General features: G+C 33.5%; 1 protein-coding gene across 3 annotated transcripts; it reads left to right on the top strand.

Moving 5' to 3' along the window:
• The first annotated feature begins 4,605 nt into the window (after positions 1 to 4,605).
• Positions 4,606 to 96,027, top strand: LOC128997896 (uncharacterized). 3 transcript variants are annotated; one of them, XM_054423685.1, is made up of 13 exons: positions 4,606 to 4,848; positions 36,381 to 36,442; positions 66,477 to 66,641; positions 70,499 to 70,725; positions 72,613 to 72,674; positions 74,232 to 74,297; positions 78,200 to 78,333; positions 79,032 to 79,263; positions 82,315 to 82,589; positions 87,557 to 87,812; positions 89,401 to 89,637; positions 91,592 to 91,813; positions 92,528 to 96,027. In XM_054423685.1, exons 2-13 carry the CDS (start codon positions 36,396 to 36,398, stop codon positions 92,558 to 92,560), a joined length of 1,956 nt encoding a protein of 651 aa, XP_054279660.1. In that variant the 5' UTR covers positions 4,606 to 4,848; positions 36,381 to 36,395; the 3' UTR covers positions 92,561 to 96,027. The 3 variants fall into 3 exon arrangements, with proteins under 3 accessions (XP_054279660.1, XP_054279662.1, XP_054279661.1); XM_054423687.1 differs by lacking the exon at positions 36,381 to 36,442; XM_054423686.1 differs by lacking the exons at positions 4,606 to 4,848; positions 36,381 to 36,442 and adding an exon at positions 41,446 to 41,567.
• The last annotated feature ends 29,204 nt before the right edge of the window (positions 96,028 to 125,231 follow it).

Raw genomic sequence — 125,231 nt, 5'->3', positions numbered from 1 at the left:
TATTTTTCTCACTACGTCCTCTCTGAGACTACTTCTATGCGCCCGCATCATAATATCACCATGACAGTAATCCATGATCGCAGCCCTATCAAGACCATCTCCCGCTAACGTGGCGAAGTTTTTGTTTTGACCATCTCCCGCGATCGTGGCGAAATTGAGACCATACTCCCATTAGTAACTGGTTTACCCACTAACCCACTCACAATCAATACTCAGGCTGGCAGTTTTAGCTACTGTACCACTTTAAACACTTAGAAACATCGGTCCACCCAATAAGCAAAATAATAACCCATGACCACGAATACATCATCAAGGACTCGTGGCCTCCCGTGATCGCGAAAAAATTATTCACCCGCAGTCACAAAGACATCATTATTGCCTCCCGTTATTGCCGTGTTATCTTTTGACAGTTACCCATCTTGACAATTCCATACGGTCACGAAGACATTTATAATTGTAACCCGCGATTGCGGTGAAATTAAGAGCAGCATCTCTCGTGATTGCGAAGAACTCGTAGTTCTTCATAATCATATTCATTTGAGGTGGGGGCGCCACCTATGAGCGATTTTAACCCAAATATGAGTGAAGGGTGAGTGTATTTTATAGAATGGAGTGTGATGCCTAGTGTAGCTTTGTTACTGAGTTAAGACCAGCTAATTGACAGGACCATTTATTGAAAGCCTACTTTAGGATGAAGGACCGCTGGGTCAAGTTTCGAACCATCAAAAAGCTTCACACTTTTCTCAGGATCGAACCGGCAACCTTTTGAGGCAAGAACTATTACCAAACCACTGAGCTATCCAGCTACATATACTTTTGAGATGTTGAGACGAACAAATGTCAGTCATGAATAGCTCCGTTGAATGTGTCTTCACGCGGATCAAGTTAAGAAATTGTACATTGATCCTCTGTGCTGTCTATCTTCCACCCATAACAAGCCTCAAGACAAGTATATCGAATTTAGCTCTCTTTGTAAAGAAATTATATTTTCCCTCAACTCACCTGGACCAGTTTTTATAGTTGGGGATTTTAATCTGCCAAATAGAGATTGGTCATGCTTCACCGAAACGTCACACGATTCATCTTCTCGTTCTGTTTTGAATCTTGTAAATCTCTTCCAGTTGCAACAGTGTAAGACGATTTTGAACGAGCGAAGTGTTTTGCTTGACCTGGTGTTTTCCTCTCTCAACGAGGTGTCTGTCGATTTGGTCCTAGACCCATTGGTACCATCCGAATCTCATCACCCTGTATTGGACATCGAAGTAACATGCTCTGGTCTTTGCAAAGTAAATAGTGAAGTTTACAAATATGGCTTCATCAATAGTAATAAAGAAGCAATTTTTGATGACTTACAGTCCTGGCCGTATCCCTCCCTATGTAGTCCTGATAATATAGAATCGTCTTTCTCGGACATTTGTACCAATTTTAGTACCCTAATCAAGTATCATACACCAATTAAATGCATTAGAAGATCTTCCTTCCCATGTTGGTTCACTTATGATCTAAAGAAGCTGGTTATATTGAAGAAGAAGCTCCATCGTCAGTATAAGGCTAATTCAAACCTACGTTATTACCATGATTTTTGTCGTGTGAGGGCACAGTGCAAGGAACTCACCTCACGTCGTTACCAACAGTACATTAGCAAGGTTGAAGACTCCATGCAGTATGTTAAAGCTTTCTGGGCTCATATCAATAACACGAAGAACTCTGCCAAAACCAATAATACGACGAGCCTTGATGAAACAACTGCAACTATCCCACAAGACATCTGTGAGCTCTTTGCTGAGCACTTTTCTTCAGTTTTCAAACCATCTGAAAGAGATCCTTTCTTCGAAGAACAGTTGTCTTCTGGTTCCTTCACTGAATTTTCTGTTTCTTGCAATGAAGTCGAAAAGGTTCTTTCCACCTTAGATGGTAGTAAGGGAGCTGGTCCTGACGATATTCCACCATTAATATTAAAGTACTGTAGCTGGATTTCTTGCCGCTCACTTGACAGTATACATCAACTGGTTTTTGCACTTGGGTATCTTTCCCCACTGCCTGAAGACAAGTTTTGTTACCCCTATCTTCAAGAATGGTAATTCTTCAGACATAAAAAAACTACAGACCAATCTCCATACAATCATCGCTCGCCAAAGTTTTTGAATCCCTGGTCCTCATTAGATTACATTTTTTTATTAAGATCCACTTATCAACAGCCCAGCATGGTTTCTATAGCGGTAGATCAGCTGCATCCAACCTTGTTATCTATCAAGATGATATAATATCAGCCTTCAACAGAAGTCATCAAGTAGACAGCATTTACCTGGACATGTCGAAGGCTTTTGATAGATTGAGTCATGAACATCATCTACTGGCTAAGCTCAGCGTTTTGGGTGTTACTGGTGCCATGCTAAGTTGGTTCAGAAGCTATGTCAGTAGTCGTCACCAGGTTGTCAGATACAATGGATGTACATCCACCGTGTTTCCTGTTCTTTCTGGAGTCCCCCAGGGCTCGTTATGACCTAAATGACCTGGTATCAGTAGTCACAAATTGTAAAATATTACTCTTCGCAGATGACGCTAAAATATACAACGAAATTTCGTCGGAGTATGATTGTGATATGCTTCAAGCCGACCTTGACCAAGTATTATTGTGGTGCCTCAAGAATGAAATGGAGCTTAACATCTCCAAATGCACAGTGCTCTCCTTCTCACGACGGGCAATTACCATGATGCATGGTTATACTCTTGGAGGAAAATCCCTTTCCAGATCATCTGTTGTTAAAGACCTTGGTGTGACTTTAACATCGTCACTAAGTCCCGATGCTCACCTTGATGCCATTAGTAGAAGAGCAAACTCTGTTCTTGGTTTTATTATTAGAGTGTCTAAGGACGGTTTTCGCCAGAAGCACTATGGACTCTTTACGTTCAACTTATCCGCCCTATCCTTGAGTACTGTTCTCCAGTGTGGTCACCGTATCAGCTGGGCCACATAGAACGTCTTGAGGGAGTTCAAAGACGATTCATTCGAATTGTTGGACTGCAGCTGGGCTTTCGTTATGAAGATGTACCCTTGGACGAGCTAAGCCACCTCCTTCGTCTTCAACCCTTGTCAGTCAGGCGTAAAGTCTCCGATCTAATGTTTCTGAAGAAGATAATCTCAGCTTCAGTGGACTCACCTGAATTGTTGGGAAGAATCGACCTTCGAGCTTTGAAATCGACAAGATCTAAACAACTGTTTGAGAGGAGATATTGCTCTACACAATATGCGTACCGTACCACAGCACTATGCCACGTCTCCATCGCCTTGGAAACTGTCTTCCAGACTACCTGGACTTCTTATCCATGTCCGATGAAGTCTTTAGAAATGGGCTGAAGAAATTCTACGCTTAGCTGCTGTTTGAGATCATTATACTGTTTACTTGCTTTTTTTGTTTCTTTATCAATGTAGTTGTTGTTTAAGTGATTTATTTACTGTTACTTGATTTTTTATTCTTTATCTTTGTTAGCTAATTACCAAATTTGTTGTTCCCCATGTTGATTGTTAATTATTGTTGTTATTTATTGTTATATATTGATATATTTTTGATACATTCTTATTTATTAGGGTTTTTAGTCAGGTCATCTTCATGTTATGTAAGTCTGAATGTAACGTCTTGCCATCATTGAATGTATATGAAAATGGAGTTTTCCGTCTGTAAATAAATAAATAAATAAATAGCCTACATTGAGTGACAAGTGGTGGTAGGGATTCCAAATTTAACAAAAAATAATTTAGGGCCACTTAAACAATTTTATAAAATAATAATGGCAATAGGTATACGTAAAATACGTAAAATATAGAATCCTCCTCCAAAAATCCCAGTGACGCAAATGTTCTGCTATACCCCCCTCTGCACACTGCACACCCCTGGTCCGATATACTGAGTGTGTCTTGTTTTGGCATACTGATTTATTTATTTCATACGGAAACACCATTATTACAATAATATACATTGGCAGATTGCACTGTTTTGCATGACAATATAATAACAATAACAAAATGATTGGGAAAAATAGCATTATACAAGATAGCAATAACAAACATAACGAGAATCAACAAGAACAAAGAGGTGAAAGTTTAACTACTAGGTCCTTACTTATGCAAATGCAAGAATTGATTTTGGCAACAGATTAATTTAACATGGTAATATGCAATAATGGAGTGGCAAAATAGAGTGGCATACTGTTTCTGGTTAGGCAAACACTATTATTTTAATAAAAATTATATTCTATTTATTCTCGCTTGTCTTCTAGCATTTTCATTTTATTTCATAAAGTGCTTATGATAGCCAAAGTTTGAAATTCACTCTCAACATAATACATAGTAACAATAATACTGAACTATTTAATCCGCGACTTGCAGGATATTTAGCCCACGACAAAACACGCTTAAGTTTTACAATCTACTCGAAGCTTACTAAATAATAAAGTCATTGATTTTATAAAATTAATTTATTATACACAAAAACCACACTGATTCTCTTTGTAATGAAGTAGTTCTTTTAGAAGTATGGATTCCTTTTTCCTCTATGTTTAGATGGCAATAGAAGAACAGAATGGAGAGAAGCAGAAGACATCAAGAAGATCTGTCTGTCTGCTTAAAGAAGACGTCAGTCGTTTACATCTTTCTTGGGTTGATTAGGAATATTGTTAATATGAGTAATATATTGTGCGTTTTTTCGAACATTTGTTATCCATCGCAGTGTACACTTCGTTGAGTGGTATTTGTTTCCTAAATCCATTACAATTTGGATTGTTTTACACATTTGAAGTGCACGACTACTCGACGCAGACTCGTATTTCCGTCATTTTCACGTTTCTGTTGTAAGTAGACAAGTTTTATTATTCTGTTACCCTAATTTCAAACTCATCTGGTTTGTATGTTTTACTTTCGACAACTGAATAACTCCATTTATTTATTTTGGACGGTTTGCACAATAGGCTAATATGCTCTATTTTCCTTGTACGATAAAACACTAACGAGAATAATCAACAAGTGCGGAACTAAAACCAATCCAGACTAACTTGTCTAAGGTTAGACCTAGGACAACACACTTTATTGGGACTCACAATTTATTGAATTTTATATTATTCTTGCCAATTAAGTGAACTATGAAGTTTTTCTAGTAATAATAACATTAGGGTACTTTCTTTTGGAATGGTTATAGCCTATGGGAGTGCAATCTGCAATCTTAACTGAGCTACCCTAATATAACTCAACTTACGGTACATAAAAAATATTGATTATTAAATCTTCATTCAAGATTTCTTCATAATTCTTACGGAATAGGCCTAGGCCTACGGGATAATCCCAATTTATGGATATCTAGAATACTAACCTAAACTTTTGTTGTTTCACTGCTGTGCGCTTAATTTGTTGAAGCGTTACTATTTGTTTCTGGTAATGGCTGCTGATGTGGAACAGAGACAGGAAGACAAAGAATAGCCTAATACACATACCACTCTAACAGGGTTGTTGATTAATGTTGCATCCGAACTGACCTTATTTGCGTAGGCCTACCTATGTGTGGAAGGGAAGTCAGGGTTGTGCGGATTCATGTTTTGAAGTTAGGGCCTAGGTTAGATTTAGTTAAGTTTAGGTTATTGTTAACCGGGTTGTTTATTTATGGTAGATAGCCACATGCATATTGTTTTATCACCAACAGAGGTTAAATGTTGTTTGTCGATTTGAATTCGTGTATTCAAACATTTCCTGAGATGAATCTAAAAACAAAACATTCCAAATCCAGAGTAGTCTTATTTTGTTTACGGCAACAGGGAGCAAATATTCAGCCTGTGGTTATGGCGGATGATGTATGTTAGTGGTTGCAAATTCCATTAAATTTTTGAAAGTGCCTAACCTGGGGAGATCAAGTTTATCACATTTGTGCCAAGGTTACATCTGGAATTTTTGTTTTACGTAACCATGCAAAATTCTGCACAAATGAAGTGCTCTTAATGGCATATTTTGGTCTCATCTACCCTCACATTTCTTATGGAATAAGACTGCGGGGAAGCTGTGCTATCTTCAGCATCAAACGAGTTTTCAAACTGCAGAAGAAGGCAGTGAGGATAATCTTCAAATTGTTGAGGAGAGACTCATGTAAAAATGCTTTCAGGGTGTTGGGATTGCTCACTGTACCCTGTCTCTACATCTTGGATGTGGCCATGTACTGTAAGTATAAATGGCCACTAGTGCAGGGCCGAGACGTCCATGATTATGAGACTAGGGGCAGGGATGATTACCGGACTCTGCAGCATAGAAGTGTGGTGTTTGAGTCTTTGCCATCGCAGATTGGTATCACAATCCTCAACAAACTTCCTGCCAGCATCAAACATGCCGAAATAAAATAAAAAAACAATTCAAAACTCGGCTAAAACGACTTTTGGTGTCCAATGTGCTGTACTCTGTTGAAGATTTCATGAACACTGAGATATCTAAATTGTAGGAAATACCGCGGAATAAAGGTACTGGTGTAAAAAAAACCTGACAAAATGTAAATAATAACTTGTATTGTTTTTTTTCACAAATATTATGCTATCTGATGTTTGTAATACAATGTACTGTATTTTGTCGCCTACGATAAACAAATTATTATTATTATTACCATTGGAACATTGGGTTAAAGAACGAGGTTACGATGTAAAAAATGATGCATTTTTGAAACTATCTTATTTTAACTTACTTAGGCTAATCCAACCTACCATCAAAGAACTTATACAGTCACAAATCTGCATAAGGCCCGACCTCCCTTCACCTAATGCTTTTTCCATTATAAAACCGATTGTAAATATATTTGCCTACAGAAAGATTCGTTTGCTTAGAACAGTTTAAATTTAATTACAATTTGTGAACTATTACAACAAGTTTGGTTAATTTAGAACACTTTTAACTTATAATAAGTCTTTATATGATTATGAAAAATTGAATGAAGGTTTGATAATTGAAATATCAATTGTTAATCAATATTTTAAATCGATATTAGGGTAGCCCAGTTAAGAAACTGCACCCGTAGTGTGTTTTCCAAACCAGAAATATTTCCTTCGTAACTTATTGTTGTCTCTGCATAGGCTACATTTTACTAGAAAGTCCCTAGTATCTACCTATTCCTTATTCCCTTACTCAGGAGTTAAAAAATCAACATTGTTTCTCCTCATAAAAATACTGTAAGACAAGGGTCTAAATGAATTTAGCTTTGGGCCTAACATTGTTGATTTTTCACTACAGGTAATTTTTGCTTTTTAGGTAGGCCTATAATAAAAAGGCCGAGCTTTATCACTAGGGTGCGTAGATCTACTAGTTTAAATATAAATTTTAGGCTACTCTTTTGTCTGGTAACTTAATTTCCTTCTTTTATTGTATATAAGTAAATACTAATTATTTTATTTTACCATCAGAAGACCTCCTACATTTTCCAGGCTATAATGTTCCTTGTCTTGTTTTATATTTATAGCTAAAGTATTGTGCCGGGCATGATATTGCTGCTCATTTTGTTGATGCTGACCTTGTTTTTTCCACGTATTCTTTGCAAAATCCAGAACTCTGTAGCAAAATCAATTATCAAATAGATAGTAGGCTTATCCAAGAGCAAACAATAAACATGATGGTTAATTACAGCTGTAAGAACTGTAGTAATTCTTTTAAAGAAAAACTGGGTGAATAGTAGGAAATGTTGAAGCAATCGAGTAATAGTAGCGAATGACAGAATAGTCAAAACTTAAAACGATTGCTTTTTGGAATTATATGATGACCATAGAAATTAAATGTGTAACTTAGGCCAGGCGCACACAGGCGATTTTGAGTCGCGCAACAGTTGCCCGACTAAAATGTTCAACATTGTTTTAAATTGGAGTGCGCACACCAAGGAAACAGTCTAGGGACAGTCGCGCAACTGTTGCAACCGATGTTCCCAGACCCAATTTGCCAGCGACTGCTCTGAGACTCAATTGTTGCGGGACTGTCGCTCCAGGTTTGGTATCCATTGAACCAAGTGTAGATGCGCACACATGCAACAAATTGTCGCTGTGTCGCTTAGTCTCACCCGAGGAATTCAACTACTCGTGGCCAGATCTGTCACTAGTGTTTGCTTTCTTTTTGTTGTGTGAAGTTTTTATAAAATTACTTAAATACGAGTTCCCTGATGAGGATGTCAAACAATTAATTGATTAAGTTGACAAGAGGCCGCCTTTATATTTAAAGTCATTGAAAGACTGTTTGGATATTAATTTGAAGAAGTAGTTGTGGGATGAAGTGTCCTTGGCAGTTACTAAAGATTAGAACAACCTAACACAAGAGGATAAAATCAAAAATCACAACTTCAACAACAAAGCACATACTACGGCTGTATCATTGAAATCCATTCGGTACTGTTAACGCTGTTAACGAATGTAATGTCTAACTTGCGTCTTAAAGATTTTAGATTCACGACTAAAAAGTTGCCTGTGTGCGCACTCCAGCTCAACTGTTGCTAGACTTCAGAGTCTCCGAGTGGGTTGCGCAACAGTCCCCCGATTAGTCGGGCAACTGTTGCGTGACTCAAAATCGCCTGTGTGCGCCTGGCCTTAGGCTACAATTATTTAAAAATTACCTCAGTTTTGGTTTTGGTTACCATGTAGGTTTAAATTTTCACATTGTCGCAGTTTAAAAAACACTGTGACATGCTTTTTTTAGCCTATTCATAAAGTCGTTAAACTATTTACAATAATCAGCTCTATGTTTGGTTTTAGCGAATTTCCCATAGGCTACTAGGTATTAAACGGTACTAACGTATTAAACATATTTATCCAAAAGCAGTTGAGGGTAAAAGAGTTTTATGATTGTGATCACTTCACCACTTCCATACCGTACACATAATTATAAATCGGGAGTCTTTTTAGCAAATTTCCAATATGAGAAAGTAAGAAGGTAAGACCTGGACCCGATTTCCTTTTTTGTTTTGAGGTCTCCAGAGGCCAAAAACACCCTCTGTTCAAATTCATATATAGGTACATGTTTATTAAAAATTATCCGATTTTGATGAAATTTAGTAGAATTGTTAAACCTACGTTTATTGAACGATTTCGAAAAACCAGCATGATCACACTATGGGAACGGGGTTTCATGGGTAAAAATTGGTTTTTCCCATTTTTAACACTAAAAACATAAAATATTGCAATTTCTTTCCAAACCGTTTTGTAGAGCTTAAAAAAAGAATAATTTAGTATATTGAAGCTCTGTTGTATGCCTAAAGGTTACAGAGAAATTAAAAAAATTTAGTTTAAAATTTCCATATTATTCTTATGGACAAAATTAAAACTGTTGTAGTTTACTTGTTTTGGATATATGTTGGTAAAATTAATATAATTTATTTATTTCATACTATGCTATTAAAGTTTGGTCCAAAACACTTTTTACCCCCCCTATAGCAGCAAACCTAAGCACTTGTTAAATCTAATGTCATTTAAATTGGGAATAAAAATCTATCTTATTTATGGAAATATTTTAATAAAAATGTAATCAGACAAGTTGAAATTTGCTTAGTCTGCAGGTTTGCTGCGGCAGGGGTATTTATTTTAAGTATTCCCTTGTATTACATAGCGTTAAATATATTTGATCTAAAATAAAAATGTGTAATCATCGTGGGAGTATTTCCATGGTTTAAATAGGTATCAGATATGACTTCTCATGTGGAGAGAGTCGACTGATCTTTTCCCATTTTGCACATGCAGTGGGAGTGGACGCTGCTCATTCACTTCTGTACTAAGATTGGTTGACATAATTATTTGAGTTTTAACTGTGGAACGACAGACAATCATGTAGCTAGGGTGTGGAGTTTCTGATTATGAATCATATTTTAGATTAAACCCTTTCTGTTGGATTTTTCCCAGTGTTTACGTTAACATGAACTAAGCTGGGCTTCAATGCCTTGCCTTGAATTTAGCCCAGGAAAGAGGTCTTAATTTTTTATTATCATAGACTTTATTAAGACAGATCAACGCAAGTAAATTCTGAAGATTTTTGCAACTTTACTTATCTTTAGTGGCTGGCTGAAGGATCCACAAGTCCTGTCAAACAAAATTCAAGTTAACACCCAAGATCTCCCAACCAAAGTTTTTTGTTATTTAATATTGAATGTTCTTGCCTACTTAGGTAAAAGAAGTTTTTTTCAAGCTTACATAAAATAATTTCCACTTTGTAGTTAAACTTTCCTCAGTGATAAAAATATATCCCTATATTTTGCTGCCAACTTTGCTTGACTAGCTTCGCTAAATAACTTCTTGTTCAGCATCGTACTTGTTATTTAATTACCTAAAAGTAGGCCTACAAATATATGTAAAATAACACTTGTAATACAGTTATACTGTTTACTCACAAGATTGAAAATACATATAGAGGACGATAGTGGTGATCGATTTTGATTGGACACTCCAATCATCATCAGACCCAATAGTCAAATGTTTTGGCCATTTGCTCATTGGGTCTAATCGAAATCGATCACCACTACTATCTTTTACATTGTATTTACGGTCTTGTGAGTAAACAGTGTAAATATATTATTACAAGTGTTATTTGACATATTTATAATTGCGAAGGAATAGCTGGTGCAAAGATTAACTTGTCACATCTCAATAAACAATAACTACACTTCATTATCTGAAAATGATTCAAAGAGTAAAGCACAGTTGTGTTATCAGTAAAAATGACATTTTATCTGTCCACTTTAGTTGGCTTAGTGAAGAACTCTTCTTAGAAGCAACCCGGAAATTTCACACTATAAATATAGGCCTAGGCCTATATGAGTGTATATGATTGATTGCATAAAGAGTTTAAACTGTTCTTCCTGTTTTAAACTCTTAGAACTTGCCAAGAATTTAAGGAGCAAAATTTTTCTTATTCCTAATATCAGCTTAATTTCCAGTTATAAACAAGACCTAAGTTAACTTTGTTTTTACCTTACCTGCAGCTTGAATTTTAAATTAATAAATTATAAGGTAGGTAATTAAATTTCAAACTAAACAAAAGTGCTGGAACATGATTGCATATTATTCAAAAGTATTTATGTTTCTTTTCATTTGATAAGTGATTTTCTAAATGTAGCATACAACAAAGTCGAATACTCACTGTGGTTAACAAATTATATATAAGTTGTGAACAACATTATGAAAAATCACTTCTGTCTGTACCTTAAAGAACAAAATAAATTTATACTGATAAACAGGACAAAACCCTAGAGTTTTCATATGTTAGTTGTTTTGGACGAATCAATATGTTTAGTGCTCTTAAAAATGATAAATTAAGATGAAAAACATTGGTCTTAAAGACTATTTTCCCCCAATTCAAAGAAAGTTCTCAATGTCTAATAAGGGATCTGTGCTTTTTCGATTTTTTGATACTGGACCTATAGCTAAGATAAGATCACATAACTAACTCAAAGGCCTTGATAAGACTACACATCTCAAAATGATTACCTAGCTCTCAAGACCATCGTTGGTTGAAGGGATTTGAACATTGTATCCAATAAGTCCTTCTCTTTCACTAGACCAACCATACACAAACATAACTCCAATATTAATTTGTCGATATTTTGGGTTTAATGGAGATACAGTTGAACCTCTATAAGACAAATTTCAAGGGGTACGGGAAAAATTCGTACTATAGAGGTATTCTTAATAAAGAGGGTCGTTTTATCAAGGTTTAATGCTGCTGTTATTCTTCTTATAGAGGTTTCTCCTCGCTCCAAGGTTTCTCCAAACAATGACTGAGGAAGGAGGGATGGGTGGGGGTTTTATGTTGAGACAAGCTTCTGTTTGTTTTGAAAACTACGTACTAAGGAGGTTAAGATTATGATAAATTTGTCTTATAGAGGTCGCGTTCGTCTTGTAGAGGTTTTGCGTTAAGAATATTCGTTGTATAGAGGTAAATCAGTCCTAGCCCATGTCGCAAACAAATTCGTCTTATGGAGGTTTTTAACTTAATTACTACGTTGTATAGAGGTGTTTTTAGCATTGACCTATATGAAAGTGTCAAGGGCATTAAAAAAAATTCGTCTTATCGAGGAATTCATTTTATTGAGGTTCGTACAAATGAGGTTCAACTGTACAAGTAAATAAACTTTAAAACTGGTAATTTTTATTTTACCAAAATCATGTAAAAATCTAGTAAATTCAATTAACAGCAAGGTTTTATTATTTACTAAAATCTATTTTCATCGCTTTACCTAATGTTCATAAAATATTGGCTTAAGATTATTTCAGTTCAGCTCTTCTACATTAATAAGCTAGGCTACCTTTAATGTTCCCTTTAAACATTGATGTAGAGGGTTGAAATATGTTGATTAGTTTTTACACCCACACTTTGTAAACTGTCAATTGTAATGTAGACTAAAATTGTGTAGCATCTATAGTAAAATATTGGGTTTTTAAATAAAATAAACATATTTTTAGGCAAGTACAGAAGGTGTAGGCATTTTAAATATATATTCATGTCTCACAAGGGTTATTGTATTTTAAATTAAATTTTAAGTGAAAAGGCACTAGTGATTTGCACTAAAAAATGTTTATTTCCTCCAAAAATATATAATTTTGTAGAAACAGTGGAATGTTTTGGAAACCAAAAAACTGGTATCGTCTTTTTACATTCTAAGGTTAGCTGACATCGTAAAATATACGTAGAAAGATTACAAATTACATCATAATAGATAGCCTACCTTAGCTTTTTAAATAAATGAATACTATGGCTTCAATTTGAAAAGGCTGTAGGTAGGTGTTTTCTTTCAGGAAACAGTAAAAAAAGGAAAAGGAAAAGGAAAGGAAAAGGAGTAATTCTTTTTCTTTAAATATTAAAAAAATAACTTTCTCAACAAAGTTTTACTAATTTCGGCCGTAATTCTTTTTAAGCTTTGAATGAAATGAAAATATGGGATTTCTTTTTCAATTTCCATGTTGAAACCATGTAGGCCTAAGGGTATATTTTTGTACCTGCAAAAATGATAGTTTTATTAAACCTCTGAAAAAAATATGTTTAACTTGCCTAGCTACCATGTCAAGTCAATTTTAAAAATTCAACCTATCAAGTTATGCTTGTTATATAGAAAATGGTTGTAAAATTTTGATTTTCGATTTGTAAAATTTTTTTAAAGTCTAATCAGCAGTTTCGAGACTAACAAGCAAGACGTTAGACATTTCAGTGCAATACTAATTCTAAACACCCTATTGGAGCTGTTCACTTTGTAATTGCCTATTTATTAATCCATATTTAATATGGTTCCGTGGCTAGTACCTTTAGTACCATAGACAAAAATAATTAAATACAGACTGTCAGCCGTGCTGCGATTACCATGGTTACCATAGGTTCTGGCGCACACAGCTGGGAGCGTCGTGTAGTTTACGTAGCGCGTACGCCGTAAGTACATGGCGCTCCTAGCCGTGTACGCCAGAACCTATGGTAACCGCACCACAACTGACGGTCTATATTTAATTCTTTTTGTCTATGCTAGTACAATCAATTTATAAGTTACAATTTTATGTACCGTTTATACAAACTAAAACAATTAGAAAATAAAATCAACACTTCTGGTAAGGTGTTAGCATTCTTTGCGAATTCCTCGCCGGTATTGTTTACTGTAACTCCAAACAAAGTTTATTTCTGGCGAGTTTTCTATCGCAGACCTCTTGGCCATTAACGTGTTGTTTAACATTGTGATAGGTCTCCATGTGTTTCCTTGTGGATCAGCTGATGACGTCAGCTGCAGGGCTACTGGTCAGTGGTCAGGTGACGTCAATGTATCACCACCGCGCTTTCTCTACAATCATACGTCGTATGTCTGTGCGTCGAGTATCGTTTTAGATCAAATATAGTGATTGCAGAGTCGTATGATTTGAGTAGAGGACGTATTTTGATGGTAAAGTTAAGGTCTGCGTAGATTCTAATTGCAGCTGTTGCTACTAAATCGGCCTAATTAGTCTGTTTCCCATTACAGAAGAATTCCTAATTGCCTACTATGTGTATAAACATTGTGCTTATCGCAAACAGCGTATTTTAAGTATTTACCTAATAGTAGTAGTTTAGTAGGCGTTTTTTGCAGCTAAATCAGTTTTTGGCTCGATTGGGACTAGTGTTAATTCGACCACTGCCAAACAATTGCTATGCATTTCAACCAAAAGAATGTCGGGAGTCATCAACCCCAACCAATAACAGCCTACATTAAAACATATTGAGTTTGATATTGCATGAACGGTTGTAAACACACGTCTAATGTGTAGAATTGCGTGTGAGTACAAATGTTTTGTAAAGTTCTTTTAGAAATGTTGTTCGATCTTATTTCAGCGACTTGGATAAAACATCCTCCCTTATGTAGATTTCCCATCCTTATGGAACAGCTGAAGCCAATTTTACTGTTATTTCTGTCCGGTGTACTGGAGAGTCGTGTTTTGTTTACAATTAATTTTTTGCTACAGTATTTAAGTTATTTACAACCTCGTTTAACCAAATAAAACTATCTAATCATAAACAATAGCTTGTCCACGTTTTCCACTAGCTATATAACCAAACAGTGAGGCACAAATCATGAGAAACTAACCCTAAAATGATAGAAATAAATTGTAAACAAAACACGAGATCTACAGTACACCGGATGGAACTAACAATAAATTTGGCTTCAGCTGTTCCATTAGGATGGGAAATCTACTGGAGTATGTTTTATCTATGCTTTTAATAAGAAAGTATTTGGAAACAGTATAATTTATTTGAAATTTTCGGAATGTTTACATTTACAATTACTATCATTTGAAATGCAAATAATTATTTATGGAATATAAATGATCATTTCTGAAATAAAAGTGTTGTTTTCTGGAATTAAAATGACTTTGTCTGAAATACATTTGACTATTTCTGAAATACATTTGAATAATTCTGAAGTATTACTGGCAATTTCGGAAATGTATGACTATTTCAAAAATTAAATTTCTTCTTCTGAAATATAACTGCTGTTTTCTGAAATAAAAGTTTCTAGTCTGGTATGCAAATGATACTTTATGAAATAAAAATGATAATTCTGAAATACAATTGACGCTTTCTGAAATGAGTTTGACTTTTTCTCAAATAAAATTATAAATGTGTAGTTCTGAAAATCATTCATCAGATCATCAATCAAATAACGTTCTGGAAACAGCTTTCAGAATCCTAATAGGATGACAATGTATTTTTGGTGTATAGAAAACAGCTGATCGCAACCTCAAGACGTGAAATATTTTTATATCTGTTTAGTTCATGATTAAAGTTGCTCAACATTTTATCAACGATACGTAAGTTATTTTAACATAAGGTAAATCAATTAAAGGAAATACCGCCGCAATACGCATCTTACAACATCTTTGACAGTTACTTTACTCCAAGATAATAAACCGTTGATGGGTCATAATAGTTGCTATAACTCACAATAAGTCATTACATTAGTTTGAATTGTTAAAAAATATTGTGTATTCGTCAGAAATCAGTAATTTAGATCAGCACAATCTGTCGGTGGCTCACATCAACTACGATGATTTTGGTTTCATAAACTGGCTACAGATTTAAATGGGGATGGAATGTCAGTAGTTAAAAGTTAAAACTTAACTTAAAGATTTGAACAATTTTGATTTTTCCCAAAGCTTAATATATTTTTCGTAAGTGAGTATACCTGACCTAGTAAGTCTAAAAGGTTCTCCGTAATCATAAAAGATGTAATTTAATGCTACGTTTCAGTACACAGTGAGTATATTTAATGTTGATATTTGATATTCATATTTTTTTATTGCTATTTTGTTACATATTTAATTTTAGCGAATTTACCGTAGGTGCCATGGTAAGACCTAGGCCCGGGACCGATTTACTTTTTCATTTTGATGTCCCCAGAGGCCAAAAACACCATTCGTTCAAAATTTTATAAATGTATTTATGTATATGTATACGTCTGTGAACGCGATAACTAGTAATTTTTTCCGATTTTGATGAAATTTGGTTTAAAGGTGTAAGGCGGGATAAACTTGAATGAGTTTGCGAACCAGCATGATCGGACCATGGGAACGGGTTTTTACGGGACCTTTTATGGGGTAAAAATGGGTTTTCTCATTTTTGACCCTCAAAACACAAAATTTCCCAATTTCACTTTAGACCTTTTTAATGAGCTTAAAAAATAAATAATTTAGTATATCAAAGTGTTTTTGTACGGTTATTGTTACGGAGAAAATTCAAAAAATTCAAAAAAAATTTAAATTTAAAATTCCCATGTTATTCTTACGGAGAATATTGTAAAATGTTGTAGTTTGCTTGTTTATGGATATATTTTGATCAAATTTGGAAAATTTATTTATTTTATACTAAGCTATTAATATTTTACTAAAAAATGCACTTTATTAGTTTTATTGTAGCAGCAAACCTAGGTACTCATTAAACTTAATGTTAAATACATTTAATTGAAAATCAATTCAGACAAATGGAAATTCGCTTAGTCGGCAGGTTTGCTGCGGCGGGGGTATTTATTATCTACGTTAGCACTAGAATAATAATTATTGTTATATCCACGTTTCCACTTTTAACGATCGTGGATATATTTTGATCAAATTTGGAAAATTTATTTATTTTATACTAAGCTATTAATATTTTACTAAAAAATGCACTTTATTAGTTTTATTGTAGCAGCAAACCTAGGTACTCATTAAACTTAATGTTAAATACATTTAATTGAAAATCAATTCAGACAAATGGAAATTCGCTTAGTCGGCAGGTTTGCTGCGGCGGGGGTATTTATTATCTACGTTAGCACTAGAATAATAATTATTGTTATATCCACGTTTCCACTTTTAACGATCGTGGATATATTTTGATCAAATTTGGAAAATTTATTTATTTTATACAAAGCTATTAATATTTTACTAAAAAATGCACTTTATTAGTTTTATTGTAGCAGCAAACCTAGGTACTCATTAAACTTAATGTTAAATACATTTAATTGAAAATCAATTCAGACAAATGGAAATTCGCTTAGTCGGCAGGTTTGCTGCGGCGGGGGTATTTATTATCTACGTTAGCACTAGAATAATAATTATTGTTATATCCACGTTTCCACTTTTAACGATCGTTGTTAATATTGTATCAATGTTGTTGTTTACTAATGAAATCTGATGTTGAAATTGGCTTTTGCCGTTGATATGAAATAAATAAATAAGCAAAGCATCCTATGAATATTAATTTTAGTGTGGTTTGTTAAACAATATTTAATTAATTTGCATTTCCTACTGATCTTTAGTGACGAATATTTAATTACTAAGGACTAGACACAAAACCTTTTGACAATGAATTTATGATTCCATTGTTACTTAATGGGCAAACATTGATATTTATTTGGAGGAAGTAAAGTTATCGAAAGTTACAATTGACTCATAAATGTAAATTTCCTTCCGATAGTGGCGAATATTTAATTACAATGGACTTTACACTAAACCTTTTGACAATGTATTTATGACTCACCAAGCTCATTGTTTACTGTAAACAAGGATATTGATTTAGAGGAAGTTACGTTATCAACAGTTACATAAGGGAAAAGTCAGTTATCGGGGTTTCTGGATTGGTAGTAATTTTAGAGATTGATGGATAAAAATCTGATAAAAGGTTAAGGTTAAGTTGCATTGGATGAAGCTGCTCTCTAGCATGTGGGAATTCCCTGAGTTTTGAACAATCATTGCATATGTGCCTTGGTGCTTCAGAGCGTGAGGCAATTGGAATAACCAAAGGCCCTCAATGCAATAATTACTATTATTATTTAGTTTGTATTGTTAAAGTTTGCATTTAAACTGTTTTTAGAGAATTTACCATAAAGGGAATAAGCTATTACCGTAGGTCTCATGGTATGAACTGAACTAGACCTAGGACTGACTTACTTTTTCGTTACCTTCCCTATAGCAGCAAAGCTAAGTACTCATTAAAATTAATGTTATTTAAATAGGAAATAAATCTGACAATTTATAGGGAATATTTGAGTAGTAATCCAGCCCAGTACATGGAAATTCGCTTAGTCTGCAGGTTTGCTGCGGTGGGGGTATTATTATCTCATTGCCGGTGATACATTCCGTGGATAATTAAGCGGAAGGAAATGCCTAATTTAATGCTTTTGTTCCAAATTTGTGACCATGAATTACTTTTAGTTTGTAAATTTTTACTTAGATCTTAAGTATTTTGTTTGGTATTATAATGTTTTGTATTTGTTTTTTGCTGTTTCTATTAGATGTTTTTTTGATCAAAAATAAATATTTAACAAAACCTTAAATCATAAGCAGGACATCGTAAATGATATGCCATTCGGAATTTGACCATTTGAAAATATTTTAATTATGCGAAACAATAAGGACAATTTATTTCAACACGATTTTTTTAAACAAGATTCGTTTTTTTGAAGTTAAATAATAATTCTACAAACCATGTTTAGCAATTAGGTAACATGTTTGAAAATATTCACCTTTTAATTTGATTTAAATTATTTCAAATTTAATTTAATTATGCAATTGTATTTAATTTGCTAATAATTTAAGAAACAAGTAGTGTCCAGGATTATGATTATATACTTATCCAGCTGAGTTATCTCAATTAATTATTTTTCTAGGTAACGTTCAATAAAAGGTTAAATTACCTGTGTCCGCCAGTCGATCCTTATGTGCTGTGCCCTATTACAGGAGATGCATTTCGGCAGAATAAATTGCCATCATCAGTCCTAATATAAGATCTTGATCTTCCCCATTGGGTGCGTCTTGAAGTTTTGAAACACGTACACGAACTTTACACTTATATACATCACGAATAAAACAAAAAAATACACGGCAGGCCTACTTTTATTTTAGTTAATACGGACATGTAGACGTGCGTCGTTCGTGTGTCGAGTCTCGTTAAGATTTATAAAAAAAGCTTATAAAATGGTGTGGTTTTAGCATATTCCGACACTTTCTTGTATACAGGGTGTGAAAAATGCAATAGACCATTGTTTTTTTTTTTTAATTTTTATCAAACATCTTAACTTTTATCTTTGAATCTATTTACAATGGAGTTTTTACAACTGATCCTCCGTCATTTTCTATTATACTTGTTAAAAATCTAATGTAGAACACGAAAATGACATTATCTACTCAAATCCATATACAGGTAATTGAGAAATCGCTGTGTATTAAATTTAAAAGCATGGTTATTTTTGAAAAAAAAAACAAAAACAATAATTTTTTGGGAACCTAATTTTTAGACTTATAACATTTGATATGCATCATCACACTTCATTTAATTTGCACTTACACCAAAAAAATTTTGTCACACTGAGTACCAATCACCCTGTATAAATGATTATCATATTGAAACTTTAGTTCTCTATGTAAACACTGGTGTAATAGTCCGTCGCATGAAATGGATTTACAAAATTTCCCCTTAAAATCTTAATGCAGCAGGTTTATTTAAATATAGTGATGAAATTTTCATATGTAGCAGGAACTTGCGGGTTTAAATTCAGATTTATATTTGATAGCTAATGATTACACAGTTTCCAGTAATTAGTTTTCTGGGAATATCGGCAAACGTTTTAAAACAATATACGCTTATTTAGTGTAAAATATTCTTCTCATAAGAATAATAATATTTGTCATATTTGATTCTTACCAAGTCTTTCCTTAAACATGTAAAGTATATTCCTTATTTAAATAACAAAAGGTTTAACGGTGTTGTGATATACCTAATAGGTTATTAGTTTAAAACTCCAATATCTATTTTAATATTTTTTCTGAGAGACTGGGTCTTGTTTACTTCTGAAAGACTGTTTTTAGTACACTCATTTAAATTTACAGTTTAGTTTGTTTTTTTATTTGTCAAACACTCAAGGTAATTTATTTCTGCTGAAATAAATCCTAGATTTTGCCATTGACTGGATTTCAGACATCGTCCAAGATATTACAATTGTCAGTGAATCGCGCACAGTGACGACGACAAGTACCCAGGTTTGCTGCTACAGGGAAGGAGAAAATGTTTTTTTTTTGTTAAACGTTGATAGTATAGTATGAAATAAATAAATTTGTCGAATTTTATCACACTGTATCCATAAAATGCAAACTACAACAGTTTACTTAATCTCCATAAGAATAACATGGTAATTTTAAATGTACAGCTTTTTGTTTAATATGTAGTCCTAACATTCGAACAACTTCGCCTCAGTATATAATATATGTTGTTTTTTTAGCACTACACGATAGCTGTGATCACAATTGGATATTTAAATGTATTATGAGTAAGAACAAAACACAATTTTTGAAAAAAAAAATCAAAGCCCCTAACACTCAGTTCCTATCACTTGATCTTGCTGGTTCCTGGACGCTGGTTCCTATATCATAAATAAAAATTTTAACGAATGGCGATTTTGGCCTCTGGGGACATTAATCAAAACGTAAAAAGTAAATCGGTCCCGGGTCTAGGTCCCACCAACCATTAATGAATATCACCCATGGCTATATATTATTACCTATTTAGGAAATTCGCTTAAAAGCTATATAACTCTTACAATGTTTTTGTTCATTCCTAGCCACTAGCATTGTTGGCATTTGGGTAAGTGTGGATGAAAATTCCTCAACTTTACCAAATTTCCAACTCCCAAGTTAACATTGATATTTAGCGCAGAAAAAAATGCCTAGGTAAAACCTAATGCACAGTAATTAAGCATAAGGCGAGTTTTTTTAAACTGTTTGCCTACATACATTTTATGTTTTACTTTTATGTTAATTTTTTATTTTACGCACTATACACTGGAAAATTTGCTGGTGAGGACTTATTTTTAGGACGTTGCTTTACTGTGCTTATTAATTCCATTAATACTAATATTACTACTAATAAATAACGTTTCGTTTTAATATTATGATTACATACATATTTCAAATTACATTTAAAGGTCAACAAAGCCGAAGTTGTTGCAACTCTCAACCATTGAAGCAGGTAGTTAGACTAAATACACATGGATGATATCAACAGGCTCATAATATTGCCAGTACGTCATAGTTGCTGCGGAGACGGAATCAAGTTAAAGAGTGTCCTCTGGCCCTTAAAATGAGATATGTTCGAATATCTTTAATGCGATTTACAAAAATAGATAGAAAGCTCCTTGATAAAATGAAAGAAGATTAAGTGTACATTTTAAATGACGTATGCGTAATAGCTTCCACACTACGGTGCAAATAACAACAATTACCAATTTAAACAAGTGTTTGACTTTTTTTGTAATTCGTAGTTTGAAAAATTGACTGGGGTAATATACTACTCAATTCCGAGAAACCTACCAGTTTGGTATTGTAACTTTTAATAATATGCAATTACCCTGCTTCACGAGGAGGTAATATAAATGTAATAATTGGTATTAATATGCTCAAATCAAAATACAATTTATTTTAGCAGAAACATTTATGTCGTAGATAATTGAAACTCTGATCAAACATAATATGTACAATATTATTTGGTTCTGTAAATAATAGAACAATATTCTGTAAACAGCTTTTTAAATTTAACTATGCGAAATTATCTTCTGCAAAGGAAAATTTACTCATGTGATTAGTAGAAAATCATTATTTTTTGAAGATTTTTTGAAATTTAGAAATAAAAAAATCGTGAAAATCCGTTCTGCCCGCAATTCCATTTTTTTCAATAACACTTCTATAAATTATTGAAACCTTTTTGTATGCAATAAATAATGAAAAAATTTTAAAGGTTTTTTAACCTAACCTAACCTAATTGCTACCTAACCTAATCCCATTCTGAAAAGACTCTCACTGGTGGGCATTAATTGCGCCTGAGTCAGGTAGTCGGATAGTTGGTCGGGTATTCCTGAATCGCGCCAACTACTCCAGGGAGCCACCCGATACGTTCATTAACTGCACCAAGTGACGGTCGTCTTTGCCTCTATAATTGAGTAGGTTAGGTCAGATTATGTTGGGTTAGGTTCGGTCTGGTTAAGTTAGGTTAGGATGTCACGTAAACAAGGACATTCCTTCTGCCGGCAACTAACTTCTACCCGGCTTGGACTTGGCACAACTAAGGGATATTTTTTGGGACCCTCTGAGGGCTTGGCAATTAAGGAACTCTTTGGCGCAATTAATGCTCGACCGTCGATCACACAACCACTACGACGGGACAGGAGTAACATAACTGAAATTAATTGTCATCTCATTGTTGCGACAGGCCAGTCGCTGGCGGCCTCTACTGGCAGCCTGCAGCGAACCGTTATCTGTATGGGAAAGATATGATAAGGTAGACAACAATATCAAACGCCACACCTTTAAGATTTTATATTTAAACATTATAATATCACTAAAAAATACGGTTTCGTACAGTAAGTCAATAGTAAAAAATGTAGGAGACAGATTGGCGGCTGACAATACATTAGTTAACTACCGTACTGGAAAAACGGAAGGCCTCTTTTCCCACCCTCCACCCCTTAAAGACGGGTTATTAATGAGAAAGGCTATTAATTAATTTTATTATTCTTTTTATTATTATTTAGAAATTCAGTTTATCAACATATGAGTTTGATAATATTTCACTTTCACAGTATTTAACTGTTTTCTCGTATAAGTTCAATTTTTCGTGGAAGTAAAGATGTTTTAATCTCTCTTTGACTGGTGATATCAATATATTTTCAGAATGACTTACAGCTACAAAGATTTGTTATTAAAAACTTTAACGGTCACAGATAAAAAATATTCACGTTTGACGCGTCTTATTTGAAATACATATCTCCCTGTATCTGTATACTATTACTATAATGAATTTCACTGATCTGTAATTAAACTTGAAACACCTACTTAGACTGGCATACTGTACTTGGTAATATTTTTGGTAACAGTCTGGGCGATCAGTCTAAGCTGCAATTAGTGGACATTGTGTTGCTTTGCTAAGCCATTTTGTGCAATGGCGTATACCATGGTCAAGCTGTGCAGTCACGTGTGATTTTCAAGGTTATCGGGAACTGGGTAGGTCACGTGATATGATACCAGCCAATGTCACGCTCACACACGCACACGTGCGCATATACTCACTGACACTGACGCCACGACGCTGCGGCGATACGCACTAGACAGTATTTCAATTTTACAAGACATCCTACTTGTTATTAACCATGATGTCCTATCCTTCAACTGTTGTGAAACATCATGTTCTATCCCTCTACTTGTTGTGAACCATTATGTTCTATCCCTCTACTTGTTGTGAACCATCATGTTCTATCCCTCTACTTGTTCTTAAATGTAATGTTCTATCCCTCGACTTGTTGTGAACCATCATGTTCAATCCCTCTACTTGTTGTTAAATGTCATGTTCTATCCCCCTACTTGTTGTGAACCATCGTTCTGTCCCTCTAATTGTTGTGAACCATCATGTTATATCCCTCTACTTGTTGTTAAATGTCATGTTTTATCCTCCTACTTGTTGTGAACCATCGTTCTATCCCTCTACTTGTTGATAAATATCATGTTCTATCCCTCTACTTGTTGTGAACCATCGTTCTATCCCTCTACTTGTTGATAAATATCATGTTCTATTCATCGACTTGTTGTGAACCACCATGTTCTATCCCTCTACTTGTTGTTAAATGTCATGTTCTTTCCCTCTACTTGTTGTGAATCATCATGTTCTATCCCCCTACTTGTTGTGAACCATCGTTCTATCCCTATACTTGTTGTGTATCATCATGTTATATCCCTCTACTTGTGTAATTAATATCATGTTCCATCGCTTAACTTGCATTAGAATATCACAATCCCTCCCTTCACTCGATACGGGATGTCATGTCCTATTCCTTCGCAAGGAACATCTTTTTCTAACACTTACAAGCTCTAAAAATGTAGGTTGGATGTCGTATTCCCCCACTTACGACTTGTTGTGGTTACTTGATGTGTAATATATTACTACTTTATTTCTCAGTTTATAATTGAATTATTATTATAATTTCACTTGTTCACAACATTGTCCTATTAAAAGGCGCTCTACCTATTTTGGCGACAAGGGCAATTCTAAATTAAGGAATTTTACAATCATCTGTTAGGTCTTCTTTGTTGAGCAAGATTAGATTAGGTTGGATTCTTTAGATTAATAAATAGTGAATTATAACATGTATTGAAGCTCGTCTACAAAGGACACTTATAAACCCTTTACCAAGAAAGTCGTATGGAACGAGATTGACTTTATTTGCGAGTTGCGCAGGTTGAAAGGGGTAAAAGGCTTTTTGGTACAAAAATAGCTCTTTTATTTCTTTGAATCATCGAGAGGTTAATTTAACGTTTTTTGATTGTTGATGAGACTTATTGAGTCGTTTTGGAACTTTATACATAACTAATAACAAAACAGGGCCAGAATGATTTTCAATTTTTGGTTTATATATAAAAAAACATCGCGTTTACATAAAAGGCATCGCGCTACAATGCTTACTAAGAGATCTGTGGTTCAGAATGTACATTATTAAAAACATTGCAAACCAGGCAAATTTTCATTGGCATTATTGCCATTTAATTAAAATATACAATTACAGAAAAGAAATTTATAATTCCATTTTTTCTCTAGAAATAATAATCCGCTGATGGAATATCCTTGACGTTATGCAACAAGGTAAGCCAATAGCTTAATGTTAATTTAGTGAGACGTCAATATAGCTTATTTAAAATTAAAGTAATCCATAACATTTTAAATTAAATGTAAATAGTTAAAATGATTCTTAACGTTGTGAGTTCATAAACACAATAATTAATTATATCGGGTAGTTTTTCACTATTTAAATTGTAACCAAATTATACATGTACCTAACAAGACTTTTAGAAGCGTCTTTAAAAGAAAGTAAAACTCATGTTTTAACAAATATTTGTACAAGTTGTGGATCCTACTCCAAGGAGAACTTAAAGTTGTAGTAGAAAAGTGTATGCGCTGTATATAAACAAAACAAAAAAGTTGTATAGGCCCTACTGTGTCCTTAATGGAACTATTTGATACACAAGTGTATCAAAGTTACAAGTGTATCAAATAGTTCCATTAAGTTTTCAGTATTTTTACAATTTTGGACCCCCTTCTCGATTAGTGGATTAACTATTTTGAAGTTGTAGATTTTTATGGAGGTTGAAATTATGTTGTAACATTCTTATTTTAGTGTTTTATATGGCAAACAGAGTATTGACGCATTTATAAGAATTACTTTTTCCTACAGTCACCTGACTAAGTGGGCTTCCTTGCACTGATTATAGTACAGAAAGTTGCTAATTGCTGCATTTACTTACTTTTTCCGCACACATTTCGTTAAATGCTTGGACTTAACCTAACTTAAAAACACGTTGTACAGTGTTTGAAAGACTATTATTTATATGGAAAGTAACTGTAGAAAAGATATAATGTGTAACGCGAGTGCAAACTGCCACTTCGCCCACTAGTTACACAAATAACCATTCTTGCACTACACTATGTTAAAACATATAACGTATTGCTTAAGTTATATTTTATTGTTTATAAGTGCTCGAAAAAACCCAGACTCGTCAATGTAACAAATATTTTATTGGGAGCGAGCTGGTCTAGTGGTTAGAGCGCGGGACTTTGGTCCCTGGGGCCCCGGGTTGAAATCCGGCCAAATTACTAGTGGATTTTATCTAAGTGATAATGCCGCAATTCCTAGGTCTAGCCGGAATTAATGTTAGAAACAACCAAAGGCACGTGTCTAGCGTCCTAGGACAAAAAATGTACTACTACTTTGGGTCTAAAATAACAAACCCCCTATATCTTCTTATAGCGTGGTGCCGATGTGTTTACTGTACCTTCGTGTGAACTTGTCACCTCTTTCCTACGCTAGAGATAACTATTGTTGGTATTTTTGGGTATGCTTAAATTCCTGCGATTTATCATACAAGTCGCTTAGCCTTTGCTTTGCTAAATAAAGGACATACGTAAGCAAAATTATGTTAGGTCACCGATTTACCTGGTAAGGAAGAAGGCAAAGTATCTCGGAACTATTATTGCACATTATTGCAACATTTGCGCTGAATTAATCCATTGTGAGGTGGATCTACTTTATTGAGACGAACTAGTAGGTCGTGTTTATTGAGGATAAGAAGCAACATTGTAAATTGCAGTGACTAAGGCATGAATAGTTTCCAAGAAAATTTGATTTGAATTGATCATTGATTCCATTCGGGGTTCGATAATAGGCCTACATAATGTATTGATAGACAGAGGTTGTATGAATGTTAGACTTTTGGGTGGTGAACTAAAATAATAAATAAATACATTGAAAAGTGTTGCGTTTCTTAAGACGACTTAATAAAAAATAAAGGAAAACACGAAAGACAGCCGGAAATTATCATTAAAATTAAAAATAAAAACTAAAATTTAAAATATTAATAAAAAATAAAAATTAGAAAATAATTACAAATAAAAAAAAATTACAAATAAAAATAATAAACAAATAAATTACAAAAAAATATGATTACAAATAAAAATAAAAAAATTAAAATAAAAAATAAAAAAAAATTAAAAATAAATTTAAATAAAAAAAATAATTTTTTAAATTGGTAATTAGTAAATTTTAAATTTAAATAAGTTAAGTCTTATTATTAACTAACTTCGCCTGTTATTTCCTAAAGCTAACAACAGAAATACAATATAACACAAGGCTGGTCCGAAATAGGGCAAACTTCTATCCAAAAGACTCGAGATCGGGTGTGAGACCTCATCACGGTCCCGCAGCCTCTTACTCAGTTACTGATCTCCTTGAGTCTGAGGATTTTGCGAGTCAAGCAGATGTTTATCACTCTGTAGAGATCTCGTATGCTGAGTATGTCAATAGCATCACGAGTTGGCGATTCCTTGTTACGATTAACAAAACACGTACCTCAAAGTTATCAGGCTGTATAAAATTTTACTATTTTCTGTTTATTTTTTCTAAAATTTAGGGTAGTTTTATAGCCCAAAGTTGAAGAAACTGTTTGCCTTAATGAAGTAGGGTGGTCATGATCATTCCCAATTTCCCTCTGATGGTAAAAATTGTGGTCGTAATGTTAATAGTTCCTTTACAATTTTCATACCAAAGTCGTAGGTTGTTTCTAAAACTATCTTTGGTGATCGTATACTAGAAATTTAGCTTATTTTGCCGGATTTTCTACCAGTCATATCGCTGAACAGTTATACACAGTGTATGAAACTTGGAAATTTGGATCCGTGAATTCAACATGATATTCTCATTAACATCATAGTGGTCAGTGAAGTATACGGTCTGTCATTTAGGGATTGCCGTAATCTTCCCTTTCATTGCTATGCGACGATACATCGTTGTGCGACTTTTTCCCCGAAAAGTGCTATATGTCGTTGTTCGCGTTTCATCCGAATAGCGCTAATCGACGATATATCGTGCCGGCGCCAATTACGTCTGTGTGAGTTTAAATGGACATATCGGTTGACTCAATTGTTTGTTCGAAAAAGCTATGGTTTCTGTTGATTCCTCATACCATCGAGGCCCGATATATCGTTCCTTAGCACTTTTGAGATGAACAATTTTATCTTTACAGATTTTTTTTACCCCCGTGGCAAGCCTATCATTTTTTGGACGAAATAAATAAATAACTCTAGCATTTTCGGAAAATTATAAAAAAAATCTAGCATCGAAATGGTTAAGTCTGGGTTCTCAGCGTTTTCGTTGTATGGTCCTCAGAAACTTCTTTTTCACTTGTAGTTTATGGCTATACCTTGCGTACAGTTACCGCGTTAAATATTGGTAACTGTATAAATGTGATTTCACTCAAATATGGCTGGAGTAGTTGGGCTGGAAAGGCGGCCAAAGCGGCTAGTTAGTGGTTGGTCAGGTCTGGTGGGTGTTAGTCCTACTAGACCGGTTGGCCCACTTTTTCTTATCCGTATTTTGATTAAACCGTAGACATTTACGAGTAGATACCTAAAATTTAAGAAATCACACGACTTGGTGACTTTTCTTACACGTTGATTTAGTGATTACAAATTTAATGAGCTTTTGAGCTGCTTACATTTCGATGAAATGAAATACAAACCAACTACTTCGCAGATGTTAAGAACTGTTAAGTAAAAAATAATAAATACCACCGCTGCAGCTAACCTGTAGATTAAGCGAATTTATATCTGCCCGATAGGCATAGGATCCGTAGGATCTTTGCTAAACTATTTGATTAAACATGTTATATTTATTCCCTGTAAAAAAAAACAACTTTAGATTTAAGAGTACTTAGGTTTGGTCCTACAATAAAGGTAATAAATAAGTATCTTAGTAAAATGTTAATAGCTTAATCAATAATTTTTCCGAATTGATCAAAACATACCCATAAACAAGCAAACTAAAACAGTTGACTTATTCCTCATAAGAATCGCCTGGAAATGTTAAATGCACATTTTTTAATTTTCTCCGTAACCATTGATTGTTCAACAACGCTTCAGTACTCTAAATAATTTTGTTTAGTCTCTAAAAAAAGTTGAGGAAGATGATGTAAAATTGTATGGTTTGATGGAAAAAAATGTCCCATAAGAACCCGTCCCAAATGTCCGATCGTGCTGGTTTGCGAACTCGTCGAATAAACGTAGTATTACATATTTGTACTAAATTTATTCCAAATTGAATGTAACATGTTCGCACCTTTAAAAAAAAACTGGTGCACTCGTAAAAAAAAATACTGTAAAAGCAATCCGATCAATTTAGTCCAACAATGCCAACATATCTATCACGTGTTACCAGTGTGAATGTATTGCAAATGTCTTAAAATTTTTATCCTGTTTGCTAGTTTATCTGTAAATTGTAAATTTCGTCAAAACAGTATTTTTTACAAGTAAAACTGCTGACTTTGTACTATGTACTGTATATGTATTCTTTTTCATATACAAACATATAGTGAAACTTTATTTTCTGTTAAGTCCAAATTCAATTAATATTTGGTCGAAAGGTACTGTACATGTACATTACCTAATTATAAAATAGCTGTTTATCAAAATATACGTACAAATAAATTACAAAGCATCCGTTTTATGTTTTTCATGCAACGCACAAGAATCGGTTAGTTGAGTAAAATTCAAATGAAGTCATCAATGTACAGTATTATAGATTTAACACTTTTGACGTATACAAACATTAGGATAGCGATATTGTTATTCCTTTGCGATAGTTCAGTTATCATTAAGGTGTGATAACTTTTGAACCCCAATGCTTTACTGATATGCGGGTGGTGTCATCGTGTTTGTGCCATAAAGTATAAAAGAACAACACAAAAACAATTGTTTACCAAAATCATTAAAGCCGCTTTAGAAAGGTCAATGATTACCTTGTTTTAAGGGTCGACCAACACTAAAATAGGGTTTCTTCTGTAAATATGTTGTTTTAGTAGTTTTCAGAGTTTAAAATCGTACTAACGACGTTGCCTATAGGCCTCATTTTATCGACACCAATACATAAACACCCGTCGCAGAAAACCAACAAACGTTAAGCTATTGTTTATAAGACTTTTTCAACCGGTTCACAGTAAAAGCAAAGTCACATTACTTTTTCAGATATAAATAGCATAAGAATAGTTACCTTTTCTGCGACACAGAATAAAGAAATTGAGGTTGTATTTTTTAATTTAGAAAATAAATTTACCTTCGACAGTTTTTTTAAGTAGCCGTTTCAGTTCAGTTCATAGAATTTGAAAAGTTTAATATAACAGCATAGTTTTACTTAACAACACGGATAACGGACCAATGAGGTTCAAGGATTGAGAGAGAAGTAAAATTGTAATGACTCGAACTTCAACTGATCAGCTGTTTAGACCAATTTAAAATTGTTGAGTGGTGCAGTTAGTGTTTGGTGCAGTGTTTCGTTGCATCACTGTCAGTGGCAATAAGAGGTTATAAACGAAAACATAACCTCTCAGAAGTTACGAGTAGTGATTTTTAGTAATTAAAACACTGTCATAGGTAAGGTAAGGTACTCTACTCGCGTACTCGTAGAAGTTTTTAAGACCAAGGCTGCTTCTACCTTAAATTTTCTACTCGTGTCGTTAAAACTATCTTTACGTAATCGTTGCGTAAACTACTATAACTTGCCAAATTCTAGATATACGAATCTTACAGCTATCTTTGTCAATAAATTATTCCTTTGCAAGGGTAACATGGGAGACAATGCAATGCATCTACCGCTTTTAATATCCATAACCAATTGGAGTATAATAAATATGTAATACTTGTATACTAAACTGGCTGTCTTTAATATTTAAACGTTTAAAGCTAATTTTGACGGCAATAATGACTGTTATATTCTCCCCAGTATATTTCAGTTACAATACCATAGCCTTAAGCTGTTTTTGGGGTCGTAACCCCCCCCCCCCCCATATGAAGCCTAAATTGGTTATTTAGCGAAATTAAACAAACTTGTGCGACTTTACAATCGCAAGATATCTCTATTTCATACAATTTAGTTAAAAGTTGTTATTTGTCTGATTAGACTTACTAACATATAATTTACGTATAGATTTTGCTCTTGTGTACCCTAAAACTGAATAGTGCAGTGACTACGGCAAGGGCTACTCCCTTGTCGGAAGATTATATTCATTTTTAAAAACTACTTTTCAGGATTGGGGAGAGAATCTTACTAATGCAGGGGTATTCGGATTAAAATAGGAAGGCTTTTATAGCGCGGGAAGTAGAAGGACCTGTTTTCTGGTCGTGCTGGTAGGTTAAGTCACAAGACAAGGTCATTTGACTTTGAGAGCTACTTATGACGTCAGTGGCTCGGATCTACGTCATCAAAACACATTTGTTGCATTTTTGTTTTATCTGTTAACTTCAGTACTAGTTTGCTTATGCGAATGTAGAAACCTGTTTGAATATTTCTATTCTCCTGCGCTTGCAGTATACTTGATTTTTATTCGTAATGTTTATAGACTTGATCAATTTTTTCAGAACAAGACAAACTCTTCAACGAGTATGAGTTGATCTTAAAATGCGGGACTCAAACTCAGAACTATATTAGTATCCGTGTCATAATCCGGGAGTAAATATTCTACTGGGTGTTTTTTAACGCACAACCCAAATTATAAGTACTGGACACATGTTAATGACAAAACAACCTTATATTGTGGTGTCCTTGTTTTCTTTATTTCATTGCCGATCAGCTGATATGAGTTGTTGCATAGTTATCTATGAGGTTCTTTGTTATTGTGAACCAACTTATTGTAAATAAGACACATAATTTAAGTTAAAATTTAAGTGAAAATCTAATTGAAATTCGCTTAGTCTGCAGGTTTACTGCGACGGGGGTATTTTTTCTTTACTGCGGATTTGGTTTCCTTTTGTACCATTGTATAATTTTTGTATCCGTAGTAAAATAAAATAATCCGTTTCAGCAAGCCTGTGAACTAAGCGAATTTCCAATTGCGTCATTTGATTTTCACTTAAATCTAAAAATTTGAGTTTTTCTTAAATTCTGATTCGCTTTTCTTAAATTTGTAAATGTCAACAATAGTTTGTTTTATTAGGAACTGAAATCGCACCTGGAAACTTAATCTCAAACCTTTCTTGGCATAAAACAAATTATTTAATTGAAACTTATTATTCTAACTCTTCGAGATTGGGGAAACCCCAATTGTCTTATTTACAATAAATTCCCTATAGTGTAACACTAAATCTTATAGAAAACTATGCAACAACGCATATCAGCTGATCGACAATGAATTAAAGAAAACAGGGATACCCAAATATAAGTTTGTTTTGTCAATAAAATGTGTCTCACAGTACTTTTAATTTGGGTTGTGCGTTACAAAAACACTCTGTATTACTTCCTAATGGCGAAAATGAAGCAGATAAACCACGTTTATAGTTATCAGATGTTTTCATCATTCCAATGGTAGTAAGGTTATGGATATATGAATCATGTAAGTGAACATCGTGCCTCTTTAGGACCAACCATTTTAAATTGTGGTGGAAACAACTTAAAGTCAAATCCTAAATGGGTCCATAAACGAACTCTGTTTGAAAATGCATTTTTAGGTCCACCCTCATCCTAGTGCATTAAATGAGTTTGGATGTACACAGCTTCTATGCAATCCAGTAGTTTGTTTTCTATGCGATCTACTTCTTACTGATGCTACATAGAAGAAATCTGCTACGAAATATTCTTAAAGCCAGGGGAATAGTGTATAATTTACCATTTTGCTAACCTAGTAACTTCAGGATATGTAGGATCTACAGTTGATTCTTTGCACCAAAACAGCTGATCCACATTTTGACTGCAGACGCAGACACTGTATACAGAGTTAGGTCGCAATCTTTCAGTAGTGCCGGGTGCACAAGTCAAGTTCACTAGTGTATCGTAGACTCCGTAGCTGATTATTATTGTTCTTTCGTTTTGTTCTGATCTCATTGTTTTACTTAGCTTTACACTGCTCAAACCACACATCATTGTGCTGAAGTAAGTCGGCATCATTGCAAAAATAAAAAAAAACAGCGTGACTCTAAAACTTATTATTGGTAGAATTAACCGAAGCACACGCTTATTATGTTACAAATTATACTTGTGAAAAAACCCTTGCATTGAAATTTTGCAACAAGCTATTTTTGCAAATAAACCCAGCTATATTTCAAACTAAGATTTACAATCCACTATATAAAATCCTTAATATTTAGAATTTTTAAACGGTACATAATGAACGTCTATTACACAGTTGTAAACAAGACAATAAAAGGAAGAAAAAAATGCAACAAAATATAAACATCACGCTAATGAATTACAAGTTGTTTTTTTTTTTTTTTTTTTTTTTTAGAAAGGAAAGTGATGATTACGAACAAAGAAAACTTCAATAAATGTATACCACCTAAGTTGATTATATGAGGAAAAGTAAAAGAGGATGCAGCAAACATGGTTATTCAGACGTTCTTGCGAATCTCACTGGCGGAAGATTAAAATAGTGAGAGAGGAAAACAAAAACAGAGAAACGAACTTTGAATAGAATAGGCATGCAAATTGAAATGCCTTTTAAAATTACTTTCATCTGTGATATTTTACATTATACTGTACAAGGGTGCAAAAATGGGACAACAAATTTTTCCTACAGTTACCTGACGAAGATGGGCTTCCTTGGCTTCCTTGCACTGATATAGCACGCAAAGAATCTAATTGCTGCATTTACTTACTTTAGCCGCACTCTTTTTTTGCCTTGCTCATTTTTTTGCCGCACTCCAGTATTCCATCCAAACAACACAAAACAGTGTGCTTTTATGTACGTAATAAGTGTACGCTTGAAAATAATTTGAAAAATAATTGACAACACTTAAAGATACTACGACCATAGATGAAGTAATATAGATGGTATTTATTTATTCTATACTATGACTACGATCAGCTGCGATTATTTATATGCTTTTTGGTAACAGTAGGAAAAATATAATGTGTAACGCGAGCGCAAAGTGCCTTTGCTGCACTCGAAAAACTTTCCACATTTCTCACATTAATAAAAAGGTAATACAATTTTTCTCCTTTGGGATCTCCCTAAAACAAAACCATACGATGATAAATTTTTAATCTACATAATATTATATCCAATTTATCATATCAGCACGTAATGATAAAACCATAGTATGTTTAAAACGAAGTTTCTAAAACAATGTAGGCTTAAATGTTATGACCCTCTCAGTTTAAATGTTTCTTTAACTTTGTGGTTCCGGCAGACGGAATATTTTCTAAAGTTAGCGAATATTGTTCACAAGGACTTTAATTGCTTTATAATTTTAATTTGATTGCTGTGTCTTTTTTTATTGTGCTTGTCTTTTATAATAAGATTGAATAATTCAAGATTTATAATTCAAGATTGAATTCGTCGACCTATTTAATTAGTTATGACGATTAAAGTTGATACACAACGTTAAGTTATTGGTTTGAAGTTTTTCTAGTTAACACAATATGCTACTTGATATTCATAGCTCAGTGAACATTGTTTATATTATAACATGCATTTTATGGTGATAATTACATAATTTCTGAATCGGTTGAATACCGCTTTATAGATTTGATTAATTTAGATTTTCCTCTATTCTCCGTTTAATAATTACGAAAACTGACGCAATTAGAGTTTGGAGAGGTTTTGAATCCTTGATTAATGTTGGTAGTTCTGTAGTTATTAGAAATGCTTCATTATTTATACTCGAGTTACTCACTGTATCTTCTTTTGTAAAATTACTAATGAAAATCTACACCAGTCGCAGAGGTTTATGATTCTAAAATGTTAAATGCTGGGTTGAAATATGAATAAGTTAATAACATTTTACGTTGGGGTTACTACATTAGTTAACTACATTTTCTATGTTAATATTTTATACTATTATTTATTTTACTTATTTTCTTATTTTGCCTGACGTATAAAACTCCAGTAGAAGTTTGTGTTATCCTAAAGAGTAGAAGTGTTTCAAAGCGTAGCAACAGTTTAGGAATTGTTTTGAATTTTAGTCGAAAAATAAAAAAAGTGGTTAACAATCTACCGATGAAAAATAAACCTAGTATATCTTTGTATACGGACAAACAACTGAAGTGCAATAAAACGCCAGACGATTTTAAAAATCTTTAAAAAGTCACATACGACTGTAAATTAATAATTAAAATACGTTAAATGAAAATTAAACGTTATACTCTTTTACAAATACAGAATAGTTTATTTCCACGTAGTACATACGCAGTACGAATTACATTATGAGTACATTATGAGTCGCTGCAAATCAAGTCTCTATTGGAAAGTCCTGACGTTGGGCGAGGGGTGTTGGGAAAATCCACGGCACCGCACCACAGAATACTGAGGTAGATTGGTAGACTGTGGCTGTACGCAGACAAAACAACGGCGCTTTTCAGTGCATCTATGAATCACTAGACGAAAGCAACGTTAAAGTATAAGCGTATACACGTGCTACCTGGCCTACGAGACTAGGACGGTTACCACGAAACCCCTCCACCTTGACCAATCTTTGCCGTACCTCGCATTCTAATTTACCTGCGGTTGATGCTCGTGAAGGACATTCCAGCTTCCGGATCGTGTCAGTATGTTTTTGAGGTTACCGTTGACGAAGCGCACGGCGATGTTAAGGGAATCGGTTTGAGTTTGTCCAACTCGTGATCTTGGGTAAATGTTGTATCAGTGTTTTTGTTTGTCTAATTAATGTCTTGCAGAATTTTAAGATGAGAGGTTCGTTCGATTCAATGAAAATACTGCTGGTTGCAGCTGAAGTGATGGTCGTTGGACAGTAAAGAGATTGTTGTAATCGTGATTGATGTACATTCAAACTGTACATGTGTATAATTAAAGCTAAAATACAAACGCGTTGCATATAATTACGAAAAATTAGAGTTCTTGGAGCCTAGACTTTCTAACTCATAAAACAATTAAAGAGCTACAAAGAAAATTTCGAATCCCATAGTATACTAGAAATTTAAATTACAATCACTCTGTTGTTTAAAAAATATTTTTGGACGGTTAATAACTCTTCAGCGGCTGTTTGAAATTAACGAAATTAACATTGATTTTTTGGCGGGCAAATCCAAGATGGCCATTAGCTTCCATGGACTCCCTCGGAGAACAATTCAAAATTACAAAGAACATTTCTAATCGCACAGTTTACTAGATATTTAAATCACAATCACTTTGACATTTGAAAACCTATTTTTGGACGATAAATAGCTCTTCAGCAGCGGTTTGAAATTATCCAAGATGGCCGCTAGACTCCAAGGACCCTTGTTTTATTAGTTTTTAAGGTAAATTACCTGATAACTATAAGTGCAAATTCTGGTTTTAAAAAGTTAGTCACGTTTACGAACAAAAAATGAATTGCTTGGAATGCAAAACCCACTTTTAATTATAAAACTGCTACCATCATTTATGGGTGATCATTACTGGGTTCATCAAATGCCTTGTTCCATTTCATTCATAAATACATTTGATTTATATTCATTCATAAAACAAAACTAAATACTTTGTAATGCACTAAACACAAAACCGACTAACTACTACTATGCCACGGAACTATGTGTAAAAACGGTGTAAATATATTGCGTGATTTTTTATAATGCACAATAGTGAACCAAAGTTTACAAATTTGGTGTGTTTGGTGAATAACTAAATAAAGTACTTTTTAATATTTAATATTGGAATTTTTGTTTGACGAAAAAACGGATCAATTACTACAGAGAAAGGTACCACTTCAGTGTAGTCTCTAGATATTCCTCTCTGCAATTACTAACTAAGGGAATTTCACTAAAAAGAAGCATGATTCAAAACTAACCCGACGTCTGGCAAGGCAAACAATGTCTAATACAACTTGTGTTTTTAATTTACAGACTGACTCAAACAAAATGCCTATTGGTCGAATGAAAAAAGGATCTAACCTCCGTACAAAAAGGTATATATTCATCAAGGATTGACATAAACACTAACAATGTGTCTACGTGTGTTATTAACTGATTACACTGAACACCAAACCGGAAACAACCGCTTTATATAGATTGCATTCTTGTTATCGTTCGTCCTTCGAACACACATAGTTAAACCGTTTGTTTGACAACTGTATAATATCACAACCAGGAATCGTTTACGGGTAAATGTGGAGTTTTCAAAAACCCAACTGTAGTGGAAAACCCGAAGGTGGTGGGGCGGAGCCCTAGACGTTGGAAAGTCAGAAATTAAATTGCGGATATGTCCCAGTGTAGTGAGATGACTTTGCGCTGGTCGACCTTGGGAGGCTGTGGTCGAATCGGTGAATAGCGATGTAGTCGGGTCAATACGATATCATCGATAAAGTAATACCGATTCTGGTTATTTGGAGATATTGTACTGGCTTGTTTGATACGATGTCGCAATTCAACGTTTTTTTTTATTACGGCTACGAGTATATATGCAAAATTGTGGTGGATTGTGATGTTTTGTTACCTAAATTGTATTCGAAATGGTATTTCGGTAAAAGTAGATTGGCTTAGGAGTTTGTACTTGTAGTTTGCCATACGATTACGATATCCATGTTTTTATGGGTAAAATATCTTGGCTGCTACTAACCTCTTTAAATGCGAATTGGGTCATGTTGGGTAGGGTTGGGATAGTCATTTCATTTTTAATACCTAAAAAATATGCCTTTAAAAAATAAATCAAGTGAAAAAGCTATCCTCGGGTGGGCATTGATTGCGCCAAGTGACCTGAGTTAGGTAGTCGGGTATTCCTGAATTGCGCTAATTACTCCGGAGCCACCCGATACGTTCCCTAACTAAGCGTATATATTGGTAGTTCGGCTATTGTTTCGTTGGTGGGCGGTAATCAATAAGTTCTCGGTACAAGTATTAGTGTTCTGGTGATTATTTAGTCGGTTATTATAGGTGTTATTTGATATCAGTAAGTACATTGCTATCTCGTACAGTTATTGATAGATAAGTGATATTGCTGTCGGTTTTTTGCATAGATGCTTTACAACTATTCACAATTGTTTATATTTGTATGCACGGTATGGATCGTGATTTGAAGTGTTGCTTATACACAAGAACCATTTCCCCACCATCGTCGATTTTATTATTTCGAACAGTCATCTCAGCAGTTAATAGCCGTTGGATTAATACCATACGTGATACAAAGTAAAGTGGTGTGACTCTCAGGGGTTTTGAGAGCTTTTCCCTCGCCCCTTCTACACGCCACTCTAATTTACAACACCAACAACATTTACAATTATATTGGCGATATTGTCGTCATTGGTTTGACTCGATACGATTGTACGGAAAGTAACCTGTTGCATCTCGGTACACTTTAGGTCGATTCATTCGTAACGCTGGCACTACTGCGAGTTCAACGCTATTGTAACATCAACAAGTGAGTGGCGGCCGGTGGCGGCTAGTCAATGGTTGCGGTGTGTTAAATATGCTTTTGGTACATATACGACAATTTATCTGAACAATTTTTATGAATGCATTTATCTTAAAACCGCTGCTGGTGGAATCACGATGTAGTAGTTGTATGTTGTATCGATAAAATTCATGATCTTGAGGTGACGGGTTTTTTTCGCTTATCAATGCACTAGCACTGTACAATACTCGATATTTCACAGATTAAAGACAAACAGCAATATTTAGTCGGTTTCGGTACCGATACGGTAACACCAATAATCTGTTATCGGTTAAAAACGATAAGCAATGTTCATACGTTTTTATCGATTAGACAACTCTACGGATGCGATTTAGCTGTTTTTTATATAAGCCGAGATGGTTTAGATGTTTTAGTATGTTGTAACGTCGATTAGATGACATTCTGCGTACGGTACAATGGTGTCTGCAAACTAAGTTGTGCAACGGTGATTATGGTGTGATAGTCGGTAAGATAATGGTATTGCGGACAGTGTACACGATGTTATCAGTATACCATGTAACTGCGCGGTACCGATAGTTTTAATTGATGTAGATAAACGCTGTCGCGAAAAGTTTGCATATGCAGTAAAAAAAAACTACATTTTATACTGTATTATTTAATTTTACTGTTGTAAGTTAGTTGACATACAGTGTTTAAAAAACTCCTGAACAATTTTACCAACACGGTTTTCTCCTCCATTGAATGATATTCGACAGTTGTCTAATACCAATGAGCAACTATCGGTTGGTCCTGGAGAGGATGAAAATGTATATTGTTACAAAGAAAAATCAATGTTCTTTTAGTGTGTTAACTTATTCGTTTAGTGCTGGACAATACTTGCTAATACCACTTACAGGGGAATGCTTGCTAAGAATTTGAATACCTAGAACATCGTAATCTTTTTCTACTTATAGCATACTAAATTAATCTCAATTTTGCATCCGCAATTTCAGCGTAAAAATTAATTAAAAACAGGATCTACAGTATGTAGAAAACGGATCTTTTGTCAATAATGTTGAGTAATAGGTATATTAAAAATATACGTCTTCCAACACAACTCCCTATATCTACACTCATACTTTAATGTACTGTAAATAAAGTCTAAATAATGTTAGTCCATGCATATTTTTATTATATTTCTGTAATATTGAGAACCCACTATAATAACAATGCTAATCAAGGGTGTGTTTAAAAACTTAATAACTTTTTGATCTGCATTGTACGTGTTATTAATTTACCTGAAAGCACAAAAGATATGTCAAATTACACGTGTAATAATATATTTACACTTATACAGTTTACTCACAAGACGGTATATACATATAAAAGATGGTAAGTGGTGATCGATTTCGTTTGGACACTACAATCATCATCACACCCAATAGGCAAATGTTTAAAAAGTTAAATTTTTTGTGCTTTCAGATAAAAACTTAAGAATTTTAAAGATTTGGTGGCTCTGAATAAATATTGGAAATGAAAAAATCAGTAATCTATTTATTTAATTTATATACGCGAGACGAAGCTATAGTATGTTTGGTCTCGTTTTACAATTTGCAAATTGGTGAACGTTTCGCAGAGTTAATGTTTTAAACATGCAACTAGTTGTTATGATATAAATAAAACCACAACCCTCCAACTTTGCTATAGGCTATACTGATGGCAAACGATAAATTATGGAGAGTACAGAATACAGTACATGTGATTTTTTTACTTCATTTTTGCAAATAAATAGTATATAAATTTAACATTAGTAATTAAATTTTAACTGACAAAAACTCTAGTTTAAAGAATGGATGATTTGATGGATTGAGTTGTTGGAGTGTCAGGCGTGTATTGCCGTTTTATTGAAGTTTTTTATATAACGGTGATCATTTTTTTATTGACAAGCATGCATTTTATGATACACGAGCCATTCGAATAGAAAATAAAATAGCACTTACCGTTGCCAACGTATATACACTCTGTATCTATGGCACATACTAAAACCAGTCGTAATTTCTGGTACAATGAACATTCTGTATGTAAAATGTTTGAAAATAAATATGAAATAGTAACAATTGAAATTTGATGTTATGTTTTCTTAATTTTACGTACACATTAGCAAAGAATCCGGAATATATAATACATTTAATACTCTTGATTTGTTGTTATATCAAACAATAGTAATTCATTCCAATCAGTCAATCTGTCTGTTTGAAGCACATTATGAAGTGGTTTAAACATTTATTGAAAAGTTTAGATTATAACCCTTGATTACTCACTAAAATGAAGTTTGTATTTGAATCTTTTTCATTAATCTCTTTATTGTTTGTAAATGAATCATATTGATTTGATCTATGTGAATTCGAATACACTATATCTTAAGATTTCTGGTATATGTAAAATATAGTTTTGATAGTAAAAAAAAATGCTAAACAATTCACTAGTAATTTGGAGTTTTAAATGATAGTGAGTTAGAGTTTAGCATTTGTATGAAGATTTTATAATTCAACTGATTATAAAATCAAATAAATAAATACATGTCCCCTTTTTAATTTCTTAAAATTGAAATGTGTATTCTTCACTCACTAATAAGTTCTAAGCAAAATAAGCTTAAAAAATATTACTTTTTTTAAATTCCAGGAAAATGCTTCAAATTGTTCTACATGTCCTAAATAAGTATCCCCCTAGATGGACTCCTCAATTTTGAAAAACCAACCCTTATTTATCTTGACTAGCAATTTTTGTTTATATGTAGTAAAATGCGTATGTGGTGAGTTGGTAGTGCGACGAGAAGTGAAACTATAGATTACTCCCTTAGGTGAAACCAAACAAGCAATGTCATGGGTTCCAGTCTGGTGACGCCAGCGCCAGATGCCACTATCGTCAACAGTGCAATTCTTTCTAGTATTGTACCGACACATCCTTTACTTTGATTGACACGTTCCATGCACAGCTCTAAGACTCATATGGGTATATGGACGAGAAAATTAAAGGTCAAACGAGGCATCCAACCTGTACACGATTTTATCGTGTCTGTTTGAATCAAAAGGAATTGGTCATTTTCAACACCAGTACTAATTTTCATCACATTTGTTTAGATATTCGAACTACCTGTATCGTGTTATCTCTCGATCAACGAGGTTTGGTCCGATTTTCCATGATCGAATCACCAAACGATTTTGTCGTTTCACTCGCTCTAGTACTTAGTTAGTTTATCCAGTCGATACTAAATAAAGTTATAAATTGGTCAAGCTATCAGTGTAGCGTTATCTGTCGATCAGCAAGTATGAACCCAAGTTACCAAGACGACCACCAAACGATTTTTAGCGATAACTTAGCTCATGTAACCAATACTAACTTGAGTTATCAAAATAGTCGAACCACTGATAAAGATGTGTGTTTCTGTTGATCACCAAACGATTTTTATCGATATCGCTCACATCAGTTATCGAATGGTACTATCGCAGACGCAGGTTGATGTAGAGATAGCGTGTGTGCACTGTGCAGGTAGACCGTAGAACATGCGCGTGCGTGCGCCGTGTAGTGGCGTGTAGTGGTTGGGATGTAGGGAGCCGGCATTGCCAGTGCCAGTACTGATACAGTACTGCTCGGATCTGCTGTGCCGTCTCTACTATGGGGAAAACACACGCTATGGCGTTACAGTGAGTTAGACATATTCACATCTGTTTATCTTTAGTAATATCAAAGAAAATTTTAAATTATAAAACAATTTACATTAGCCGTTATCTAATAGTACTGCTAGCAGAAAAATATGCGAAATATTGCCTTCGTGTTACTGCAAGTTTTTAAGCTCACAACACTTAATAATGTTGAACAGTATTTTGTATAATAGATAAGTGCAAGTGAAAAAAGTTACAGTAGTTTAATCCAAGTCGTGCTACACATATTTTATGTTTTAACTTTGTAAAATTGGCTGGTCATAGCTTTACTCAAAACTCCTTGCTGAATAGCAAAAACATGGTATAAACACGAAAACCCCCATACAATTGTTAATTAAACGTATTGAAATTATGATGTGAAGAAGAGAGGTTAGGTTAAAGATTTGTTTGTCTCGGACTACTTTTGTATCCTGTTGTACCTTAGCCTTGACATTTTGCACAAAGAAAATAATATAGTATACACATACATGTGCATTTATATTGTAAATTTTATTTTATCCATGGGATCTAACGGAAAACGTTATACTGTATAGCATATTGCCTTTCAAAATAGCTTATAGTTTTAATTTCGAAAATGTTTATTTGGTTTGAACACCAAATCATACCTAATGTTGTAAAAAAAATTATTTCATAGAATCCATTTAAATATAAATAGTTAAATAGCCACTAAACTGCAAAACCAACAACTCTTGAACTCTTAAGTCGATGTAAGCTTCCTTTCAACTAATCTATTATCCAGGGTGCCTCGGAACTCTCTGGAACAATACTTATTTTGCCCATTAACGTACACATGTACCAGATTTAAAGTTTCTATTTTAAATCAATCTTTGGTTATAAAATAATTTATAACCGAATGATCAGACCGACAGAGGAAAAAACTAGTCACCATGTTTATGTTTAAAACTAGAGAACCATGTTTATGGTGTAAAATGTATTTGTCTCGACCTAAGGAACAATTTTATACAAAATATTCTAGAGAGTTCTGGGACACGCTGTACATAAAAATGCATCTCCTGTGCTGTCCTTCCAACCGCTATGAAGTTTATGAAGTTGCTCTCTGGTTGCTCTGTACGTGTCAGGGGATGTTTGTGTGAAATAAAATGTTGTTAAACTCCATAGTTTTCCATTATATGCCGTTCTAAATTTATAATGTTTACTTTATGGGAGTAAGTATGTAAAATAAATTCTGAAATCAAAACATTTCATTTCTAAAGCTTTAATAACCGCAGCTGTTGGTTTAACTTCCATTAGCAATGTGATTTAATCTACTTACTATCCAATTCCATCCAACATTCAACCAAATCTGTAAAGCAAATAAGTACTTTGTAAAATGAACAGTTTTATCGCCAAGTTGAGTAATATTTTATGGTTTTGGACCCATATGTACCTATTTTTTTTTGTTATTTCGTGTCTAATAAATTTCACATTGAAAAACTAAAAAAAGAAATTACAACGTTTAAACATTTTTCGTCATACTGAAGAAATTTTTTAATACATGCGTTGGGGGGGTCTTAAGTCACTCTTTTACTCCCTAGGGAGTAATAATCCTTTTTAGCCCCTTGGGAGTAAAAGTCTTCTGTTGTACACTTCAGTATGTATTGGTTGTTTAATCGCCTTTAGCTTATGGTTTCCTTATTGTCAATAGTTCGACATATTGATAGTATACTTCACACTAACACAGTCATAAGAAACGAAATAATTGAATTTTTTTGTATTAGCAAAATTGAAAACGAGTGAAATTCGTTTTGACAGTTTATTTTTGCATTAAAAGTAGTTTTTGTTTTGTAACTTAGTTTACTTAAATAATGGTGCAATAGACGAAAAATTTAGTTCATCACACGGGCAAAAAGTGTTTTTTCAACCCTCGATAATTTTCTTGATTACTTGGGTTCGGATCGAAAAGTATCACTTTACGCCCTAAAGATGAAATATACTACCTATTGTTTTATTATAATAAACAGCAGTTGAATATGTTAGGATTTCCTTTGTTATGTGAAATGGATACAGTGGAGTTATTGTGTCATTATAAAAGTAATAATGTCTTATTTACATTGATGACATTTTTATCTTAACTAAACAAAAATAGAGTTTCGCTTTATCAACGAAAGGTAATAACCGTTTCTACTATTTAATTTTCCATTACTATGACATTTATAGAATGTGCCATAAAGACGCCTGATTAAAGTAAAGGGTTTTAGGTCCTAAAACAATATCAACTAATGTATTTATTTTCACAGCGGTACTCTAAGTTGAACGATATACGATAAACGATATTTTTCGCGTGTTTTCACGCTGCGTTTGTACGTGAAAAAAACGCCCGTGTGGCCGCAGCCTTAGGGCTTGCGCCTTTTCACCCTTAAAAGACCATATTTGATAAGCAAAACCATGAACGAATTTTATCTTCATATGCATGAAATCTTACCCGAGTAAAATCCGCCGAAAAATGGCATTCTTTTATTTATTTATTTATCTTAGAAATATTGCCCAATTTCTTATCAAATTATTGGGTTTGATATTTTTTTATTTCGTCTACTTCTTCCTTATCTTTAGTAGTCGATGACCTAAAGTTTGCTTTTCACGGCGTCATTCGGTTAGGTACGTGTTTGCACATATGTTGAAGTTTAATAAACGCAATTCTATGTAATACATAGCCTATTACAACGATCATGACATCATGGTGGCAGTGGCAGCGTCAATTGCTACCACGTTTTGAGTATAATTAGCTTTCGTACACCTGAAATAACAACGCATAGCTAACGCTAACCTTTCGAAATATTGAAGTATTTTGACAAACAATTAATTTTGTTATGTTGATCAGCGGATACGATATGTCGTTGGAGTCGTTATACTAAGTGCTAAAATATTTTAAGTAGTATATTTTCAATGGTCACTTTCAATATAAAACCATAGTATTTCAGTGGAGTTAGTTATCAAATGTAGAGAAAATTCTCCTTACGTGAAATAAGAATCATTTTTGAATTCTAGAAAGGTCGACCTAATGCTTATGGGCTCCTAACCACATTATTATATCATTATTTAGAAGCCATTTTACGTAATCAGTCTAAAAGAAAGAGCAAATTGGTCCTGGGACTAGGTCTTACCGTGAGATTCCCTATATGGAAAATTCGCTTACTATAACCAACTTCGCAAAATTAATTTTTAATTTATTCTTTGTTTGCTTCAGCTTCAGATAAAATGGTTTTGGCAGTTAACGTGATTGCTTGGAACAGCTGATTAGTTTTATGATTATATTTTCATACAGCCATATACATGCTTACATTTTCTAAAGTGATAGAAAATTGGTTAATATATTGTTTATTAAGTAAATTTTTATTTTACGAAGCGAGTGTTAGTTTTAAAATTTACCAAGTATGTTGATGTTATTCAATATTGCCATGTTATAACGTCGCTTCAAATCACAATGCTGTTAGGTATTTGTTAGTTCCATTCAGATGTTAACTGTCAGGTGTCAAAACAGTATAGTTCAGTCAAACCACTGAAAAATTTATCTACTGCTATATAAAGTTTTATTTCATTTAGGCTACACCATGCCAATTTGTGAAACCTTTTCTATCGTACATCTGAAACAGTCTTTAACATCATAGTGATGACTTAAGATTTGCGTTTTGTCTTCCTGCGTGTTAGAAGGAACTACGGAGGAGTTTTGGGTGGAACTGCCGGACCTACATTATTTGGTATGAATTTCAAAAGCTCAATTCCTAAAATGCTTGAAATAATGTCTTTCTTCTAATATAACAAAATGATCCGTCAAATAGACTCGTTGAATGAGAAATCGTTTAAGAGAAAATTGTTAACTTAAATAAACCATTAATTTAGAGGCTTTTGGAAAGATCGCGGACAGTTGACATATCCAAGTATTGTTGAACATTGTGGTGTTGTTGGTAATACATATCCGGTGTTCTGCAGATACAGTTTTCCGCACAACCTACACATAAACAAAACGTTTCCTTACGCAGGATAATATTTTCTGTTCCGCAATTCCATCTTTTATCTTTTTAAGACATAATTGCCTGGATCGTCAGTCAACTAGTTGAGTCATCGCAGCAAGTTCTTTTCCTCATTCTCGGTGGACAATCAATTAAGAGTTATAAGGAGTCTGAATGTGGCTTGTGTTCCCTATGGCTGTGGGTCATTTTGCTGAATGGCTCCCTTCTTCATTCTACAATTTGTGGGAATATAATCTTGATTGGAGACTTATTGTGGATGTTGCAGACAAATCCATTTACTTGCCTACACCTCTTAACCGCATTCTTCATATGCAACACATTACAATGCATACAAACAAAATATGAATTTCCTTCTTTCCTTGTAAATCTTAAAATTTTAAGTATCGTGTGTTCTTATTTTTGTGAGGTCTGTAAATTGTAAAAGCCAAATTTATTTTTAACGGTACTATGAATTCGAATTAGTTGCCCTGATCTGAATAAATTACTTCTGGAATACAGTTAAACAAGAAACAATTAAAATATTGTTTTTCCTTTTCCAAATATCCTACGGCTCTTTAATATCTAGAATGGTTATAACTCCGTAAACATAAAATATATTGTGGGTGGTTATAACATTGTATATCACGAATCTATAAATGTTGTATTCATATATGTGGTGTTCCTAATGCGTCTAGTAACTGTTTTAATGAAAATGTGAAGATATTAAAAATCTAACTGTTGATCGTTGGATGTTAAAATAGATTCAAAATAACGCTCAGCGTTTACTGTTCGCGAGATACCAACGCAACTCGTCCGAATCTAGGATGGATTGTGCAAATTTAATGTCAATCCCCGTGAAAATTACTAATAATATTTCACTATCCATCATAATAATTAGATCTAAGTGGTAGTAATTGGCGAACATAACGAATAAATTGGACTCTATATCATCGTCAAAGCACATGATAGTAGAATCTGGAAAGTTTCCCCGAAGTCTATTATTGTCAAAGCTTTATTACGACTGGATAAAGCCTCTGCCGCAATATGATCCATTTGCTTCGGTGGCTAGAGATTACATCCGAAACTTAAAACACAAAACAGTGTACAGTGAGGTAATTATTCTACTGAACGTCATCCAGTTTAGTTTGCAAATTTTCGTTATTGTCACGGTGTTAGCAAGTTTTCGTTACTGTCACGGTGTAAGCGAGTTTTTGTCACTATCACCATAGATGAAGTAATATAAAAAAAAGTAATATGGTGTTTATTTATTGTATGCTATCACGGTGCTAGCGAGTTTTCGTTATTGACAGGGTGTTTGCGAGTTTTCGTTATTGACAGGGTGTTTGCGAGTTTTCGTTATTGTCAGGGTGTTAGCGAGTTTTCGTTACTGTCACTGTGTGTGTTAGCAAGTTTTTGTTACTGTCACGGTGTTAGCGAGTTTTCGTTATTGTCAGGGTGTTAGCGAGTTTTCGTTATTGTCAGGGTGTTAGCGAGTTTTCGTTACTGTCACTGTGTGTGTTAGCAAGTTTTTGTTACTGTCACGGTGTTAGCGAGTTTTCGTTTTTGTCAGGGTGTTAGCGAGTTTTCGTTACTGTCACGGCTGAGTTTTCCCTACGAAGCATATCATCGCGGGTGTTTTATTAGAGGTTGGTAAAAGGTTGAACTATGTTTTCAAATTCATATATGAACATATATTTTCCATATTTGACAAATCGATGGTTACTAGAATGTTTACGTGCACAACCAACTCGTTGGATAACCAGACTGATCCACGATCGGAAATGGGCTAAAGAACGTTGTGTAGCTATCTTTTTACCTTTGCGTTGGTATTTACGATTTTGAGAGCAATTCAAAGTTGTAAAATATGTTCCGAGGAATATAATAGGCGATCATTTTAGTTCAATGTTCCGTTTTAAATTCTAAAATGATCACCGTCATAAGCTAAGAATACACATACCTCTGCCTTGTTTTATATTTATTTTTATATTCATTATTTATTTATATTTATTTATTGCAGTTTGTTTGGTCTGAAATGTGTTTGATTAAAGTTTGACTGTTTAGACTTAAATCATAATAATATAATAATAGGCCTATACATTAACAGCCAAATTTTACTCGTTTCTAGTAATGCAATTTTACCTAAAAACTCTTAGTCGTCCTTTAGTCTACAGGTTTGCTGCGCACCAAGTATCAGTTTAAGGTTTTGGACAAATATTTAAAATGTTGTAATCGATTGTACCGTTTTATTCGTGAGCTATCTAAGAAACTGAAATATTTCTTAGTTGGCAGTAACAGACCATTTAATGACTATTTTGGATTGTATCAACACATTTTCAGCTCCCCTATGTTTAGGTAAATGAGAATTTTTCTATTTCATAGTTAGGTGTGAAAAGTGACACTAATTCGTTCAATGCTATTTTTCTACAGACTGCAACGATCCAATTAAAACCTAAAGCCATTTACGTAGTTACACCTTTTAAGCTCTTTTGATAACAGTGTTGTTTGTTTTGCTATCAATCGTTGTAAACAAATTGAAATGGTCTTCTTTTTTATCAAACAAGTTTTATTGTAATAGTTTTAGATTTTTTTACACACCACAGCACCCCTCGAAAAGATCACACTGTGTTTAATGAAAAAGTAAAAAGTAAATTAACCATCTAATTGAAAAGCTGTGTATTGTATTATTTTTATAAACACGATAGCTAAGTTATGGATTGTAAGTTTAATAGGCGCCTCTACAGGGTGATTGGTACTCAGTGTGACAACAATTTTTTGGTGTAAGTACAAAGTAAATGCAGTGTTATGATGCATATAAAAGGTTCCAAGTCTAAAAATTAGCTTCCCAAAAAGTTATTTTATGTTTTAAAAAAATAACCATGTTTTTAAACTTAATACAACGATTTCTCAATTACCTGTATATGTATTTGAGTAGGTAATGTCATTTTCGTGTTCGACATTAAATTTTGAATAAGAATAATAGAAAATGACGGGCTACCAGTGGTAAAAACTCCATTGTAAATACATTCAAAGATAAGAATTAAGATGTTTGATAAAAACTTTAAAAACATTGGTCTATTGCATTTTTCACACCCTGTATACAAGAAAGTGTCGGAATATGTTAAAGACTGCGCCATTTTATAAGCTTTCCAACCATATGCTACACTATTGAGGTTTAGATATTTTTTTTGTTTTAGTGATTTGAATACCAGAAAACAGAGAACTTTTTACTGTTTTTACTGTTCAAGCTGAAAGAATACATGCCGACTTTCTATGTTTTTAATGTTAAAGCACCACGCTTTGTAGACTTCAAACCACTAAAGCGCACATAAGCAGACATAAATGTCAATAGTGTAGCATATGGTTGGAAAGCTTATAAAATGGAGCAGTTTTTGCTATATTCCGACACTTTCTAGTATACAGGGTGTGAAAAATGCAATAGACCAATGCTTTTTTAAGTTTTTATCAAACATCTTAATTTTTATCTTTGAATCTATTTACAAAGGAGTTTTTACAACTGATCCCCCGTCATTTCCCATTATTTTTATTCAAAATTTAATGTAGAACACGAAAATGATATTATCTACTCAAATCCATTTATAGGTAATTGAGAAATAGCAGTATTAAGTTTAAAAACATAGTTATTTTTGAAAAACATAAAATAATTCTTTGGGAAGCTAATCTTTAGACTTGGACCCTTTTATATGCATCATCACACTGCATTTACTTTATACTTACACCAACAAATTTGGTCACACTGAGTACCAATCACCCTGTATACTTCAAACATGTACAATCACTATCACAAGACTGTACAAAACCTAGTGGTAAAATTAGATTTATTACGATCATCTGTCGTTAGACGAGAGACGATTTGTATTCTCCTTAGGCTCTGAATGACCAAAATTGATCACCATCATAATTTATAAGCTAATTTGTGCACACAGCTCAAGCGAAATTTTTAAAGATATTATAATTTCCATGTTGAGACTTTTAACCAATGTGTTGATTACCTACCGAACGGTGACGGGTTTGATCCCCGACATTTCTAAAAACATTTTCAAGGTTTAGATAGTTTTCCTTCAAATAGACTCCAAAGGAAAGGGGGTTTTTGTTCGACATTGATCGTAGACGTGACCTTGAATTTACACGCTCAAAAGGCAAGCAAGAAAATTGAATATGGATCTTTGACGTGATATGAGTCACTGGAGATCAGGTTTGTAATGGATGGTAATTCTTATATGTTTTGCCTCCAGTCTTGTTCATCGTGATGTCGCCGATGGGGGTAAATACATTTTAATGTACCCTCAGAAAACCCGCACAGTTACCGAACTACAATGATACTTGAATCATCCACTTTCGCTGATAAATCTGGAAAATATCAATTCTGCAGGCCTACTCGTGGCTTTTTGATATTGTACTACAGTATTACTTAATGCTGTTTTTAGTGGGTAGGAATTGGCTAACTAGACCAGACTTGACCGGGTTTTCTATGTTCACGAATGGTTCCGTAACTTCATAGTTCGTGAAATAAAATGTAAAATTTAAACTTAAAACTTAAGACAGTTTTCACTTTCGATAGCCTTAACGCCTAACTTTTTATTATGTCTGTTTTTTATGTAAGACGCCATAGATTATTCATTTGACCCCATGGTTAATACGGGTAGATTTCGACATTTATTTTTGAGAGATTTTCGGCAGATGAGGTAAAAACTGTGGTTAAAAAGTTGTAATACGTTTGTTGTTATTTATTCTATGGTTGGTGGCCTGGTTTCAATCCTCAATTCGGGTTGTCACATGTCCGATCTAACTGCACGGTGAGCTCCACAGAGAAATAAAGTTATGGTAAAGTTTTTTTACAAAAGGTGATAATCACGAAAAGCATCGAACAAAATGTCAAAGAATATCTGACAGATGAAGTTCCATCTCTTGTCGAACAACGCAATCCTGGAAATAATAAAATACATTTAAAATCGTATCGTAGTGAGTGTTAACAGGCAGATGTTGGGTTTGGTATTTTGACAGCATCGCACTCGCACATAGAGCCGCTGGACCAACGAGCGGCAGCTAGCTACCAGCGTGGTTGTGGTTTTGTGGTTACATCTGTGTGTGGTCCAACGCTGGGTCCAACATCAGGCGGGGAAAACTATAAATAACTCAAAAGAAATACCTTTACCTTCACCATTTGTTGCTGGGTTGCTGATATATACATATTACACGTAGAAATAATAGTATAAATACCCCCGCCGCAGTCAACCTGCAGACTAAGCGAATTTCAACTTGTCTGATTACATTTTTATAAACATATTTCTATAAGTAAGACATATTATTTATTCCGAATTGAAATAACATTATCTTTAACAAGTGCTTAGGTTTGCTGCTACGGGGAAGGTAAAAAGTGTTTTTTGACCAACCGTTATAGCATAGGATGAAATAAATAAATTTGTCAAATTTTGTCTTCATATATCCATAAACAAGTAACCTACAACAGTTTTAATTTTCTCCATAAAAACAACATGGGAATCTTAAATTTTCACTTTTTTTGAATTTTTCTCTGTAACCGTTAGACATACAACAGCGCGTCAAAATTATTTATTTTTTAAGCTCTACAAAATAATTTAGAAAGAAATTTCAAAATATTATTTTCTTAGGGTCAAAAATGGGAAAACCCATTTTTACCCCATGAGGCCCCCTATAAACCCCCGTTCCCATGGTCCGATCTTGCTGGTTCGTGAACTCGTTCGAATAAATGTAAGATTACACGTTTATACCAAATTGTATCAAAATCGGATCATTTTTGATCGAGTTATCGTGCTAACGGATACATAAATAAATAAATATATTTTTGGCCTCTGGCACGAATACTTGAAAAATACCGATATGGATCATAAACATAAACAAATGACGTTGTTGGTCCGAATTCTATACTAATAGCATTGAACATATGTTTTGGCAGTTCCATTTAAGCAATTTTAAATAATGTTTATTTTCGGGCCAAACTCGTCATTTGTTTATGTTTATGATCCATACCGGTATACTTCTAGTATTCGTGGCCTCAGGGGACCTCAAAACGAAAAAGTAAATCTGCCCCAGGTCCAGGTCTTACCATGAGACTTACGGTAATAGTTTATTCCCTAAGGGGAAATTCTCTAAAATACATCGATGGATTGATTTATTACGGCTCTGAATGAGTTAAAGGATTTGAGCGGCCAATCTCTTGAGGAAGTCGTAACGATATATTGTCACTTATGAGGATCCTTACATTCTTCCCCTTTTCCCGAATTATAACATATTCTAGCAATGGTTATCCTTTTAATTAGTCAACTAGTTTACGGCCCTGGGGAGTGGTGTAGATCGAAGGAATGTAAATCGCCGACTGGAAATATGATTTTTAAATTCATTGGTTGATTTGTTGACATTTTGCTGATATTCACGCTATATTTAACCACTCATATGGACAAGTGCGGTTTATGCACTTTTATATCCAACTTAAAAAACGTACCGATGTGGATTTGCTGTGTCAGTAACATTAGCGGTACCGGTAATAATGATGTCCCGCGCTAATTTAGGTTTTCCGCACCACTTTTTGCCGAGGGGCTACCATTCCAGTAGAGTTTGCTGGTGAATAACAAACTCAAGTTCTACTACGTCAAACAAACCAGACACGACTATAACGAACGTGTTTTCTATTGTTGACTAAAATGGTATATTTTGTCATACACCATCAAGCGAAGTAAGAAATATACCTCTCTACGCATAGGTGATATTTACGTCACCTATTCCACAAACGCTTCTTCCGTACCTAGCAAGTTAGGACAATCAGAACAGAGGAGAACAAATTAAAACATAAGATAAAACTATTGGATTTGAGTGAGACAGCTGCATTTTATCTTATGCAAAGTGTACTGAATTAGTCGTCTTCTATTTACATGACTTGTGTCGTGGTTCATTGCATGTAGGCGAGCGATAAGCTTTCCCGTGACGTCCTATTCCAACATTTCGTCAAGAATTCAATGTAGTCAACATTTACATGTCTGTATAGTTGATTCATTGGGAGTACAATCGAAGTGAAGTCCCAAATGAAAGTTGTACTAATGTTTCTTCAAATTCATGAATTGCCTTAAGTATCATGTTTGGAAGTTGTTCACGTATGTTTGTGTATGTGCGAGAAATAAACTATGTGTTTTACGCCAACACAGTCTATTCCCGTCAGACAATGGATGATGGCCAAGAAGATGGTAATAAGGCAATAAGTAAATAAATAATGAACTTAACTGCATTTTTATAGATCAGTAAACGTTTGGAAAAATTATGAGTTTGCACAATAAATCAACGGAATAGGAATCATTTCACACAATAATATAAGCAAACGTTATCTACATGAATAACTAATGAATAGGCTTAAGATACCCTGAGGTATTATCAATTTAATCTGAGAATTTAATCAATTTAATCTTAAGAGGCTATAGTGGCCTTCTGTTTTATAGGGAGTTGGTTGTATTGCTAGACATTCGCAAACTACTTAGCGACCTAAAACTTTATCAAATTATTACAAATTTCTAGTGATTGAACTCAATGCTAGTTAGGGAGGTGAAGCGTAAGCATTACCAACGCAAACTGTTGCCAACTGCGAGCTTAACTGGTCAAAGGGTCTGCAACTTTTTTTGCATTTTTGTTTAAAATTATTTAGTTGTGAACCGACTGAAATTGCATAAACTTCATTAAAATAGTGAAATATATTTTTACCAATACTATACCATACTACTATTATTTTTAAATACTTGATCAAGTATCATATACTTTAACAGTTCTTCAACAATCTTTGTTTCTCTATGATTTATTTATATTAAATAATAATCCTACATTCATTCTTGAATTGTACCTCGTTTACATACTGTAAAACCTGTACTCTTTTTTAACTGTCCATTTTAATTTTAATTAAATTTTCAAATCATTCGATGGGATACCTTTCTGTACTTATTTATGTAACTTTTAAATAAATAAATTCAAGACTGTACACTGATTATACTTTGACGAGTGTCAATATTCATGTCAAAAAAATGTGTATAAAGTAAGGGTAGCAATATAACTGCAATGATTCATTTGGGAACAAGCTCTTAGGGATCTGCAAAATACCGATCTACGTAAAAAAGTGGAGCCCTAATAAACATTTATTAAATTTTATCAGAATTTAATTTGATTTAATTAAAGTATGTGTAATATTATAATTAAAATTATTAGTAATAAAGATCACCGATTACCTACTTTAATCAGTATTTAAACATATAGTATTGAAATGTTATGGCTATGTTATCTTTGTCTCAATCTTGTGATGTTGGATGAACGCACTTCCATCCTAGCTGATAAACCATAATTTCACTTCACAGATGGGAGAATTAGCCAGGTTGCCGGCATTGAAAAACTTGTTTGCAATCCCACAATGTAAATAACCCACTGCCAGGCATACCAACAGTATAAACGTAAATATCGGTGTTCTCTAAGCATGTTTTAAACTTGATTAGTTAATTTTTTATTTCGGTATTCACCTTAAAATGTTACCAGTGGTTTGTTGTTTTAAATGTTATAACATAATTTCACTAAACAAATGCATCAGCTTAAACATTTTCTGTGCTGTCATATCAAAATCTTAGAAAACATTTCAGAAACAGGTTCAGGTACATGGTTTGACAAGTGTTCATTTGGTGTTAAAATTTGGTCTTATTCTAACTACAGTAGAACCTTGATAAGAAGACCCTCGATGACAAGTCACCCCTGATAACAAGTGTAATTTTCAAATTCCCTTGAATTTATTTGACCCCTAATCACATATTATTACAAACCTGAATAAGAAGTCAACCTTGATAAGAAGTCTAATTTAATAATCCCCATGAGAGTCTTGTTATCGAGGTTTTACTCATGTTATATCGGATGTATGCCAGTTAATATAGTAGGGAATTCCAAAGGATTGGGAATGTTAACCTTAAACAATAATTAATTTTCATAATATTGATTTAGACCATGTAAATACAATTGTATTTATCAGATTTGATTTGGATGACATCTCAAATACTGATATGGAATGACAGATATGATATAGTAAGTGTTGATTTGGTATGGCTGATATTAGCATGAATGTCATGCTGATAAACCTTACTGTCTATCAAGCTCGTTAGAATTTCTAAGTAATATTTTATATGTCATAATGTCAGCAGCCTTGCATACACAGTAAATTATAAACTATTTTTATTATAAAAATTTTCCTAAAAAACATCTATATACAGGATTTTAACACTATTAGGAAAAGCTCCACCAATACCACAAAACTTTGGCATTCCTTAAATTGTTATAGTTATTGCGGCAAAGTCTAAAATGTATTTACTCTAGTCAGTAAAATGGCTCATAATGTTTTAAGGTGTTATCCCCCCCTTGAAATACTTTAGAAGAAAACATACCCTTACTTATCGATAAATGTTAATTAATTAAAGATTTTTTTAATGTGCAAGTTAAGACTTTTAATAAGTGAAAAAAGTGTTTATTGAAAAAAGGTTTTATGAATAAAAACATCTGTTTAGTTTTAATTATAACAACCTGCTGATAATTTTTTTACCTTTATTTATTTGAAAACTTGACAGCAATTTATATGAGAATGCTGTAATAGTAGGGTTTATTTAATGATATAAACAAAATCATTAGCATTACTCACATAGTATAAAAGCTTTGGCTATCGTCTCAGTTGTCCTAAAAATTAAAATAAAAGTGCATGAGACTTTGCTTCTGTGACAAGAAAGTTAATAATGTTGCCATGGAAATGCCTACCTACTGCTCCTTGTTAAATGAAGCAAAATTCTACCAAAGTGTGAATTATTTTCTCAAAAATAACTTTGGACAAAAACTACACTATAGTTTTATTGTTTTTAAATAAAAGAGGTAATACAAAGATTTATTTACCACTACTTATACTTACACTACTTAGAAAATTAAACTAAATTAATAAATGTTTACTAAAACTATTTTTCAGTAAATAAAACAAACAAAAAATACCCCCTAGGCAGCGCACCTGCAGACTAGACTAAGCAAATTTCCCTTTAACTAATTCGATTTTCACTTCAATCAATTTAAATAGCATTAGGTTTAATGAATACCTAGGTTTGATGCTACAGGGAGGGTAATAAAGTGTAATTTGTAGTAAAATATTAATATCTTAGTTTAAATTAAATAAATTGGCCAAGTTTGATCTTAAAATATATTCATTAAACAAGCAAACTAAAACACTTGACTTATTACTCCATAAGAATCACATGGAAATTTTAAGTTTACAAATTTTAGAATTTTCTCTATCACCAATAGTCGTACTAAAACACTTAATGATACTAAATTATATGTTTTTTAAGCTCTTCAAATTAGATTTGAGAGAAATTTTAAAGTTTTATGTTTTGAGAGTTAAAAATGGGAAATAATCAATTTTTACCCAATAAAACTGTGTTTCCACGGTCCAATCATGCTGTTTCGCGAACTCCCTGAACTTCACTTTCAAGCCAAATTTAATCAAAATCAGACAAATATTACTCTAGTTTGTTCATGGACACACACACACACACACACACACACACACACACACACACACATACGGGGTTTTACCGAATACTCGCAAACACCTAATTGTGGCATCTTTCAACCTGCGGCCACCAGTGGATGAAGGAAGGTGGTAGAAACATGTTTGCATCGATATTTTTAATGAACACTCCATTTTAACATCTAACATTCCAGTTTTTAAATTGTGGCACCATGCCACAAATCGGTATATATCAACAGTGTGTGGACAGGATGCCACTAATGCGTTGTAGTGCTTGAGCGGTGTGTGCGCCCCCCCTACTTCTCGCGTGCGCTGTTGCCAGTTCTCCGTTCTAGTTCCTTCATTCCGTTCTGTATTCATGTGGCTATGCCCTAGCCGCTGTAGCTCATTTCCCGCGTTCATGACGTCGTCTTTTATTAGTGTAAGGATTTTATATGAAGTATTTTTCAAAGCTCCAATAATTTTTACAATTATTGGATTTAAAGTCAATGGACCAAATGAAATGTCGTGAGGATTACATAAAACTACATGCTATTTTGTTGATATTTTATCGTCACATTGTATGTATGGTTTACGAACTGAGATACTTGGAATAAAGGCCTTAATGTGCTGGGTAAATTATTAGTTTCATGGGAATCTATATATTAATTACGTAAGCCGATTCTTTGCGTCAAAATTGTGGGCGACTGGGAAGTCGTAGAACGACGTGAGAGGGCTCAAATTAAAGGTCTTTATCCCGTGACGGCGGGAAAAATAGTGAAATTCCCAAAATCTTAACACAAAATTAGATATAACGTACAATGTTTTCCATAAGAATAGCATTAGAAGGCATTTACTGCTGATTTTTGTTTACTTCAATCCAGCTGATCGTGATTTTATCATTAGCAAGTAAGCTTACATTTGGATTACTCATTTGCCAGTCAATTCTGCAATGTAATGTATACTATATAAAACCAACTATATAAAGGGATAACGTTACCTTTAATAATCAAGACTTTTTAGTTATGTCAAAGTTGAAATAAATTGTTTTCAAGATTTAAGAAACGATTCAAGATTAAAAGAAGATCTTCTTTGTTTTTATTTCAAAACATATGTAAAAGATTTATTCAAATTTTTTTTTAATTTACTAACATTTATATTTGAGATTTATTGTAGTGTTTAATCAATATTTTGTATGAAGTGGAATAACCTCAACGGTTACTCTTAGAAAACAATTTGGGAATAGAGATGAAGTAGGTTCGTACAGGTATTTAAACGAACCAAAAATATTTATGTCGTGATTAGTTTCGATAACTGGGTAATGGAACCCTAACTAGCCGCAAAATAGTTGGTAATTAGACGTTGACTAGGCCCTTTTTTGGTAGAATATGTAAATCAATCGCACCTTTAGGAGGATTAACACCACATACTTACACAAGGCTAATAGTGTTTTTTTAATGTTGATCACAAACAAATTTAGGTCCAAGTTCTGTCAATGGGATGCCTTTACTTAAGAATAATTTTGTTAAACCTTTACAAAATGAGCATAGACTTAGAAATAATAACTGGGTAGGGTATCTCAACACACCATTTTTTGCCTTTTCTTATTTGACGAAGACAATTTCCAATACTGTATTTCAATCGGGGAAGCCTTGTTATCAGCATTAACCAAAAAACCAAAGCTACCTTAATAAACCAATATTTATTCATAAACATGTTTGCTGCCTTTAGCAGTTAAACTCAGGAATCATTCCAATTCTTTATTGAACATAACGTTATCAACAAAAGTAAACAAAGACAAACAACAAACTGTTTTGTTTTTTTTGCACAAAAGATATGTTGTAGTGGGATATCTAGGCCTATCCTGACATATAGATAATTTGATTCTGAGTTTGTTTAAATATTCCAACAATAATTCCTTTTCCGTAGCTTTTTAGGGACTATGTCCCTACAAGCCACTAGTTTACATTAAAATACGCAATAAGTATGACTCCGTTTTTTCTGTATGCATATAATTAATTCATGGTAATGTAAAAGTATGCGTAACGAATTTTTCACCTCACTATGATGTTTTTAGCTGTTTTACATACATTTAGCTGGTTTATATTGGTGGCTGAAAGTTACGTTTTGCTGGCCATGCCAGCTGTCATCGTCATATGGGGACCGACCAGGGGTTTACATCCCTAGGGCCGCAAAATCACTTGTTCGCCTATTTACTTAAAACATTAATGTATATTAAATGCACAAGCTGTATCCATGGCATTGCAATAGACTTGTTTTTTGTCACAGCTGCCTAGACAACTATTTATTGTTATTTTTGATTTTGCTGATTCCTCAAAATATTTCACATAAATAAGAGGGACGTTATATTGCAAAACATACTTGGGTAAAAAAAAACCGCTCGTACCACGAGCCAAAATGGGTTTGCAGCTCTCGATCGTTTCACGTTCTCGACTTCGTCCCGAACTTAAAACCCGATATCGAGTCGGCAAAACCTCACTTTAGGCCCTAGGTACGAAATATACTATTTTTATACGGTGGAATTAGAGACCCAAAGATTCTCACCCCGTTGCGAAGCATGGGCAGATAGTTAGTTATAAGATTATAAAGTCTTTACTGTTTTGTCTGTACATTGCGTAGACTCATGAAGTGTTTGGTTATTTCTACGTTGTATATAATAAGATAGCCGAAACGAGTCTTGTGTATATATCTGTACGTTTGTTTGATTCTTACTGTCATTGTGCCTGAAACGCAAAAATTCCAATTCACGTGTCCTACATTGGGAAAACTAGAGTACCGGTACCGTTCATGATCCAAATAGTTTTGTAATTGTTTGAATAAATTTGCCAATTTTGATCAAAATATATCCATAAACAAGCAAACTACAACATTTTACAATATTCTTTATATGAATAACAAGGGAATTTTAAATTTACAATTTTGGAATTTGTCCTGTTACCAATAACCGTACAAAAACACTTTGATATACTAAATTATTTGTTTTCCGAGCTATTTAAAAAGGTCAGGATATAAATTGGGAAATTTTGTATTTTTAAGGTAACGTTTTTCTCCATTTCATATATTAGTAACAATATGTATAGTATCAAATTCAGTAATAACATTGACTACTGTATTTAAACCTTAACACAAGTGTTTATATATTCATTGAGGCTACTGGTGCTACCGCTGATGGCTTATGCAAGTGTACGTTAGTAGCTAGCAGACAATTTGCCAACTAGGAACATGAAATCAGCTGTTCCCCGTCCTCACTGTCGCGGTTGCTCGCCTAGCATGTCAACAGCTGACTACTGTAAAAATTGGATGAGGCGACAGTAACTTTTTCTAGTACGCTTCTTTACCATGGCATCTGCTAATTCAATTTTGTCCTAAAAAATGTATACACATCTCTAAGATTTGTTGCCAACTAACAAGCAATTTAAATTAAAAAAAAAAAAAAAAAAAAAAAAAAAACTATTGTTAATCATCCTGCAAAACTGCTAATAATTCATGATCAAATTTTCATCAGAATTCCGTTAGTTTAAATCAACGATCACATAAGACCAATAGATGGAGCACATCTATATAACTAACATACAAGCAGTTGAAGCCAGGTCCGCCATCTTAGTGCAGGTTAGAAGTGGTAGATGCCAATGAAAACGGCACCAAAACTCAATGTCAAGCTTCAAAATAACTTGACTTTAGACTAAAGGTAAATCGTTGACACTTCGTGTGCAAGATGTCAATTAATCTAGGACACTATTGGTTCTAATTAAAAGCTCAAAAGTTTATATTTTCTATTTTAAATCTTGAAATAAAGTCGGTACTTTTAAATGAGTTTTTAAATATGACATAACAAAGTTCGTCGGCTGCTACTGTTTTTATTTCTTCGTCAGGTAAGTAAAAAAACGGTGGATTTTGTGGCTAAAGAGCTCAATTTCTTGGATAATATTTTTTTTAAATTTTTATAAAGGAGAGTTGTATAAAGAGTTTCAGAAACCATCTTGTGACTTTGAAAATTTTTACATTGTAAACCAAACGCTAAACCTTTAACACACTTTAATACGATATAGATACATATATTATAAATTAATTTGTAGCTTTTTAGAATTTTTCTTTCGCCCAACAAGTTTTTGTAATTATTGTTAACTAACTTTTTCTAAGATACGGTAAACGCTAGGAAACAAATTAAAAGTGTATTTTAAAGGCCATTGTTCAACCGTCATGAATTGTTACATACCAACCTTTAGGGCCCATTGGTGACATTGGGGGGGTGGAAGTCTAAATTTAGTTCATTACAATTACGTCAATGACCTTGAGCTCTGCTAGTAAGATGCTGTGGTATGGTAGCGTGTCGGGGAGAAGGGTTATTGTTCATGCTTACTCATTCGCTCTTACCCACAAACAAATTTATTTCAAGCCTAAAATGAAGAATGTAGATCTAACTTCTATATTCGTTTGGAAAACGTCAGTAAGAGGCAAGTCTAGACTGTTCCTATGTCTGCGCGGTCCATCACTAGTTACTTTCTTTACTTATTTTTTTTGAAAGCCTATGTGTCGATTATGTATCTTGAGCAATGTAAAATCAAGATGACGTTGTTCAAACTAAGATATAAGTTTGGACTTCCTTGTGTGACCAAAATGGTCGCCTACAGAGCAACAGAAGAATCTACAATTTCTTATAAAATCAGTTAAAGATTCAACTGTTAAATATCATAGTTTTTGAGGGTGGGACTGGAAATTTAGACTATATTAAAGATTTGCATTCATAGTAGAACATTATATACTTTAAGTAAACCAACAGAAAAAGATTGTTTATAATTTTCAAGTTCATTTTAGAACAAACTGTTTGCTCCGCCTCCCAGTTAACTGAGAATTTCAAGAAGTAGAAACATATTAAATAAATAATAAGTGAAGTTAAATATATCCCACAGTGATTTTAAAAAACATTACACAAACTTCACGGATGCCAAAATACTTCTAACAACCTTACTAGGAATTTCCTAAAACTGATATTGTACGTTGAAATAGGTTTATCTATCTATCTATTCTATTCTATATTCTATTCTATACTATTATAAAGAAGAGGGGGTGTCTGTGTGTGTGTTTGTATGAGCTAATCTCAAAAAATACTGATCCGACTATGCTCAAATTGCACACAAATGAAGCTACAGCTCCTAGGATACATATAGAACTACTAGCTGTACCCGCGGGCTTTGCCCCGTTTTACTTCATAAGTGAGCTCGTTCGCATGGCTCAATCACGTCCTGGTTGAAGTTCGTTCGCTACGCTCACCTTTAGGCTGGAGCTCGTTCGCTGCGCTCACTTGCCTTCAGTTTAGCTCTTTCGCTACGCTAACTCGCCTCCAGGTTGAAGTTCGTTCGCTACGCTCACTCACCTTTTGGTTGCAAATTAGCTGTTGTCATAAATAAAAAAAAAGTGCTGCACCCTGTTGGTAATCCTTGTAACTTTAATGCTATTGAACATCATAGAACAGAACCAACTTGCTTAATTGAAACAGCTGTTAAGATTCATTAATTCCATTTAAATATGAGTACTCATAAGTTTAACATGGGAAACTCCAGAGCCACTGGGGCGGAGCCCGAGAGTCTGATCAGAATAAAAACAATTTAGTTTTCCTATTTAATGCCTAAAGAATCAGTGTACCAAATTTCAGCCTCCTAGGTAAATGGGAAGTGGGAGAATTAGTGATGAGTGAGTGAGTGAGTCAGTCAGTGAGGGCTTTGCCTTTTATATATATAGATTACCGCTTCGATATTCACCTAGGGCTTTGCCCCGTGGGCTTTCAAAAATCTGAGATGAGAGATTTAAAAGTAAATATTGATTTATGGTATCCATGGTAACAAAGAACAAACCTAGTAAGTTTAAAAATGTAAACAAGCAGAACTAACTGTCAAATTGATTTTGATTTCTCAATTCAACACAGCTGGTTCAAACCTTATTAAATACTGCACGAATATTAGAACAGGGAGGGTAAGGATTATAAATTTAAATAATGATGTCACTAGCCTGAATTTATTTAACATTACCTAAAGGAGCTGTCAAACCATATGTTAATGTAATTTCATTATTTTAGGATTGTTTCAGTTACAGTACTTCATTTGTTTATGATCTAACTATACTGAGTCTGTTATAATATTTGTGAAATGTTGTAATATTATTTATTTATTTTTATAATAATTCATTTTAAAATAAATCATTCAATGGATATAGGAAATAATCAACATTCTATATTGCCCTATCAACCTAGGCCCTTATCCTGAGTTATGGGGTATATTCTTTTGATTTATTTGTTTGTAAACAGTAATATAATCCCCCTGCCCCAGCAAACCTATAGACTGAGCCAATTCCCGTTTGCCTGATTATAATTTCACTAAAATATGTTAGAAAATTGCCCTATTAACATGTTTGGAACTATTGTGATAGGTTTTCGTTTACAGTGCATACCATTAAACACATTCTTTTATTATAGGTATATGTGTGCCACACTATAGGATACCGTATAAATTAAAAGACCATATTTTCTTAGACCGTTTCTTCTCCCATCACTGCAATGATCATGTTCTACTTATATGCCAACCCCGTACGAAGGTCGGGTATTCTACTAGTTATTAATAAAGTTGAGAATACTAAAGGTTCTACAAAACAAAACATTGAATAATAAAAATACATTTGTATGAAAGTAACAGATAGATTGACAAAATTGTAAAACGATCGTATAATATCTAACAATATCAAATTATTTACAGTATCACGGTTACAACTTTTAAACTACTTTTGTTATGACTCAATGTTAACCTCTTTAGGACCTTTCATTTTATGCTTTTGTTAGTGGGGACTGGTTAAAACACCACAGTAGGTTTTACAAATATGATTGTGAGATGATATTATAATCTGAACTAGATTATGCGTGTTGATAATAATATGTATTTTAATTTAAGTACTTCAATTGATTCGGTTATATGTTTACCTCATATAACATTTGAACATGGATTGAAACATTAGATGTCTTTGGAATACTCTGAGAGTGAGAAGCAAAACATAACTTTCAGCAATGATACATCGAAATCTACCTTTACTGACTGATTCAGAAATGTAATTGCAAAATATTTTGTCAACATGACTAAAATGTTAAAAAAATAGATTTATCAGCACGAAATAGTTTGTAAGATAAAAAAAAGCAGTCTAGGACAACTTATATAGCGTTCTAACCTCAAACATTGTTATCGTTTCAGTGTACAAATTCAATTGATACAAAATAACTACGTTACCAATTTATGTGTGTAAACAAAAATCAATTTTTTAATGGTTGCGTAGATCAATTTAAATTATTATTTACTACACAAATTATTTGTAATGTAAAACATTGTTCACCACTCGGAGCAAAAGTATATTATTTATGGTACTTAAATTGTTTTATAGTACGTGGCAGTATAGTATTATTAGTATTATTAGTATTATTAGTTTATTAGTTGCTTGTTGCACTGTTCTACACACTGCTCAAGCTCTACAGCTCATTAAGTGGCATACTGTCCACACACTGTTGATATATACTGAATTGTGGCATGGTGCCACTATTTCGAGTGTAGGCTGGCGCGAGAATTGGCAACGTAGCATTAGGAAAGTTATAGTTCCGGCGGACGGCGCGAGGCGCGCTAGCTACCTGTATGGTTTCGTGTTCCACAATTCGGTGTGTACCTGCGCTACTTAAACTCACATCAACGAGTTCAAAAATACTCAATTGTGGCATGTGATGTTTAAACGACGTAATAATGCTGGAAAACCTCAAAAATGATCGAATTAGCTGTGGCACCCTGAAAAAGGTGCCACAATTTTTGAAGGTGCCACAGTACGGCCGTGTGCCTGTGAAGGATGCCACTATTCGGTGAATACAAACACACATATATATACCTATAAAACAACTTGAACGAACAATGTTTTTGGCTTCTGGGGACATCAAAATGAAAAAGTTAATTGATCCTGGGGCTAGATCTTACCATGCTACCTACAGTAATAGCTACTTCCCTATAGGAAAATTTGCTAAAAGCCATTGAAATTTCAGTTAACCGATATGCAATGGTTTCATACTTGGAATTGTTTCAACTAATATAATTTCCAAACCCTTTATATCAATTTGGTTAATCGGTCTAAACATATTGGTGTTATATTTTGCTAAGCCATTGAAATTTCAGTTAACTGATAAGTAATGGATTCATACTTGGAATTGTATCAACTAATATAATTTCTAAGCCCTTTATATCAACTTGGTTGATCATTCCAAACATTTTGGTGTTATATTTTGCTAAGCCATTGAAATTTCAGTTAACTGATAAGTAATGGATTCATACTTGGAATTGTATCAACTAATATAATTTCTAAGCCCTTTATATCAACTTGGTTGATCATTCCAAACATTTTGGTGTTATATTTTGTTAAGCCATTGAAATTTCAGTTAACTAGTTATGGTTTCATACTTGGAATTGTATCAACTAATATAATTTCCAAGCCCTTTATATCAACTTGGTTAATCATTCCAAACATTTTGGTGTTATATTTTGTTAAGCCATTGAAATTTCAGTTAACTAGTTATGGTTTCATACTTGGAATTGTATCAACTAATATAATTTCTAAGCCCTTTATATCAACTTGGTTAATCATTCCAAACATTTTGGTGTTATATTTTGTTAAGCCATTGAAATTTCAGTTAACTGATAAGTAATGGTTTAATATTTGGAATTGTCTCAACTAATATAATTTCCAAACCCTTTATATAAATTTGGTTAATCGTTCTAAACATTTGAGTGTTACATTTCATTACAACTATTGAGGAAAAGTTTACATAACATATTTGTTAGACAAAGCATTCATCCAAAGTTGAACATACACAAATTCAGGTATTTGTGAAGTACTCATTGTATGTATCCAGTAATAGTTCACATCATTCAATTACATCCACCACAAATTCAATTATGAAGTTATCCATCATGCTTTGCATTGTTTTAAGAGGCCACATAACCCATTTATCTATCAATTATATCCTTAAATGCAAACCATAAAGCTGTATCATTTGTAAAGTTTGAAGCATTTATGTAAAAATGATGGTTTGAGTACTGAACTAGAGCAGAATGATTATATTTTAAACAAATACTTTACCATTGTTTTAGCAGAAGTAGATTTGAAATGAAATGAAAATCCTTCTTTATTGGGACAAACTTAGGACCACATGGTCCTTTCTTACAGTTAACCTCTAAAAAACTAATAATAACAACAAAATATTAATAAAAATACAATAAAGTTTGTAACATACCAAGAAAACAGATTTGGGCTCATGCGAAAAGGGATGTATACAGAAGGATTATCATTAGGTTAAAAGTCAGGGCAGCCTGTTCTAAAGTATATGATTTATCCATCAGATATAAAATTTTTGTCATGTTTTGTGCCTTTAATAAGAATAGTCATTACAGTATAATATTTTAGGGAAAATTTGTCATTCATAATAAATGTACTTAACCTTTGAAAACTATTTTGTTGGTTAGACAACTATCACTACATCACTTGTCTGAATTTATCATGAGGTGGCAATCCAAGGAGACTTTTCCAGAATAGCCCAGGTTTTGATTAACCTCAGAATAAAACAAGGGTGCATCTTGTTTTGGATTTCTAACACAATTAAAGGGCTGTTGACAAAATATGTAGATTATACTGTATACACCACAAATAATTCTAAAACTGCAACCACACTCTATTTTATTATATTAAGGTCTCACGTTTTGGTTAAGCTTTTGATAATTTAAGTAGATGGCTGAACAAATTGTATATACAGTTAAAATTTCATGAATTTTAGTTTCAAAGCTTCATAAGAAAAGTTACAGAAAGCAAAGAAAATAGTCTATTAACTTATAGTATTCTATACTTATGAAACTTATATTCACACTAATACTGTTATTTCACAAGACGATAAATACATTTAGAAGATGGTAAGTGGTGATTGATTTTGGTGACAATCCTCATTTGCTCATTGGGTCTGATGATGATTTGAGTGTCTAATCAAAATCAATCACCACTTATCATCTTTTAAATGTATTTGCCGTCTTGTGAACTATCAGTATATAAGTGTAAAAATGTTTCAATAGTGTTATTAGAAATATTTGATTTACACTCTGTAAATTGAATAACAGGTACAATGCTGATCTAAAAGTTATGGAGCAAAGTTAGTAAAAATCTGAGTGTTTCTACTTTGTGCAACCATTTGGTTTAAAAACTACAACCAAAAGTGTCCCTGAATCTATAAAAATAACTATGAGGGTACAACCCCATGTGATTGAAGTGGTAAAGGACTTTTGAATCAACAAATGACACTTGCTTCTCATTTTTCAGGAACACGATGATTGATACAACGACCAAGCAGCAAGTGGTGGTGGTGGGGGAGAGGGAGAAAAGCGGCAAGAAGAAACAGTCTTCAGCTTTCCGAGAACCTCAGCGGAGACACAACGCCATCAACCTCCCTAAGAACTTGATAGACAGTGACAGTGAAGACTATGAGTAAGTAAAGTACAGTGTAAATGTGTCAAATGAAACTAAAATACATTCAATCCTCATCAAACCTGACACCATTAATAACAGTCAGGACTTTCGCTTAATTGGCAAACCCATTTGACAGCAGCAGTTAATGCAAAATTTGTGAACCATATATACCTTGTAATTGTACGAGTATAGTGTGATAGAAAAGTCCCGGAACGGTGTAATATATTGTTTACCATTATAGATATAAAGTAATGAGACTTAGGGCCGGTTGCTGAGCTCGGGATTTAGCTAAGTTCTAGACTTAAACCGGCTTTAGACTCTGGAGTCAAAAAAATGGCTAGCTGAGTCAGGGCGTTAGCAAAGTTCAGAACTTAATAGACTCTGGAGTTTATTTGACTAGTTAAGACTCTGGAGTTTAAAATTTGACTTGCTGAGTCAAGGATCTATAAGTCCAGGACTTATCTTAGATTCTCGTCTCTTGCTGAGTCAAGGATTTAACAAAATTCGTTAAGTCCAGAACTTAAAACAGTACGATTTTAGATCCTCGCCAAGGGCGGGATTTAAATTAGATTCTAGACTTTACAGAGTGTATTAACCTTGTTTGCGCGTTATATCATCATCATATTATTCCGTATATATTAGGAATCCATATTATGTATCATCCTAGAAACTGGAATTGATAATATATCAATAATAACCATAAATGTCTACTCTCTAGGTTTTTATCACTTTTTATCCCATAAGGGATAACATTTTAAAATAGCAGCATAGGTTAAGTTTGGTATCAAATTAAAAGTATTAGTTGGTAGAACACATTACCGCAGACCCAAACTCAAACGGACTACCAAGTCAAAAATGTCAGCCATTTAAATATTTCTTGAATTTGCCATTTTGAATCTTTGCACGGCTGCCATTTTTACTCAGTAGTTATTTTGAGCTAAAATTTGTGGCATTGTATTCTGCTTAAAAAGAAAATTTGATATGCATATCGACCTATGCTTAGGTTTTTGTTACAAATTCTGGTTTATAATACTATAAAGTAGGTAGCGTATAATAGCATTGCAAATTCAACGGATCTTTGAACAGCTATCATTTTTGACTCGGTTGTCCGTTTGAGTTCGGGCTTGCGGCAATGAGAGGAGACATCTACCTAAAGACCTTTTAATTTAATACTAAACTTGTCCTATGCTGTTATTTAAGAATTTTATCTCAACTCCTCGTGGGTTATAAAAAAGTGGTAAAAGCCTAAAAGTGTAGATATTTACAGTTAGGTATTATTGATATACAATGTCTCTTTACTTGATCTATAATGGTAAAAAATATATTACACCTGGGACTTTTCAATCACACTGTATATGTTAAAGTATAACTTAACAACTTTTTGTATTTTTGGGTTCAGGATACTTTGTTCAAGCTTTGTTTCTGTAAAACGTGACTTCTTATAAAAAAATCTTCCGTTAAATTTTTTTTTTCTCTAGACTATTGTCTTTAAGGTATTGACCAATTTGATCTTATATTATCACTAAATAATTAATAAATCTTATAATATAGGTTATTATATTTACTAAATTTATATACTACATAAGTACAGTATCACAATTATTAAGAGTAGAGTATTAATAGTAAGTAAGAGAGGAATGAATTAATGAAAGTTGCAATTGTTTATCGATCTAAAGGCCCTATCTATCACAACGAATTTGAACTTGTCCCTCAATCACATTAACTCATATATCAGTGTGAGGATGGTCGTACGGGAATGAATCAAAGATCGGATTTTTATCAATTATAAACATTTTGCAATTAATTTTTATAGAAACTGGTTCTTAATTTTGCTCTTGGTATGGATGATCTAATCTAACTAAGGTAATGCCCAAGGTTGATGAAATAGTTATAATTTTAGAAACAGTTTATGATTTTATCTCACCTAATAGTTTTCAGTATTACAATATTACTCAACTTTATTTTAATTTTGGTTTCAAAACATTCAAAGTAATGTAATAAAATAAAAGTTGCTTTTGTTCCTCATTAATGTCTGTATTTAAAAATGCAATTTTGAACAAGAACATGAATCAAGCATGTATGAACATGAAATCTAATATCACTAGGATAAGAAATATTTATTTGTGTTAGAGTGAATTAGAAATGAGATTTGACAGGTCATTCCAATCCAAAGGCAATATTGCTTTAATATCTTGTGGCAGCCTTAGTTACCAAACCTTCCTACCTAGTCATTGAGATAATATGGAATAATTAAGCACATAACCTAACTATTCCACATAGACGAATCAAGATAACATGAAATAACTTCTTTGATGACATGAAACTTAGAATTGGGCTTAGAATTTTTTTTTTAGTGAACCATTGGATCGCTAAATGAACTTGATATTATTGACTTTTAATTTAAGCTAAAAACCAAATACTGGTATACAATTAATTTGGTGCATACATAAACTATCATTAGAAGCAATGTTTAATAAAAAAAATAATAAAAAATTTAAGTAACTTTTTTATTTGGTAATAAAAAAGTTGGTTACAATAATTAATTATTGTAACCAACTTTTTTATTACCAAATAACTTGCTTTTCTTGTTTGAATTCTTGAGTAATAGTTCTTACTTTAAAGAGTTGGGAGAGTTACTTAGGAGCAACATTGGACTTTGGTTGATTTTATTGGGCATAAGTAAAAAAAAATTAAAAAATTAAAAATTACTTGTGAAAAGTTAAGATTATCTGATCAAAATTACATCTATTCTAAAGATTGTCAATCAGGAATCCCAATTGACAAGTAAAAATGCTCAAGTTTTTTAGGTGAGAGATTATTAATTATACCATAATTTCTTTTGATTTGATCTTGTTGTTCAATGTGTTGTTTTCAATGCAATAAATCTCTATCTCCCAGAAAAGAAATATGTTTTTTGTATCTGCAGAACTTGGAGGAATTGAACCTTATTTAGAATTAAACTTAGCATGTTTTATACACGATATAGAGTTAGTCCAGTAAATTTTCTTATATTTCCCTTGAAGCGAAACACACTTAAATAAATGATTTTCAAGAAAATGTGTGTAATCACACATCAAAATGAATCTTGAAATAAACATGTTTTTAATTTATCTCACAAGAGTTGTTTACTTTTCTAATGGCTTTGTTTGAGAAGTCATTGTAAACGTTAACTTGCAATCTTCTTGGAAACAAACCCACTACCCACAAATATCGCATTCCACTTTGAGCCGATTTTGGTTTTGTCCTTTTATGAAAATGTCAGCACAGTTACCTTTACTGACATGTTTACTATCTGACATTGAAACGTACTCAAAATTATGGAATTGTCTTTCAACATTACCTCAGATGATATGTTCCCACTGTAAAGTTCAATTAAATTATATTATACTGTATACTCCGAACTAGCCCTGGTCAAAGACAAATATATCAATAACTACACAGTACAGTTGGTAGAACATCAGATATTAATCAGTGAATTGCTGGTTTGAAATACAATGGGACCGCAGCAACAAGACTCTTGATAACAAGTGGAGATTAAAATGCACTTTTCAATACCCTACAAATTTGCTCCTTCAAATTCTGTAAACTAACTGCAAGGTTAGATACATGGATCCTAATGATCTGAATCACTTGTTGAAACACTAAGAAGTTATTTGAAGAAAATGCAACTTTTGAGGTACTTCATACTACAATTTAGTGGTGAAGTGCTTACAAATTTATTTGAAATTGATTCTTTTTTGCAGTTTGACCTAATCCTACGCTGGTTGTACAACCCAACCCCAACGTTTTTATTAGTTTTTCAAGGTGATCTAACAAAGTATTTGGTTATTTAAGCTAATATAATAAGGCAAGGGTTATATGTATTTTTTTTGCAGTGAAGACAATTCTTCAGAGGATGAAAATGATGATTTCCCACACAATGGATATCTGTATGATGGAAACAGCAAGATAACTCCTGACCAACAAGTGATATGCAAGTTTGAAACCCTCTCTCTCGATGAAAAACAAAGCTCAAAGGATAAACTTGTACAGAAACTTGAAGCTATTGCAAAGAAATACAAGGAATCAGATACACAAGCTGAAACTGATAGCAAGCCCAAAGGTAAACATTGGATGATTTGTTATTCTAAAATGTTAATTCAAAATAGTCCTACTATAGTATTTTAATTTTTATTCTAGTGTAATTAAATCGTTCTATCGGTTCTTCTATTCTCACCAACATGGAATTAAAATCAGTTTTGCATGTTTTAAGCCATACTTGTGGTTAGAGTGTGGGAAGGTTTGGGATTAAATCCTGCTAGTGACCAATGGATTAGGTAGTAAATTGCTGTGCAAATAATGCTGCGATTCGCTGGTCTTGAGCTCATCATATGATGTATGTGTACATCCACCTATCTATAAAAAAAGATAGGTAGGTCTCAAGCAGTTTTAACTTCTAAGATATATTTATTCCAAATATTAGAGTCTGTTGTAGTTGGAAATGTACTCTTACACCTTAAGGTACGTTTTGTTTGGAGGGACAGGTGCGACTCGGTTGCCGAGTGGCAGTCGCGGGGTGGTAGACTGTTTTGCTTTGAGCGACAACTGCTTCCTGCCGCCGTAAATTGCATTACACAAGAGTCACTTGAATCCTAAATCTGTGTTATAAACGACCTCCTGAAAGAGTGAAAATTGCATGCTGCTGATTGTATTGTAAATGAAAAAATACAAATTACATTTTATACTCCATTAATAACTGAATATCTTCTTACCAAATTATTGTAATAATTGGCATTTTATATATTTACAAAAGACACACATGTCTTGTAAACCAATTTCATCAATAAAAATTGATACATAAAAAAATGTTTTGATACCCAAAGTGGAAATATAATTAGAAGTCTTAAAAGTCTACAATTAAATAATCTGCAAACATATTAAGATAACTTGTAATATCCCGTAATAACTAAAATAACGACACCTTATAGAAAATACCACCAGAAAAGTAACTGTCGCTACAATTGGTTGCACTGTAAAAAAATGATTCATTACTGTAGTAGGTTGCGTTACCATATGAATCCCCAAGGTATCCTGTTGTTGAAGTTAAACTACCATGGTTTTGAAGGAGGAGAATCCAAATTGAAGAGAGTTGAGCTTAATGTCATCGTAAACTTGAAAATTAAGCCATCTAAGCATTCGAAACTATGGTAGTTAGACTATGGTTAGTTACTATGGTAGTTAGACTATGGTTAGTTACTATGGTAGTTATACTATGGTTAGTTACTCATGGTAGTTATACTATGGTTAGTTACTATGGTAGTTATACTATGATTAGTTACTACTTGGTAGTTATACTATGGTTAGTTACTATGGTAGTTATACTATGATTAGTTACTACATGGTAATTATACTATGGTTAGTTACTATGGTAGTTATACTATGATTAGTTACTACATGGTAGTTATACTATGGTTAGTTACTATGGTAGTTCGAAACTACAACAACATGATCACTTGGCGATACTTAATATAATATAACCTATTGTAATTATAATAGTGATCTAGAGGCTATACCACAATGAATATTATTCAACAAGCACACTGTATATCAATAGTGTTATAAAAGGAATTCACAATTTTTATACAGTTCATGTACTCATACTAAATGAAGGCAAAACAAGTTATTTTTTCATCAGTTTGACATGTGGTTGATTTGCATCCATCAATCCTTTCAGGATTAATTAATTCAGCATGAGAACTATTTTAAAATACTGTTTTAAAGTTCCAGTAATGATTTAGAAAGATTATTTTGTGTATTATTATATCATCATACTTTATGCTCGGTTTCTCAATTTTTTTCATATGGTTTTAAAACTATTTCTATTATATTGTATAATCCTATCAATTTGGTTCAGGACCTGTTTTCCCCTATACATTTTATGGTCTTATCTGGTCTGTTAGTTGGATGTAAAAATTGTATCTTAGATTAATTGGTTTGATATTTCTTGCAGGTTTGAAGGCCCGAAGTCCATACCGGAATCGATTAAATGAACACAAACATAAACCATTTGAGGTTAGTATTTACTACGTTGCAATGTAATAAATTATTTAAATGAGGTTCTGTTGCAGTGCTATGAGAATGTTGTGCATTAAATTACGTTGCATTGATGTGGGTTGAAGTTTGAGTTTGATTGCCAATAAAATGGATTAAATTACCCTAATTACCCGTTGTAATAGTTTTACCATATTTAAACATACTGCACTGTAGATTTGTCATTGTTGTGGATCCGTTGAAAACAATGTTCCTATTTGTTTTTTAGTCATACAACATGTACTACCCTGAACAAAAAAGCCACGTTTACACGAGACCAATAGAACAGGCAGGTCACCTGCCTCTAATGTATTTTTTTAACTAATAAGTTACCTGAAGGCCCTGTCACACATGGTGAGTTTACTCGCCGCGACTAGAGTAGCGGTTCCTAATCGGCATGTGTAACATATTAAGTAGTGGCGACTAGCACTCGCCGGCAAGTCAAAATTCACTCACTAGGAAAGTCGGACATGTTCAACTTTTGGAGCGAGTAGTCGCCAGTAGCCGACCTTGAAATCGACGCTGTCCCTACTTGCCATATATCTTTAAGCTATTTCCCGTTTTTTTCTGCATGAAATAGCATTCCTCAAAAATGTATCTTTTTTCTATATCAGTGGTGATACCATATCCAACAACTTATTAAAATTTGGAACGGTTATCCTAATAAAAAAAAAAATATGATTAGGGTCCTTAATTTGCTAATTTTAAAATTGGTATTGATGAAGCACCCTCACGTCTCCCTATCCTCTCCCGAGCCCACTTAAGTTTATTCTCCTTTTTGATTTTTGCACAGATCACTTACGCAAATCTGCAACAGACGTCTTAAAGCATCCCTCTTTAATACCAAGACATTTTCCTCAGCACAGTAATTTCCTACACAACCAAACTGAAGTAGCCGCAACAACTCACCATGACTGGAAATGTTTTACAAGCCTGCGAGTACAAGTGGCGACTAAAAGTAGCGGCGACTAATAGCGGCGAGTAAACTCGCCATTTGTGACAGGGCCTTGAGGCAGGTAGTTTGCCTGCCAACTGGCCTCGTGCAATTGTGGCTTTGGAGATATATTTGGAGATATAATAAACAATTTATTATAAGTAATTAATTGTGATTGTTTTATGTTGATTGCATTATAACCAAGGAATAAAAAGCACGCAGTAAAATCAACAGTTCTTTTCCGTTCTTTCATTACCACTACTTTTTATGGTAATTCCGATATTATTAACTCTTAGCCTAGTCCATGAATATATCAATTATATAATGAAACTATTCTTGACTAACCTAACCAACCAAACTGGCTGATAATGAAAACAATTCTGGTAGTGAATAAACGATATGGCAATAAAAAAGTTGTAATAGTGAATTAACAGAAAAGGACCAAATCAACCCTTAGTATTTGATATAAGCACACTCAAACTTACTTAAAAACTGTTTTTAGTTTCAGTTTATGAATAATCTACTTGCCAATTATTGTAATTTGATCTGTTGTAATAAGATTATTTTCAATATTCCTGTCTAAATCATTGTTTCAACAATTTCAGAGACATGACTTGTCCGTGACCACAGCTCTGGGAAATGGAGGCCGAGTTTTTGTGCAATCACTCGCCGTAAGTAATCATAAAATAACTACAATTAAGTATTTTTTATTGTATATTACATTTTATAAGCCGTTATTATGGTTCGGGCACCATACAATTTTTTTTTAATTCACTACTTCGCTAATATATTTATTGCATTCTGCTTAACCAAAAGTTTGAACAAGTTTAAATACCTCAGTATGAGTCAAATCATGGATTTTAAAATATTAAAAATGTTGGTACAATTTTAAAATCAAACTAGTGCAATATATTTGGTATTGCTCACCACCATAGTTAAGAATTAGTTAAGAATGGTTTTTGAGAAAAACTAAACATGATTTTATCATTAATATTTCTATTTCATCGTATTCCATTTAGTCTACAAAGATATTCTTTATTCTCAATGCATTTCCTGGCCTAACCTAAATTTAAGAGCAATTATATACTAAGGATTGTATTTAAATATCTCCTTTGAGTATCTAGATTTCATTTTAAATTATTATCTGTATGAAATTCTAATTTTTGTCATCGTCCACAGCAAATTGAAATTTAAGCTGCTAACAATTGATTTTGGGGTGTCCCTTCAATGTGCTTATTCAATTAGGAAAATGAAGTAGGCGACCTTAAAAAAATAAATTTATGAATAATTATGTAGTTACACAGTAAAGAAATAAGCTGACCATTTTCAAACAACCTGTAACATTTTGATAGTATCCTGCAAGTGCAACGTTTGGTCTGCCCTATCTTAAAATATGTTGGTTTTCAATCTCACCTTATAGTTGATATTTAATCCTAGTAATGGTGATATGACATATCTGTGTGTACTGGGTTAAGACTTGCACTTAAATCCTGAGGAAACTAAGACTTGATTTAATAAATAGCCAAACATAGTCTTTTAACTATGTAAAGTTTTTTTTTTTTGTGATAGAAGTTTAACAATAATGAGACAGCATTTTTTTAGTTTGTTCCTTCAAAATCCTCATTGAAATTAACTCAACTTAACTTTTTGATTATTCCTAAAGACAAAAAAAACATTTATCTTTTCACATTCCAATTTTAGAAAATAGCTTGTTATTTTGAAAAAAGGTTGTGATCAAACCATAGTTTTAACAAATAAAATCATCAGTTCATTTACAAATTCAATTCAATAATTCCATATTTGAATTGAATAAATCAACAGTAGTCACCTTTTTTTAGTAAGTTTACTAGAGATATATAACACAGGCCTCTGGTAACTGAAGTAACTTTGTTTGTAATTTGTAAGAGTAAATAGTTCTTCGTATCTACCTTATTCTCTTCATTTCTTTACTTTTGAACAGCTTAATAATTGAGCAATTATTTTAATACAAATTATTTTTTTATTGTGCAACAATACAAATTGCAACTACCGACACTTTACTTTATTGTACTTTATTTCATTCATTTGTATCCCTGGATATTTTTAACTATGACATAAAAAAGAAGGGAAAAACACTTTGTTTATTTGTTATCCAAGTTAAATTTATGTTAGAATATTTAGTATTTTTATGAAATTATTTAATTTCCCATGTTTCCGCTACTAAACAAACTGTTGTTTTTGTTGTTGCGACACATAATGTAGAATTACACAGAAATTACAACTGCCCCAACTATGTCACTGTGTTTACTTAACTCCATTTACTGTATGTGTTTGTCTGATTTGATTAAGCTAGGCTATTCAAAATTGTCTTTTGTATTTTATTGTTTAGAGAAAAAATAGGTTACACTCTTTGATATGTAATTTTGTTGATATTGCTAAAGGCTGATTTAACTGGGATAACTTTTTAAATACTGAACAGAGACTGAATGGGCCTGGAAAAAACCTCTTTCAAGTGTTGGTCAGAAATTGGCTTAGAAAAAGTTCATAAAATATTAAACATCATAAAGAAATTATAAATTTAATCGAGGATCAATCTGAGGATTGTTTTCTAGTCCCAAATAGATATTAAGTGAAAGTTGATCAAATTTCTGTCACCAATAAACATTCAATTACAAATTAGATATTATCATTGCAAAACCAGTACCATACTACTGTATCATACCAATATTACAGAGGTACTATAATTGGCCAGAGTATTTTAATTATTAGCATCTTTATGTCTCTATTTAATTTACTGTTATTTAATAACATAGATGGCATTAACAGCCATAGTTAACAAAATCCATAAACACTAAATTATTTAATAACACGGATGGCTGTTAATAATACCAACAACTTTGCATTAATTTATGATCAAAAGAGCAATTTAGTTCTCATGTTCAGTATTTTGTTATACTAGGCTCTAGCCTAAGATTATTTTTCATATTACTTCAAGCTAGGCCTAGAGGTTGCGGCATTATCACTTAGATCAAATCTATTGTTGATTGGAGTATGATCAGGGAGCGAGCTGGTCTAGTGTTAGGGTTTGGAGCCAAAGGTCCTTGGTTTAAAGCCCGCCAATCACCAATGGATTTTATGTATTTAATAATGCCGCGACCCTCTAGAACTGCCTGAAGTAATGTGTAAAACCGTTCCGGGCTAGAACCTAGCATCCTAGGATGTGAAGATGGGAGAAAAAAAAAATTGCATTTGGAGGGATTTGAACCAGGGACCTCAGGGACTGAAGTCCCACACTCTACCACTAGACCAGCTCACTCCCCATGTTCTGCATTCCCTATGCTAGATACATATGCTGATATTCATGTTTTATATCCTTATTTGTCACAGAAATCATCAAATAGCCTTTTAGCGAATTTCCTATATAGGGAATAAGCTATTACCGTAGTACTCATGGTAAGACCTGGACCCGGGACCGATTTTTTGTTTTGTTTTGAGGTCCCTAGAGGCCAAAAATAGCATCCGTTCAAATTCATATATATATATATTTATATTTATATATATATATATATATATGTGTCCGTTAGCGCGATAACTCGAGCAAAAATGATCCGATTTTGATGAAATTTGGTACAAACGTGTAAACCTATGTTTATTCGAACGAGTTCGCGAACCAGCATGATCGGACCATAGGAACAGGGGTTTATGGGGGCTTTTATGGGGTAAAAATGGGTTTTTCCCATTTTTGACCCAAAAAACTTGAATTTTTGAAATTTCTTTCCAAACTATTTTGTAGAGCTTAAAAAAACAAATAATTTAGTATATTAAAGCGTTTTAATGCGCCTAATAGTTACGGAGAAAATTCAAAAAAATTGTAAATTTAAAATTCCCATGTTATTCTTATGGAGGATAAGTAAACTGTTGTAGTTTGCTTATTTATTAACACATTTTTGCCCAAATTTGGAAAATGTTTTTATTTCTTACTAACTATTAACATTTTACATAAAAAAAACACTTTAACCCTCCCTGTTGCAGCAAACCTGAGTATGTGTTAAACTGATTTGATTTAAATAGGGAATAAATGTGATATTTTTAAGGAGACATTTTAGTGTAAATCCAATCAGGCAAATGGAAATTCGCTTAGTCTGCAGGTTTGCTGCGGCGGGGGTATTTTAAATGTTCCTGCATTATACCATTACATAAGAACTTAATTGTTAAAACCCTATATAGCTCTTAATTATTTCAGTTTCTCTCATTTGGTCCATATTGAGTCAAATTTATGAAGTACCGGTTTGTGCATTACCATCCTAAGACAACATTTTTAATAAGACAACATAAAAAAAAAAAATTATACCTTTGGCAATAGCCATTTAAGCTAAATTCATTGGGTTTGCTGGCAGTTTTTAACCTCTGAAGCCAAATGTTTTTGTTTTGGTAGTTATTTACGATTGTCTAATCTCTATGATATATTTTTTAAATCATCCCATGCCACATGATTTTATTTAAGTAATATAGGCTATGATATGTAAAAATAAGTGTGTTTTGCGCCAAACACTGTGTAATACTCTTAGTATCTTCATTTTGTGATTGCTTTCAGGCGGTCGTTCCAGAGCCAGTGGCTAATTTCCCAAAAGATAACATGCTTTTGGATGCAATTCAGGATAAAGACTTCATCGCCAGTTTTATGGACTTATCTTCCGACGAGGCAGAACAGGTTTTCTTGAATTTCATGTAAGTACGATTCCCTGTTATCTATAAAATTGCTTTGGAAAATAATAGATCAAAATAAATAATTATTATTCTTCAATCAGTTTGTACAATATTGTACATGATTTCCTCAATATCACCGTGAAATCACCAAAATCCTCTGAGTTACAGCAAAAACAAGAACATCGTCTGCGGTCACGGTGAAATCAAGAATGTCTGTGGTCATGGCTTAATCGTGAATATTATTTTATATAGTCATTGAAAAATTGTGAAAGTCTTCCACAGTTGCATAGATATAGTTATCATCTGCCGACGTCACAGAAAAAAATCAAGAACTTATTCTGCAAATCGTGAATGTCTTGTTCATTCAACTTGTTCTTGTTGTTATTTGTGTACACAATAACAACATTGTATTTCACAATCGTGGGGTAATTGTCAACTTTGTGTGTGTATCTTCCCAGATGCTTTCTGCGATTGCAAAAATAAAACCTCAGCTTGGCCCTACCCAAACGTGGCCCAACCAAAACAAATATTTCAGGGACTCCAAGACCCCCTGTTAGGTACTTTTTTATTTGAGGAAAGAATCAGATTCCAGATCCTAACAAAATTTAAATTTGGTTTTTACTGACTAATGGGAAAACACCTGTGTAGTTTTGATAATAATTGATCTAAAATGATTTTTTCATCCTTGCACAATCATTACTATATTTGTGATGTTTCAGAGAGCTGGAAAACAAGAAGCTAGAGAGTGAAGGTCAAGTGGTGCCCCAGGATGTGCTGGTTCCTCAGGTCTCCGTCATGTCTCCTCGGTCCTCTCTCACTCCAGCACATTCACCCAACAACCTAGACTTCTACGACTCAAGCTACGAGACAGGGTCGCCCGGCAGTACAGTTGTGACATCCCCTGGCAGTCCTGGACAACCTCGCAGCTCTGTCAGCTCAGAGTCTGATCAGGTGCGCTGGGTATAGCTTCCTTAACAATGTGAAACAATTAAAAGCCAGGAACAAAATCAAAGGTTGCTTAAGAGTCTTCATCACCCTCGGTGTAGTTGCGTTTTGGGAAAGGCTGTGTTGACAGGCAGGTAGTACGGAATCATTATGCCCACCATTCTGGAAACATCATAAACACACGACTGCTAAAGACAAAACTCCGCACCTACGCGCAGCGGCGATCTTCTCTACCTTTAGACATTGAGCAGAACATATTATCAATCTATTATCACTGGCATATTAGCTCTTCCTATTCAGATTATTTTTTGTCTTTGAGAGTCAACCAGAGCGATTCAGCCTTACAAAACAATTATGGACTTGCATGTTTATAATATCAGTAGCTTTTATTTATATTACTGATTTGTTGTTACATGTTTGAATTGCTATAATATTGTTAAAATAAAAATAATAATTATTTAATTGTCATTACTAGGCCAATAGGGTTTTACCGCAAAAACGGGACTAATAATGGTTCAATGGTTAATATACATTTTAGGGTTCGCACCATATTTGTGAATTTCTTTTTTTCATTCTACTCAAAATTTAACGCTGATTCCGAAAATGACGATCTTTTTCCGCAGAAAACGACCATAAACCCAAAAAACTATTAAAACTACCAAAAACCTTTTTTTCCAAAACAGGTCATGTGGGTATTCAAATTAACACATTGAGCGCTGAAAACCTTTAAACAGGCGTTCGCCAATGGCGGCGAGGCCCGGGCGGAGCCCCGACTGAATCAGCGATCGCTATTGGCATTGAAATATCTCAGTAAGACGAATCACAAAAGAGCAGCCAGTGGTGATTGTTCTGCGTTACCCCGATAGTGGATGTAGTTCACTGAAACACCCAAAGGTAGTAGCACTGCCTGTATCAATAACCAGAGTCTTTGTAATATAGCTCGAATAGGGAAAATCTCCGAAAAAGGGACAAAAGCATTGCCAGACGGGATTTTAGGGGCAATTTTAGTACCAACCTACACCAGAATAAAGCTCGCATTCTAAGCTACAGGCTGGTAACGATTACAACGTTCCCCGATAATGGCGTAGCTCACATTGAAACAAGGTTGTTGCTATGCTAACATGACGGGTGCGCCCGCCACTCGCGCTCAATGTGTTAAATGGAATAACAAGTATATTATCACGAATATGCAAGAATGTGTTTGATCCGATGTCATATACGGGAGATAAAAGCAAAAATGTAACAACTTACCATCAGTAATAACCCCAACTCACTTGGGGCCCAGTGGGAGTTTGGGGTTTTGGGTGGGGGTGACATAAAAAGTGGGTAATCATCGGGAGAAAAGGGTAATTTGTTGGATATTTTAGGCAATTAAGGTTTGATGGGTAATAATAGGTAATTAGACATTAGGAATAGGAACTTTCTATTAATCTAGGCTTTCTATTAATCTATTAATATAGGCATGAGGGGAGGGTAGGTCAGGGTTTATGCGGATATGTGGCTATAATACGTGTTTTGGAGTTAGGTTAGATTGGGAAGGTAAAGAGTAGTTGTCCGGGTTGTTAATTGTGTTGTGTTACATCCATATTTTTATTAAACTAGGTATTGGAGTAGTTGGTTAAACAACAAGCATACGATTTAGAAAATGCTTGCATTTTCAAAATTGTCTCGTTTAGTACCAGGTAATAGTGGGATAAACAGGTGAGTTTTTGCCGTTTTCGGGTTATTTGAAGAGTACCTATTCAAAATTGTGCCGCACACTTTTGTCAAAATCTCGCTTAAATGCTGGATCAAAATAGTTTTTGCCTATTCGTAATCTGCTCTATATTCCGGTTAATTTGAGTACATGAAAAATTTTGGTAAAATCAGTTTCTTTTTTGTTTTGGGGCCTATGTTCGTTTTCCGCAGAAAAAGAATGTCATTTTCAGAATCAGCGTTGAATTTAGAGTAGAAGAAAATAAGAAATTCAAAAATCGAGTGCAAACCCTAAAATTAGCCAAATTTGTTACAATTCATTTGTTGATCTTGGCCACACATTTTATTTCATCTTTAAATAATGTAATTTTAAAATGACATGTTCTATTAGTCTGAAATTGATAAAGGCTTTTAATTAGTTAATTTGTTAATTACATATATTATTTAATCCATTTCATTAAAGAGCATTTCACCTTAAACAACATACACAATATGTGCCAATCAATGAATATCAATACAGAAAGAAGCTGATTAGGTGTCGGTGGGGGAGGGGGGGTGTCTGGTAAATGACAAGACGTAAACAACGGCTGGACATTTTGCAAACGGCTAGTAGTATACAACTGTCGCGCGGTTTTAAGCTAATAGATGGTTCATTATTTAGCTGCTTATTGACCAGCCATGGTAATGAGCAAATTCTTTGATCTTTGTTTTATTATTTACTAAAAGAGTTGCTGCACCATTCTACTATCTTACATTGTTTAAAACTATTTTCAAATTGTTTGTATAGCTTTGTACAAATGTTAATTTTTGCTTTTTTGGCCCTAAAAAAGACATATTTTTGATAAAAAATATATCTATTTGAGATACGCTAAAATTTTTACATGCTTTGACTAGAAGAAAACACTTTTTCCGAATTCAGTCACGTCAAATAAGATCGAAAGCAGCTTAACAAAAGGACATGTTTTGCCCTTTTTTAGAGGGGTTTTGAAGACTCTTATCCAAACAGTGATATTTCATACTCATAATCACTAGTTAAGACGTATTGGGACAACATAATTTTTTCACAGGTGTAAGATCCCTGACCCTTATCAATGTGGAAAACTGTGAATTTTATTTTAAAGTTTGCCTTGGGACCCTAATTAATTTGTATCTTTGTAGCATTTACTTTGTATACTGTACTTTGTAGCATTGTCTTTTATTTTTTTACATTTTTTAAATATTTTATTTCAACTAATCTGTGCAACAGGTACGTTTACATAGTTTTCCCAAATAAGATGAAAGAGTATTAATGAAATACTTAAAATGAAGAACCAAATGTATTTGTACACTTAATTTCAGTAAATTTCATAAAAATGATTGCAGGAACTTGACCCTGCAATGGAGACAGTCCGTGCTCAGCTACCAACACAACAGACCAACATTGTCATCATTCCTGCCACAGTGGTGACCAAATCCGAGCCCAAGATGAGACCTCTTGGAGAAGTTGTGAACTACATTTCTACTTCTGCGTCTCAACGGCTGTACGATCTCTCCAAGTCAACCAGCTTCTGTGTGAAACACTTCACGATTCAGTTGGTGCGAGTTGTCATGACCACCAAAGCTGAGAATGCGCCTGATAGGATTGCAGGATTCTGCAAGTATGGCTTTTATATTTAACGTTTACATAATAATTTCTATATCATAGAAATAGAAAGTTGAAATAGCAGTTGAAATATTTTGCATGATAATGCATACACAAGTAAACAAGTCTTGTTCAATAAACATGGTTTAGGTGGGTTTTAGAAACTAAAACCCACTGTCACTGTCCGTCCATGTCACTGTGATGTTCTATTATGAATGTTAATTTGTAATGGGGCCTATGTACCCATGCGAATCCTATCATACCATTTGAGTTTTCACCCAAACAGTATGCAATCATTAGCTTAAGTTCTTTGCGATTTTAGGTTCATACTTAAAGGAATGTTTTTTACTGTACACCTTTTGAGTAGTACACTAGACTCCCTCTTATCCGGACTTCTCGGGACCGAGGCCAGTCCGGATAACGGGTTTTCCTGTTAAATATAATTTATATTTTATAAATTACCAGAAGACCGATCATTGCTCAAGGTGTTTGATTTGTTAAAGAGGTTAAAAAAATAAGTCCTTTAAGCCAACAACTATTTTCAGTTTTGTTACGATTAATTAAGTTGTAAAGTCAATTCCTTTTCGGTAGACATACGCTCATTCTTAGTTTACCTAACAAACTTTTTCATGTGAACAAGCAATCTATATTGAAAATTTCTACTGTAAACTTCAATATAAAAATTCATGATACATACCATCTGTTGACCGTTATTGCGTAAGTCACTGGGATCGCAGAACTTTGCAACTAATTACGGAATCGTGGAACAACCCATCAGTTCCGGCGGCGCATTGTCGAAAACTACGTTCAATATTAGTGTACAATATTTTGCGTTAAAAGACTTTACGTTTTTGAACAGACGTAATGATCCCTTTGGTTAGTAATACATCAAACACCCCAAATGGATTATATAAATCAATGCTCAATAGCATTCATAGGAATGGCCTTTTCCTTTATACTGTACTGTAGATGATTTGTTACAAGCGTATGTTACAAATCATTTGTCACATTTTTGTAAAACTGCCACAGCTACTTGACAGTCCATATGACTAATGGATACAAATATCAAAATTTCATTTTAAGTTATTAACGAAAAATGAATTTTCCCACAACAGAGCCTATCATGGATAATGTTTTTAGCCTAAAACTAGTATCTAACAATTTGGAGGAAATCATAGGAGTCGTTTTGAAATCATTGTGCGCAAACTTTACTCATATTATAGTATAGATATAGGGAACGCAATGATTGCAAAAACGCACATGGCAAACAAACACCTGATCAATAAAGGTTGATGAAATGTTAACATACGTAGATTGTGATGGTGTAACTATTATTTAATGTATTTAAGTGAGGGACAATAAAGTAATATTTGTGGTTCACTTTGGCATTTAAACATTTTATCTGTCCAAGATAACTAACTATATGTTAGTGGTAAATGTGATTGAGTTTTATTGCTTTAATCAAACATTCTGCTGATTTATTTAAATTATAAATTTATTTTAGTTTTTAATACTGAGAAAATATAAATCCATTGGTCAAAATTAAACAATATAGTTATGCTCACTATCTATTTTCTTTGTTAAGTAGCTTCATTAAAGAAAATAGGATTCAGATCAATCTAAGAGAATAGTAGCCTATGTACCCATGCGAATCCTATCATACCATTTGAGTTTTCACCCAAACAGTATGCAATCATTAGCTTAAGTTCTATGCGATTTTAGGTTCATACTTGAAAGAATGTTTTTTACTGTCTGTACACCTTTTGAGTAGTACAGTAGACTCCCTCTTATCCGGACTTCTCGGGACCGAGGCCAGTCCGGATAACGGGTTTTCCTGTTAAACCGATGTCTCCAAAAACTCGTTTTAATGGACCGTTTAAATGCATACTGTATACATCATTTGATTTAAATTTAGGAGAGCATCGTATTTAGAGACATGATCACTGGTCTCAATTCTTTCCCACGAGAACAGTCGTTTCAGTACCGCCCACTTCCTGCTGATCTAAGACTTCCTACGATACAAAAGCACTTGCTGCTGGTCCGGATAAACCGATGTGCTGATAAAAATTGTCCGGTTAAAGAGATGTTATTTCCGCCGAGTGTAGTCCGGTTAAACCGATGTCCGGTTAAAAGGTGTCCGGATAAGAGGGAGTCTATTGTATATTACGTTACTAGTTCTGAAAACAGGTACATTTTGGACGAGTGATGTACGATATTTCTCGCCATACTACTAAACTAGGTTTGTAGTAAACTAATCTAACAATAGCCTAATTGCAGGCCACCAACCTCTTTAAAAAAATTTGACTAAGCAGGCGCTAAACAGCTGTTTTCCAGAGTAATTTCTTGCGTGAAAAGTCTCTTAAAACGATGAAGTGCGTAGAGATGTAAGTTATTGTTGTTTCCCAGCAACACAACAGCAATGTTTTTCGCCCGCCAATAACAGGTTGCGGCATCCTGTTATTTCAGCAAAGTTGCCGAGAGTTTGTTGCCGAGAATTCATTGTCTACGGCTGTTGCGTCCCAGCAATCGTTTTGAATGTGTTGGACGTTATAAAATACTGTCTTGTTTTTTATTTCGAATGTATAGAATCAAATTGATTTTAAATGTAGTTAAAGTTAAAGCATTTAATGAAGTATCTATAGATAAATTAGATATTTGCTAAACTTATTTTTAGTAGGTATTTTAGCAATTAAAATGATAGAATATTTTCCTAATTTCTAACATAATAATAATAATTGGAAAAAGCTATAATTTAAATAAAAATAATGACTTTTTCATTTCTTTAAGCATTATCTACCGTTTTGAAACTTACGTTATTCATAGTTTAACATTAAACTATGATTTCACTCCTCAATAACTGAATGTTTGTAGGTTACTAAAATAAAACACAACACTTTAAGAATTTTTTATGTTTAAAATCAAAACAAGTCATAAGTGTACTGCTGCAATACATTGGTCATTATTTTACAAAAATAATGGAGAAATTTAGTACCTGAGAATCAGCGGAGAACTAATGTGAAAACGCATAAAATAACTCAGATTTGATAGCAAACAATACGTAAACTTCCTGTAAGACTTTTGACCTACGTACCATTCCCACACTCCATGGCGCAACATTACACAGCGCCTGTTTAGTTTATTGCTATTTGGCAATTTACCCGTAACATAACATAACATGTGTAAGTTGCGGCAACGAGTTTAATAATTCGGCTATTTCAAGTCCCACTCCCACACGGCAACTAACTATCGTGTCTGATTGTTGACGCTTTCGTCAAAACTATTATAGTTGTTCAAAAACGGCGTTCTGTTCTGCGGATCTGCCGTGGCATTGTCATAATGAAACTCGAAAGCGTTATTTTAATAACAGGGAGATCGCCGCAACAGGATGACCTGACAACAGTTATCGCGCGGCAACACTGTTATTCATCCTTTATGTTATATAACGTGCATCTCTAGTAGTGCGGCAAAAAATGTTTAACCTACAAAGATTTGTATTGTATAGATTTGTATAGGCTACATCTATACATTCTCTCATGGCTTAATAATTTTACTGTGCAGTTTATCATTCATACATTATCAAACATACCACCTGCTACCATTTATCCTTTCATTTTGATTTCTAATCAAACTTTGAGTACGTATGTATACAGTTTGGATGAAAAGTCCCGGAATGGTGTAATATATTTTTTACCAATATAGATAAAGATAATGTAATGAGACTTGGTATATATACAAAAAGCCATAAGTGTCTACTCTTTTAAGCCATTATCACTTTAAAAGTATCTTTTATCCCTTAAGGGGGAAGGCCCATGAGGAGTCAGACAAAATTCTTAAATAACAGCATAGGTCGAGTTTGGTATCAAATCGAAGGTCTCTGTTAGTTTACAATGCCACAAATCCGAACTAAAACGGACAATGGAGTAAAAAATGACAGCTTTTTAAAGATCCCTTGGATTTGCAATGCTAATTATACTGTGGGGCTTCTTCTAGAAGTAGGAAGAAAATCATAAATGTAAGCATTGGTCAATATGCACATCAGATTAAAGGTTTTTTAGTAGAATAAAATGACACAAATTTGAGCTCAAAATAACAGCAGGGTAAAAAATGGCAGCCGTTCAAAGATTAAAAGTTGCAGATTCAAGAAATATTTGAACGGCTGCCATTTTTGACTTGGTTGTCCGTTTGAGTTCGGGTTTGCAGCAATGTGTTTTACTAAATAAGGCATTTAATTTGATACCAAACTCTACCTATGCTGCTAGACCTATTTAAGAATTTTGTCTGACTCCTTGTGGGCTATCCCCCTTAAGAGGTAAAAAAGTTATAATAGCTTGAAAGGGTGAATGAATGAATGAATGAATGAATGAAATAGACATTTAAATGGCTATTTTTGATATACCAAGTCTCATTACTTAATCTATATTGGTATAATAGTATATTGTGTTAGTAGTCCTGGAAATAAGTGTTTACCGGACGAGTGTGTGCGAGAAGAAGTCGACTATGGGATTAACATACGAGTTCGGTAAGCACATTTTGGACGAGTGATGTACCATATTTTACGTCATACTGCTAAATCGGTACAAATCCTTAGATATTACCACCAAATTAAGGACTAACAATCACTTGTCATAACCTCTGAGAGAGGTTATGTTTTTGTTTATAACCTAACCAGTAACCACTAATCACAAAATAAAATACAGCATCAGCTGGTTGGTGTCCGGTAAAACTCATTACAATACAGTAGTATGTAATGAAACCCCAATTGATTAAGCTGGCGGCAAACAGCTGTTTTCTGGACTAAATCCTTGTGTGGGATGTTCGACAAAATAGTGTAGTGTGGCTTAAAATATATTACACTGTTCCTGGGCATTTCAACTACACTGTAAGAGTGTACTTACTTGTAAATTATAACCCTCATAATCATTTACCATTAATTTCTCACTAGTAATCAAGAAGGCATTTAAGATTACCAAGATATTTTTCTAGGAGCCTGATGAGTACGATGAAGACCGAGATTCTCAACAAGCCTCATGAAGGAGACATTTGGCAGTTGTCTATCTACGCTCACATCCAGTTTCTCACAGCTCCAGACCGTATGCATGAGTACCGCTCGGCACTCAAGACTTGTGATGAGCGAGGACATCCATTGTTGTACATTGCTGCTGTCAAGCGCCACGAGAGACCTTTGATTGCTCGCTATATTGCTGAGAGCATGGCTCAAGTTGGATATAACCCATCAGAAGTAAGTAAAAATGGAAATTGTGATTAATTCTTTGACATTTTATTAGAACAGTGTTCTGGAACCTCTATAGTTCTCTCACTATTAATGTTTTTAGTGCAATCTAATAATAATTTAATTCTGTTTTACACTGTCAGGGTTAAAGGTCTAACACTTATAACAATTTATTCATACTAGAGGTCGTCCAGTGGTCGAAAACTCAACCAAAATATGTAATGTACAAGATTCTCTATTTTCACCCTAAGCTGTAAATAAAACATGTGATTGGAATTTCTTCCATTTTTTTTCTGTTTATATTTTGTTGTTATTTTGTCACAAGCATGGAAAACCATAAGGACCATGTTAATTTTTAAAAATTTCAAATTAATTTGTTGTACTTATTTTTGAGCCTATTTTAATTTATAAAGAGATTCTGCACATCTACAGGAAAATAGCTTTCTAACAGTATGCGAAGATTTTCTCTGTGATGCACAGGAGCTGAGAAAAAAGGTTTTAAAGAAACATGCTTGCCTATTATATAGATAAGAGATTAAACAATTCAAAATTTTACCATTAGTAATTTTCATTATTATGACATATGAACAAAAGAAATCTTAGATTGAATCCAAAATAATAAATTATAAGAATATGTTTTATCTTGTTGCTGGACAGTTATTAGTCATCGTCAAAATATAAGTTTTATCAATTTATCCATTTACAGAAAATAACGATATGTGGTGGTTAGTTTTGATAGATTTGATTAGGTTAGTATATTTTCATTATCAACTTTGATGGTTTAACAATATTTTCTTATAGCAGAGGATGTTTTCTACTTGAATTCATGTTAGTGTAGGTTCGTTATCCTTTTTTAATATACCAATAGGTTTTAATCTGCAAGTTTTCTAAAATGCTGACCTGGAAATTTTGAACCAACAAAACCTTGAAATGTCCAAGAGTTTACTTTGCATGGCTTGCTGGACACCCTGGTCTCTGTTCATCAATATTTCTCAAGTTAAAATATAGGTTACATGGTGTTGACAAAACATTAATTTTAACACTTTTCAATTTTGTATTGCCGTTTGAAAAGCAATATTACTGTTGCACAGCAGTGTTTCCCAATCTGTGATTTTGTTGGACTCCACAATCTTCAGTGGGAAATATTGTGTCAATTAAGCATGTAGGGGGGGGGGTTTAGGGAAAGCCTCCCAACAACACTGAGAGTCACACCACTAGATATGGGGGCCGAACCGGCAGTTTTTGGGAAGAGGGGGTGTCCAGGGGTCTTCCCCAGGAAAATTCTGTGTAAAACATTTAGATAGTGTGATCATAATAATACTGATTTAGTCTGGCGAGGCGCGGGATTGGTAGAAGACTGCTGGACTAAATCAATGTTATTATGATACCGCTATCTAAATGTTTGTGTATTCGTACCATTTTAATGTTTTTTATGTTCATGTCGTCCTTGTTTTAATTGTGTCTCTGACAAGTTGCAAGCTTTGAAAATGTTTTTGCAACATGTAAGCTGATGAGCAATATTAATCGTTGGACTATTTGACGGAGGTATGTAAAACCTATTATTGTCTTAATTAATGTTCCTGAATTATGATTACAGCCAATGGACGATGCTGGTAACACCATCCTCCACCTTGTGGCTGAGCAGGGAGATTCCCACATGCATGTGCTGAGTGAACTGTTGATGGCCGTGGGTCCCAACAACAAGCCTTTGCTGAATGTCATGATGCCCAACTCTGTAGGTCAGACCCCCATGCATGCAGCCGCTCGCTCCCCCTACACTCAAGTCACCACTCTACTGCAGCTGCTCAAGATGGGTGCCCAACCCTTGGACTTGGTTAGTAATTCCAGGATAAAATAATTTATGTCTTCCTCCAAACATACAAGAGGAAATTATTCATAAATGTTGTTATTGCACAGTCAAATTTACAAATTATATATTTAAATTAAAACATTTTGGTTGCCATTGCTACTTATGTGGAAAAGTAGGCCCGGAGTGCAGTAAATCGTCGATTATCCAAAACAATTGGCGCAGATAGGTTTTCGGATAATAAATTTTTCAGATGACAGTGAACTTGGAGATGCTCTGTGCAAAATATGTAAGGTTACAATTACAAATAGTGATGAAGGACTAAATTGTGATGGTTTTTGTAATCTATGGTATCACCCAGCCTGTGTGAATGTTGACGAAAGAAAATACGAGATAATTAACGAAGCAGCCGACATTGTGAAATGGTACTGCAGCACTTGTGCTACAAACATAGACAAGTTAGTTAGTAGTTCGGAGGTTGAAGACGAAATCACCAAACTCAGGCGTGTAGTTTATAATTTAGTTACACCTTTGTAAAAGGCATAGCTACTGAAAATCTGGCCATTAGTTCAAGACTTGATGAAATAACCAATATAAATGTCAGACTGGAAAATTAGGTTAGACAAGTGACATGTGGGCGTAAGCCTAGAGTTAAGGATTCATTGGATGTGTCTACAACTGCTAGTGACATAAATAAAGAAGTAATCCATGACAATTTGACTATTCCGAAGTGACATAAGACAAGGTAAAGACATATGTGTTGGATTCTGACGTTCAAGACTGTGAGATACAGTAGTGCAATTGAAAACTAAATACAGTTCCTACAAATCGTTCAAAATAGGTGTTCATCATGATGATTGGTCAAAACTTATTAACCTGGAATTTTGGCCAAGTGGGACCCTGATTCGTGAGTACGTCCCTCTCAAACCAAGGTATGTACATAAACCTAAGGGTTATTTTATCTCAGACACTAAAAAACCAATCATAAATGAGTCAATAATGCATAACGAAGACCCTAATGAAGTTATTTCCCCAAATAAAATATATAGGCCTAATGGCGAAGATCTACGAACTCTATTTTTGAATATAGAAGGACTTTTAGACAAAAGCAATATTCTTAGCCACTTTGCTCTAGAAAATTATATCAATGTGATAGCTATTAGCGAACATTGGAAAAGTCTAGATGAAATAAAACTTCACACAGTTGATGGTTATAAAATGGCCTCTGCTTTTGGGAGAAGTAATCACATAAAAGGTGGTGTGGCAATCTACCTTCGTGACAATATGGACTACACACCCCTCGATGTAGCCTGGTTGTGTGATGAAATAAATTTTGAAGTAACCGCGCCGCGGTCTCTTTCACACTTTGCAGTTCAAAGATTGTCATTGTTAGTATTTATAGATCACCCCTAGGCGACCCAAATATTTTTCTGGAAAAACTCTAACAATTTTTGTACTTGCTATCTAAGTTTAAAAATAGAAACATTCATTGGAGGTGACTACAATGCTCATTTTGACATTACAGCAAATCCTACTAAGCCTACATTAATCAAATGTTTACTGAAGCAGTTTAATTGCCACTTTGCATACAACAAACCGACTAGATATGATGCCTGTCTGGATAATGTTGTAATTTACTGGAAGCGGGAGGGTTACGATGTTAAAATAGTTAATCTTGATATCTCGGATCACTCGGGTATCTTACTCTCTTGTCATGTTGATGGTAATTCACATGTGATACCGAAGCCTGAAGCTTTAACATTTAGGAACATCAATCAACATAACCTACATAAGCTGAAAATGTTACTTGACTCAACATCATGGGATGAAATTCTTTACAATCCAATTAGGCCTAGTGCTTAAGAAATATTCAATGATTTTAATCAAAAGTTACTCTCTAGTTTCAACACTTGTTGGAGGAGCTAGAGGTTGTCCGTAAGATGCTCCAGGGTCCAATGTTTAATGGTTGTTGTTGTTGTAGGATCAGTGTGATATGACTCCACTGCACTACTACATACAGGGAATGTCCAGTAGAGGAGGTTGTCACTTGGAGGAGCTAGAGGTTGTCCGTAAGATGCTCCAGGCTCCAATGTGCCTCAATAAGAAATCCATGCAGATCGTTGAGCGGCTTTTGGCTGATGGTTCAGTCCCAGCCGATGTTGTCAATGTCATTGTGGAAGAAGTCAACAGAAATTGCTCCAAGGTAATACTAATAATAATAATGGTGTTTGTATACCTGCTTTTGAGTGGTTCAGAGATCCTTTTGTACTACAGTACTACATATGAACCATGTATCAAAGTAAATGCCTAAAAAACAACTACACATGACATATATTAGTTAACCAAGTATCATCATCATCTTTGTACATTTTGCTCATCTTTCGATCATGCAATATTCACAGATGCGTTCTGCACCGCAATAATATTGCCAAAGTGAAAGCTTGACATGAGTTTGGTTTTCTGACTTGGTGCATCTGACTCAAGCTTTTAGACTAGGCATGGCTCAGCTTGAACATTGAGCAGCTCGCATACCTCTAAAATAGATAAAAATATGTCGTGTTTAAGAAAATATTTTGGATTTTGGTAAAAATAAAATCAGGCAAATAGAAATTCACTTAGTCTGCTGGTTTTTGCGGTGGGTGTATTTGTTAATATTTTCCTGTATATAAAGTTAAATTTATATAATAATAATAATAGATTTTAAAAATTACCTATTCCTGTGAATCTCACAGTAAGACCTGGACCCAAGACTGATTTACTTGTTGGTTTGTTTTCCCCAGAGCACAAAAAACTATCCATTCAAATTCATATCCATGGAAAATCGCTGTGGCAATATAAATTTGCTAAGTCTGCAGGTTTGTTGTGGTATTTTGTGTTTGTACTTTTTCTAATCAAAGTGTTGTATGTTTGGTTCTAGGACCTGAGACCCAAGAAGATAGACAGGCGTTAGTGGATGTCATGTGTTGAGTGTTTCACACCCTAGTAAAGTTACATGGAACAAGCTGTGGGAGGCTCCATCTTTACTATTTCCATTTCACACAACAGTCTGCTTGTTATTCAGTACAAATTTATCACCACAATATGTTAATTTTAGATTTAGTTTAGCATATTTTTGCCATCTAATTTTACCCTTCGGTATGCAATGGTTTTTACTTTACATCCCAAATTAGAGAATGGGCTGGTAAATTTTTGTAGGCTTTTAAAATCTTTTAATGTCAAAGGTTTTATACAGAGACGCTTGTCTTGCAGTTGAAGACGTTTGAAGTCTCTTTACAGTGTTTATGCAAAATTTGCATAACAAATACACATATTGGGAAACAGATGAAATAGATATTGTATTTTATGTCCTTACGTCAAATGCCTCATTTAGAAAGTACACAAGATCTTGCAGCTTGTTTCAAAATGAAAGTGATGCAGATTCTTGTAGTCATAGTTAAGTCAGTTAGTGTCTTGTACTGATTTGAGAAAATCAAAGTTCTTTTGAACATACGAAGAGAAATATTTTTATAAATATAAGTCTAGTTTATTTTGTTGAAACGGAATGGGCAGGTTATTAAACGGGTAAATTGTGAGATTCATAAAAACAGCTTGTAAAGTGCTAAACAATTTGTTTTCAACAATCATTTCCTATAAGTTGTGTGTTAAGCAGTCTTAGTGTGTAAATGTTCCAAATTATTATCAAGTTTTATAAAACGTAAAAGTGTTAATTCATTCAGAAAATTGCTGAACAGATTCTTGTTTTCATTACTCTTGGTAAGCATTTAACTTAATTTTAATATTCATCCTAAAAATGGGAATTTTTTGAATGTAATTAACATTTCACTTACCTAAAACTTGATCTGCTCATCCAAATGTTATCGATTTTGTTTAAAGCTCAATTTGGCTCTAAAGTGTAACAAATTTAATATGTAATTGAGTACTGTAGTTGTAAATATAATACAGTGTAAAACAAGATAAGTATACAACGTGAGGGAGGTCCAATGGGGGCAAGATATACATGCTTTTCTTACTAAACATCCGCTTGAACATTGGGCTTTAGTTTTTATTCAAAGCTAGTTAAAACCTAGTCTTCCGTACTTAAGTGCGATATTGACAGATTCAGTACACAATATTTTCAGAGCATTTGAAATGGATTTGTTTTTTTCCTTTGTATCACAGATTAGGCCATTGTAGTATAAGGCAGTGGATGAGTTGTTATTTTGACATTGAGGTCATTGAGGACATTGGATTTGAGGTCCCATATTTTAAGGGGGTAAAAACATCAGATGTACGCTACATTACATATTGATAGTACACCAATACTAATGCTATATTTCTTAATTTTATATATTTGAATTTTACCAACATAGTGACTCTCATTCTGCCATGATTTTCTTTCCCATATGGATGTAAAATATTATTTTATCTCATAAATGTTGACAACTTTATCCTAGAACTGCCACACTCTCTGCCTGTCAGTGACTATACATAGTGTATAATTTAGTTTAGTATAAAATTGTCTTCATAAAAGTACAAGTTTAGAGTTATATCTGCCATCAACAAGGGACTATTTAATTCATATATAATAGCCAAAGTTTTAATGTTTTTGGATTTTACTTGACACTGTAAAATTTTAAATAAATTTTTGAAACTGACGGACCAAAAACACAACTCATCTACGGCTGATTGGCTACAGCTATTGAAGGTAGTTTTTTCAATCTTTTATTGCTGTGCCCTCTCAATAAGTCAATTCTCAACGCAGCATTCGGCTCCTTGATTCATACATTGAAACAAACATAGAATATCCTAGAGGGCAGATAAAATTATTCAACCTATATTCAAGCAGATGTTAAAGAATAAAGGTAAATTTTTAGTGAAGGAAATTCAGGAATTCTCAGAAGAAGAAGAAGTTTATTAATCTAAATAATGCATTGTTAGATGTTTCAATTTCACCAGACCGATGCTTGAGTGCAATAAATAGGCTAAACACGAGAATTGAAGCACCTTGTATCCACCAATGTAATTTATAGGCCTATGGTACCATTATTGTTAGTGTCAATTGTTAAGTTTCAGCAGGCTGTTTTATTTCCACTAAATGTCTTTCTTGTATGTAGCCTTATACGATTGTTGTTTAATGTGGCACAAAAATATATTTTATTGTTTAAACCTTTGTTGAAATGCATGTTGTTGTTGAATCTTACATCTGGGTAACATGTTTATGTATTTTATGTTTCTTCTTGCAAATTTATTTGAATCAAAGACTTTTTTTGGTTAGTTTAATCTACGGTGTTTTATCTCACTTTTTTTGTCATGACATCTTTTTTGGACTGCAACTTCATGTAGCCCTTAAACATATTGAGGATTCTCAATGTTTTTAATCTTTCATCACTATTTAAGTATATTAAGTATTTATGTTCATATCTTTGATCTCAAATTTACTGTTTCACAAACTCAACATTTTGATAACTTCACTTCAAAGAAATAAAGAAAATGTTGCGAGTAAGTGTTTGGTGACGGTTTTATAATGATTTCAATTCCACAACAAAAATTGACTCAACAGGCTCATTATTACTCTTACCCGAAGCTCAAATAAATTAGCAAGAAACTAGTTGTGATGTAGTTGGCTGGGAGCCGGTACGATCTGTCTAAATGTAAGACCTAACTGTCTGTGATGTTGCTTGTTTTGTTGTTAGAAAATTATTAATGTTGATAATCTGTTTGTAGATATGTTGAACTAACTTTAGTGTTGGTTTACACATTCCACCTTTTCTCTTTTTTTGCAAATGTCTTGTAGGTGAAGCAGTGATTGGACAAGGGTTGGCAGGATACTGAGACTGTTAAAAAGTCCTATTCTGTTTTATTGAATGGAAAAAATTAATACTTATTTTTGAAAATATGAATTTGCCTGTTCTTGGGCTTGTTAAAAAGACTGCTGTTGTATCGCTACAAATTTATAATTTAGTAATCTGAAATAAATCTTGAGTAATAGCCATATTCTCATCTAGTACACATCACAAAGCCCTAGCCAAAAAAGAGGAAGGGGGAAGGGATAAGGTTGAAAGGGCTTTGCCATTCTTAATGTAGCATCTCTTATTATGTTATCTATTGTTGTACATTATAAATCAATTTAATCGGTAAGATGTGAGAAACTATTTTCTTACTGAATTATTTTAAATATGCCAATAATGAGTGATTATTGAGTTGTATATTGAGATCAGATAGAAGTGGAGTTCTAAGGTGCTGGTTGCCCTGTAAGGTGGGATAGCATTGTTTACGTTAAAGTCGTCAAATGCATGGTCGGATGTGGTGATTTTGTTATCGATGGATTCTTGTCAAACATGTTAGTTGTTAATCTTATTTCAAATTTATGCTAAGTTAGTGTAATTTCTAGATTTCTAACTAAATGTAAATGTAATAAAAATTATTTTTTATTTGAAATGTTTAGATGATTTTGTCTATCCAGTTGCTACCTTTTATTGAGGTGACAAATTCTTAAATAGTATATTTCAAGTACCGAAAGTGGCATTTTCTGGTGCGCGTTTAAGGCAAAGATGAACATAGGCACACCAGATTGTGAGTTGAAGCTGATCATGTGTGAGTGAGTTTCACGTAAGGCAAAGCTGAGGACGGGAATAATTGGAGCAAGCATCGAAAAATCACTTTTGGTACAAGTTATGAATGATTCTTTTCATCAATTATGTCTGTTTCTGTTTGCAGTTAAATGGTCCAACCATGAGAATAGGTGATTTAAATAAAAAAAAAAAAAAATCACCTTGTGCTGCGTGCTGCATACATTTGATTTATATTTATTTACTGAACAATTGAGATTCAGACTAGTTAGAGTTTAATTGTGTAATCAAATGTAAGTAATAATTTGAGGTAACATATTTTAAATAAATTACAGCAACCCATTCAGTTATCAAAACACTATTAGAAAGTTTATCTCAAGAAAAATTTTACACCGCTTAAAGTTGTACCACTACCAAAATAGCATATAGTGCATTATCAAATTTGGATTTATTTGAAGTTGAAAGCTGAAGATCCAATGCAAACATTGGTATTCCTAACCTAACCTAATCCTCAGATCGGGTAGATGACCTCAGAAAACATGAATGAATGGTAGTGATTCTTACTTTGATTTCACAAAGAACGTCGGGATTAGGGAAGGTAAGAAAGAGTACAGTTAAGGCACACATTTCGCACCACGGTCTCACTGGCGCCCCAGTCAAGGGGAGCAGTTTACCTCCTCCCGGAAACACTACTGGCCATAGTAATAAATTGGAGAACTGGTTGAGAGCAAGGGTAAATCAGCTGCCCGTTTTTCCTTTGGTATAAATCAAGGCTTAGGAAACAATTATTTTCTTTGATTTCAGCTGTCATAAAAAAAGCTATTTTCTGTACGTTGCTATTAAAATATGAATATAATTTTTTAGAAATGCGATTTGATTTTAAAACATTATACTGTTGAGTCACTGCAAGTTAAAGTAATACGTGGCCACCTCTTTCTACTTACTGAAAATAAAATAACTGAGGGAAACTTGGACCTTATTGTTTAAGCATTTTACAGTTTTGTTAATCTACCTACTATATAGTTATTTGCGTATTAAGAGCGCAAAGTGTGTCATTGCCGCTCCAGAACTGTAGATGGCCGCACCAAGTTTTAGGTGAGTATGACCATACACTTTGAGAGCGGAAATGACTGTTTGTGGAAGTAATATACACAAGATTTTCCTACGACCATAATTAACTTATCACAAACCAAAGATGAACTTTTTAGTTGTATATTAAAATTTCATTTAGGTTATTTTTGTTTTTTTAGGTTATGTTTATTTGCTTACCGGTTGTTAACGTACTGGCTCTGTGGCTGTGGTTGGTGTAGAAACGCTAAAAGCGAAATCAGCTTATTTAGCGAGTTGAAATGGTCATTTCCGCTCTAGAGCAGAAAGAGCTATTTTTTTACTGTTTACAGGTGTGGCAATGTGATACATGCAGTGGTAGGAATAATAAATTTCAACTTGTACTGTAATTCCCTTTTAGTTTTTTTCTAGAACAGTTCACTCTTGTACTGGTTCACTTTTTGCTTTGCTTGATAATAAAGCACACAGGCCCATCTGGACACAGACAAATCTAAGGTTTAGGAAGGTTACCAAATTATTCAATAAAAAAATTACATCCTGTAAAATCCAAAACCTATTTTTGCATATTTCGTTTAAGAAATAGGGAGGTGTTTTATTGGTGTAAAATGGTGCCATTTTCAATGTATAAAAATTAATTATCATTGTTATATCCCAGTGTTAGAAAATTCTACTAGTTTCCTTTATGAAAATATGATTTTCATTTGTTGGTTTTATTGAGTTGTGACAAGAGTTGGAAGGGCTGGTACTAATTTTATCCTCGGCCTACTTAATTGGATAGTAACAAATCAAATCAGACTAAAAAAATAAATAAATTTAAACAAATAAAATACAATACGAGGAGTTTAAGAAGCATCACATATTCATTTACTAAAATAAACATTGAAATTAATTAACAAAACCTTGAAAAACTGTTGTGTTTAAAAAGTATGCTTTTTGATAATAGTCTAGAGTATAGTACCATAGTACTATGGAAGTAAGCCTACTTGACCCTCAGTGTTCTGTGCGTAGAAGTAAGTTGTGTGAAATTATTGTCCGAATTGGGTTACTAAAAAATATCGTCATTTGCTCTTTAAAACCTTTTGATTAAAAAGAGAATTTAAAACATGAGAATAACAATTTATTTCATTTGTATGGATGTTGAACAGGGAACACAATACATCATGTGCTCTAGAGCGGAAATGACCATTTCAACTCGCTAAATAAGCTGATTTCGCTTTTAGCGTTTCTACACCAACCACAGGGAACTCCCTGGGGAACTCCCCAGGATATCCTAAGGACATTGCGGGATATACAGAGGATATCCCCAGGACATTCCAAGGACAAAACCTTATTCGCCAGAGGGTTTCATACAAGAAATTACTCCTACCATCATGGGATGTCCAGGTTGCTGAGGGCTGGTGGGATACTAGAAGAGATATCCCGTAATCTCCCGGGAAATCCAGGATGTCCGTGGGACATCCAATGTCCCGGGTTATTGCGGGATATCTGTAGGATATCCTACTAATCCCGGGATTTGGATAGGATATGTGGGACTCTCATGGCATATCCTGGGGACGTCGTGTGCTGTGTGGGCAGACAAGAATGATTCAGCAATTTAATTTCCCATTAAATGCACAGAACATCGGTCATAATTTTAATTCATGGACATTGAAACCGTACATAGTATAATTAACTACCTTATATTATACTGTAAGATCCATATTATATAATAGTGTTATAGAGCACCAAAAACAAACATTACATTGAGGTAAGTCGGTGGCTCAGTCAGTAGCATCACGGACTTCGGGCCCAATACCAAACATTTTATCAGTACAGTTCATTCTTGTACTGTACAGACAGATTCGCCCCTTGCTTTTGCGTCGCGTGGAACGTTCCACGCACAGTTCCTCATAGTCTATGTGGACGGGCAAATGCAAAGTTAAGAGGCCGGCAACCTCATAAAAAAATTAATTATCGGGGTAACTCAAAGTAGACTTAGGCATTATATTCAATTTTCGTAGGATAATTTAAGCCCTCCATCAGGGTGAGCGCGGAGCGGTGAGATTTAAACTTCAACAACAATAACGCCAACGAAATATAAACTATATTCGGCTATTCACACATATCAAGATTATAAGCCAATCATCGAATCCGACTTACCAAGTTGGATTCGACTTTCGGCTTTTCAAAGAGTGTTATTAGGTACATTGAAAGAAAAACAGATGCATTACACTAGCTTAATCGGGATGTCTTAGAATAGCTACTCTAGAAACCCTGCGAGAGTCTAGCAGGAACATAACGTGTTTAGGAAACTAATATACTAAAAACCACAAAATTGTCAATCAATTTTGACTTTCAATTTCTATTGTTAGCTAAATATAAACAATATTAATGTCAGTTTAGTATTATAACTATTTAAATAGTGAAATAATCAAGCAATCGACGGTGAGTAACTGTGATCGATTGAAGAGAAATCTAGCGGTGACTAGGGGAAATATGTGGACAGACGCTACTTGGCGCCTAGCGGTGAATAGGCGAACTATGCGGACCTCTCAGCTGCTTCACGAATAGCAGTGACTAAAGGAACATTTTAAAATTATAAATTATATTTTATAAAATAAATAGTTATAGCATAGAAATTAAGTAGATTTAGTTAATTTACAATAACTATCTAAAGATAAATACATTAAACTAGAACAGCTATAGTACAGAAACGAAATTTGTTTGCTCCGGTGTACGGATACCTAAAAAAGTAACTGTTGTAAAACTAACTGTTGTAACTAATAAACTAATAAACTAACTGTTGTAAACTGTGGTAACTGTGTAAAAGTAGCTGTTGTCAGCTAAAAAGTTTGATTTATTTAAGTTACACCTAAACAATTAAGAGAATTACTAAAAAGTAAGTTAGCCCAATTTAATCAAACTATATCCTCAAACAAGCAAACTACAACATTTTACTTACTCACCATTAAGATAACATGGGAATTTTAAATGTACAGTTTTATGGACTTTTCCCTGTCTCTATTAGGCGTACGAGTACGATTCATTATACTAAATTATTTTATTTTTATCCCTACAAAAATGGTTTGTAGAGAAATTCCATTTTTTTTTCTCGAGGGTCAAAAGTAGAAAACCCGTCTTATAATGATGGTTCGCGAACTCGTTCGAATAGTTGTACGTTTACATGTTTGTACTGAATTCAATCAAAATCGGATGATTTTTAATCGAATTATCGTGCTTACTTAGAGGGAAAAGTTAACCAACCATGGGTCTATTTATTACCATGAGACATACGGTTATCTCTTATTTCCCAAATAGAAAGTTCGTAAAAAATCTGTTTTAATAATTTCCATTGTATGAGACAAAAGACAAAGACCGTGTTCCTAGTTTCTGCATCTGTTTAGTAGATGTTTATGCATCAACATTAAAACACGTTCATGTACCCGAGGGATATTTAATCATATTATTTATTTAATCACTTTCCTATAGGGAAATGCTTGTTTATGCAAATAATTTGATCAAATGTCGTAAATTATTAAGCTATTAAATTTCAATTAAAAAATACACTTTATAATTTTTTTATATTACCTTACCGAAACAGTAAACCTAACTCATTTAAATTAATGTTATTTAAATAGGAATTAAATATGATTTGTTTAGATAGATTGAATTTTGTTGTCATTGTGACAATAAGTATTTACTTCTCAAGACCCACCCGTAACATTGAAGGCCTAAAACAAATCCGTAGTCAACTTCTGGGTATACTTTATAGGCTTACAGTTCAGTATTTCAAAATGTGTCTTATTTCAACTAATTTTGATCAAAGCTGACATGTTTCGTTGCACGTTTGAATTATTTGATGTTTTTGACGTAAAGCTCCGACGATGTTGCAGTGCAACGAAACATGTCGGCTTTGGTCAACATTAGTTTAAATAAGACACAATTTTGGACTACTGATGGAGGTAAGCCTATAAAGTCATTATTCATAGTCCAGGGGATATCAGAATGAATAATTCTGAGTATAGTAGTTACATGTGTGAGAAAATTCCACTATTTTTCAGTACATTCTTTATCGAGCTATACAAAATCAGACGGACGTTTTCTTCATGAACAAACAAAAACCTATGAGTTGTTTGGATGAAATTTGGGATACTCAAATGGACAAGAGTAACACTTAAACTACCTGATAAAAAATAATGAAATTTTAAATTTTCCAAACTCAGAAGGTTGTATGTTTTAAGAAGATACCATAAATAAAACAAAACATGACATAACATTTACCTAAATCAACTTAATGAAGGCAATGTGGAAAAGGTATAAATCCATGAATCTAACTTTGAATATTTCAAGCTAAATTTCCCCAAAGTTTACGTTTCGAAAGTGGAGATGATTGGAATTGTCTATTGGTTTTAGAGGAACATTATCAAATTTGTTTGTCAACTTTTGAAACAATATGATTTGGACCGTTCCCTTTTGAAAATGATTATACATTAACCATAATAAGGAGGTCATTAACTTTAACGAGAAATCATTTATTTGACGAACTTCAAAGCTAATCAATGCTGTTATAATTATTCAATATTTTAGGGAGTTTCTATGTCGTTTGCAACCTTTTTTTGGACAGCTTTATTTATTTTTATGAATACTGTACTCGTAAACTGTTTTCTCCATACAAGGAATAGAAATGCCATTTTAAGGCAATATTTTATAATGTTTAATCAGATAATTGGTATAAGCTTAATCTGCAGGTTTGCTTCGGGAGGGTATTTTATATTGTTGTAGTTATTCTAATGTTAGCTAAAGACACAGAAGCCAGAAAGCTAGCGCTTCTGCGGCGATAAGAGGCAACTGGCCTAGTAGTTTGTGTATTCGCCGCTAGATCGTGACACCAATGGCTATCCACTGTAATTATAAAATTTGCTATTTAGCAAATCTATAACTATTAATTTTAAGTGTATTAAATCAAGAAATAAAAAAGACTTCAGCTAGAAAGATAATAATAAGCTATAGATTGAAAATGTTACACATAAAGAAAAAAATAAAGCCTTGGTAATTAACAAAACACCTTCTTATACGTTGACTCCCGCACTGATTTAGATGGCTAAAATACACAAATACTCCAACTCTCCTCTATGCACTTAACATAAACTTCACAACAAAAACTTGTTTATTATTTGTAGGCTGCAAATCGTGCCCCTTACCTGGGGTCGAGGCGTGGCCCGTAATCCTGCTATAAAGTCCTCGATGTATCCAATTTACATCACCTATCCTTCTTGTTAGATTGTCACCTAAGCCAACAACGATTTTGTTCGTTACGTGTTTTAAATAGTGATCCCGTTATTACAGATTAATTTATAGGTTAAGAGTCTATTATTACTTTTATTTGTACACCATTTCGTTGTTATGTAACTTGTTTCGAGGTAAATGCATGTAGTTTACGCCTGTTTTATTCTCAACACAAGGTTTAGACCTTTTTACTAATATTCATTTATGTTATACTTAAGGGGGCAATGTACCCAAAAATACTTTTTCTTTATAAATGGCCTAATTTTTTTATCAAAGTGTATCCTAGTGTAAAACTAAAAAAAAATGTTATGAACTCCCCCTTTATCTTTCAGGCTAGGGGGGGGATTTAAAAAACATACGTTTACGTTTTAACTCCTTTTGTATAGCACGTATTCCTTTTTTTAACTTTGTTTTAAAGCTAATAAATAGCTTACAAACTGTAGCATGGCTTTTGATGTGCTATTAAAAATAGATAAGGGACATTTTATTTTAATTTTTGACAAAGTTTCGTTTATTTTTTATTTATAAAAATATTTAAGGATTATGGTTAATAATATGTAAATGTCCATGATACTGTTTGTGCACAATATATTGAAGAACATATGTACAAAATTTGACTTCTCTAGCTAAAAAAAATAAATAAAGTTAGCTTTAAAACGTGATGGAAAACGCTAAAAAAGAAATCTGCGGGAAATTGCAAAAACGCTTTGCTTCCAAAAGGCGCCTGAAGCAGAAAAACCAGCTGTGGACGCTTTGATATTTAATCTAAAATGCTGTTTTCTAAATTAAAAATACAAAACCAATGCTTGATACTTGTTTCTAAATAGTTTAAGAAAAAAATAAAAAAAATAAAATTTTTAATTCGGTTTTTTGGTTCCATTAGGCGCCTGAAGGAAAAAAGCCAGCTGTGCGCGCTTATGGAATTTAATTTAAAAAACACATTTTGAATATTAAAAATACAAAGCCAATGCTTGATACTTGTTCCTAAATTGTTTAAGAAAGAATAAATAAATAAAATATTTTTTTTTTCAAAAATTAAACTATTTGGGTACATTGCCCCAACCTTTGGGCATACAACAACACTTCATTGTATTAAATTATTTGTTTGTATATGCTCTCTTTATATGTGTCCGTGAACACAATAATTAGAGTAATTTTGATCTGATTATGATAAAATTGGGCATAAACTTAAATGAGTTTGAACCAGCAGGATTGGTTTATAAGAACTGAGTGCTATAGGAATTTGAAATTTTCAAAATATCTTCTTTTCCAATTTTTACTCTTAAATATATAAAAATTCCAAATTTTCGTTAGAACCATCAAGCAGAGCTAAAAACGAAAAAAAAAATTGATTTAAGTGTTGTACAATTGTAAGTTACGGAGAAAAAAACTCAACTTAAGAAATTTGTTTGTATAATCTTTTGGAGATAATGAAAATTGGTGTAGTTTTCTTGTTTATAGATATATTGTGACCAAATTTAGCAAATTTGTAATAATTTCATCCTGTAATATTGTAACAATTGGTTTGTTACAAGTTTTTTTTTTACTGTTTAAGAAAATGCTTAAAATATTATTTAAAGTAAAGTTTGTTTAATTTCAATTAAGCTAGTTCAGTGCTAGCAGGACAGGTTATTATTGGGGTTTGGAGATAGTAAGTGAGAGAGAGAGACAGAGAGTGAGTGTGAGGGAGAGGGATAACTTGCTATGATAACTGTGGGCCAAGGTAGTTCTTGCTAAGACAGAGGATGTGTTAGACTTAAATTTGTTGGTTGGCAGATGTTAGTTTTTTTTTGCTGTGTGCCTTGGGAACAGTGGTTATATATATGGGTCCCTAGCCAATGCAAAGTCTTTTTATCTTGTGCTCTTGTTCCTGTAAAGAAGTATATCTACAAGTGTTTAACCCTCAAGTGGAGGTAAGAATTTTTGTGTTATTTTAGTAGGATAATTTTAAAACAAAAAGTTATTCCAGGAATGAATTTAAAAAGTTTGAACCAGATTGACCAGATGAAAATGTGTAAATAATAGTAATTTGAGCTGTAAATATGTGAGCACATGGTTGCAAACTTGTTCTTTCAGGTCCATTTTCATTAAAAACTGCCTATTTTATTGAGGATATTGTGTTTAAAGATGTAAACATGTTTAAGATGTTGAGCAATTGGTTGGTAAAGAAATATTAACCACAGAAATAAATAAATTATATTGAAATGTGTGCAGTATGCTGAAGTAACTATGTGGCTATATTGCATTGTCACCTAGAGTCATGGACATTAAAATTCAACTTTGTTGGAAAGTATAGTTTATTTCAGTAAAAGGAACAAAGTAACTGTGATTGTCAATCACTTTTGGAGCTATTTATTATTTTGAAAAATTATTGTAAAATCTGATGTGCAGAATTGAGGTTAAATAATTTTAGTTTACACCATTGGCAATGAGGATAAATTTTAAATAAGTGTAAACCAATGAAATTAATAAATGTATTATTTAGTTTCTGTATGGGGAACATACTAAGGAGTTAGGGACCAGGGAGTTAAATATTTAAATAAAATCGGAAGGCTAAGCAAGGGGAGTGTTCACAGGGTTCAATCTTGTGGAATATGGATTTCTTTCGGAAGTGCACCTTTGCTCGTCTGTCTTTGGTAACATCGACCGCTGCCTAGACTGTCCTTGGACCTAGACGATACAGCCCGAGGCGAAGGATACCTTGGAAGGTGGTCTACCAGCTGGGGAGTCGTGGTGTCGCTGGTTCCAGCAGTCCTGGTCCTGTATCGACAACTCGTGTGGCTGATGTCTACAATATGGACGTTACCTCAGACTCAAGGATCGAGCTCTCTTCGGAATACTTCGGATGAGTACCACATAGTGGATATTATTAAGTTGGGGCCCCTACATACCTGGACATTAAAAGAACTCATTGTTTCCTTTGATAGAAATTGTGTCTAATTTGAAATATTAAGGATAATACTGCACATTTAAAGTAGATACTGTTTAACAGGAAGAAATTAAATTGGTTAGGTTTGACAGAGAGAAAGATTTGCTTAGTTAGTTTGGATTAAGAATTGTCATTTTGTTTTGATTTTAATTTTATTGTTGTAATAAATCTTTTCTGGAATAAGATGCTTTATTTTGTTATGACCCGAGGTTCTGGTATCCCACGGGCATTCATACCTGGTTTGAACTCCAGTAATTATTCTTGTGGTTCAATTAATATTAGTTGGATCGCAAGAGTCGTTACAATATTAACATTTTAACAACAAAAAGCGTTCCCCCTTCCTAGTACTAGCAAACGTAAGCAATCATCATAACCAATGTTATTTAGAAGGCGGAATAATTTGACATGTGTTAGTAAAAAATCTAATTAGGCAAATGTGAATTCGCTTATTTACTTTTCACTTAATACTCATACAGGGAAATACAGTTTGGCATATGTGTAAGTGGTTTGATAGGTCAGACTAAGTTTTCTTCTGTAGGTTTGCTGCAGCGGTGGTATTTTTAGAGCAAGTGACTTTCTCTCCTTCAAATTTGTCAATGCAATCTTAACTACGTAATGTACATAGGTTGTGTTCTATAGTTTGAAGGCTTTAAAATGATTGAGAATGTTCAACATTTTTAACAGATAACGATCAAATTTTATTTGCCATACAGTTACTCATGAGTAACGCTCCTTAGTTGGGATAAAATACAATGATTTAATAACAAATACGCCTGTCACACCATCCCACAGACTAAGTGCATTCTCATCTGCCTGTTTACGAGGCATATTTTTAAAGTAAGTATCGTTTTAAAATAAAACAAAAACCAGTATATTGTAATAATCATATTGTTATTTGAAAGCCAGTACCTTAATCTACTTGTTGACATAGTTTTCATCAATATTAAGGCATTTATCATATCGTCCCACGAGCTTTTGCATTCCTTTCTCAAAGAATTCTGCCGCCTGACTGGATAACCATTGTATCACTGTTGTTTTGACCTCATCATCGTTGCCTAGGTGCTGACCACCAAGATGTTGACTCTGGTGTAACATAAGACACCCATGTTTCATCGCCTGTTTTACAAATAAATATATCTTATTATTTCACTTAAATATAGGTTTAAAAGAATAATATATTTAACTTAGTACTGAAAACAACGGATAATTTTTTACAATGGTCCATTCATAATATTAGCCTAACACAAAAAAAAATGCACCTGTACCTTAACATTATTTACACATTTTTAATTATGAATATTTGTTACAATATTAGCAAGGAAATGAAGGAGGGTCAAATAATTTAAAGACTTTTTTCTCCCTTAAGGGAAAACTTTAATTTCATTTAAAAGATAATATTAATATGACTTCTTTGCCACTAAAGCTACTTAATTTTGTAGCAATTATAAATTATAAATATATGTAATGACATTTATATTCATATCTCACGTACGGATTTTTTTCATTTCAGAGCTTATAGAAGTTCATAACAACAATCATGATGTAGTCCAGAAGATATTATATAAGTGTTAATTAATAATTTAACATAATTTCCATGAATAACGATTAAATGCATGTGTTAAAGAAATAATTTGATTGAATTACATAAAAAAAAAAACTTAAAAACACTGTAAAATGACAACGTGATCAGATCATGTATCTAAACATCTTATAAAAACGTAGGATATCCATTGGATGTCCTCGCGATATCCACAAAATCCTGTAGGATACTAAAAGGATACTAAAAGGACATTCCAAGGACATTCTTGTGTTGTGTGGGAAGTTATTGACTGAAAATAGTAACTAGTTTTTTACAAAAAAATTTTGATCGTATGTAAATGGGGACTCAAAACAAACAATTTGAATCAGCTTTTTGTCTAATAAGAATTTGTCTTATCGATATTTATCTAAATATTCTATTCCCAAGTAGCAAAAATCGTTGGCAAATCGTTGGCCCAACGTTTCTGTCGATCGTTGGCCAACGGTATGTTTTGGCACTCAGTCTTACGGTTGGCCAACCAACCAATTTTTGCGGAAGGGCCAACGATCCCATTGGGCCTAAAAATAAAAAAAAAACACAAAATAATAAAGATTTAGTATGAAAATCATAATTATCAGTTGAGTAAATTGATTAAATAGTTCATAAAAACTAATTTTGAAAAAAATGAGATAAAATTATTTGCCCGGATCGGGTCTTGAACCCGGTACATTTGTCTTCTGAGCCTCACACATTACCTCTGAGCAAACTGTGCTTGTTATTGATGTATGTTTTAAAGTGGTCAAAGAGTAGCCGACAGGTGCGATGGTCACAATACTGTACTTAAAATATTTTTGATTTTACAGCAGTATATGATTCTGTTAATCTGTTTAGGCCTCAAGTAGTTGAATTGTTTTTCTGGTAGTTGGAGAGGATACTAGTATTTGAATATAGATTATTTAATTACCATTAGATTAGTAGGCTACTGTTATAATTGATTGTTATATAATTAATTAATCTTTCTCCTATAACTACCTATCAAAAATTTTCTCAAATAAGTTAAAGAATATTGTTTAAAAAAATGGAATTATTATATGTAAAGCAGGTTTTCCCCACTGTATCTAGTATCACAACATCATCTGACTACATTTATTATAGATCCAGATGTTTACAATATTTCTCTTATATTCTGCTGCCATAACATTTATGTACTTTTAAATAAATCAATTAGTTAAAATGCGTTTTAGAATGTTTTATACTTAAAACCAACGAAGGCTCAACGATTCTTTCCTTTGTAGGGCCAACGAATACCAGTTTCCGTTGGGCCAACGTTGGCAAATCGTTAAAATTTCTTCCGACCATTTCCCAACCGTGCCGACCATTTCCCAACGATGCGTGCTACTTGGGTTATAAACAAGCGGTTGTATTCCTGTCTTTTTTACACAGCAAGAGTAGGATCGAGTTCACATTCTATTATAAAATCTTCCCTGTTTAGGTCTAATGCGTGTTTCATGTGGAAACGGTTGAGTACACAATGGCAACCAAATACCGACTAAATGACTTTGTTAGCAAAAAATATATATCTTCTGTGAACGGTAGTAAAAAATACAATTTAAAATGCTGTTTTAACCAATTAGCATATTGTCAAATCAAAACACACAGGTTTAAAATTGATTTTATTCAGTTCAATTTAATTTCTCACTTTTTTGTAATATGGAAGCCTAGGATTTAGGATTTAGGATTGACAAGTGTATTGAGTTGGGTCAACTGTCTTCTCTGCTCTGAAAGCAATTGAACGTTTTTTTCAATATTGGCCATATGAGTAGCCATGCTAGTAACAAAAAACTTTACAAATATTTAAGCAACTGCTTACACAAAAAGGTTAACAGATGTCAGGTAAAATATTTAAGGCAATTTTGATGAATATTGAGCAAAAATCTGCTCCTAGAGAGCACGGTCTTTCCGAGCAAAGCTTTGTCCCCCGGTATCCATTTTTGTATCATGTTCCAACACGAGCAATGTCTGATGGTTTAAGTCTGATAGTTTTGTAGCAGATGGATTTTGTTGAATGTCTGAGAATAGACGTTCCAGGGGCTAGAAAACTGATAGGTGAATGCATCTTAGAAAAACACTTATTTCTCTATAAAAACTCGAAAGATAGAACATATGTGAATGTTTAAAGTTGGGGACTTTTTAATTTCTTACTCCATAAAATATCATGAAATGTGATCGCTCAACTGGATCTTACTGCTCTGAGAGAAATCCTAGGTTTATGTTTTCTACATTTTCTGTTCTTCATCAATTAATTTACAGCACAATTTAAACTTATTTTAATTTATTCAATACTGTTTGCATATTTGAGTTTATAAACAAAAATAACTGGAAATGATCTGAAATGCTCACACCCAATCTGTTTTTAGAATGATACATATTCTTATCGTTGGTTAAAAAATACAAAATAAATATACATCATAAACGTAAAGTTATGTAAGAAAATACGGGAAATGAATTTAATTTGAACGCTTAACGTGAACGCAGTCTCCCTTCTTTAACAAATATGAAAGATGTAAAAAGTGAAACAAAGCAATAAGAGGGAAATGTAACACCTTGGACTTCCCACCATTACCCAATCCTTTTTCCAGAATTGCTCGTTAGGCTTAATGGGTTCTTCTTTACAGCTGTACACCAATTTCTTTTCAATTGCAGACAAATCTCAGGTCCCTTTTTATTTTTTTTGTAATTTATCAGGCATTAAATTTCAATTAAAACCTCCCAAAGAATAATAATTTAACTTTTCTTTATATTGCAACTTTTGTTTTTAGGTATACAACAGTCAAGCTACTGTATAAAAAGTATTTTAGGATAAGAAAAAACATCTCCATAAAAAAATTTAAGTAAAAACAATACTATTAAGTGTGCTGTAAAAATAGTGTGCACGTACAAAAACAGTTTTGACAGTATGTAAAAACTAAGCACTGTACACTTGGAAAACTAGTCAAGTCGCTAGTTCTTTCTGCTATTGAATACTGTCTTCCAGCATATGGAAACAGTATATTAAAAGGTGACTGTAGTAAAATACAGAGAACGCAGAATGCAGCAGTCAGATTCATTTATGGCTTAAGAAAAAGAGAACACGTAATTCAGAAGTGATGCGAAATTGCTGCCTATGGAAGTTTTTGTAAGGCTTTTACTTGTGTTCTCATACATAAAACGTTATCCCTAGATAAGCCACTCTTAAGAGAAAAACTGCCAGCCCGGCGGGACGTTTCTAAGCGCAGCACCCGACAGAACGATTTGTTGCAGGTGCCTAAAGTCAGCCATGAGGTATGTCGGAGAGCCTTTGCTTATTTCGGACCTAAATTGTACAACTCTGTCCCTTCAAAAATAAGAGAAAAAAGTTTAACAGGCTTCAAAACGAATATAAAAATGTGCTCATTTCATGTATAGCTTTTAGTCTTATGTACTTATTTTGGTTTTTCATTGTTTGTTAGATATTAGATGACGAAAGTTGTAAGAAAAAAACAGTTTTGTAAAATTCACTTAACGCTTGAACCAATAAAGACAATTTTATTTATTTATTTATTTAAAACTAAGTACCGTATACAAAAATTTTTAGAAAAGAAAAAACATCTCCATATTAAAAAGATTTTTACAGTAAAAATAAAACAAAAAAGCATGCTGTAAATATAGTGTGCACGTATTAAAACAGTTTTGGAAAACCTTTCGAAAATGTATTTACCTAGAACAGTTTTTTTTAACTAGCCTTTTAAGCTTAGTTCTTAGAATTGAAAACATTTACTTTACAGTATTTTTTTACTTTACAACACACAGCTTTGTAAAGTACTCATTGTTCCTACTAGTCTAGTAGGAAGGAACAATTAGGTTTAAGGATTAAGCAAAAGAAGAAAAATTATTATTCTTCGAACGTCAACTTATCAGCTGTTAAGACCATTTAATTGTTAATGGGTGGTGCTGGTGCAATTAGTGTTTGGTACAATGAGTCGTTGCATCATTGTCAGTGGCAATGAGAGGTTATAAACGAAAACATAACCTCTCTTAGAAGACATGAGTAGTGATTTTTAGTAATTAAAACACTGACGTAGGTAAAGTAGAGTACGCAGCTCGCGTAAATAGTGTTAACGACACTCGTAGAAGTTTTTAAGGCTCTCGCCAAGGCTCGTACCGTAGGCTACCTTAAATGTTCTACTCGTGTCGTTAACACTATCTTTACGCGATTGTTGCGTAATAGTATATTACGTTACTAGTCCTGAAAGTAAGTGTTTACCGGACGAGTGTGGTCGTTCCCGTGCGAGACGAAGTCGAGTACGGGATTACCATACGAGTCCGGTAAACACATTTTGGACGAGTTACGTACGATATTTTACGCCATACTACTTAATCCGTACGAATCCTTATATATTTCCAACAACTAAAGGACTAAAAATCACTAGTCATAACCTCTAAGAGAGGTTATGTTTTTGCTTATAACCAATTATTGCTACCTACGCAAATACAGTATAATCAGCTGATTGGTGTCCGGTAAAACTCATTGCAGAACAGTATCACGCAATGAAACCCCATTTGAATAAGCTGGCGGCAAACAGCTGTTTTCTGGACTGAATCCTTGCGTGGGAAGTTCGTCTAAACAATGTAGTGTGGCGTAAACTTCTATTACCATATAATGTATTTTCAAGCAAATGTATACATGTTTGATAATATCCAGTGAGGAATTTTATTGAACGAGAAAACTCAAACCTGTTCTTGTATCTTTTATATAAATCGTAGTATAATTAGATTTTTTGAGATTTGATGTTTCTGAATATCAAAACCCATTGTTCACAGTTGAAAAGTTAAGGTCGGAAACAACGAGAGGCGTTGACAGTTAAGAGTCACTTGGCAATAATCTCATACTTAATGTAGTGGCAGCAAAGATAAAGGGAATGTGAGATTAATGCCTTAAATACCAGAAAACGGCAAATAGCACATCGAGTAAGTGAATGTTCAACTTGGATACATAAGTATCTCATAGTTGCCAAGTGAAATATTTGGATTACGATACACCAGTATTTGCCCAATTTATCAGTTTTAAATAGTAGATAATATCTACGCTATCTAAATATATTATATTAAAACCGTTAATAGAGCTGACTGTATATTCACCCAAAGGCAAATTTGTCCATGGGCCATTTATTCATATCCATAGACCAATTGATAGAACAATTGATTTGTAGACAAATTTACCCGTTAGAATAATTCACACAAAAATCCTCCCTCATATTTGAGTAACATATTATTGATGAAAAACTACAAAAATGCGTATTTGTAGGTGGAGGTTACCCAATTTACTTGTCAGTTCAAGTAGTTGAAAATATTATAGAACACTAATTCTCATCTCATTCAAACATATTTTGCAGGGAAGGGGATTGATATCAACAGAGAGCAGATGCCAATCTCTAAAATTTCTGCCAATAGTTACAGATTAATTTAGAGTTTTACGGCCCTAACGCGGTGACGTGCCATCTCGTCCAGATTCCATGAACGTAGGCCGTGGAGTTAGTTTACCCCCCCCTCCTCCCCCTTGTGTCATCTGTCCAAAAACCTAAGCTATGGTTCACTTGACTATGTCTACAAAAAACAATCGGAACGTTTGTATTGGCCTACCTTTAATGATCTTATATTTGTGTTGATACGTCGTTTTTCATCAAACATCAAACACTACTGGTCCTTAGCTCTGGGACGGTTGTTGTTAAACGTACGAGTCAATATAAACATGTAAACCTATGTTTATTCGAACGAGTTCGCAAACCAGCATGATCGTACTATGGGAAAATGGGTTTATGGGGTAAAAATAGGTTTATCCCATTTTGACCCTGAAAACATAAAATTTATCAATTAATTTCCAATCCATTTTGTAGAGTTTAAAAACCCAAATAATTTAGTATATTGAATCGTTATATTCACCTAATGGTTACGGAGAAAATTCCAAAAATTGATAATTTAAAATTCTCATGTTATACTTATGGAGAAGGAGCATAGTAAACTGTTGTAGTTTGCTTCTTTAATGAACATATTTTTATCAAATTTGGAAAATGCATTTATTTTATTCTAAACTATTAACATTTCAAAAAAAAAAAAAAACACTTTTTACCTTCCCTGTTTCAGCAAACCTAAGTACTCGTTAAACTAATGCCATTTAAATAGGGAATAAATGTGATATTTGTAAATCCAGTCAGGCAAGAGCAAGTTCGCTTAGTCTGCAGGTTTGCTGCGGCGGGGGTATTATTTCCTATATTCTAGGTTTAATGTATTTAGGCCTTCTGTAACAATGAAGCTTACTAATATTATTTTCTAGAGTTGCTTTATAGTGTATTATTTATTGATATCGGTGATCCCATCTTTGAGCTATATTATATGTACATGTATGAAATAGAACATCACAAACAGGTCTTTGGCCTAGGGATGAATTGTTCATGGATAAACAATTCACAAGTAGTGTGTAAGTTACTTAGTCTAAGATAATCTTAGTTTCTGCGTGTAAGCTGTAAAATTTGTATTCTTTAGGACTTTTCATATTGGCGACCATATAATGAATTTGAAAATATTAATTTCCAATTTCTGTGAGTGGAACCTTTCATATGTAACCTTAATGAGTCAAGTTTTCACGTGGATGAGATCTCACTTTTTGTAGGATATTGTATGTTGGACGAGATAGCACTTTGGTAGCACAAAAAAACCGTACAGCAAAAAAAAGGGGAAGCGAAAAAAGCGTACAGCGAAATATGCGTACAGGGGGAAACAGTGGTATTTGACGAGGGTAAGTGGTAAATATTATAAACGAAAAATGCGTACAACCCCAGCCATCCACCCCTGAACTATTTGGAAATACTTAGGTTTGCTGCAACAGGGAGGGTAAAAAAGTGGTTTTTGTTGTAAAATATTAATAGTTTAGTAAGAAATGAATGTATTTTCCAAATTTGAACAAAATATGTTCATAAACAAGCAAACTAGAACGGTTGACTTTTCTCCAATAGAATAACATGGGAATTTTAAATTTACAATATTTTGGAATTTTCTCCGTAAACATTAGGCACATAGTAACGCTTCAATGTACTAAATTATTTTTTATTATACTATGGTTTGTTAAGAATTGGCTAATTCTTTTGTTCTTGGGTCAAAAATGGGAAAACTCAATTTTTACCCCATAAACACCCGTTGCCGTTGTCCGATCATGCTGGTTCGCAAACTCGTTCGAATGAATGTAAGTTTACACGTTTATACAAAATTTCATCAAAATCTGACAATTTTTGCGATGGTGTTTTTGGCTCGAGGGACCTCAAAACTAAAAAGTAAATCGGTCCCGGGTCCAGGTCTTACAATGAGTACTACGGTAATAGCTTATTCCCTATATGGGAAAGTCGCTAAAAACAACAAAAAATGTCGAAGCTTCACGCCGCACTGATTTGATTTCAAACACGCCTAAATGATAGTGCAGCATACCTCTATCATTTTGCCAGTCCACAGACTGGGAAAAGTGGGATGGAAATCAGGTTTAATAATATATACAATTTTAAAGGAAATCTGACACCGATAAACTAAGTGATATTTATGTTTAGTTTAGAGTTACGCTCATATTGTTCAATGGTTTTACAAAGATGTAGATCTTTACCATAAAGGTTGTACGCATTTTCGCCTGTCTAAATGTCTTGACGTCATAGCTTACCCTCGTCATCTGTCAAAACTTGATCTTGTACGCTTATTTCACAAGATTCTAGGTGTACGCTTTTTTCGTATATTCAGCACTTTGACAAGGACAAGCGTATTTTAAAGCGAGTGAACAATGGGTGATGATTCAATGAGAAAACCGCTTTGTTATCAACTAAGGGCTAGCGTTTCTTTAGCAGGACCATTTAGTAGTCTTGTTTCAATGACAGCACTTTCCAACGACTAAATATATTCAATGACAGCACTCTCAAACGACTAAATATATTCAATGACAGCACTCTCAAACGACTAAATATATTCAATGACAGCACTTTCAAACGACTAAATATATTCAATGACAGCACTTTCAAACGACTAAATATATTTTGACTTTTCCCAAGATCGACATATTATTGTGTGGGAAGGGTATCCATACCACATCAAACTACTCATCATATCAAGGGTGTTTCATAACACACCAGCAGTTAGTGTAGGCAGATCCAGTGAAGGATGTTTGGGACATCGGCCTACAGTAGATGATAAAAACGTCGATCTTTTAACTAGATCATTGTACTACTGTATGTACAGATAAAGGAATCAATGATGTTGATCACCTAAAGACACAACACCAGGAAATGCTAAGTCCACCAAATTTGTACTAAAAGGCTGTCTAGGCTTCAGCAAGATTATTTCACAACTCAAAACTCATTCTTAAACTATCCTTTTCCAATGAATACTGTTCTTGGAACGGACTAAACAGTGAATTCTAGCTATGCACAACACATGTTACACTTAATTTTCAAATTATTTCTACAACTTTTGTATCATTTAAATTTAAGGATAAAACCAACGACGCACTTTTTTCATACTCTATTAACAAACTCTCATCATTGACTGAAAGTCGAAAAAAACACTGTTATTTCTCGGATTACAGGAACATTTTCTTTAATATTGCCATCTCACCCATTCTCTGACTGAGGTTTGAATTAAGGAAGGATTGCGAGCACCTATTACTTATAACTGGAGGGAAATGGCGGCAACGTCTCCGAAACTTGTTAAAAATGTATTACACTGCGCAATACAACCGGCTTTACAGCCGGCTTACTTTCACACTTGTTTATCCAAAATTAGTTTCTGTTTATTACGATTTTTGGAGAGGAACGTGAACATTTGTGTTTTGAATAACTTGGTAAATTTTGTAGACTTTCGATGTCTTTGGTTGTTAGTCGAGTTGAAATAGTTTCCTAATTAAAAATTGCATCAAGAAGAAGTCACAATGAAAATTGCTACGTTTAAATGTTCTGTGAATGCGTAATTTAAAGGGAATGCCCAAAATCGTAAATAAGTCAAATCGCAACTGAATTAGTATTCAAGTTAACTATAGTAAGCCCTAGAGTTTTGATTTTAATACCAATTGCTAACCACAAACAAAAATGCCATACCTAATTTGTTTACAAACCTTATCCATATAAAAGATAAAGATGCGAATTACAATAAACTAATAATCCTGAAAGCTTTGGATGATTTCAAGTTGGTTACGGTGATGTACATAACAAAATTGAGCTATGATCAAAAAAATTTAGTGTGTTAAAACCCCTCAAATAGCAATTATTGTGAGCGCAAAGTACGTCATTGCCGCTCGAGAACTGAGTGTGGCCCAACGATCACGGTGTGCAATGAAAGTGCTCGTAATACACAATTTGATTAGTTTTACTATAATAGCAGTTTAACTGATATGAGACATTTAACACATTAAAACGAGGAAGATATTCTCTACTAAATAACAAAACGGGATAGTGCAGTAAACATTGTGAACATAAAACACAAATTATCTTTTATTTCCATCATATTCAATTAAAAACGGTAATTAACATGTAAACAGATCTATTGAGTAATGTTTTTTATTATAATTAAATTAAAAAAAATAGTCAGACAAAATATTGTAATAACAACAATTTTCAACATTTTCTTTCCCAAAAATGTAAACATAAACAGCATCCCAAAACACAAACAAAGAAGGTAGCTTCGTTTCGGCAGAAGGGATAATGAAATGTTTCTGAAACAAAAGACAATTTTCTGGACGCTGAGTGACCGCTGGGCATTGCAAGTGTAATTGTGGATTTGAACTGACTAAGTGGCCTAAGTGTCTTAGCCCCACATATCGCTAAGATTCTTCCTACCACCATAATTAACTTATAATAACACACAGATTAAAATTTTAGATATATATAAAATATAATTTAGGTTACGTTTGCTTTTTTAAGGGTATGCTATTTGCTTACCGGTTGTTAACTAATGTCCCGGATCCGCGGATGTAATTGTGTAGAAACGACAACTGTAAAATCAGCTGATTTCATTCTCACTCTAGAGCGGCAATGAGCTATTTTGCGTTCTGTTTACAGGTATCGCAATGTGATCATTACCATGCAGTGGTAGGGAAAAATATTTAACTTCACAATGGTGGGATCGGTAAGATTTTATCCAAAGGTATATGGGTTTAAAAGTTTGTGAGACATCCAAATCGAACTTTTTCGATAGTTGATTAGAACTGAGTTTGTCAGTAACCGCACAGATTGAAACACAGATGTATGCCGACCATTGAACAACAGTGGGAAATTCTTTACCGCTGGAACGTAGCACATATGCGAGTATTGCATGTGAAGTAACAAACAATCTAATTTCACCATACAATATAACATTTTATAGAATATTTATCACCAGGACCAATGTGAAGTTATGCAGACATCTCTCGGCTTGGTGAACAAGTATTTGAGTTCAGTTTATCATGCGTAAAAACTGTAGGCCTACTTGTATACGGCGAAACATCACTAGTCGGGACCCAATAAAGTGACCATATTAATAACTAGAGCCTTCGCTTGATGCAGACAGCCATTTTATAGCAGTGTATAATAAGTGAATACAACCAAGTTATTAATGTGCCACTATAAATTACACTGTTTAGTGTGGTTTACTGGGCTCCCAGAGTTTACTGATTTTTCATATCAAAATAGACTAATCTAGCATCCGATGTAATAGGGGTTTCATTATACAAGGGGTATTTATACGTCCCCGAGATAGTGTTACATTTCTTCTTATCTTGATCATATAATCTTGGGACCGCAATTAGTCGAAAGCATTGAGAGATTGCTTGAAAAATAGCACATTTTAGCGAATTTCCCATATAGGGAATAAGCTATTACCCTAGTACTCATGGTAAGACCTGGACCCGGGACCGACTCACTTTTTCGTTTTGAGGTCCCTAGAGGCCAAAACACCCTCCGTTCAAATTCATATATATGTGTGTGTGTCCGTTAGCGTGATAACTTGGCAAAAATGATCAGATTTGTATGAAATTTGGTAGAAACGTGTAAACCTACGTTTATTCGAACGGATTCACGAACTAGCATGATCGGACTATGGTAACGGGGGTTTATAGGGGGTTTATGGGGGATTTTATGGGGTATATTTTGATCAAATTTGGCAATTTTGTTTTTTTCATAGTAAGCTATCAACATTTCAATAAAACACACCTCAATACCTTCCCTGTAGCAGAAAACCTAGGTACTCATTAAAATCAATGTTATTTAAATAGGAAAAAATCTGACCATTTTCAGGGAATATTTTTGTAGAAATCCAGCCATGTATAAATGTAAATTCGCTTAGTCTGCAGGTTTGCTGCGGCGGGGGTACTAATATCTAGTCTAGAAATAGCATGAAACAGTCCATGTACAAACAACAACAAATATGCTATTTTAATCCAATATAATGAATCGATTCGCAAACTAATGATATAAAATCCGTTGTTAAATGCACTGGCTGCAAAAACATCAGGTTATTAAAGTTGATTAAACATTGGGAATGATAAAACAGTATTTGTCTGATTACTAGCTGCATTCCTGTTAAATGACCCAAGGTAATGAATTATTTCAGTGTTAGTTTCATAATGATAGTATCATTAACCTACCTTTAAAACAAACTAAAGTTTATTGTATTGATTTAAACTAGACACATTTAGTGTTTATTCGAGTAATATGATATATACCCCCGCCGCAGCAGACCTGCCAACTAAGCGAATTTCCATTTGTCTGAATTAATTTTTAATTAAATCTATTAAAAGCCTAGTATAAAATAAATAAATTTGCCAAGTTTGATCAAAATACATCCATAAAGGAGTAAACTACATCATTTTACAATATTCTCCATAAGAATAACATTGGATTTTTAAATTTAAAATTGTTTGCACTTTCGCTGTTACCAATAATTGTAGAAAAACACTTTGATATACTAAATAATTTGTTTTGTTAATCTCTTTTAAAAGTTCTAGAGAGAAATTGGGAAATTTAGTGTTTTAAGGGTCAAAATGAGAAAAACCATTTTTTACCCCGTAAAACCCCGTTCCCATGGTCCGATCATGCTGGTTCGCGAACTCATTCAAGTTTATCCTATCTTACACCTTTAAACAAAATTTCATCAAAATCGGACAAAAATTACTCAAGTTATCGCGTCCACGGACGTATATACAGGGTGAGTTTTAATTGTCCCCCCCCCCAACTTTTTTCTACATTTTTTAAAATATCGATCCCAGACCACTTCCAAACATTGTTGGGTAGTAAGTACTTCATTTTGACAAGGTGGTAATTTCCAGCCGCCATCTTGGATCCGCCATATTGGATGCAAAATTATTTTTTTCAAATGTAAAGGTGGGGTTGGGACCCATTATTTTGTGCTAGATTTTTACCTTGATTACAATGCCATAAACCGTTTTTAAAAATCTTGATTCATTCAAAAGTTATGAGGGCTTTTTAAAACTTTATTTTCAGCCAATTTTAACATTGTGCATTTACAAACTAAGACCATAATCTCAAAATAGTGCTAGATAAAGATAGGTATACACTACCAGTCATTGTCAACATATTTTCTCTTTGTTATGACTGATGTATTTTTTCGGCCGCCATCTTGGATCTGCCATTTTTAAATTTTATATATTATTTTAAACATGAAGGGTGTGTTGTGACCCATCATTTCGAACTACTTTTTTAAGCTAAACTCAATGCCGCAATCATTTTTTTGTTATCAAGTTTTATTTATGAGATATTGCATTTTTTTTTGTTAAAAATGTGAATATTTCAAAATAAAAATATGAAAATGAAAAATGGATCATGGAAATGAGTTCAGCTTAAAAAAATAATCCGAAATGATGGGTCACAACACCCCCTTCATATTTCAAATAATTTATCATATTTCAAAATGGCGGATCCAAGATGGCGGCCGAAAAAATTACATCAGTCATAACCAAGTGAAAATAAGTCGACAATGACTGGTAGTGTATACTTTTCTTTATCTAGCACTATTTTGAGATTATGGTCCTTAGTTTGTAAATGCACAATGTTAAATTGGGCTAAAAATAAAGTTTTAAAAAGCCCTTATAACTTTAGAACGAATCAAGATTTTTTGTAACGGTTTAAGGCATTGTAATCAGGGTAAAAATCTAGCTCAAAATAATGGGTCACAACCCCACCTTTACATTTGAAAAAATATATTTTGCATCCAATATGGCGGATCCAAGATGGCGACCAGAAATTACCACATTGTCAAAATGAAGTACTTACTACCCAACAATGTTTGGAAGTGGTCTGGGATTAATATTTGAAAAAATGTAGAAAAAAGTCGGGGGGGGGGGGACATATAAACTCACCCTGTATATATATACATATATATTTGAACGAATGGTGTTTTTGGCCTCTGGGGACATCAAAATGAAAAACCAAATCGGTCCCGGGTCTAGGTCTTACCGTGCCACCTTCGGTAATAGCTACTTCCCTATTAGTCCAGGAGCTGAGGGGGTTTGAGCATGCATGAAAGTAGTACGCAATGTTATTGCTGATTATTGTAATATGGACTGTGGTGATCAAAATTACGTATGTCGCCTATTTCAAAAGTGGTCGATAAGGTGGGGGGAGGGGGCAAACATGGCGGTTTGCGCTATGCGTTAAAACGCTGATAGTTCGAGAACGGTAAAAGATAGAACATCGGTTAGAACGTCGTTGGAATTCTAAAAATGTGGACAACAATAATGGTTATTGGGTCCGAGGTCGTATCTCTATAAATAAACAAGTTATTGTATAAAATATGTAAAAATGGACTTTTCGTGTAGTTTTTTAACCGAAAGTAGAATTAATTTGTGAGTGTCGCAAAGAAGTAATATCAAATATCTTTGCTGATAGTTGTAATATGGACTGTAGTGATAAAAAATACGCATGTCGCCTACTTTTCAGGTGGTCGAGAATTTGGGGGGAGGGGGGCAAAGATGGCGGAACGCGCTATGCATCGGGACTACTGTAGCTATGAGAACGGTACGAGATAGGACATCGGTTAAAACGTAGTTTTAATCCAAAACATATTACCAATAGAAAAGGTCATAGGGTAAAAAGTTGTATCTTAACTAATAAAAAAGTTATAACAATAATAAGTTTAAAAAAATCTACATCGTACAGCTATTTTTATTGAAAATCGTATGGATTGTTGATAAATAATAGTGTAATTCCTTAATTACTCGGCTATATATTAACTAGATGCATTTTCTTATAAGAAAAAAATATATTATTACGAATACATTTGGTTTAAAATGTAAAACACGGCCTCCAAACACCTTGGGGTTCGTCCGATAGGTTGCGTCATAATTGCTGCGCAATGCTGCTGATATCGGCACAACTGTTAATAAGAACTGAATAACCGGCATAACTGAATAAGAATCTGTTACATAATCATATTATAATAACCTACAACTTTATATAATAATTAAAATTGGATTTCTAGTGGTAGTCTGTATTATGCATTTGATTGCGGCGAAACCCCAAGTATTATATGTAGTTTGTAGGCCGTGTTTTACATTTTAAACCAAATGTATTCGTAATAATATATTTTTTTCTTATAAGAAAATGCATCTAGTTAATATATAGCCGAGTAATTAAGGAATTGCATTATTATTTATCAACAATCCATACGATTTAAAAAAAAAAAATAGCTGTACGATGTAGATTTTGTTAAATTTATTATTGTTATAACTTTTTTATTAGTTAAGATACAACTTTTTACCCTATGACCTTTTCTATTGGTAATATGTTTTGGATTAAAACTACGTTTTAACCGATGTCCTATCTCGTACCGTTCTCGAGCTACAGTCGTCTCGATGCATAGCGCGTTCCGCCATCTTTGCCCCCCTCCCCCCAAGTTCTCGACCACCTGAAAAGTAGGCGACATGCGTATTTTTTATCACTACAGTCCATATTACAACTATCAGCAAAGATATTTGATATTACTTCTTTGCGACACTCACAAATTAATTCTACTTTCGGTTAAAAAACTACACGAAAAGTCCATTTTTACATATTTTATACAATAACTTGTTTATTTATAGAGATACGACCTCGGACCCAATAACCATTATTGTTGTCCACATTTTTAGAATTCAACGACGTTTTAACCGATGTTCTATCTTTTACCGTTCTCGAACTATCAGCGTTTTAACGCATAGCGCAAACCGCCATGTTTGCCCCCTCCCCCCACCTTATCGACCACTTTTGAAATAGGCGACATACGTAATTTTGATCACCACAGTCCATATTACAATAATCAGCAATAACATTGCGTACTACTTTCATGCATGCTCAAACCCCCTCAGCTCCTGGACTAGGGAAATTCGCTAATAAGCTATAGTATTCCAATATTTATACGAAAATTGAGTCTAACAACATCAAAGATACATATGGCAAATGGCATAATATCATTGTTTCATGAATTAGTTGGTTATGGTTTAAGGTATTTTATTAATATAAACAAATATAAAAAATAAAGTATCAATCTAAACATTGAATATGTTATAAGGATGAATTAATCAAAAGAGTATATTTATGATCAGTTATCTATAATATGTAGAGAAAGAACTGATGTTATTGTTCTTATCCGTGTCCGTGTAGTGTAGATGTGGATTAGAAACTGTATATTGATTGATGATCCAATGTCTATAAGATGTAGAGAAAGTAGTGATGTTCCTGTAGAGTTGTGAGCTACCAGTTTACAAATGACAATCACGTCCCAATCTACTTACAAGTTCGAACTCACCTTGTCCTGAAACTTTGATTAAATTTCCACTTCACAGATTAAGTGACATGCTTATTTTTTGTGACAAATGGCCATGGATTCAATAGTTAAACTAAAATTGCTAAACCTAATTTTTTTAATCCTCTTACCGTTGGAGTTGGTAGCCTCAAATGAACATCTTTCAATCATTATTGCTATGCAGATTGACACATAACATGAAATATGTATAACGAGAACCCTAAGAAACCTAGATTTCCGAACTAGCAGTTCATACGGAATATTGAGCGCTTACGCTTTAGTGTGCAAAGTAGGCCTAAGTCACAGCTCATTTAGAACTGCATCCTAGGTAACTGTAAACCCACAATAGTCATTATAGCAGTTCCGGCGAATGACTATTAATTTAAAAAAGGATATACCGTAACTGCTATAAAAAAATATTAAATTAAAAATTAAAATTAAATACTAGCTGTACTTGAAGGTTTGTAATTGGAAATGTTTGACCAATTATTTGTCATATAAAGATAGTAGTTCTAAGGTTTAACTACATGGTTTGTTAACTATGATATGATAACTTGCTTGAAATTGATTATGATAAGAAAGGCACATCAATGCTATGGGAAAATACACTTTGCTGGTTATACAACGATGGTTTGGAGTACATCGATTGCTAAATCACGTTCGGTTGTTTGGATCGTGGATCGTATGACCTGATTGTTCTGCTGACATGATGTGTCATCATTCCGTGTGACGTGTAGGACCGCCGAACCTGGGGGCAGTCATGCTCGAAGAGTCGGTGAGCCGCGGTTACGCGCTATCTTTCCCTCCCCCGCGGGTGTCCGTGGGGGAGGGCATGTCCGCTTCTAAATCACTTTGACATAGGCTATATTTTCAATGGATAGTATTTTATTATAAATTATTCTGTTGATTTCACATAATAAATTAAGTTTTCAATTCTACTTTGCATTCGATCTTTGAGTTTCTACCCTTCCCGTGCGTGGTTGTTACACAATGTAGACCTTAAAAACAAATAATTTAGAATAATGAAGCGTTGTTGCATGCCTAAGGGTTACGAAAATTCCAAGAAATGTAAATTTAAAACTACCATGTTATTCCTATGGAGAGTAAATAAACCGTTGTAACTAGCTTGTCGTTGGAGATATTTGAATTAAATGTGGAAAATTTGTTTACTCCATACTAAACTATTAATATTTCAATAAAAACACATTCCCTGTAGAAGAAAACCTAAGTACTCATTAAAATTAATTATATTTAAATAGTAACTAAATATTACAATTTGAAGGGCATCATTTAGTAGAATTCCAGTCATGTAAATGGAAATTTGCTTAGTCTGCAGGATTTCTGTGGAGGGGTTTCCTTAAATAGGATAGCTGTTATCGAGCAAGTTGTTAAAGTTAAACCAAACCTACGGCACTAGCGCAGTTAAGGTGATTTCAAATAAAAATATTTTTGCAAACAACCTTGTTTTGTCAACCATTATATCTAGCTCAATTTCTTAGAAAAAATTTAAATTTCTTAGATTTTAGTGATAAATACACGAGTTGTAGAATTAGTTCTTTTGGTATCTTGTAACAACAAGAACATTTAATAGTGTATAGATTGGATACGCCTTATAATGTAACGATTTATATAACGAGATATTTATACGACATTCAGTTTTCACCCCAGTTATAAATACTGTCCATTTTCCGAATAAATCGGTTCCATTTAAAACTGCGCCTCTGAACTATAACTCTTGCACTCCAAAGCCACAGCACCAGGCCGTGGTTGAGATAAGTTTGGCAATTAAATTGCAGCCGAACTTTGCATTTGGTACGTAAGAGAAATGGTAGCATACAATTTATACTCTTTAAATTATGAAAGTCTAGACGCAACCTTTTTTTGATTCGTCAACAAAAATTAACTATAAAAATGAGGATTCAAAACCGATTAAAAAATTTGCGATTGATTTTGAAGCTAGTTTGATTCTACACTTATTATTTAGGTACAAGATAATTTATATTTATAAATAGGTTTCAATGTTAGTTCAGATTCAGTGTTAGTATTCATTAATATATTAACACTAAAAAAACAAGGAACATTTTAATTTATCGTATTTCTTGTAATTATTGAAGATTTTCAAACCATCTGATTTACATTAACATACTGAATGTTTAAATTGAGTTATTTTTAACCTAAATGTAAATAGAAGGAGTTTTCAATGAAAAGAACATTGGATACGAGTAGTATTGATACTAATTCATATAAATTTATTTTAATTTATCACTCAAGATATACATGGAATGTTATATAAATTTGTAAATCTATAGAAACTTATGATGAAAAGTCTCGCTAGAAAAAAGTGAAGAAGTAACAACAGTGGCTATCTGATTAATGCTTGGATTAATTTGTTAGCCATCATAAAGGTAGGGTTGTAATGGCTTATTGCCGCTTTGTTGTTCAACTTTTACAATGTCCCTACGAACAACGACAGGTC

The sequence above is a fragment of the Macrosteles quadrilineatus genome, unplaced genomic scaffold, assembly GCF_028750875.1.
Source record: "Macrosteles quadrilineatus isolate MER2022 unplaced genomic scaffold, UCM_ALF_1.0 Scaffold_7__1_contigs__length_78375512, whole genome shotgun sequence".
Classification (NCBI taxonomy): domain Eukaryota; kingdom Metazoa; phylum Arthropoda; class Insecta; order Hemiptera; family Cicadellidae; genus Macrosteles; species Macrosteles quadrilineatus.
This window is presented reverse-complemented; position numbering and strand designations above follow the sequence as displayed.

Coding starts and splice junctions, on each gene's coding strand:
- LOC128997896 (XM_054423685.1), top strand. CDS start 36,396: ATGCCTATTGGTCGAATGAAAAAAGGATCTAACCTCCGTACAAAAAG. Junction 72,675..74,231: donor ACAAACATAAACCATTTGAG/GTTAGTATTTAC, acceptor CAACAATTTCAG/AGACATGACTTGTCCGTGAC. Junction 79,264..82,314: donor TCAGCTCAGAGTCTGATCAG/GTGCGCTGGGTA, acceptor AAATGATTGCAG/GAACTTGACCCTGCAATGGA.